Consider the following 144,179-nt stretch of genomic DNA (forward strand, 5'->3'; position numbering starts at 1 on the left):
CATGGCTCACGGCCCCAGCCGCTCCGCGGCATGTGGGATCCTCCCGGACCGGGGCACGAACCCGCGTCCCCTGCATCGGCAGGCGGACTCCCAACCACTGCGCCACCAGGGAAGCCCTGCCTTCCCTGGTTTTAATCGAGTGTTTCTGTCTCTTCTCCTTCTGCCTCTGTCTCTCCTGACTCAGCTGAGACACACTTGGTCAGTGGAACCTGGCTGCCCTGCCTCCAGTCCTTGCTGCTCTCTGAGCAGCACCCACCCAGGGACGAGACGCCCCTGCCAGGGCCTGAACACCAGGACCCACGAGAGAGGACCCTCCTGGAGACCCCAGGAGCATGGGCCCTGTGTCCCATTGCCTCCTGCTTTTCTCTGTGGAGACGACGTTGGCCCTGAAGCAAGTGGAAAGATGGGAGGGGGCTTCAGAAAGAAGAGCCGCGGGCTGGGGTCCAGGCCACCATCTTGGGTGAGATAAGACTTCACAGACTTCCAGGAGCAGGGGAGGAGAGTCCATCCTACATGCTACGTGCCACTCCTGGGGCCACAGGGGCATGACCCCAGCTTGGATTGGAGGTTTGGGGGTGATGAGGTAAGACCCATGACTCATAGTCTGACAGGGGAGGTTGGCACTGAACACAGCACCGTGAGGGCCCTGACACAGACTTAAACATGCTGCCCCAGGAGCCCAGAGAACTGGCCTTTAGAAAACTCCAAAAATCAGCCAGAGACAAGGGTTCAGCCTTGTCACACGCCTAGTTCAGCAGCCGGCAAGGCTCGGGGGGCATCCCAGAGCCAGCGGGCCCGTGGTGAGAGGGAGCCTGGGTACCAGGCTGCCTTGAAGGCTGGAAGGAGCCTGGAGAGAGGCCGGGGCTCAGGTCTTGGTCAGGCTGGATGCCATTCTGGAGGGGGTGGACTTGAACCCCAGACCCGTCTCCCTGACCACCAGGCCCATGGTGATGGCAACAGACCCCTAAGCTCATACCCGTGACTATTTTAGTTTTGTAGCACTGGATATACACGTATGATTGCTTTCTTGTAAGATGGTTCAAAGGCAACTTAGAAAAGGAATTGTGGTGCCTTAAGGGGTGGGGTCCGGGTGTGGGCAGGGGGCGCCGCGGCGGGTTTTGTGGAAGGCAGTGCCCAGAAGGGAGGAGGGCCCTGAAAGGGGAATCGAACTGAGGGCTTGAAACCGCACGCCCCCCTTGCTGTGGGGCCTCGCCTGCCCGTGCCCACAGGAAGCGGGAGGGATGATGCAGCCGCAGGTGTGGGGATGGGGTGAGGTGTCCGGGAAGAGCTGCTGCCAGGAGCATGGGGCCCTGCCACGGGGTCCCTCTGAGAGGGAGCGAGCTTCTGCGTGGGCAGGGGCACTGCTGGGTTGCCCACGGGGGCCGTGGACCAGCCGGGGAGGGGACCCTGGGAGAGTAAAATCGGGGGAGAGGGAGGAGGCCTGACTCACGCAGGGAGAAAGAAGACATCTTTGGACAATTCACACACTCAATGTCGTATCTAGTTGGCCTGACAAAACATGGGAAAGAAGAAGTGAAATTTGTTAACTGTACCGAGATCCAGGCAGTTCACTTCAGGGGACGGCTTTGGTACCAAATTATCCTTATTATGCAAATGTCCTCCCCAAGCGGCTGGGTCCCAGTTGTGCACAGGGGACCACGGTGGCCGCATCTGCTTCCGGTCCTGCAATCCCCCGGGCAGCCACAGCCCATCTGCTCTGCCGGGGAGGCACCCCGCTGCCAGGGAAGGGGGGCACGGGCTGCTTGAGTTGGGGAGGGATGTGAGGCTGGCTCCCCAGGGGTGGCCAGGGCCCCAGAAAAGGGTGGCCACAGGAGACATTGCGCAGGGATGGTGCCTTGTTCCTGTCCTTGGCTCTGCCAAAAAGCAGAAAAAGTGAGGGGACTTCACACTGAGGTTTTCACCTTCCTCCTTAGGAAAGTTCAGCCCAGTACTTGGCATTTTGAAGCATCAGGTCCCAGCTGAGGCCTGAGGCCCGTGCTTCAGCGAGTCCCCATTTCTTCTCTGCCAGCGTCTCGGGTCCCAGCCGTCCTCCGCCCATCCTTGCCTCTTGAACCCACCTGCCCGACCTGCCACATGTCACTGCAAGAGTCCTGGACACTCAGCCTCCTCCTCGTTTCAGCTGCTTTATTGCACCTGCTTTTTGGCCTCTTCTTCATAGAGGAGACCCAGGTCCTGGACTCAGTGTGCTTTCCTTCTGTCTGGAACAATCGCCCTCTTCTGCAGTTCCAAAGCGTCTCCCACCCTCCCACCTGGCTCTCCCCTCGGGCACCTTCCTGTGTCCATCCCGCTTTCCTCGCTGTTGTCCACATGACTCTCAAACTCTGACCTGTCTTCACAGCTGACCTACTCTTGTCATCCAATGGCTTCAATTAAACGAAACCGAGCTTCCTTCCCCAATCCCTCTGCCCAGCCTCCCTACTAACTGCTCATACAGGACCAGAGACTTGGGGTCAACACCTCATGATTCCTTCATGTACAGTCACTTTAATCATCTTCAGTAGATGATTATGCACACATGGTTATTGACCTCCGTCTCACTCTGTGAGCTGCTATAACAAAATGCCAAAGACTGAATGGTTTATAAACAACAGCAATTTATTTCCCCCAGTTCTGGAAGCTGGACGTCTGAGATCAGGGTCGGGTGAGGACCCCCTCCCGGGTGGCAGACTTCTCACTGTGTCCTCGCGTTCGAAAGGGTGAGGGAGCTCCTTGAAGCCTCTTTATAAGGGCGCTACTCCCATCACAAGGGCATCACCCATATGACCTCATCACCCGCCAAAGGTCCACGTTCAAATACCATCACCTTCGGGGGCATAGGATTTCTGCATCTGAATTCTGGGGGGACACAAACATTCAGACAATAGCAAGCACCTGCTATGTGCCAGGTACTCCTCTTGACACTGTGGACGTGACAGCGAATTACAAACAGTTGTCCCTGTTCCTGGAGATTGCATCCCAGTGGCAGAGATTCATGTCCTCCCCTCTCTGCTTCTGCTCCTGCTCCAGCCCTGCTGCTGTACAGGTTACAGCCATGTCCCTCCTGCCAGGACTGCTGCCTGGCCCTCCTATCACTCTCCCTGGTTGCCACGACATCACTCTCTGTCTCCAGTGGCTTGCCTGCACCTGCTGCTCTACCTTTCCACACTTGTCTGGCTGCAGGAACGGAGCTTGCTTTCTGCTGCTTTCCTGGGTTCTGCTGCCTGCAGGCTGTGGGCTCTGGTCCACCTCCCCTTTCTTGCAGGGCAGGGGCTGAGCCTCTTCATGGGGTGCCCGAGTTTAAATCCTGCCTGCGTCCAGCAGAGCATGTCTGCCTGAGGTTTGCAAGCCCGCTGTGGTGCATGCACTGAAGCCGTGTCCTCTAATCTAGGTTTCTATGGGTAGCACGGATAGGATTTTGACTTCCTACTCTCTGACTCTCCTGTCTATATCTGAGTTGTTTCAAACTTAAGAGGGGGAAGAGAGAGACATTATTAATTTTTAATAATTATTCATTTTTTAAGTAATTATTAATTTTCTTCCTCTGTCAAAAAAGAGGGGCATGATTGAGCTGGAGGAGAGGGTGAAGGCTGTACCTGCCTTGATGGCGAGGGGGCTGGGGGGAGTCAGCTTATCCAGACTTGGGGAGCTGGTCCCACACCTGGTGGGGGAGCTCCACGCAGACCTCCAGCTCCAGAACGGTCAGGAGTGGGTCTCTGGAAACTGCATTTTAAAGAACCAGCCAGGTGATTCTGAGCTGCCTTTGAGAACCAGGGTCATGGGGGATTTTTGGAAGCCCTGGGGCCTGGGGAAGGTGGCGTGGTTTAGGGAGTCCAGAGGCAGCCTTGAGCCAGGAACTGGGAATTTGGGTTAATGATGGGAGAGGCCAGTGGGAGGACGGCAGCCTGGCTGTGAGGCAGAATTGTTATTCCAGGAGCCAGCGGGGTTCAGAGCGATGCCCTGGGCTTTGGAGGAATATTGAACTCCTGTGTCAGTGGTCTGAGAACTTCTTCCGAGTCGTCAACAGATTGCCCAGCTCCTAGATGTCTGTTTTGAGCTCTGCTCTGTGTTTGGAGTTGAGAGGTGGCCATACAAAAAAAAAAAAAACAGACTTTTGGCAATGTCCAAGGGATCCTGTTCCCTGAGAATGTACGTGCTTTTAACGAGAATGCACAACCTCACCAAGGACTCACAAGGACTCACCAAGACGTTTTATTTTGACAGCAAATATGACCAATTAATTGGAAGTGGGATCAGAAATCTTTGGCATCTGAACCCCGAATTCTGATGTTTAGCTCCCCAGATTTCACACTGATATTTAAAATATAGCACAGCACTCATCAGGAATAGAACTGGACTGCAGATGCGCAGCTGTTTTCAGGGGGTGGGGGGGATGATAAACCACATGCAGGAAACTTCCAGGGCTGCCCCATGGGGATCATCAGAGAGGGAGCTGTCCAGCATGTGCCAGGTTGTTCCAGGTGCACTGGGAACAGTGTCAGGTGTGAGCTGCGTCCATACTTCGCTTCCTCCACTCAGCTTCTTCCGGGCCCTCTGTGCCGGCCGCCAGCTCTTTGAACCTTGCTGCATCCACCTGGAATCAGGTGTAGTCCTCCTGGGGCCAACCAGGCAGACCGATGCTGACTCCGCTCCCTCCCAGGTGTGGAGGTGGAATGCTCTGGTCCTCACCGTCACCCCAAGAAGGGGACACCCTCCAGGTCAGACTCCCCAGAATGGGGCCAACCGGGTTGGGCGCATGGATTGGATATACCACTGACTCGCTACAAGTTCGCAGGGGCCCAGAGGAAGGTTAATGGGCCCCAGAGGATGGTTTACAGCCTCAGAAAGACATGCTGAGAATAATCATTCTCAGGAGGACTCAACTAGAATAAAAGGTAGTGAAAACCAAGAAATGAAGTCTCGTCTTGCTAGTGGCTCTTGAAGTGGGTGTTTGAAAGCTCACCCTCACTCGTCATCATGTCCCGGGATCCAGGATGGATGCCCCCGCCCCCACCCCCCATGCTCAGTCGACGGGCACCAGGGCAGCTGGAGAGAGGAGGGCAGGCAGCAGCTCTCCTCAGATCCCTTCCACACACACTCATTAAGCTTTGTAAGATGTACACAGACACGCTCATGGTCCTCACTCTCACGGTCTAACCCCACGCTTTTGAGTCACTTTTTCTCCTTAGGTTGAGCCTAGGTCATTTCTGAGTTAATACAAGCCTTCTTTATTTTTTGGACCTGTGATCACTGAGAAATGACAGGACACAGCTGTGAAATGGTGGGATGGATCTGGCAATGGGTGTGTCCTCACGTCTCTCTAAGCCACACACTCTTTCAGAACTCAGGCACACCATCAGTGCTGTAACCTAAGGAGGCATTCACCGTGAGAACTTCCGCTGAAGGATGCTGCCTCAGCCAACACCACTTACGAAAAGCCCCTGATGCCAGAGCCTGATGTGAAACGGTACAGTCTATGGATTTCATTAAAGTTTCGCCCCATTTGGGTCAAATGTTGGACCATGGAAACTTGGCCACTTCACCTTGTTTAGTAGATCTGAACCCATAGGATGTCTGGCTAGTGGTCCAAAAGGACCAGAGGGTTTTCACCACCGAGAGAGTCTGCAGCAGTGCAGGTCTGCGGCAGAGCTGAAGCGCCCCTGCCCTACGTGTGCAGCTCTGCAGGGAGAGTGCCACCAGGCGGTCACTGCGGTCGGTCACTGCCTCTGGGCTCCCCGGGCCACGGGCCTGCTGCTTGCGGCATTAAGCACTGCTCTACGAAGAGCCAGGGATGTATGTCTTGTTGTTCACGACTTCTACCTACCCTCAAACCCACAAGTACCCTAAGCCCAGCACAGCTAGGCCCGGGGTGGGGGGCGGGGTGTCAGTCTGCTGAAGTGAACTGATGCTCTGGCAGCAACGTCGTATGCAGACGATCACATAAGACTCCAACTTGTACTGTACCCGCCCCCAAGCCCACCTCTGTCTCCTCCGACCCGGAGGGGGTCTGTAGCAGGCGGCAGCTCTGCAGGACCTTCTCTCAGACTAGCGTGGGCTTCACAGGATAGGGCAGACAGAGTACTTGTTGCATTTATTTGTTCTATCACTACAGAGGAAGCATTTCAAAATGTGTACAAAAGGATACTCTATTCCTCCAGGGGTACACCCCTTGTTCACAGCAAAACAGAAATAATTTAACATCGTCATAGAGGCAGATTGGAAATACAACTGCATTTTCCCATTTACAATCCTGTACATGTAACTGCCAGGATGGCAGCCGAACACCTAAAGCTGCGTTAGATACAAACAAACTGAACCCTGAACAGTCATCACCCACAACATTGTAAAAAAGTGTATTAGAAAGTATTGGAAACAAGATTGCATATTCATATCTGGTTACATGGGTTCACAGTGAATGCTACGGCACCAACAGCCTATGTGCTTTTTTTTTTTTTTTTCTGATGTCTGTATATCTTAAATAACTCTAATTTTGGTTCATTTTAAAGTAAAACACACACACACACACACACACACACACACACACACACACAATGAACTGAAGGAGCGGGATCTGGGTTTTGAGTAGTGGTGACCCTTCATTATTGCTGGAACTTAAGAAGTGCAAGAGAGAGAAATACATTTGCTTCATGACTTGTCTACAGCAGTTCATTCCATCTCGCTTTTGTTTCGGCAAGAAGATGACACTACTGAGAGTCACAATCAAAACAAAACAAGAAAAAAGCACTAAAATAGAAAAGAAAGAAAAAGAACTCACATCTCCATAACAGGTAGCTGTCTTTCTCAGTGAAGTTTCTGAGATTTCATTCTGCGGTTGACTCTGAATTGGAAGTGAAACGTGTGGGTATCTGAAGCGCTGGGTGCTGGGACATGCCCTTGGGCAATAAAGCAATGGTCACACAATTCTTTTTAGTGACTCTTCTACTAGGACAAGCCCATGCTTTAAGGTACGCGATGCAGGAGGACCTGGGTAAGGAGCGGGCATCCAGGTGTTTCATGTGGAGGGAAGCTGGGTGACACGGAGGGGCAGGAATGCCAAGCAGGGATTTCTCGTTGTGATCAATGAATCCACCTGCTACTGGTGCCCCTCCTTTGGTTGATATTTATTTTCAATGCAACGAGAGTGCATGAAACCTAGTGCATCCATGACAGTCCCCGAGACACACACTCACACCATCAAACAGCAGAACAAACCACAGAACAAAAGGGAGTGAGATCATGCAAAATCCTACTTTTACCAGCTAGGAGGAAAACATTAACAGCTTTCAGTACAGAACATGGCCGCTTTTCAAACATAATTTAATTACTTGTTGACATTATATGAAACCTTACTTTAAATACAATAGTTTGAAAGAAAAATGGTGTTACAATAGAAAACCACAACAAAAGGTGTGTAAATAAACAGTTATTTTGGCTATAAAAGGCAGAGAGAGGGAGGGGAAAGCCCTGGAGAAAAGAACTCCTGTAGCCACTATTTACAGTGGTGGATCCAGCTGTTTGAAGTCACAGGGAAAAATAACTCCGTTCAGCCAATGGACCCTGTGGAGCCGGATGGGAAAGAACAGGGCAGGTGAACTTGGCCTACAGACTGGAAGTCTAAGCAGTCTCTCACCTTGACTATGTATGTTCTCGGGGCTGAGGTGGCTCCTTCTCTGTAGCTGCAAATGGAACGAACACTGTCCACAGCCCAGAGCCTCCCTCCATCTGACCCCTCCCCCAGTGCATCAGTGTGTCACGGCCCCAATTAGGACAACTTTGTCTATTTTCAGGTTCAAAATGTCATACGGTTCTGTAAGCAAAGAACCCCATGCCTCAAGGATGCTGGGACACCATCCTTTCCAGAAAACTCAAATGCACCTGAGAGGGTATGTTTCTGAAGACTGAAGAGGGATAATTCATTGAGAGAATTTATAATGAATCCAAAGGAACAGGAGTCAGTCTCCAGACTGCTGATGGGGAACATTCTTGCAGGGCTTCCAGACCCTTGAAGGCCCTTCCAGACCCTTCCAGACCCTTTGGAAGACCTCCAGACCCTTGACTGGTTTAGAATTCGTTTAGAGCAGTGTTCTCCACTAGGGGCAATGCTTGTTCCCCAGGGAACATTTCTGGTAGTCAACTCGGTGTCTTATTGGCATCTATCGGGTAGGGACCAGGGGTGCTGTTAGCCTATGATGCCCAGGGGAATCCCCTGTGACAGAGTATCCAGCCCCAAATGTCAAGAGAGCTGAGCCCAAGAACTCTGGATTTAGATGAAATGCAGAGGTGCTTGTGCACAATTTTTCCTGTTTCTTCATGGTCACCTTGGATATTTTTGGTGACGACAAATACTGGAAACCTTTGAAACTGTATGCCCTTTCTGCTAGATGGTTGAGATGAATGTCCTTGATGACAGCATTACCTTCCTGGTTGGGATGAGAACCCACGGACACCTTCGTGGAGCCTCAGAGAGCACCTCTGGGGCCACCTGCCTCTGTTGGACCTCGAGTTCTGGTCACGAGATGGTCCCGAGTCAGACGGGTGCGTCCTGCCTACGTGGATGCAGGGTGCAGCTCTGTCGTTACAGGAGAGAGTTTCAGATGGTTGGCAAGTTTAGTTTCAAACAAATAGGTGCTGTGTATAAGAAGCATCTCCCGGACTTCACCTGGCAAACTTCCTTGACCTAAAAATGAAGGGTCATTCTGAATCCTTCTTTTACGGATTTTAAAATGAGAATAATATACACAGCGAGCAGGGTAAGAAATGTACTGACGGTAAGAAATCCAGGCCTGGGGCTGCAAACAAAACATTAAATGAGGTCTAGGACGGGCCTTCTGCAGGGAAAATAGCCTTCTGGTCATAGGTAGAACCCAGCGGGGAAGGAGCACAGAACCAAAGAAATGAATGTGGAATTTAGAATAAAATTTTGGTTTCTGGAGGATTTTATTATCTGAACATTTCAGAAGGAATTAAGGTTCAAATTTCAGGACTGGTTAAAAATGTAGTGATAGGTTTTGGGGGGGCCTTCAAAGTACCGGTATGACAGAGCAGAGAACAGTAGTCCCAGGTGCCCCAGGGGAACAGGAGTTCATCCCACGTGACGACAGGCCTCGGAAGGCTTAGCTGTGGGCTGAGCAACCTCACGGTCTGGAAATCGAGAATGAAACCAAAGGCTCTCCAATCCCTCCCTCCCTCTGCCCAGTGGTCACTTGTCCCCAACAATGTGCAGAATTTGACTTGGAATCCTATCTTTGTTTACAGCCTGTGGCCTGTCTTCCCTGCATGCACGCAGCTTCTGGCCCTGCTGTAGGGGCACTCACCCCCAGGGTCAGCTCACGACCACAGCTCAGGGGCTGCGCACACAGCTCCTGGGACCTCGGAAACCCCATCTGGGGCGTGAATCCCGTGCTTAGCACGGAACCGGCTCATTCCTTCCAGGGCTTGCGCCTGTTTTTATAAAATTCTCTCCGAAAATGACCCATCCTCTGGAGGCCAGCAATTTCTAGGAAGCAACAGGGGAGGGGATTTCAGCCAGCGGTCTACAGAATTGTCTAGTAAGAGAGCATTTCGGGGTCTCCGAACGGAACCCTGCATCTAACAAGAAAAGCTCCTTGTTTTCAAAAGCAAACCAACTCAGAACAAAACGAAACACGACCTAGAGGTCAAAGCACAGCAGTTGGTCCATCCCGGCTGCCCGCGCAGGGGCTGGCGCGGGTCCTGGATGCTCTTCTGGGGGGCGGGGCGCCGTCCCCGGGCGGGGGGCTGGGGCGGCGCTTTAGCTCATGTGGAAGCGGTGCTCCCCCCGTGTGATGTGGGACGAGAACTCGTAGCGGTCCTGGCTGTGGTAGCCGCACATGTTGCACTCGAAGGGGTCTCGGAAGCCGTGGCAGCCCATGTGGATGGTGTACATGACGTGGTCCAGGAAGAGCACGCGACAGTGTTCGCACCTGTACACCTTGAGGGGCTCCCCGCTCGTGCCGATCACGCGCAGCGCGTCCGCGGGGCCCTCGGAGGCCGCGCGCAGCACGTCGTAGGCCGCGTGCTCCTCCTTGATGGACAGGCCGTTGCGCGCGTGAGGGGTGAAGTGGTTGGTCAGGTAGATGAGGCCGCCCCGCTGCTCCTCCGTGTTGCTTTCGGTGTCCGTGGAGTCTTGGCAGCTGTTGCTCGGCGACGCCTCGCGCTCGGAGGACGCGGACTTGGCCTTGGAGAGCAGCAGCAGGTTCTCCACGGCGCCGTCCTGGGCCGAGTGGTTGGAGCGCGCGGGGCCCTCGGCGTGGGGCTTGTGGAGGTGGTACATGGGGCTGAGCACCGGGACCACGTCGGAGCTGCCCGGGGGCGTCTGCACCAGGGGGCGCAGGGACTCGGCCCCCAGGTAGCTGATGGCGTTGTTGATGGCCTGGTCCATCACGTGCGTCTGCATCATCTCGTTCTCCTTCTCGTAGCTGGCGCTGCCGTCGTAGGGCAGGTCTGACAGGCACTTGTCCCCTGTGGGAAGCGGGGGACAGTCAGAGAGGCCCAGGTTACCTCTGCGCCCGGCGGCAAGAGCTGACATCTACACCTGTGGGGGCACCGACCTCGGGAGCACCTCCAACGTGGCGGAGAGCTGACGCGTCTCTGCCTGCCGGGCACCTGGCACGGGGCTCTGCCCGGGGTCGGCGTTTAAACCAATTTGTCTGGACAGATCAATAAATGAATCGGGGAACCGAGGATGGTGTGCCAATTTAAACAGCATATATTCAAACGGATGAGACCAATACTTGTGTCTTTTACTCCGGATGTTAGAAACATTTTTCTATTTAACATTAATATTTAAACGATGTATTTTCAATATACTGTTGTAAGAAATTTACAATGGCTGCTTAATTTATCAGATTTATTTCATTAAAACATAATTATACGATTACAACAATATGCGACGTACTTATTTAAAATAATATTATCTTGTATGTTTTAAATTCCCATCTTTAATACGCTAGAATAAGGCTTAATCAAACATACAAAAACTGTATATTCTTTATAGTGAAATGGTATCAGTCTTGTCAGTAGCACAAAGCTGGCTCTGACTTGCGTGAGCGTGAAAAGCATCATCAGACGCGCCGGCCTCCACATCCTGCCTGGCCTCCAATTCCACTCTCGCCTCCCAGCCTTAGCAGCACCGAGCCTGTGCTGCAGAGTCACGGGGTGGAGAGCCGGGAGCAAAGCAAGGAGGCTCCAGGGGTGACATATACTTGTCCTTTCAAACAATTACTGAGCGTGAACGATGCCCGAGAATTGTTGTCAAGGACTTGTCAGCAAGCTTAGCCTCAAGAAACTTAAGATCTAATCTCACGGTTTGTAGAAGGCGGCAAGCTCGCTTCCCCTGGAAAGGGGACATTTGAGAAAAGATTTGACTTCTTGTAATTAACTTTCGAGTATAAATTTTCACAATGAAATAAAATGAATAGACTTGAAGATACACCTTCTCGATATACTGGTTCTAAGCTCAGTAGGAAACCATGGCTTCATTAGCAAATTTATTAATGAACTGTCTGCCCTCACTGTCAGGGCCATTGATTCACTTGACTTTCAGCGGCGGTTAGTTAATAAGTCACAGGACGAGAGGCCATCCACAGGCAGGTCTGAATTGTTTACGTTTCACCCCTCGCTCTGTTTCTTTCCTTCTCGCACCACATCTCCACCAAGCATCCACCATGGAGCAGACAGGAGGGACGGAATGGCGAACAAGGAACAGTGGTCCCCATCCTCAGCAGCCCACAGGGGAGACAGACATTAACACATGATAACGTGCAGTGCATCCCTGTCCGAGAAGTTGCATGAAAGGAAAGGAAGGTTTGCTACGGGGACCTAATGATGCTTTCTAGTATGATGAGGCATATTCCTGACACTTATCAATGGTCACAGATTTTTTTAAGGATTAATAATAAGTCTAGGAAGTATGGATCAGTTTACCCTTCTGTTGCTAAGAGCTAGCTGCAGACCGTGAAGTGTGTCCCACACGGGGAGCAGCAAGAGGATACCGAGAGGAGAGGGAGGCTGGAGCCTTGAAGGGGTGGATGAAGGTGGCCAGAGCCCCGGGCGGATCAGTAGGCTGGGTAAACCCCGCAGAGACTGTGTCTGAAGGAAGACAGAACGGTCTGAAGGAAGGAAGCACCCTTCTCGGTCACTGGCGGGAGGCAAAGGTGAGGAATGCCTTCCGGCTGCCCAAGGGTCCAGGTTACGGCTGATGGTGGCTGGTGCAGCTGGTGACAGCAAGGACCCCCACACCTCCCACACTGACACCTGACAGCACGGTCTGCAGCCGTTCTTAGCAACGAAAGGATAAACTGCTCCACAATTCGTAGACTTATTAATCATCCTTAAAAATGTCTGTAACCTTCGATAACTGTCCAGGAGTATGCCCCATCATACTAGGAAGCATCATTAGGTCCCACTTCTTGCTTTGTTAGGGATGTGTATCATACAGCGGCCTGGCTCTCATTCATTCAAATCTGCTGGTGGTCAGGAGTGACACATGCCCTGACAACAGTACAACGTGACCCTTGGACGACACAAAGAAACTTGTCAGTGGACTGCCACGCCCTCTGCAGAACTGGAACAGAATGGAATTTCTACATAAGTTGAGTGGCAGGGATCACAGAAGTGGCGTTTCTCCCCATTTAAGGTTAGAAATAATTGAGTAGCATTACAGAAACCACGTGATTTTTTCCCCCTGTTTTTGTGTCGAGGTGCCAAGTGTCTGGTTACATTAACCTCAGAGGAGAAGGAGTCCCTTCTGGCTGGTATCTCAGTCTATCCCTCCACCAAACCCCAGCGGGGGGGTGGGGGGGTGGGGAGTGGACTTCATGGGCAATTCTGATACGTATAAAAGTGCTTACAGCTCCGCCAAATATGGTGCTTTCCCACCTAATCATCCTGTTTCTCCCAAAGTCATGGTTCTCTGGTTTCCTAAGCAACCATTGAAATCTGTTGTTTTTAAAACTGGGAATCAACAACAGAAGAATGTAGGAAATAAAAAAAAAACACATAGATTTCAGACTCACGTGGCATATTGAAACCACCCACAGAATTTCTCTTCCCTAATATTCCACAAAGTGAGAAAATCGCGCAACATTCACTTTGGCGATATACTAAAGAAAGGTACATAGTCTAATGGAATACATGTTTATAAAAAATCAAGGACCAAGGAAAGAAAATTCTGGCATGAGATACATGGCAAAGCTTGGCTGTTGATCTCACTTACAAAAACCTTAAGTATGAATCAACAAAATCTTCAGCATTTTCCCTAATATCCTCATATCCATAGAGAATCAATTCAAATAGGTGTCTTTTTCCACTTCTGATCAAAAAGCAGTTAAAACCTCTGCTAATGAGACCAGGTGACCCTGGCCAAGTGAGCGTTGAGGCTGGTTCTCTGGATGGGAGACAGGAGTTAAGTCCTCAACGCTGTACACTGGGAGGAAACAGCCCAAAGGACCAGAGCAGCCCCCTGTGGGAAATACTCCCCAACCAGGTACAGTACAGTGATAACTGGTTTAGGGCATTTAACCAGGTCTCAGAACGAGGGAGAGAGGGCAGAGAGGAACTCTTTTAACAAAGACTGCACTTTGCCTCACCTGAACTCCCCCAACCCCATCCTTGGCATTCTTTCAGTATTGAGAAAAGTCAATAGCTCTCACAGGAAAAAAAAAATCTCAGATACAATAGGAAGAATGTAGACATGTCAATCAAACTCTATCAGCCCAAGCTGAATAAGCAAGATGAAAAGAAAAGGTCATGGTTGCTGTGAAGATATTTTCTAGCAAGACAAGGGAAGAAAGGAAGTAAAACACAGACCATTAAGCCCATCCTAGGGAAGAGCTTAATTCAAGGAAGAGAAGTAATGTCTCATCATTGCTTTGTGACACGGATTCAATTAAAAAAAGATACTGAAACATGGCAGGCTAAAACAACAGGATAAGATGAAAACAGAGATTTTCGATCTCAGGAAACAAAATGAGGTCCAGACAGTATTATTACAGAATTAATACATGGATTAGAAACATCAAGTAATAGAACATAAACCCCTAAAAATGGAATTACTGACATAGAGGAAAAACACAAGATAATAACAGTGAATAAATGTGAAAAAGCCAAAAAAATAAACTTAGAGAAATGCTAACAGATATGGAAGACAAACTCTCCCACATAAGGACATCTGGTATCTCTGAAGAGAGATCACAGCAGATGAAACAAAATATATATTTATAGAAAAGAGAATTTCCAAGAAATAAAAGAGAAAAGAAGGGAATCCCCAGATTAAAATGTCAGGAAATTTTTATTCAGAATGCAAAAACACCAAGACACATCCCAGTTAGGGTATTTAACTTTTAGGTTAAAGAAAAAACTCTTCAGGTATCAGAGAGAAAATGGAAATCTTGCCTTCAGTCATGATGGCAAGACCTAAAAAGTTCCCAGGGGAAAAAAAAGAGTGACCAACATCACATACTCGTCAGCATGCTCTTCAAGTAGAAAGGCAGCAGGCAGACCTCCTCAAACACAAAACAATTAGGAAAACAGAACCCCTACAGAAGCTTCTTGAAAAGAGTAGCATGTAAAGTCCAATCAAGTAAGAGGTCACTCTAAATAAATAGAAATAGTAGTAGAAGGGCTGGGTCTGAGCCTCTCTTGAGAGCAAACTGGGAGCTCTTTCAACCCCACCAATACCCTGCCAGCTTGTACAGTAACAGCTGCATTCCTACACACTCTTTCTGAATTTATATACAAGATAGACCGCTTCTAGAGGTTAGAGGTCCATCTCCTTTTTAATTTTAGAGATGGAGAAACCACAAGTTAGGAGTGGTTGATGAAAACCCCATCAAGTTGACATGAGGGTAAGGTAGTCATCTGGGGGCAAGAAGAGGCATTATCTTAGAAATAAACTGCCAATCACCAAACTCTTGGGGAAACGCCTAACAGAACACACAGCCAGTTCTGAGCCCTTTTTTCCAATCTCCACTCTGCCATCCTTGTCCTACTGTCTACTGTTGTTCCCCCTGGGACCTTGCCACTTCTCCTGTGCTGTCCACAGCTCCCCAGGGACTCCTTTTTACCTTAGCTTTGCTTGATCAGGCAGAGGGGTTCTGGTGTTGTTTATGTATTTATTTATTTATTTTATTGCGAAAGCATCTAAATCTCAATACAACACCTAAAGTGTGGTCTCACCCGCGGAGGCTACTGCGGAGTTTCACAGAGAGTTATTTGAAGTCTCCGTAAGCTGCAGGGGTTGAAACGCCCATTTATAAAGCTCTTGACATCCCTCACTTTCCTCATCTGAAGGAGGAAGTGGTACCCAGCTCCCCAGGGCCCGTGACTGTCAACAATCCTCGGGCACACGTGCTGCTCCATCTCTCCTGGTCACCGGCCCCCAAGCCCCCTCCACACAGGCCTCCAGGGAGGAGCTGAGGGGCCCCAGGCTCACCTCCACCCGGTGCTACCTGAAATCCCACCCTCAGCACTCGGTCCTCCGCGTCACGTCACTCCGCCTCCGCTCAGGAAACATGAGGCCTCCCCCGTGCAACAGTCTAAAGGCTCAGGTTTGTGTGGGCGACTCCCCCAGGCTGCGTCTCCAGCCGGTGGTTTGCAAAAGTGTTTTTTAACTGAATCCTTCCTCCCCCCACCCCTCCCAACCCGCAGCCTATGACAAGCCTCTACTTAAAACCTGATCAAAATGGAGCCTGTTTTAAGTGTCAGAGAGAGGATGGAGCCCAAGAACTTGGCCTCCTGTTGGTCCTGCCCTCCTCCTGCAGGAAAGCAGCTGGCCCAGGCCTCGCTGACCACTGACCCCGTGCTGGACGCACGCCCTCTCCCAACACACGTTTCCCAGGCTCCCACGGGACGTCACTCAGAAAACCCTTGAAAACAAGCAGATCAGACCCAGACTCTATCTTTCCCCAGAACCCGTCAATGGCACGTGGGTCCCCATGACTCATGACTTCCATCCCCCAGTCCCGGCACGGCCCCCAGACCTCCCTCCTTCCACCACAGCCCCACCGTCCTCGCATTTCCAGTCAATCTTTGGCACTCGAGCTCTCTATTTTCCAAGACGTGGCTCCAATCAAAAACACGCCAATGCTTTCTTCTGCCTACTGCATTGAGGCTACATTTCTCACCTAGGTATTCCAAGGCCATTCACCTGTGGCCAGAGCTGACTCGGGCTTTACTGTTATGGCTTCCCTGAGGGTCCGTGAGTCACCCCAGGACGCGCCCTCCTTGTCGGACGTGTCCACACGTCCCCCTCCAGCCCCCAAACGGCATCACCATTTCTCTGTATTTGTATCCATCTGCCTAGAACCCTCCTCCATTCTTCCACCGTCAAAAATGTGTTGAAATCCTCTTCCTCCCTCCCAGTGACAGGTCACTGTCAGCTTCACAAGCTTTTACTGATCCTCCTCCCTGGACGTGACCCTCCCCCCCGGTCCTCCTCCCTGGACGTGACCCTCCCCCCAGTCCTCCTCCCTGGACATGACCCTCCCCCCTGGTCCTCCTCCCTGGACATGACCCTCCCCCCTGGTCCTCTTCCCTGGACGTGACCCTCCCCCCTGATCCTCCTCCCTGGACGTGACCCTCCCCCCTGGTCCTCTTCCCTGGACGTGACCCTCCCCCCGGTCCTCCTCCCTGGACATGACCCTCCCCCCTGGTCCTCCTCCCTGGACGTGACCCTCCCCCCTGGTCCTCCTCCCTGGACGTGACCCTCCCCCCTGGTCCTCCTCCCTGGACGTGACCCTCCCTCCTGGTCCTCCTCCCTGGACGTGACCCTCCCCCCTGGTCCTCCTCCCTGGACATGACCCTCCCCCCTGGTCCTCCTCCCTGGACGTGACCCTCCCCCCTGGTCCTCCTCCCTGGACGTGACCCTCCCCCTGGTCCTCCTCCCTGGACGTGACCCTCCCCCTCAGTCCTCCTCCCTGGACATGACCCTCCCCCCTGGTCCTCCTCCCTGGACATGACCCTCCCCCCTGATCCTCCTCCCTGGACATGACCCTCCCTCCTGGTCCTCCTCCCTGGACATGACCCTCCCCCCTGATCCTCCTCACTGGACGTGACCCTCCCCCCTGGTCCTCCTCCCTGGACATGACCCTCCCCCCTGGTCCTCCTCCCTGGACATGACCCTCCCTCCTGGTCCTCCTCCCTGGACATGACCCTCCCCCCTGATCCTCCTCACTGGACGTGACCCTCCCCCCTGGTCCTCCTCCCTAGACATGACCCTCCCTCCTGGTCCTCCTCCCTGGACATGACCCTCCCCCCTGGTCCTCCTCCCTGGACGTGACCCTCCCCCCTAGTCCTCCTCCCTGGACATGACCCTCCCCCCTCAGTCCTCCTCCCTGGACATGACCCTCCCCCCTGGTCCTCCTCCCTGGACATGACCCTCCCCCCTGATCCTCCTCCCTGGACATGACCCTCCCTCCTGGTCCTCCTCCCTGGACGTGACCCTCCCCCCTGATCCTCCTCACTGGACGTGACCCTCCCCCCTGGTCCTCCTCCCTAGACATGACCCTCCCTCCTGGTCCTCCTCCCTGGACATGACCCTCCCCCCTGGTCCTCTTCTCTGGACATGACCCTCCCCCCTGGTCCTCCTCCCTGGACGTGACCCTCCCCCCTGGTCCTCCTCCCTAGACATGACCCTCCCTCCTGGTCCTCCTCCCTGGACGTGACCCTCCCCCCTGGTCCTCTTCTCTGGACATGACCCTCCCCCCTGATCCTCCTCCCTGGACGTGACCCTCCCCCCTGGTCCTCCTCCCTGGACATGACCCTCCCTCCTGGTCCTCCTCCCTGGACATGACCCTCCCCCCTGGTCCTCCTCCCTGGACATGACCCTCCCTCCTGGTCCTCCTCCCTGGACGTGACCCTCCCCCCTGGTCCTCTTCTCTGGACGTGACCCTCCCCCCCAATCCTCTTCCCTGGACATGACCCTCCCCCGCCAGTCCTCCTCCCTGGAGGTGACCCTCTCCTCTATGTTCCTCTTTCTACATTATCTTCATGATATTATCTTCACATTGAGGGCTTCTAAATGTTCTCACTTCCTTGGTGTTCATCTATGTTCATAAAACCCTTTATATACATAAAGAGTGGAACCAAGGCTGGAGAGTTTGACTAATTTTGCGAAGGTGACAGTGTGGCTATGAACTCACACCCTCAGGCTGGGTCCCCAGCCCAGAGCCCTTCATCCCTCCCGCCTGCCCAGGTGTCACCCTTCTTGAACTTCCAGTGTCTGGGCTGGATGATGGCTACATTGGACAATAACCTCCTAGAGGAAGGGCTGCCCCACCCTGAAAGCACCTGGCACAGGTAGAGAGTCAGAGGTATCTCCTTGCTGGGCACCAGTTGCCCTGCAATTCTGCCCTTTTAGCCTTCAAAGTAGCCCATGTGGGGAGTATTATGAGCTTCTTCTGAAAAATGAGCACCTGAGGCTCAGAGAGGCTGCTCTCCGGGCCATGCACCCCCTGCCCTGTGCTCACTGACAGACCACCCCCAATGGACACAGAGCGTCCACAGGCAGATCTCACCGAGTGCCCCAGACGCTGCGAACCACCTCTAAGGACAACTCCTGGGAGAAGGTCTGTTATTTTTAAGAAGCCTATTGGTAAACCATTCCGAGATATTTGAGGAATGTTAAGCTTGCCAATGTTTGCCTTTTAAAAAATGAGATATGTTTTCCTTTCTTCTCCCCTCAACTAATCACCATCTAAAGCACCCGCGTGGTTGTTCTTTTAAGAGACAGGAAACGTTTAACTCTTACCAACAAATTTCTGAGGCATAGAGCTCTTACGTTTGGCGACGTTACTTGCTAGCCTGTCCAGCACGAGCGAGCGCTCCGATCCCATCTTGCACAGGTCTTCTGCCATTTCACTGTGATTAGTTTCTTCTTTAATGACTAAAGTCAAAGACAGTTAGAAAGACCAGTTTAGAAGCACTTATGGTGAAAGGATTCAGTCTCATCATCAGTGTTAAATATGACATGTGTTAAGCGCCTACAAGAGGCAGGATCTTCACGGAGATTATTTCTAATCTTCCTAGCAACCCTGCCAGCCAGATGGAGGCTGACCAGAGCCACCTGCTAATGACACCTGCTTTATCCCCCAAGACCAGGGAATAAGCACCACCACTGTCCCTAGAAGCTGGACTGTGATTAAGTAATTGTGTCCCTTTGACAAGTCCTCTTAACTTTTCAAATACACCCCAATCCACTAATTCAGTCAATCCTGACAGCAGCCCTCCTGAGAGTCAAAGAACTCTCAGCTAGAAATGATCTAAGGCTCAGACTCTGGCACAGTGAACAGAGGTGCAGGAGAAACCTGGCCACAAAGATCCTGCAGCCAATCCTGGTAACATGGGAATGAACTCAGAGCTCCTGGACCCTGAACACAGCAAACTGGAAAATCAAAAAAACATGCACCGTAGGAAATCTAGAAATTGTGGAGGTGAATGTTGATCTAGGAAGTGTTTCTAGCCAACCTGTGCTTTTCTATGTCATCCCTTTCTTTCTGTAATTGAAGACACAGCTTTGTATCCTGCATAACCATCCATGTTCTAGTTTTTATGGTTGGATTTTTGGAAATATTGCTCTTTCATCTCCCTGCAATTTCTCCTAAGCTATGAGAAGCTAAAAATGCAAACTGATTATCTTCCAAATGGCTAATCAATTCTTCCCACACGGAGTCTGAAAAGTCCATTGAAATCCCACTGCTCTGTGCCTCTTCCTTTTTCAGATGGGACAGGCTGATGGATCACAGGGTCCCTGGAAGTTTTATCCATTTCTATTACTGATTTGTCTGTCTATTCTTCAAAGAGGTCCAGATGACAGCTATATTTGAATACAGCATTAGACATTACTCTTCTTTTTAAAAAATGCCATTTCCCTCATTTACTTTTCCAGATACACTTTATAACATTCCAATAAGATTGACAAACCAATTTCATGCTAAAACCATTCTGTGATCCCAGAGGAAACACGTGCAGTGTCCAGGCCTCTCTCCCTGTGACTCCTCCATGTTTTCTGGCCCCAGTATTGTTTGCTAGCTTTCTTCATCATGGACTGCACATGACCTGTTAAGATTATTTCTAAGCATTTTATGTCTTCATTGCTTCATGATGAACGCCACTTTGAAAAAATATATTTCAAATTGGTTATTATCGCTGGTAAATGTAATTTTTTAGCCTTGGAAATGTGGGTTTCTTATTAAATGGGCAAACAGCCCACACCCTGATTTATAGGAGGGGTACCCATAAAATCCATAGAATTCAATTGCACTGGTAGTATTTTTGATCTATCAAGCTAATATGCTTCCCAGTGTATCCATCCTTCTCTGCAAAGATGGGCCCGTGGCCTGTCCAGGGTGCCTATAGCACCTGAAGCTGGGTTTCCTCTCTGCCAGGCCATGGGGCCTCCTGAGACCCTCAGAGACAGCACAGTGAGGGGCCACGAGCCCAGAGCTCCCAGACCACTGACTCTTCTGCCATTTGATTCATTTCTCTCTAAGCTTGTAACACAATCTGTGCACCTAAGGCTCAAGGGAACCTCATGTTTTCCACAGAGACATTAGGAAATTATGACAGATGACCAAAAAGCCTTTTCCTAAATAAAATCATATTCAGAAAAATTAAATCTTTGCTACATCCCATAAGCTAGGCTTTGTCTGTACCTAAGCCCAAAGAATGGTTCCAACCTAAGGGGATGGAGAGGGGTGAGCCTGCTTAAGGGCCCATCTGAGTGCTCATGGGGGCTGGTCCTGGGGGGCCCGGGAGGGATGGGTGATGAGAAATGCACAGAGGGCACAGGTCAACCAGCCCAGCACAGTGAGACCCCCACCCACTGCCTGCCCGAGACCCGGTGTAGCCTTGCAGGACTTCCACTGACTTTTATGGATCCTCAACCAGCACTAACTCCACACGAGAAGCCGTCTCATCTGAGTACAGGACAGAAAGCCATCATGAAGAACCCCAAACCATCTGATCACCAAAGGGAATCAATTTGCATCTTAGGACTAAATGGATCCACACTCTCTCTGTTTACATCTTTCACTTTACATTATCTCAGATCAGAGCCAAATGTTATCTCGAGATGCAATACACAGCGAAGCATCAGAGCACATGAGGAAAAAAGCAAGCTTCCCTTGAAACCTGTGACAGCTGCAAAATTACAGACAGTCAGGGTCTTCCAATCATCCCATGTTCCAGGCAGGTGCTGACACTGATGAATGAAAACACGGCCTGAAAGCTCTTATTTGATCCACTTCATGAAAAAATCATTTTTAAAACCAGATTTCACATCTTATTTTGATGACTAAGCACAAAGAAGCAATCGATACTCCAGGTTAAAGAAAAAAAAACAAAACACCAAAAACCAGAAAGACATGAAAAAACCCCAGACTTTCAAGGGTCACTACAATCTTAGAAGCTTCCCCAGATTTCGAGAGGAAGGGATTTCAAGGTCACATGCTCCCTGGTAAGAGGAGGTCTTGGAAAGCTGGGAAGCACAGGGCACTCCTAGTGAGAGTTCAGCGGCCAAAAACGTCCCTCCATCCCAGCCGTGGTGGCTCCCAGGCCTGTGCTCTGGTCCAGCTGCGTCCCAGCGGGCAGGGGGCCCTCCTTCCCCCCCGCTGGGGAGGGATGGGGAGCCAAGGCCAGGCAGCCTGTGCCCTCGGTGCTTACCTGGGTACAGTGTGCCTGGAAGGCCCATGCTTTGCAAGTAGTTGTGGCAGCGCTCTTTGTGTTCCTCTAAAGAGCTTCGCTGTTTATAGCTTCGGCCACAATATCCACATTTGTGAGGCTTACCAACTGCAGGAGACACAATGGAGTTCAAGACCCCGATTAAATAGCGGCCGTACGTGTCATGGGAAGGCATGCAATACACTTTTTACCAAAAAGGCAAAAAAAAAACCAAAACTCTGCTCTTGAGAGCCAAAAGCATTATGGGCTCCGTCGAGTTGACTGAATTTAAAGATGTGAATGCCCAGGGGTTTCCTGATTGTACCAAGAACTCCTGTTACCTTTTTTTTCATTTTAACTTGTTCACTGCCTAACAAATTCTCTTCTACTTAAATCACAAAGTCTGAACTTTAACTGGAGGAAAGAAACCACTGCAGTGTTATAACAGGGATGCCCGACAACAGGGCAGAGATGTGAGGAAGGCCCGAGCTGGCTGGATAACATACAGCTCAGCTCCAAAGTTGGCCTCTTGTCCATGGCCACAACTGTGGGAGAGGTCTGGAGTGACAGTGGCACCAGGTCTAATGCAGAAAAAGTGAATTCAACTCCTAAACTAGTGCTAAACAAATACCTTGAGGTCTCTAAGACACCACAGTGGATAAATAGACTAATGAAATGAGCATTTTGTTTCCAAAATGTATTTTCTTGTTCTAACCTGGAAAAGCTCTGTTTTCTCCCCAGAGACCTTTAGGGATGGCATGGCTTCTAGATCAGCCCTGTCCAACAGAATTTACTATGAAGAAGGAAATGTTATCCACCTGTTCTGTCCAATATGGCAGCCACCAACCACGCGTGTCCACTGAGCATTCGAAGTATGGCTCGCACCACTAAGAACAGAAGTTTGAATTTTGTTTCACTAATTAAAATTAAAATTTATATACCACATATGGCTCGTGGCTACTGTATTGAGCAGTGCACTTCTATACAGAGTTTAGTTCTTCCTGAATTTTATTGAGTGGTATTTTAGGAAAAGAAGACTAGCACAAGTTCATATCATGCCTAAGTTTAAAGATTTTAATAGCATTTTAGTAGATAAAATGGATAAAGGACCTTCTATTATTTATAGAATACAAATTTCCATCCTAAAGCCAGAACCTTTTAGTTCCTCTCATCTTGTTAGATTTCACATATTTGAGAGTATTATGTCAAAATCGATGCCATCCAAATAGGAACGTTTGGTGAAACGGCTTAACCAAATCTTGTATTGGTTAAATCTCTTCCTTAGGTGAACAGAAACTATGGTTTAAGAAGACTAAGATGAAAACCAAAATTTGACGTCTGGAACATTTACTGGAGGGAAAAGGGATCTTTTTTTATCTGGAGAAAGTGTTGTATCCCTAATGTCAGAGAAACAACATTGACATATACAATGTTGCCTAAAACTGCACGTTTTATTGAGTATGGCCTTTAGAAACTCATAGAATATAGATAACCCACTCAATGTCTTTTCCTGGAAAAGCTACAGCTTTAGCAAATTTCCATACATATAGCCTGGTGTCTGAATACCCGTTTCTGTCTGAGTATATGATTGATTTCAACTCTGGAACATAAGAAGTTCATGAAAGAAACTGAACAAAAGTATATCTTGAAGTGTAGTCCACTATTCTGCAGGAAAGCAGGTCTCTAGCCAAGCTTGCAATTTCCAAAGAAAGCAGAGAAGAAGGGAGGGGAACCCCTCCTCACCCTTCCAGACTACCCAAGCCCCTCTTATCAGCATGGGACAAATCCTGTAGCTGGAATCTCAGGCCACCACTGGTTGCCAGGGAAAGCTACCAGGTTGATGGTGGTTTTTAGCGGAATGGGGGTGCCGCCATTTCACAACGGACTAGAACGTGACCATATTTGGATTTGCAGACAAAGGCTGAAGTCCTCATTTCGTTCTAGTGAAATCATCTTGTAGAACCTAAGTCATTGTCTTGTTTTTTGTAGGAGTTGTGTGTCTGTGGTACTTTCCGACGGCAGAATCACCAGCAGCCCTGGATCGATGATGGTTTTCTCACTACAGTTTTGTCTACTCGCTCATCAGTGGATCCCTAATAGAAATAAACTGTCCAAAGTCTACCACTGTTATATATAATCAGCCATACTTGGAGCAGGATACCATCATGCCTCAAATGAAATAAGCAGGCATGGAGCCAGAATAAGCTAAAATACTGCACTAGATATTTCTAACTTCACCATAGAACTGATACGCAGGAGAGATTTCTGTTGCCGGTCAGAGTGACCCAGGGATGATGACAGTATGGTTGCTGTCAAGCTAAGGCTGAGTCTTTGTGTTTTCTACTGAAGGGGATATTGTGCATCCTACAACTCTAATGCAGTGTTACTGCTGTGATGATGTCAACTTGACTCCACATGAAGGCCACCTGTGAAGTTTCTCTGCCCTAGACCCCCTGGTAGACTCTGTACACAGACAGTGTCACTGTCACATCTGAAGCCTACAGAGACCCTGCAAACCTCCACCTCTGGGGGGACAACACATGTGCTCCTTCTGAGCCACACGTGTAAGCATCTGCGAATGCTCACTGTCACGGCGTCATCATCCCACTTTCGGGGAGCCGCCTGTCTTCCTGTCCCCTGCAGCAAAGTCCTCCCCAGCCCTCAGCAGGGCCCAAGCCCCACAGTCACTTCCGCTGACCTCTCCTTGTGGAGAAGCCACTCCTCGGCTTCATGTGGCTCCTTTCTCGGAAGATTTTGAGAAGCTTTCCTACACCATCCCAGTTTTCTAAGAGCATTTGGGAGCCTCCTCCACGCTGACGGTCAGGAAGGAGGTAGGAACCAGGGGAGATGGCCGGGCCGAGCATCTGAGACCCAGAGCTGCCGGGACCCCTGTGGCCTTCCGCTGACTCCCTGCCAGCACCACCCACCAGAGGGGGACCACCTCCCCACAACACTTGTAAATGCCCAGCACCTCCCTTTCCAGGGCCACATGCTCACTGGGAACTTTTCCGAAGGTGAGCCTAGAAACTCGCCCTGTGGCTGGACCCAAGCCCTGCCTCCTCCTGGATGGACACCTCCCGCCCGAGACTCACTGTCCCCTCCCCGCGCTCCCGCTGTCCCCTTGGATGCTCGCACCACGGTACCTGGCACACGCTGGGGCTCTGCCATCTCCTCCCCGGGGTGCCCAGTAAATGTGTGACGAGGAAGCGGCCCCAACCCTGGCATCAACTACACCCATAACCTCTGGGGAGAGTGGCCTGAGCGCAAGCCAACCTTCCCCAGGGACACACATCCTCTCCTCTGGTGGGGGCGCCTCCTGTGCTGCTGTCCTGGGGGCGTGGCGGGGGGAGCTGGTCTACAGCCTCTTCCTCTCCCACCACAGGTCTGGACAGTCTGGACAGTGAGCTCCCTGAGGGCAGGGGTGAGGACCCATCACCTCCCGCTCTCGGGGCTGGGAAGGGCGTGATGTCAAATACCCCTGCGGGGCGGCGTGCTGGCACGGCACACGCTCCCTACCCTGTCTTCCTCTGACCTGGAAGATTCCGGGGCCACCAGATCATGAAACACCAAGGAAGCTTCTCCGGGGGCAGAAGATCCAGTCTACTCAGAGGTGGATCTGTGCTCTCAGGCTGGAGCGCTTTGAATATTGTGGGACATTCTCGTTTACCATGACCTTGCTGAGACCCTGACTACACAGGGTGCATTTACTAAAATCTCCTAACAGCCCCAAACTGGCCTCTCCCACGGAGGGCTCGACTGGCCTCTGGCGTGACCGTCGCACTTGGGCCCAGTCGGGAGCGCACCCTCAGGGAACAGGCAACACCAATCAGGACAGACTCGCCTTAGCTACCACCTTTGCAAAGAAAACTGGCCCCATGATGACTCCCAAAACGCTCGGCATGAAACAGTAGCGAGGGTGGCTTAACAGTTAACATTGAGAGACGTATTTGGAAACTCTGGGGCTTTAGCAGCACACTCAGGACAAGTACGAGCTGGCAAAGTCCTTTAAAAGAGAAACCCACTTACCTGACACAAGGGGACGAGGAGGCCTCTTTTGAAATACTCTACCTAAGATGAGACGTGTGTATGTGTGTGTGTGCGCGCGCACGCGTGTACGTGTTAAGTTTCCCCACCCACTTCCTCAGAGCACATGGGGGAGGGCACTGCTGTCTCCGTCAGGTGCAGCCGATGCCCGAGGGAGCGGTGTCCCGGGAGCAGGGTACCCCTGGGAGGATGCCAGGCAGTCCCCAAGCCAAGCCCCGCTGCGCCCAGAGGACCTACCAGAGTGCGTCCTCAGGTGGCCGGTGAGGGCATCCCGCCGGCGACACGCGTAGTTGCAGAGGTGGCACTTGAAGGGCTTCTCGCCCGAGTGAAGCTTGATGTGCCGCAGCAGGTTGCCTTTCTGCGTGAAGGAGGCCCCGCACTGGTTGCACTGGAAGGGCCGCTCTCCTGCGGGGATGAGAAGGGAGCCGGTGAGAGCGGGACTCGGCGCCGGGACGAGGGGAGGACGGGGCGAGAAAGTTGTTTCCCGCGGGCCCGGTGACTTCCACCGGCTGCAGGTTTGATGGAACACGAGGCTTTCAGACTAAACCTGCCAGTTCCTTAACGCTTCACTGGTTGGGTCAATTTGATCTGAAAATCTAATTTTTTTTCCCTAAATCAGAATGGCACATCATAATGCAAATTCAAACTCATTTAAATAAAGTGACTGCAACATTTTGTGATGAAGAGCCACTCTTCCTCATCAGCAGTTTTGGAATAAACCAATATCCAATTTTGCGTGTTGTGGCATTTGGTGGGGCTTTTAATGTGGCTTTTTTCAAAGGGTCTTTAAAATATGCCACTGAAGCAGCAAAATAAAAAGGAAACTCATTAAAAATGCATTTCAGGATCACAAGTTCATTTCAGCGTTACATTCTTATATTTAAATGAAAGGCACTTCATTATAACAGTTATAATAACTTCTTTTCATTTACATTTTCCCTGTATTTTCCCTTTCAATTTCTTCTCCATTACCTGTCTGTCCCTATGCAGGCAAATCAGGAAAGAGACAGACAGAGTGTGAGGGTGGGAGAGAGAGAGAAAGAGAAAGATTGAATAAAATGAGAAGTTGAGACACTGGAGGGAAGGTTTGCACCGTCCAAAGAAAAGTCCAGAATCCCCGCGTGGTGCTGCCTCAAAATCTGACCTGCACTGAGATTTCTGGCTTTTTGCTTTCCTCACAACCCTACAACCTTGAAGCTAGTATTGTTCTATCCATATTCATAGAAGACAGTTATATTTTCAGTACAAATATTCTAAGAGGTGCAATTTAGTTGTCATTAGGAATTCTTTCAGGGGTGGCACTACACTGGAGTGGTGACAAAAACAAAAACAACAAAAAAACACTGGACCCTCTGCTGTGTGTCAGCTCATGTCCCCAAACTCTGAATCCAACAAAGGAATAAACAGGCATCTGTGCTCAAGAAATATGCTATTGAGTAGTCATAGGTCTCAGAATCTAAAATCGGTGAACATTTTTATTTAACTCTCAATTAAAAGAGGGATACATTTGTCATGTTTAAGTAAGCATTAAAGCTCTTTTAAAAACAAATGCTTTTTTTTTCCCTTTTTTTTTTTTAAGAAGAAGAGCTCTGTATGACCACAATATCTGGTGTTGAGATACCATGAAAATGCACTTCCTACTGACAATTTTTTCTTCAGGAAGAAGAATGTGTTAAAATGTACAGTTAATTTTCCCAATTGGCTTACATGATTTTGGTGAACAAGACAGCACTTAGCAAAAGCGATTAAGTAGAAGCATATCTGGTACCCTTAAACTCTACACCAGATTAAATGTAAAAGTCTCTGTTGGCCTCTGGATTTCATGATTACAATCATTCTTAATTTTAAGTGGGCAGGACAGATGAGCTACTGGAAAAATTGAAACTAATTTACAATGATATTCAATTATAGACCATTTGGAATCTTGACACTAACCAGAATATATTCAGAATTTTCCCAAAGCTAGATCTAGATTGGAGTCGGCTGAGCAGAGGAAGTCCAGCAGGTGGGAAGGTGATTATAAAAGTAACTATAGCTCCCTACATCTCTGAGTCAGGAGGCCACACTGGATGAGATTAAAATAGCTGATAGTCAGGCAGCCCCGAGGAGCGTCCAATAGAGATTGCTAATTACCTACTAGAAACACTTCTGAGCCTTCACACACGCACACACACACACACACACACACACACACACACACACACACGTGTTTGGCTTAACTCTAAGCAGACAAAAGAAGGAAGAAGAGCCCAGGGCGACCTCGTAGGGGAAAAGCTTCCACCCACTCGTCCTGGCAGGGGGACCCTCAGGCTGGCTGTTCTGGAAAGCTGGGTGGTCTCATGCCACAAAAATGCTTGTGACAAGGATGTGGGCCACTCTTGGTGACCAGCATGCCTAAGTGTGACCCCACACGTTGTGAAGCGTCCCCTCTGTGCTGACGAGGTGCTGGCTGGGCTCCTCCTGAGGTCGGACGGGCTTGGGGGAACACCAGCTTGGACCCTGCCGTCCAGCCAGCGTCTGTGCAGGACAGCAAGTCAGCAGAGTGAGAAAGGACAGATCCTTCCAGCCATGCGTCCCTTCTGCAGAACAGGGCAGGCAGGAAAGACAGGGGCCGTGTCTCTGAGAGTGCAATCTGTCTTCTAATTTGAGTCATCGGCTCTCGTGTATCCTGCTGGGCCTGGTGTCTTAATCCTGCTGGCAAGCTTTCCTGGAAATCTATTTGTTTCTGATTGCTGTGCTGGCATGAATATGTATCACAGGGCCTGGGGACTGGAAGACAGCGTTCCCTGAAGTGACAACACGGAGTTCAACTCAAGGTGGTTTCCCTTTGGGGGTGTTAGCAGGAAAGGGATCAGGGCCCCGGAGCTAGACGGCAGAACACAGCCCACGATATCTGTGTACTTCTACTGGTGATCGCTTGCCCCCCGCACGTACACGGCTGGTGGTAGCCAAGGTAGACCAAGTTCCTCCAAGGCTGTATTCCCTTTTATTTAATTGGGTTGAGGGCTTTCATATCATTAATTCAAAATTTAGTTTTTAATCCCAGTAACTCTATAATCTGTCATTTCAGAGACTCCCTGTAAGAAATGTCTGAGCTCCTTTGCATAACTTAATTGGGCAAAAAAGAAAGTCTCCATGGATGCCCACATCATGAAATTTCTGACCCTATATCAGAAGAAAGTGAATTAAAAAATACACTGAACTACAAGGCTTCGCTTGGGCTTATTGCAGCTGTGCCTTGGAGCAGCACCCACTGCGATGCCGTATTTACGAAGCACGGCGACTCTGCCTTTCCGCCTTATAGATGGGAACGGAGTGGGCGCAGGGCCGGACAGAAGAACCATCATTCAGACACTTTTCCTGAGGCTTCCTGTTAAAAACCCCATCATTTAGAATCAGATGACTGCACGCTCCTCTACCACTACCCTCCCTCTGACTCTCCCGTGAGCCCTCAGAGGTTGGCGGGAAAGTGTTACAATGACACTTGGGTTTAAAAAAATGAAACTGAGCAGCACAACTGGGGAAGTGAAATGGTGTCATCAATGGACGACTCACACAAGGGCAGCCCTGGCCTCTCTCGGAGGCGGTGATGTGGGAGATTGCCCCAGAGAGCTGCAGTCCTCCAGAAGGAAACCCCAGTGCGCCCATCCCACTCGGTGACGGCAGGGGCAAGTCCTGGCTTCTGAGGGGACATTAGGTGGAGCCCAGGCTCCCCGACGAAGGGCCCCTGAAACGGCACTGTTTCCGGTCTGCTGTCAACTGCACGTCCCACCACCTACGGATGCTCCCAGTGTCCTCGGGGTCTGGACCAGAGTCTGCATTTTCACAGGACACCCCAGTGATTTATGGGGACTTGACATGTTAGAGAATTCAGGACGGGGTTGGTGATTAGCAAAGCATGTCTTTCTGATACATTCCACTCCGATTCCAGGAAAGTGGAAACCTCCTAGCATGTCTATTTATTCAAGCCTAGTTTGGCCAAACTATTTCTATATCGACCTATGACTATATTTATGCAAAGTGGAAAAGCATTATGAAAGCAAATCAGGAGTTCCTTGTTTCTTTCTTTTTTTTTTTTAAATAAAAGTCAAGGCAGGAACCATAAAACTGATGGTCTCTATGTCTCTCTTTCTGGAATGAACTCGTTCTGTAAGCGAAAAACTCCACGTGTTGGCACCTACTTGGCCCATAGCCACTATCTGTGAGCAGAAGTGGGCAGCAAACAGCCGGTCTACTCTGCAGATCCATACTTGGCGGCTTTATTCATTAAACGCAATTATTCTTTTTATCAGGGCAGGCAGTCATTATATTTTGGCCATTTAGTATGCCAGCATTTCATTCAGTTATCAAATATTTATTGAAGAGAACTTTCACTGTATAGTCAGGTTTTACATGAATTAGCAGGAAAGTAATTCATTTGCAAGGTCTGTTCCTCCATCAGGAATGAATTGATATGGGTCCCGGTGTATCCTGTGAAGGGTCTATCACTACGTAACCTACCTTCACATTAATTTCCACCTCATTACAAAGTGGGGAGCCTGACTACTCTCCTGTGAGCTTCCCTTGGGGCTGGATGTGGCGGGAACATTCCACTGGATAATTGGAGGATTAAGAGGCACATTAGGAAAAGTAAAATCTGCTAAACTGTAGAAGTTACGTTTTTACCGAAAATGAATGTTGACTGAAAATCAACATATTTTACGGTTTTCCAGATGTATGACAAACAGAAATTTTTCTGGGAACTGCCTGATTCAAATACAAAAATGACAACTCCACAAAGGTCCGCATTTCCTGACAACCCAGCTGTTTTGCTCCATGAATTTTCTGAGTTCCTGCTTCAGTTTTGATAATCAGATAAGCGTTTGGCCCCTGGGGAGAATCACAGGAGGCTGTGATGTTCTTCCTCACTTCCCTGAGCTGGCTTACAAAACCCACTCCGCCTCTTCAGTCTGCTTTTATCGGTTTGTTTTTCTCCTCTTGTGGAGAACAGGGGCAGACGCTGGCTTTACGATGACCTAAGATGCCACCCTCTGGGGCAGCAACGGCTCACGGTATGTGTTATGTCCCAACTTTCAGTGACCACTGGAGTTGGCACATTTATTGTGTTGCTTCCACCTTTCGGGCAGAAGAGTAAAGTTTCTGTTCAATTCAAAAGACACATTATGCATGCAGTTTGGGTAAGATGCGACCTGTTAACATTTTATTTTGAAGACTGTCTAGTGCCACTTGTGGTGACAGTCCTGGTGGGGATACCCGTGACTGGTCACCCACCAGGACTGTGCACCCCGGGGGATGTGGACGGGGCAGAACGGAGACCCTACTCCTCCAGCCCCCAGTGTGAGAACATGTCAGGAGCCTGGGTGCAGCCGTCAGACAGAAGAGTGTCTGCGTCCCTTCCTTTCTGGACACAGAATACTGTTCTCTACTGTCAAAGCCTCCACTGCCCCGTCCACTAGGACAGGGGTTTGGGTATTCAATTCTTTACCAATTTGAGATAGAATCTAGTGGCAACCAAACCATCTTGGTGGGAGTGTCACCTGCTGGAGGATAAGCCATCTGAAAACAGAACTCTTTCTGAAAGACTAAATTTTGCTGCTATTCCACCATTCAACGAGTGTTTCTAAAAATCAAGCCTTTGTCAGTTTGGATACCCCCAACATGCACATTTGACTCATGGGTTTCTTAGTGGAAAATTGGAGTAGATTTCAGCGTATCAACCTCCTCTTATCTTGTTTTGTCTCATTTGTTTAAGGGTGAACCACCTGACAGCCCCACCGCCAATATTTAGAGAGTATGCTTTCAGGCCCTTGTCAGAACTTGCATACCTGTTACCTTTTCCTTTCTGTTTACGGCTTTAATATATAGGATCGAATGGGTGCATGTTCAGAAGTCCTTTTCTGAATATTGTTCCCGAATAGGGAGGCTACGCCTCGCTCAGGACACTCAGCCGGGAAGGGCCTTGTCCTCTGTGACACCCCGTGGGCCCCTCCAGGCCGCCAAAGGAGGAACTACGCCAGGCCTTACCAGTGTGGCTTCTTTTGTGGACCATGAGCACATTGGGGCCGATGCAAATTATCCCACAGACATCACACTTTAGTTTGCCGTTAGGAAGTCGAATGCCCCCAGCTCCTGACAAAGCTTTGCTGCCTTGGACACCGTGGGAGCCATTCATTTTCTCTCCGGAGGCATCGAGCATCCGTACGTCCTCCGCACACTCTTCCCCATTCACTGCACAGGCACGCCCATTCTCTTCATCACTCTGAGTCTCTACTTTAACATTACCAGCTGAAAGAGACAATACAACACAGGGGGCCACTCAGTGTCATCGCAAAAACAGAACAGAACAGCACAGCAGCAGAGACAACCCGGCGGGAGCGACACCTTCTACACACAGGTTCCTGGCAGCTGACACCCGGGGACAGTGGCCCGGGCTCTGGACCCACCGGCCCACAGGGGACTGTGACACATGGCAGCAAGCATCACGGGTTTGGGAGTCTTGTCTGCCTTCTCTGTAGGTCTGGAGGGCAGACAGTGAAAATGCATGGAATTTATAAATTCTCGCTTTGGACTGGGTGTGTGTGTGTGGGACCTCTATGCAGGGTAAGGTCACCGGGTCCACTGTGACAGCCTGGGCCCCTCTGGAGTGACCTGAGGCCAAATCCGACACCCTGTGAGCCAGAAGACCCCTCACGCCAGAAGGTGAGTACTGATCACGTAGCCCCCCCAGGTGTGGGACCTCGCTTGGCAAAACCCCCTAAGAAGCGCTTATCTAGCCTGAAAAAGTCCCTTTAAGCATAAGGAAAAGCATAAGCTACCTCTCCTTCGTTCATGTATGAATAAACATGGAGACAAAACTCAGCAAACACGCGCTCAGGTTTCTGACCAAAGATTCCTGAAAGAGTTCTGTTTGTTTGTTTTTTCTTTGGCACGTGGTCACTCTAAACCCTTTTTATTCCATGATGAAAATAAAACCTGTGTCCTAAAGAAGTGCCATGATTTCTCAGGTTTCTTCCAGTTGCTGAAGGGTTGACCAGCATGATGGTGAACGTAACAGATCTGCACTAGCTTTTCAGAAAGCAAGACTCGTGTGTGCATGGGGGTGAATAGTACAATAACCACTGTCTACTCTGCATTTAGAGTCATTATTTCTGTCATTCATGTATTTTTCTTGGTAAAGAAAATAGACATTTGGTTTGCATTCTTCTGAAACACCAACTGATGATGGATGGCTGAATCCAATATTGTGATGACCGGGAGGAACTGCAGTTACACTGAAAGGCCTCACGTTCATCACAGTCTCTAGACGTGAATAACAGGAAGTAGGTAAATTCTGCCAGGTAAAATAATCAATGAGATCGACAGTAACCACGGCTACAAAATCTATGATCGACGTTGCAAGTCAGGGGTTCTCCAAGTGTGGCCCCTGGACCAGCAGCACTGGCATCTCCTGAGAACTTGCTGGAAGAGCAGACTCTTGGGTCCACTCTCACCCACTGAACTAGAAAGTCTGGGAGGTAGGCCCTGCCCTGGGCATTCTGCACATGAGCATCCAAGGGATTTCCATGTACACTCGATTCTGAGAAAAACCGTGCTAGTAACACTCCAAGTTCGTTTGACTCAACACATTTCTCATGATTTGGAAGCCCAGAGCCCAGACTCTGAGATCAAAATTCCCGGTTTGGAATCTCAGCTCCACTCTTTATAAGCTCTGAGATCTTGGGCAATCCTCATCTGTACAAACGGGAACTATCCACACTAGCCCGGCAGGGGCTTTGAGAGGATTTAGTGGGTAAAGAGATATAAAGTGAACTGAGGCCAGCGACTGGCCTGGCAAATGAAAGCACGTTCCCACAAAGCCGTCCCCTTGAGGGGGCTCCCCAGGAACGTTCACGGCATGGAGCGCGTGCCAGGCGCTTTAACTGCCCTGTCATGGGTAACCCTCACAACGGCCCTATAAGTGAGGTGCTGTTATCCTATTTTACAGTTGAAGATGCCCAGGCACAGAGAAGTCGAGCAACTTGCCTGAGGTCACACAGCTGGGAGATACTGCAGGCAGCCTGGCCCCAGCGCCCACGCTCCTAACCACCACACCGCCCAGGTTGCCCATCAGATCTTTGGAGAGAAGACTTGCAGACAAATAAGCAAACGGAACGAATGAGCTGGGACACGGGCCACACCCCCACTGTGGACTTGGAGACCCCAGAAGTGAGGGGATATCTCTTCCCATCACATCCTTGCATCACAGAAGACTATCCCGAGGACTCCAGGAAGTGGGCGTGTCCAGGTGAGCCTCCCTACTAGATCCCCAAGAGCAGGGACCCGGGAGCATCCTGCATCTCAGTGGCCTCCTGCTGGCCTCTCCCAGCCTCTGGAGGCAGGGAACCAAGCCCTACCGACATGGCGAGCTCAGGAGACGAGACAGGTAAGGACGGTAGCTGTGCCATCATGTGAAGGTGCTTCACCCCGGAGCCCTCTGGAATCCCGTTCTCAAAGCGAACTCACGAGGGCCTCCCTGCCCACTGGGTTCTGCTCCGGAACGCTCACAGCCGTCTGCACTCCGTCACCAGGGTTATTTTTAATCATCTGTCTCACGGCTTTTGAAAATGAGATGGGGCCAGTTCAGAGCACAGCGGGGCAAATGACTGTAGGTGTGGCAGGTTCTGCAGCGCCCGGAGCTGGGACCCAGGGCGCAGGCCAAGGACCCTGTGGACGGAGGAAGGGAACCATGCAGATGAACAAGCGTTGGCATAATTCCCTTTGCTGATCTTCCTGCACTCAGCTCCAGGTCATAAGTTTAGAGGCAACCAGCTCAATGGAACTGACTCTTGCTTGCTCCAAAACACACCTCAGTACAGGACTTATTAACACTTGCCCCAAACTCCCACCTGTTCTGCATTAAGAAGACAGGTGTTTGTGTGACCGTCTGGTGGCCCTGTGGCTTGTGTCGATGACGAAGTGCGGGCCCTTCCTGGTGAGCAACAGGGGAGCTTCGGGCGACCTGAGGTCTCTGCCATCAGGACACACGTCCCGGTCCCGCGGGCAGCCTGCTGGCAGAGCAGGTAAAGCGCGTCAGGAGTGAACGGGATGAGGACAGCGGGAGTGAAAATTGAGGGACGGATGTCACCTTAAATATCACAGACGCCCTCAAGCCAGGAGCCTTGACACCAGTCACTCATCCGACAGCAGTTGACGAAGGCGGGCCAGCTGCCATGTGACAGCTTCTCTGAGGACTCTGTTCACAGAGCCGAAAACCAGAGGCTGAAGAGAGCTTATTTTAAACTACCCTCCGATCACTGTGGGTCCCCTCGTACGATCTTAGGTAGATGTGTTTGGTGCCAGAAGAGACCAAACTTGAAGAAGAAAATTCAGTATCCCGTGATGTTCTGGTTTTCGGAAAAAAGGTAGGCAGACCCCCAGACTGGGGGTCCCTGGATCACAGTGGCAAGGTCAAGGCAGCGTAAATAATGGGAACTGGACAGAGCGCTCCAGGTAAGCAAACGGTGATGCACTGAGTCACAAAAGCCGGAGGCCAGATGCCGGGGATGCAGGGCTGGAAGCGTGCTAGAGCTCTGCGGGTGAATTTGAGGCCAGACTGTGACAGGAGAGATCTGTGGCAAGTAAGAGGGGAGGAAGGGGGCCCGAGGGTGCTGGGAGTGGAGGTGACAACCAGAGGGCAACACGTCAGCATGGGCTCAGCAGATTCAAGCACGTGTGCATTTTCTCTCAGTGTTGGGGGAAGGTTCCCATCTCTTTGTGGACAAATGCAGGCTGGGTGCTGGTTGCATGGAAGAGGGGCACCCCCCACCCTTGCGTCTGTGAAAACGGAGCCTCTTGTGTGACGGAGAGGCGAATACAGGCGACATGCGTATTATTTTCGTAGATGATGGAAATCAGGCCACGGAACTGTCTTAAGACATGGCAAACACAGACCAGATCTCAAAGGTCAAAATCTAACAGACATCCATCACTTAAGGTAGAATACACATTTTAGAAACACAAGCTCGGACAGGGGTGTCTTGGCTTCACCACTTCGATAAGTGTGAAAATGGCTTCGGGGGTTTTTAGGTGATGATGAGCTTGATTAGTGACGAGGCCTGAGCAAAGGGCAACAGAGGCTGCAGTCTCAGGGGCCTCTGTTATTGACATCTAGAGTCCCCTGAGCCAGCCAGGCCGAACGCCTCCTTTACATGGGGGAGTGCAGCCCGGAGAGGGTCAGAAGGAAGGAAGTTGGCGGACACTGAAGCCCATTCCTAGCGGACATCGAGGGGCCCGGACATGCTCGGCTCAGAGACACAAGCCTCCGGCTGAGAGCAGAGATGCCGCCACCCACCCCGAGCTCCTGAACGAAGGGAGGCAGGAAGAGCGGCCAAGTGGGGATCGGAGGTCCCTCCACAGGGGGGCACCCGCCCCGGGAGGCCTCTGAGCAGCCCGAGGGCAGAGGGCAACAGCCAGGCTCTGGCTGCCAGGCTCCCAGTCAAGGTGCCAGAGGGGCGGGCGCTGGTGCGGGGAGGTCCTCGGGTCTGAGCACCGGTGGGCCCGTGATTCTGAACTACGCCCGCTGAGAGTCAGCAGCACCAGCCTTTGCTCCCGCTGGTGAAGGAGGAGACGGGGAACAGGTGCTGTCCATCCCCTGCAGGTTCACATGCAAACACCCCAGAGCCCACCCAAAGGGACAAGCAGGCTTCCTGCATCCGCTTCTTGAGAACGCCACAGGACCAGCCCCGTCGTTTCCTTTCTTCAGACCTGCCTGTCATCAACTCCAGGAAATGGTCAGTCCTCCCTAACCTGCATTTAGTGTAACGTCCACCCCACGGAGGCTGTCTCTATGTCCCTCCCCTCGGAATTCCTAAACCACTTCTTTGGCTCTGTTTCCTTGGACCCCAAACTGCTTATCTGCAGTACTGCTTCTGTGGAATGTTACACTCTCCTTGAATACAGGGATTATACTCACAAATATCTTCTGACTCCATCCTCGCACCACTTAGAAAAATGTCAAACTCAGTAAGGTGCTGAATGGAAGTGATTAAATCTAGAACATGAAATGGGGACTTCTGTGTTTCTTGACCCCAGAACACTCTGGCTCAGGCCTAACCTTGCAGCCTTTCCACTGACGCCCGGGAGCTAATGGACGAGACCCCAATGTCATTATTTAATAAACGTGGCTGCATGAAGAGTGGATGCCTTCAAATCCTGAGCCAAAAGCCACTTTCCTTCCCCGATGCAATTGAAAATTCAGGAAAATGAAAGTTTCGCTGTTATATATTTCAGAGGCCTTCTATGTGTTTAGTAACAGGGCAGATCCAGTTGACCCTGGACCTCTGAACCTTAGCACTTAGACAAGTTTAGCAATGAGAGAATCCAGGGAACTCGGGGTCATCGGGGCCTGGGTCTCCTGCCAAGCATCATACGACCTCATGAATGATCAAATCATTTTAATGCACAGGAATAATGCACACTGGCAGTCCCGCCTCACAAAGGGGTTCTGTTTCCCCTTCGTCTTCTTCTTCCTTTCGAATGTGTCTTTACATTTCCTGGTGAGGTAAATGGTACTCTGACAGCATTTTTCCACTGAAAAGATATCCCCAAGCTGTCACTGTGAGTTTAAGCCAGGTAAGCTCAAAATGCTCAATATTTTAAGTGAAGAAACAGGAGACAGAAATATTCCTGCAACTGACGACTAGTAAAAAATCAAATGGAATAAAAATATTTAAGAGATATCTTGAATGAGGGTAATTAAACGAAAATTTTAGATGCAGAGAAGATGTGTAGAAGTTTTTGCACCGCCTCTAAAGGATTTACGAAAACTTTCAAGCATTTTTAAGGTTACTGAGACCATTTATTATAACTTATATTATTTAAAATGCAGGTGTTTTTTTTTTTTCCCTTGCAAAGATGTATGATTAGGAATACGTTTATCCTTATTTGATGTTTTAGGTTTTAAATGGAATGAAATCAGGGAGAGACAAAAGAGGAAGATTATGAAAAAAAGAATGAGTTACAAGTATATTTGCATTTTCCTCAGGTAACAAGGGACACAAACTGAGGTAGAGGGGGTCGAACAGTTTATGTTTTTAATTTTCAGGAAGGAAAAAAAGAGAGAGGAGTGAGGAGGACAATTTCCCACTACGACCACTAGGTGGTGATGTTGGCCCAGAACAGTTGGGTTGCTGTTTGGGTGGAGACTTCATCAAGGTCAACATCCATTTAGTTACAACTTGGGTACGTGGGAGGGGGAAGGAGGAGAGAAAGAGATATGAATACCTTGTGAACCCAACTGTATAAATATATAGACAGGAAGTGTATCGAAACCTGTATCATCTATCTTACAGTATCTCCAAGTATTGTAGAGGTAGCAATGTTTTACAGACTGAAGTCTTCACCAAAGGATCTGTTCCAATATTACAAGATGCTCGAGCCTAAACCTTCCTCAGATTTAATGAAAACACATCTTAGAATGCATTATCTTACTCTTAAGTGCCTTTGACTTTTTAATATTTCAACAATGTGATTGTTCATCTCAAAATTAGTTATCTGTCCTAGTATAACGTTTTATATAATCATACCAGCACACATATACATATATATGCACATATACACGTTTATATATATATGCATATAGATCTCACAGAAATAAATTTCAAGCTGTTAAAGTTAATTCAAAGGAGCATTAGTAAGAGAAAGATCCCTATAACTTTTTTTTAACATCTTTATAGGAGTATAATTGCTTTACAACGTTGTGTTAGTTTCTGCTGTATAACAGAGTGAATCAGCTATATGTATATATACATCCCCATATCTCCTCCCTCTTGCATCTCCCTCCCACCCTCCCTATCCCACCCCTCTAGGTGGTCACAGAGCACCGACCTGATCTCCCTGTGCTATGTGGCTGCTTCCCACTAGCTATCTATTTTACGTTTGGTAGTGTATATAAGTCCATGCCACTCTCTCACTTCGTCCCAGCTTACCCTTCCCCCTCCCTGCGTCCTCAAGTCCATTCTCTATACTGGAAAAGCAGTCAATGTAGGTTATGAGAAAAGGGATATTCTTAGGTTGATACTGCCAAACCCTTTAGGTACCAAAGAGCTTTTGATAGCCAGGATGTCAGAAACCTATCTTTAACAGCTACTGACACCTTTTAATTAATTTATTTATTTTTGCTGTGTTGGGTCTTCATTTCTGTGCGAGGGCTTTCTCTAGTTGTGGCGAGCGGGGGCCACTCTTCATCGCGGTGCGCGGGCCTCTCACTATCGCGGCCTCTCACTATCGCGGCCTCTCTTGTTGCGGAGCACAGGCTCCAGACGCGCAGGCTCAGTAGTTGCGGCTCACGGGCCTAGTTGCTCTGTGGCATGTGGGATCCTCCCAGACCAGGGCTCGAACCCGTGTCCCCTGCATTAGCAGGCAGATTCTCAACCACTGCGCCACCAGGGAAGCCCCCTGACACCTTTTAGATTACAGCCTATATTAATAATTGTTACAGTATTAACAAGCATGGCCTGTCTTCTGATGTTGCTTTAATATTAGATAATTTACTAATACAGGCTCTGAAGACTTAAGTCCTAAAGGTGCCAACTGGCACCACTTTGAATATTCAGCTCTCTGGACATTTTTAAAAAGCACTTTCCACTCCTTAACATACCCCTTCAGGGATGTTGCCCAAATATATTTATCATTCATCATCTCTCAACACATAAAAAATAAAAATGAAATTAACATCTGTGTTTGGTTTGACAGCTCAGATCAGGAGCGTCCCGCACGCAAAAGCACTCAGTGTGTCTGCTCAGGAAGCGAGGACCACGGACTAACGGCCTTGAAGCCCCGCGATTTTTCTCTCTCGGTTCTGAAATTAATACTTCAGAGCAACAGAAGGACAGTATGTATCCTTCTCCATCCTACAAAACTGTAAAACGTATCTTGAAAGTATGTTGGGTTATTTAACAGTGGCAGAAAGTCTGGCCTTGATCGTCATACTCAACAAAGAGGAGATACTCGTAACATTCGTAACAAAGCTGTTTAACAGCATTAGTAAGGTAACAATTCTGTCGATACTACTGTTACTTTTACCCTTACTATTACTGCACTGCCACCACAAAAGGCATGCTCCATAGTATAGCCAACAGTCTAAAACCAGGCGTACACACCTCAGTGTGTAAGAGATGTTCTCGATGATAGATGTTTAATAAACAGCGTGATTGATATTTAATTTATCTCATTTTTTCAAGTATGAAGGAAGGTGATGGAAAAAGATGCATTCACAACATTTACACTATGGAAACTGAGTACGAAATGAATACACGTTACCATTTTCTAGAAGCAAAGTGTATACTTACGAGAGAAAGAATTGGGAATTATTGCATGAAAATCCCTAAAGCCGTCAGCCCCATAAGCAACTGCAATAGAGAAGGCAAAAAGAAAGCTGGGCTGTAACACCATCTAAAAGACAGAGTAAGAGTTTAAAAGAAAGCATTGTTTTTTAAAAGGAAAGTAATATTACTCAAAACCATTATTTAGTTACTAATCTGGTACTGTTAGCCCTCAGACAGAAGGTTGAAACCGTAACACAGTGCTTGCTCCGAAAGAGGACCCCACTTCCCAGAGGTCTGAGCTCACGGCACTATATCACACAGGCACGGCAGAGCAACGTCTGGCGTGTTGAACATCTTAGGGGCTGCAAGCTAGAACATTCTAGAACTTTCTCTGCTGAGAAACCCTTCAGGGGAGTTGGTATAAACAGGCCCAAGATCTCAGCATCACAGCCAAGCGTCTCCTGGGAAAGTGCTTATGTTCACAAAAGCAGTGTGACTCTTAATGGGCTGACTGCATTGCAAATGTTCTTCCTTCAGCTTTTTCTTAGAAAGTGTTCACAGAAAATTAGAAAATGTTCATGCAACACACTGAGTGGAGAAAAATGCGTGTTTTCTACCTCAAAACGAGCTACCAATTTCTGTGGGTTTTCCTTATCAGCTGCCTTCATGAATACTATCACCACCTCAAATCACCAAGTTTGTTCGGTTTTGTAGGTCATAGCTACCGCACATCTCTCTCTCTCTCTCTCTCTCTCTCTCTCTCTCTCATACACACACACACACACACACACACACACAGAGTTTTCACTGCTGGAGTGACCCCCCAGTAACTGTCTGAGTTATGCATACAGAGTAGCTGCTAAGTTAAACGTGTTGCTGAACTACTGAATTAGCAGAGTTTCCTGCAGGAAAGAGACCTACTGAAGTGTGCTTAGACCAGTGTTTTCCAAACTTATCGGACCACAGAGCCTCCCTTTTTTTTCCTCATGAAAAATTTAGTAAAATGCTGGGATAATGGGGAAACAGTCTGGTAGACACTTCCAAAGCTATTCCTTGAAGTCGCTACATTAATGATTTCCTAACAAACCTTTGGTCTCCCTCTATTCCTTTTGTTCCTTGAGCATCCGAATCTAACAGTCACCACCTGTGTCCCACCCAGCAGAGCTGTCATCAGGTGGTCCACTTGGGTGCACCTGTGCTCCATGGTCTGCAGACAGTCAACCATGGGATGCTGATTTCACAGTGACCTTTGCAATTCTATCATCTTCACTGAGTTCTAACCCTTTGTATTGACTTTTGGTACCTCAGTCGTTCTGTGTCACGGGGGTGCTACCATCTCAGATAAGGGAGAAAAGGTTAAGCTGTTTTGAAAGGTAAGCATTACCTTTTTCAATCAGGAACATCACAATACATGACATAATATAAAGTTCTCCGATTAAATGACGTCACTGCCCCAATTCCCTGAGATACGGCTGAGATTGCTGATAGGGGGCTTGAGCGTGACTTGACTTGAAAGTGAACTTCCTGGTACCCCTTCAGCTACAGGCCAGGCGTGATGATGAACAGCATTCATCTAAAAGCTGCCTCGCCGGGCGAAGATGTACACTTGCAGAGATCCTGGGTGATCAGAGCATAAGCCTTCAAGTATGGAATTCTGTCAGAATGCTTTCCATTTCACCCATTACCTTTGAATATAAATAATATTACAGCACATCGTCGGACAGTGAATGTTAATCATTCTTCAAGAGCATCAGTTCTTTGCCTAGTATGATTCAAATGAATTTGAAAGTTGTTGTCCTAAAGATTTGATTCCCTTCAAATTACAAAAAGTTTAAAAGACAAACAGTTGTAGCTATAAAGTTGTTGTGCTTTCCCTGAGGAAAGCTGAACCTATAAGGATTCACCCTTGCTCAGGTACCATACATGTTCCTGCAGTTGCCTGCTTCTGAGTTCAGGAAAAGGCGAGTTCTCACCCCCTGTGGGGAAATGATGCACAGCAGGGAACCGTGAAAACTCACCCTATCCTGCCCCGTCCTGTCTCGTCCCATCTCATCCCATTTTACTCTGGTCGGTCCAGTGCCTCGGGGAAGGCATTTGCCAGGGGCTCTGTAAACACCAGGGACTTAAAAGCACTTTCCACAAGCTGCCTTTAGTCCCCACGAGGTCCTCCAAGGCAGGAACTATCATTAGGTCACAGGGAGGAGGCTGGGGCTTCCAGGAAGCTCTGGAGTGTATCCTCTTGGTTGTTGGCAGGGAAACAGGTGAATCTGAGACCATATGTAATTGACGCATAGAGTCAGTACTCTCTCCCTGCCGGAAGGGCCTCTGGGAGCTGTGCTCCCTCCCTTACAATGCTGGAGAGGCACTGGACCACGAGAACGTTACCGCAGCTTCACACACACTCACCACGCGTGACAGCTACAGCGCATTTACCTACAGAATCCCCTGCACAATTAGCAGACACACACCACTGTGTAAAAAACAGGTAACCAACAAGGACCTACTGTAGAGCACAGGGGGCTCTGCTCATACTCTGTAATGACCCGTGTGGGGAAAGAATCTGAAAAAGAATAGATGGATGTATCTGTAGAGCTGATTCACTTTGCTGCACACCTGAAACTATCACAACAGTGTAAACCACCTCTCCTCCGATATAAAAATAAAAATAAAAATAAAAAAACCCAAAATAGATGAGCAACAAGGATATATTGTGTAGCACAGGGAATTATAGCCATGTATTTTGTCAGCACTTTTAATGGAGTATAATCTGTAAAAAATACCGAACCTCTATGCTGTACACCTGAAACAAATACAATATTGTGAAACAACTGTACTTCACTTAAAAATGATAAAATAGAGAATAAATATCTTTACTAAAAAAAAGGAATTGCCCACACAACAAAATGATGCCCAGTGAGCGGTCTGGAAAGTGTGTCCCCCTCCCCTTGTTGCACTGTGCACGGACACCCAGCCCCCTTGCTCATGGGCAGTGAGAATGCATGGTGGGCATGGTGGCCAGGGTCTCTTGCTCTCTCTGGACTGTTGACATGAGTACCCTGCACTCTGATGGTGTCCACGTGTCTGACGAGTGTGAAAATCAGCCACACCACCTTTCTCCCCAGGCACCTGGGGGGCTGTGTTACAGGTGCAGACCTGATGTGTCTCTGATCACAATCCTGGCTGGTCCTAGAAGCTTCACCATGGGGGCAGAAGTGATGCCTCCTTGACTCTCAGCCTTGTCTTCATTTCCCTAGTAAATTTCACCCCACATTTCAGGCTCTTGTTTCATAAAAAGGTGCAGATACAAACAGATTTAATGAACCTTGTTAAGTTTCCTAAATTTCATGAAATATATTCTTATAACCAAGAGCAAACTGAGCTCATTTGCTAGGAATTTTTATTCCCCAAGTTGTCACGAACACTTTTGTATAAAATGCTGGGAGTGTCTCAGATTCTGAACCCTATTCAGATTGCCAATTGATGAGCATTCTGGGAAAGAGGTGAAAGGCCCCAAAACCACACTCTTCAGTTTGCCTTTAGTTGTGCAAACTATAAAGAATATAATTATATACTTCTCACACTGCTGGAACCTTCAGGAGAGATGAAAACATACTTGGGATTTTCAAACGGGGAGAGAGGAAGTCTGCCCACTTCCAAGTCAAAAAAAAGACTCTGACGATTTCAGTGTGAACACATTCAGATTCGTATTTAGGAGAATTTAGAAATGTGCAGTCATGTGACTTTTTTACATATTCTTTAACTCATATTAGCCTGTCGGTCACAGCCAGATCAGCAGTCTCTTATTAACTTGTGTAAGTATGGTTTGCAGTGACCTTTGCGATACCTGCAGATCTAGCATTTCAGGGAAGGGCACCCTCACCCTGTCACTGCCCTAGCGACAGGGTCCCCGAGTGGGCCAGTGGGCAAAGGAGAGGACCAGGGACCCCCCCGAGGGCCAAAACCCCAAGGCCATTCTCCTGCTAGGGACCTGGTTACATCCTGCACAGGTACCAGATCCAGATTTTCTTGCGATTCGGCCACACCCAGACGTTTCTGGGGTGCCTATTTGTCCCCAGACCATCCTCTATGTTAGGGGGCTCTGTGTCTTTCTGGGGAAGAGAACGCTGACATTTCCTGACCACTCACGCCAGGAAGGGGGTGTCCTTCCAGCCTGACAGAAGAGGAAGCTAGTCTGACCCCGCACACCAAGCCACGAGCATCGGCCGAGGCCTCACACCTAGGCTGAGCCACTCCCAAGCGGCTCCTGTTGCTACACCCCACTTCCCGCTCCAGATCCTTCCTGTAGCCTTCCGGGACCCAGCGTCTATTCAGCCCTGTGTCCTGCATGGACACAGGAAGCAGCAATGTGCCAGAGCCCCCTGGCTGCAGGGTCTCCTGGGCTCCGTCCCTAATCCAGGCTCAAGGTCTTTCTTCAGACCCAGCTCTCTGCCTCCCATCCCATGTACCAGTGGTCCTCTCATCTGGCCGCATGGACTCACTCCCACCCCTGGCCTTCCACGGCCAATTTCTCTCTGAGTTCTGTCTCTCCGACTCTTTTCCAGTCACATCGCAGCCAGCACACGCGTGAAGCCGCTGCCTTGCCCCGCAGGGCGGCACCCTGCCCTGCCCCGCCCCACATCCTGCCAGGGCTTCCTGCCCACTGCCCGGCACAGGGATGGGGATGACCTGCACCCTGGGGACCCTGCTTTCAGGCTCCGCTTCCAAACCACCCTGCCCATCGCCCTGAGATCCTCATCCACAGGCTGCCTTTATCAGGGCACCTACGTCCAGAGTTTCCACCGGTCTGCACTGTTGTGATGAGACAAAACCCCCAAGTCCTGGGCCAAATCCCTCTAGGACGGGTCAGCAATGACCATGACCCTCCCAGCTGGTAATGCTATTCAGACAACCAAATGGATGAACCTGCAGGAAAAATGCAAGAAAAACCAAACCACCGGCTGCACTCATTTGTAAACGCCTTGCAGCCTGTATGGAGACGTCCTCCTCGTCCAAGCAGATCCGTGTCCCGTGCAGATGTCAGGGCCACTGGCCTCAAGTCTCGTCCCCCCGACCTGCTCAGCTAGCAATGCCTCTCCGCCCCACGAGGGGCCCCTCTGCCCTCCCACCCTTTCGACAACCGGTCAGAAGCCACCCTCTCTCTCGGTACGACAGCCTGCGCCATCTCCACTCCAGAGCCCTTGGGATTCACGCCCGGTTCTGGAAGCTGGTGTGTCTGGAGCCCAATTCCGTGATCAGATGAAAGGCTGCGGGCACTTTGACTCCCTTCTCGCATTTCCTCTCCTCCTGCACAAGACCTAGGACATGAGGCGCTCATCACAGGGTCACTGAATCAACAAACTCCGTATTTTTGGAGACAACCGTCCGACCTGGACATTTTCAGAATTTCATTCCAGGAGGAACTGCAGAGTATGAAGCAGAAGGCGCTGTACTTCTTAGGTCTGAGTGTGGCTCCCAAGGAAGTGGGTGCATTTAGGTCGAGTGAGTCTCGGGCAAAGCGCTGGACTTGACTTCAGTTTAGAGAACCGAGCACATGGGCCCAACCTTTCTGTTCAAACGGGTCTTCTGGCTACTCCTGCCTGTGTCACATCACGCCCCAGACGCCCCCGAACCTGGAGCTGTGTCAACTTCTGGGAAGGAGGAGTGCTGTCAGAGAGAGCGGGGTGCAGGGGCTGCAGGGATGGACACTTGGCTTTGTCCCCCCAGGTGACGCGGACCCGGTCAGGCACCAGCTGCCCTGAGCCCCAGCGTCCTCACCCACAGAACGGGAATCATCGTGTCTATTCTGTCGGGTCCACGTGCAGAGGCACTGGAACGCTTACAAGGCCCCGCCCCTCAGCCGTCCCTCTTCTCAGTGGAAAGCCGTGGATAACCAGGACCAACGATAACACCTATCTTCTCGTCAACAAAGACTTCAGGCTGAAGGGATTAGCTACAGCCGACTAGCACTGACCAAGTTTTTAATACACGGGAAAAACAACAGGGCTGGTGCTTTGCAAGACCGTGACGGTGCCTAGGAAAGACAGACACCCTCAGGGACCATGCCCTTGGCACCTGGAAACCCAAGTCTAGGCAGGCTTCCCTCCCACCCCAAATACCCTGGCAGGTCCTCACCTCCACTTGGGAATGGGGCTGGGGTGACCTTATAAGGCCTTCACTCACCCCTACAGGGTTTCCAGCTGACGGCCAGGTCATGGGGCAGTTTTGGTTGTTTCAAGTGGAAAGCGACAAAATGGTCAAAGTCAACTTGGCGTTCCTTCCCACGACAACCGCTGGGTCTGCCGTCCAGAGCAGACAACACACGGAGCTAACCAACAGCCTGATGAGCTGACGCGGACAAACCAACTTCTGATCCTCTCCAAGGAGGAGACCAGCTGGGGACCAGCCCTATTTCCGTTTACATTTCATTAGTACAATGTTAAGTGTTCACAGTGAACTAAAGAGCATGGAAAAGCTCGGATGGATAAACCTGTAATTTAGAAAGGGAAACGTGGATAAGCAAAGACTCTTCTTCTGAAGAGCACAACTGAACAGACAGGTTCAGAAATGATGATTCTGTTTATGGGACTGTCTTTGAAGTCATTGCTTTGGTGTCTTTTGGAATCGCCCCCTAGCCACCCTCTCAGATAGGGTTTACTGCAATTTAGGGTGAAACATTCAACAGGTTAAAGAATAGATTCAGGGATATTTTCAGGATGTTGTGTCCTTCTTGCTTTTTCTCTTTTTTTCAAAGAAAAAATAACTTTTTATTGGTAAAAATAGTATTTGCCTATTCAAAGATAGCAAGTATATAGAAATACCGAGATGAAATTTCTAAAATTCGCCTCCAACGCCTATAATCTAAAGAAAACCATGAAGAGGAGAACGCGGAAACTTAATAAAAACAGAGTAAGAGAGCTTAGCTCAAGCTTTAAAATGAGAGAAGGGACGGGACATTTTCAGGCAGTAAATAAGGGCGGAAGGAACTTCAGATGGCTGGAGAAGCGATGAGAAGCCACAGAAGTCTCACCATGGGCCTGGGTGTAGGTGAAAGCTTGAATTTTATTTTGTGTTTCTTTTCCATTCCAAATCTTGTTCCGGTGAGGGGAATTCATACTGGATCAGACGGGCCGAAACAGCAAGGGAGGGAGAGTTTGCTCAGACCGCTCGCAGGCATGTGGACGGTGCCAGTGGGCGGGGCCGGCACAGGTGCACGGGGCCACCTTTCAGTGTCAAGGCCCCGTGAGGATGGGAGGAGACCAGGCGATGGGTGACTGGATCCCTGGCCACACAGACAGGAGGGATGGGGATGGACAGCTCTCGGCCGTTGGGGCGTGTGCAGGGTGTACCCGCAGGTGCTTTAGCTGATGTGACTGTAAACACTGTGCGTGTTTCAGTTGTGGTTTTCCCGGGGCACATTCTTACTGAAGCAACGGGCTGAAGGTCGCTGCCAGCGCGAGATGAAGCGGTGGAGGCTGAAGGCGGTGTTTCGACGGTTAGACGTGCCTGGCCCCTGAAGCACGGTTGCTGTGTGCACCTCTGCCACACTGAGGAGGTACAGGACGGGCTGATCTGTCGGCAGAGGGGTGAAGGGAGGACCCCCTCCGGCTCTGCAGACACTCCAGGCCGTTCCCTCCCATCCCCGCAGTTGGCACCGTGTCAAGCCCCACAGATCCCAGGAGCCCAGGCCATGCTTCGGGGAGGCCGGAGATAAAGTAATCTCCCCCGGGACACACGCAGGGCGGGTCCCCTGCCGTCCCTCCCTTCCAGAAGCTCAGAGGGGTCCCTGCCAGAATTCCAAGCAAGAGGTGACTCAGCAGGGGGAGGTGGGCCCGGAAGGACAGCTCTGCCCGCTGCCCCACTGTCCCGAGCCCGGGGGAGCGGCGACGCGCTCTGTCTTCAAGGGCGCTGATCTGTAAGGACAGGCTGCTCAGGATGCTCGTGCCCTACGGCCCAGGGTGGAGACAAGCCCTCACCCCGCCTTTCCCATCTCTTCCTGTTCTCCGCCCAAAAGCATGCTGTCGGGCAGCAGCTGGGGGTGAGGTGAGGCCAGGCGAGGGGCCGGGATGGAAGAGGGCAGAAAGTAGGAGGCACCTCGGGTCTGCGAGCACGTGGGCATCTGCAGGGGGACAGGGCCGAGGCTGGGCAAGTGGCCAGGACTGACACGTGGTGGGGTGGCCGCCCCTGGCCTGTGCACCAGGCTCACACGTGTGTGTGCGTGTGTGCACGTGCGTGTCTATGCACGTGCGTGTGTGCGTCAGTGGCAAAGACCGCTCTTCCTGCCCACGCGTTTACAAAGGCAGCTCAGAGAAACAGCCTCGAAGGCAGACAGCCAGGCTGTCATGCTGACCGTCACACTCGAAGGACAGTGTCCCCAGGGCACAGACGGGCCCCGCTCCGTCCCACTTCCGCCCAGCCCCGTGGTCAGAGGCATCTCCACCGTGCCCAGAAGTCACGGTGAGGTCCCTGCTGCCTCCGTTTCTTAGCTGGGAACCCTGCAGCTTGACAGTAAACTCACACAGGGGGAGACGTGGGCCAGAGATGCGGCCGCCGCAAGCTCTTCAGTGTCTAGTGTGGACTTACTGCGAACCTGGATAAAATAAGCCTGAATACTCTGCGTTTTATAGTTCTTCTCTTACGGATCTCTAAAGCTTTCCCACTCTTCCTCTCTCTTCTCTTACCCATCTCACTAGCCACGGGCCTAACAAATGCGATGTCAGTATATCCACCCTCCCTGTAAAGCTCGGGGATCGGATCCCAGAGCTTTAGTCCAGGGAGGGCGCTGGAGATGGATTTGGGGAAAGAAGTCCTGCTGTGTTCCCTCCACCTTCGAGAAGCTCCGGGACCCAGAGCGTCACCCGGCCTCAGGCTGGGTCCCCTCAGATGTGACACCAGCACACAAGGCTGGCTCGGGGGTGCGGACCCTCGGAGGGTGAGGCCCCGCAGTCACAGGGCACAGACACCCCGCACCCTGTGAAGGGACTCACTCGTTACCCAGCAGCCCCGCACCCCGGCACTTCAGCCAACATCTCGCGTCTCTCGGCAAGAACCTGAAACATCACACGGGGCTTCCCAGTAGGTTTCAGCCGTTTCTTAGGACTAGGGTCTCTCAAAAAGTCCTGTCCTTCCCTCGGGCAACATTTCTTTCAAATGAGGAAGGTTCCTCCTCCGTTTCCCCCGTCCCCCGGCACCCCCCACCCCCCATCCCCCGCCAGCTCTGTGATTCAAAACCATTTACTGAGAAACGTGTGGAAAGGACCAGTTTAGATCACGTGTTCGTCCCGCTCAACATCCAAGCTGCACCAAGCTAGGGCGGGGCTGCCCGGCCTGAACCCGCCCCCTCCCGTCTGGGTGTGCTACCACCTACTGTGCAAAATGCTTTCTGGGCACCCGTTTCTTTCCTTTTTGAAGCCGCCCCACGAGGAAACCACGACCCCCCTTTACAAATGGAGAAATAGGCTCAGACAGGCCGCCTGCCCTGCCCAGGGCTGCCGGTGGGGACTGGGACCCGGTTCTCCCCGCCACCCCCCAGGGGTGTCTGCTACCTGCAGCTCACCTGATCAGCCCAGGCCCGTCTGACGGGAAAGCAGACTGAACCCTGGTGCCTGAGATCAGGGGGTTATCACTCGGGAAACAATTCACCGTCTTCCTCTGGGTCCCACCAGGGCTGCTCTGGCCTCTGAAGGCCCCCGGGGCCGGCAACGAAGGAGTTTAAGAAGAAGGCCCTGAGCGCGTCTGGGCACCTAGCATTCGGGCGTGGCTTACACTCAGGCCTTGCAGAGTGTGGTGTGAAGCCCCGAGGGAGGGCAATAGGGCCTCTGACGGCAGGAAGGTGAAGTCTAGGACGGGCAGGAGGAGAGAGGCCCCCCACCTCAGGGGGCCAGCACCAGGGAGTCCCCCAGCTTGGAGCCAGTGACACGGGGCCTGGTGTCCCAGAAGGAGCACATTTAGAATGAGAAGCGGGAAGAAGGCATCCCCGGCGGACACACGGGGCAGCCGCGTGGGTGGCGGAGGTCCTCCAGACGACGGGGCGCAGCGGGGCAGGGCTGGGTTCTGGAGGCTCCTGGAAGCTGAGATGAGGCCCCCAGGCCACAGGGAGCATCGAGGTCCCAGCTCAAGGGGCCGCGCTGGGGGGCCTGGGTTAGGAGTCAGGATGGAGGGGCTGCCGTGGGGGGCTGGGCAGAGGGGACGCGGAGGAGACTAACAGCCCACAGACAGACAGACAGACAGTCAGACAGGGAAGCTGGGAGCCAGCGGTGGCCCGGGGCAAGGAGGCTCTGACTCGGGAAGGGGCTCCCGGGTGCCCCAGGCTCCCTGAGCAGAAATGGCAGCCACAGGCTTCCGCAGCCTCGGTTAGCGGGAAACTCCAGGCTTTAGAGGAGAAGCGCGCTGGCGTTGCCAGTGCTTCTGCATTGTCTTCTCCCCTCTCCGTGCCTCCCTCCTCCCGTCTCATCCCGAAGCCTCCAGGAGGCAGGCCCAGGAGCGCGATTGTGACACGGCAGCCCGTGTGTCATATTGTAACTGCGTTTCCACATCCTCCTGGCTGTGTTGTACAAGCCCTAGAAGAGGAACAAGGGCGAGTAATGAAATACAGGGACGCGGGGAAAGAGGAAGCCCGGGACGGCAGCCCAACCGAAGTGCAGAGAATTATGGAGAAGTGACAGAAAGGGAAGCAGCGCAGGAATTGCATTTGGGGCGGCTGAGCAGAGTGTGTGTGCACACACATTCACACTGTCACACACAGACACCCCTACATACACACACACCCCCATACACACAGAGACACACACTCACACACCTACAGACAGGCACACACATACACACACTGTCACATACACACACAGGCACACACAGACACACACACACCCATATACACACAGTCACACACACTCACATACCCAGAGACACACATATGCACACACTCACACACATACAGATACACCCCCTTACACACATACACACTCACATACACACAGACACATATACACACACAGACACACACACTCACATACACACAGACATACCCCCATACACACCCCCATACACACACACACTTATACTCACACACATTCTCATATACACAGAGACACACATACACACCCACATACCCACTCATATACACACATACACACAGTCACACACACATACACACCCCCAGACAGACACTGACACTCGCACACCCTGTCTTGCATGTCAGTCAAAACTTCTACAAGAGGATGATCTCCTAGTTCTCAGCCCGGGAGGGAGAGGGACTCGTCTGCCCTGTGGTCCAGTGGGCTGGGGGATGTGGTGCAAGGGTCACCTGCATGTCTGCACTAAACCATACTAGATCCAGAAATTCCCAGTAATTCTCGCAGGCCGATCTGTTATTTTTCTCCTGTATTTAAAAAGCCAGAGTTAAAAACATGGTAACGTTGCCTTGTGTCATCAAACACAGAGTTTGAGCGCCGAGCCCAAAACAGTGGACGAAAGGCACAGAAGGCACAGGTGCACGCAGGCAGCTCCTCTTTGGGGCCTGCAAATACCATTTTGAAAGATGAGGACAGGCCACGAGAGGAAAGCATGGAATCCAGGGCAAAAGGAGGAAGAAACTGTGAATTAACTCATCTGCGGCGTTTTCTGTGCATGGAGATAACCAGCAGCAGTTCTCTGTGTTAGGCATCCCCGTCGGAGAAGCCTGGAGGGTGCTCAGAAAAGCGCCTTATCTAGCATTTCCACGGCGTGTGTCTGAGGGGCGGGGGCCCACCGGCCTGCCTTTGAGGTCTCTGAACGCAGATGGAAAGTTCCCTCCCAGGCGCGGGTTTTTAAATGAATGCGCTATCTTCCCCCTTCCGTATTTTCCAAGGACTACTATTGTTCTTATAGAACACTGCTGATTATCTCTGGAGACTACATTTCAGGAGCACCTTCCCAGGAGTGGTCCTTTCCGGTTATTCTTCACAGGCTCACGTGTTGAATCACACGAATATAAGCCGAGAGAGGCCGTGTCCCGAGGAGACGGTGGCCGACCTTCAGCCTGTGGGTATCACCTCACCCCTGGGCACGCCCCCTGGGGTGCACGGGGGGTCGGGAGGGGCTGCGGCCCCGGAGGCGGTTGTCCTGGGTCGAGGCCCTTGTTTCCATCTCCGCCCAAGACGCCAGGACTCCACCTCCGGGCCTCCTGGGTGAACGTTCTAGATGACGGTCCATCTCCCATCCGTCCTACCCCGCACGTGATGCTTTGATCCTGACGTGGCCCAAGCGTCCACGTCAAACCGAGACTGAGCGTTTTCCTTCCTGGGCAAACCTCAGTTTACTCAACCAGCTCGTGCTGAAGACCTGTGGTGCCAACTCTCTGCACCACCGAGGATGCCACACCCACCCCCGGGGCCACAGCCCGTCACCACGGGCGCTGTTTACCTTTTTTACTCTTTGCGTTGTCCCTTCCGATTCTGGGACAAAGGGCGGCAATGCAAGAGGGTCACCAAAGGCCCGTGACCCCTGAGTCCCTTTTCTCCCTTGGGTTTTGGTAAGTTGGTTTCTCATCTCAGAAAGCAGATGCTCACCCTCCGTGGGGCAGCCCGCGGCCGGTGGGGGGCGGGGCCCACGCATGCCCCGCCTGCCCCCAGCCTGGCGCTCAGAACGCCCTGGAGAGACGGTGGTCGCCTGCGCACCGGTTTTCCCTCCTGCTTTCCGCCCACTGCCTTCCTCCGCTCCCCCTTCCACAGGCTCATCTTTTAAATGAAATAAACTGTCTGCTCACAGCACTCACGTCCAGATGCCCTGGAGGGAACCCGGGCTGGGAGAACCACTGAGCTCTTCCAAGTGGGGGGATGTTGATCAAGAGGAAGGCTCATCTGCACAGAAGGCAGCCCTGGGGTTTTAAGTCCTGAGTTACAGATAAACGCGGGTAGAACCTGCCAACCAGCGCCATCCGCTGCCGATGCTCCGGAGGGAATTCCGCCTTCCCTGGACCCTTTGTCATTCAGAGTTTTCATACACTTCCTGGCTCTGGGACAGGCTGGGTCCCTGGCATGAATGGGTCTCCCTCCTTGTAACAGAGGTCCCAGGAGAAACAGGCAAAAGGCTTGTGGACACTTTTCAATAAATGCAGATTTAGAGACTCACTAACAGATCATGTAGAGCAGAGATGCAGCCCCTGGGTCCTTGGCAATGAGGCTTCCAAAGCCTCCGGGGCCAGAGAGACCCCATGTCCCCACCGGAGGACTGGCTTCGACGGTAAGTCACTGCCTCTGGTGACATCAGAGAGTCCCCAGCATTGTGGCTGGAGGGGGATGGGAGAGAGGATGGCAAACTTCTTTTCTCCCTCAGAAGCATCAGTGCAAACCCTGCAGGCTTCACGGGGTTCACAGGCCAAGGGAAAAGGAAACAGTAGCGGACTTATGCACGGTGGGGTGGGTGGCCCACAGCAGGAGCCCCGCCCACCCCGGGGTGGGGCGGTGGTAGTCAAGGGTCTGAAGGCTACGACAGCACGTTCTGGCCAGGGCTGTGGCCGGCACGGCTGAGGGTACAGAAAAGCAGGTTCCTCTCTCTGTCAAGTGCCCTGGAAGTCTGGGAAAAGTGGAGCTGCAACTTCCATGGGACGGCGGGGAAGAGGATGGCCCCAGGCATGTCCCATGGGGAAGCATCGCTGCCAACCCGTCCTGCAGCCCCTCCAGACCCCGGCTCTCCAGCTTGACTTCTGTGATGAGATACCGCCATTGAAGCAAGGGAGATTTGGGAAGCCATAACCCTGCTGAGAAGCAATTTTATTTTATTTTCAGAAAACCAAGTATTTAAAAAGCCTAACAGTATGTAAGATGGAAAGATACACACCACACGTGGAATTCACAGAAAGTTTTCCCCCCTGCAATGACAAAATATTCCTATTTAGGTTGCCAATTATTCCAAGGTATGTCATGGTTGAGAGCCAAGTAAAATAACATTTCTAATAAAGAAATAAGGAGATCTATTTGCCCACTAGGTAAAGCCTTTCATTTGCCCACTATGAGCCTTTCATTTTGATTTGGAGGCTGCCAGTTTAAGGGACAGAAAGAAGCACAACAAAAACTTAAATTGGAAGCATCTGAATAAAGATCAAAGAGATTGAAAAACTTAGAAATATAAACTTGGGGAACTCAAGAGCATCCCTAACTGACCTCATGCCCATGACATTTCCCTTACTCAGAAGCCATGCGGCCATCTACAACGACCCACAGCAACAGGTCAGGAAGGAGAAAAAAAGTAACACTGACCTCTGAGACAACCAATAAAAGAGAAGTAGGAAAGCTTTCAGCCAAAATTCACTTGTTTACTCATGGGTGAGTCAGTCCCTCCCCACTCGGCGGGGGCATCTGTATTCCACGTCGTGGACAGCCGTGGAAACGATTAAGTGGTTCTTTCTTATCTTAACACTCAGCAGATTAAAAGTTGCAAATTAGAAAGTCAAGAAAGAGACTGAAAATACTATCCAAACAGATAAGAGAATTCAAGGCCAGGGTCATTTAGGCAACAGTTAGTGATAAGCTCCATACACACAATGACTATTTCTGAAGCCACATTCAGGACCTAAGGGTTGGACACATGCAACTAAGTTTTCTGGCCACAAGAAGACTGCACAGTTGTCATCTGTACGTTACGCTGCAGGTGTGAGAAATGTCTGCTGAAGGGATGAATAAATGAATGAGTAAGTGAACGCCCTGATAATACAAACCTCCCTGCTGGCAGGGCTCACAGTTTGCCAAGCGTGTGCATGCAATGCTGTCTCTAACATGCTGGGTCTAAGTGTTTACAGCAGTGAGCAGGACTTAAGAAGAAAAGGTTGGAGCATATTCAAGATATTCTTAAAAGGATCTCGGGGGGGTCTAGCAGGTTCTAGCAAAGATTCCTTATCCAGAAGGGTTAAAACACAATGAAAGTAAAATGCAGTAGGCTTGAGTAATTTAGAACATTTAGTTGTGAAGAAATGCTCCCTCCCCAGCAAATGCTACATGACCGAGATGTTGGATGAGGTGGCCTGTGGATGAGAACCGTGACCATGAGGTCAGACCCGGTACCAGACCTGGCACCAGGCCCAGCATTACAGGGGCTCACAGACCAGCTGGCTGAGCGATTTTGCGCACAGTAGGGACAGCGAATTTGCCTCACGCTTCCTTTTCTGTGCAGAGATCTTGTAGATCTGATGGCAACGACGTGCCAAGTGCAAACATCTGAGGTAAAAGAGTTTGCTGTCAATTGCTTCCAGGGTCCTGCTGCCAGGAAAGCAGATATATGGAGGAAATACAGAACATTCTGAGATTAAAAACAGGAAATGGGTGAATTCAGTGCCCCTTCTGGGAAACGATGAAATGAAATGTGTTTCAACCTTAAGGTGTAATCATGCAAAGCTTCGTTTATCAAGGTTATTAAGGCATACGATTTCTCTTCATGAGAAACGACTTTTTAAACTTTAAAAAAATGAGTATAATGGTTAAACCCACCCCTTCCCAGATCATAAAACTACAAGGCGCCCGATGCTTGGGTATTTTCTATTAATAGACAATAAAAAAGGAAAGTATCTAATGGACTATGGTGATATGGTGAGTATTTCAATGATCTCAAATCGGAACTTATAAAGATTATAATTGGTTGGTTTTGCTCAGAGGTATAATCCACAAATTGAATTAAACAACTAGAGTCATTGTGTGAAGACACCAGACCTTTCTGCTAGAAAGCACAGCTAGGATGTTCAAAAGCAGCTCTTCAACAGTAAGTGAGTGAAGCAGAAGCCCACTGTCCTCTGTTTGCTGGTGGCCAGCAGCCCAGGCCGGGCCCACTGTGATCCCACTTCAAACTGACCACTGGCACCCGGCCATGTGGGGACCAAGCGACCCCGGCAGCTCGGCTGGCCCTAAGATTTCTTTTCACAGGCTGACACACAGAGCGGTTGTACAAATCGCACTGAAGATCTACATTTATGAGTAACCAATGCAAATGAGAGGAAATGAAAGAACAGAAAATGATGGGAAATCTAACAGCATAAATATTTTTACACTTCAGCGACACACTTCCAATGGCTCAGACCGAGGCGGTTATCTGTACGTGACGTAGGGCCGCCGGCCGAGTCTACTGGGGACACGCTCTCAGAACTATCCTCCCATCTACCTGTCTCCAAGTCCTGGAGGGGTCTCGCTCCAGCTGCAGAAGCACCTGCACGCTGTCTCAAGGTCACGGGAAGCACCACGGCCTGGGCTACAATGGGTTCAGAGACTTTACCTGTCTCACCTGCTCCATTCACTCTATTCCCAGATGGGCCCTGAGAGTTGAACTGGCCTCTGCACCAGGAGAACCCATGGAGGTGGCAACAGCGGGGAGGAGGAGAGGTCTGTACTGCCTTCTTGAGAAACAGAGCATGGCCGTGACCCCTGGGATCCCTGAAGGGGTGTCCACGTCCCAGGATTTCCCACCACGGCCTCTGGAGCTGAGGGCAGCAGTACTGGGTGCTCGGGAAGGGGTGGGGGGAGGCGCCTCAAAGCCACGTGGTCACGAAGGTGACGTTGAGTGACACCCAGGCCTGCGTGTCCACAGGGCCCACCCAGGGCCACCCCCCTCACTGCCACTGCATCCACGTAAGATCTGCTCCAACACCTCCGTCTGACTTGGGGATCATTTCAATTGTTTCTCACATGGGTTCTCATCCCTGCTTTTGGAATTTTCAAACCGACAGCTTTCTGGATGAATGTGTAAAATAAATAAGACAAGCTGTCTGGTTTCCAAAGCTTGGACTCCAACTTTGCACAGAGGGTTCCCATCCGCCCAAACTCCTTTCTCACAGCTCCTAGAACAAGACTTCACCTCGAAGAATGAATGCCCTGAATGTGATAGGGTTTCAATTAGGGTGATCCAGGTAATGAGACTTCCTGTTGAAAGGCAACGGAATAAAGGGTTCAACTTGCAATCATTTGGGGCAAAGCTAAGCCAGAGACTCCCTGCCCCATCTCCATCACCCATGGCTGTGACTGCCCAGGGAAGACGTTTCCAGAGCACCTCCTCTGAGGTCAGACCAGGGTCCGCCTCGGCCCACGCAGACACCGAAGCTGCAGTGATGCTTCCTCGGCCCACGGATACGTCCCCCACCTGATCCCTTTCCCATCGAGCTCTTAAAATCCTACCCATTCTTGAGGGAACAGAATATATGTCACGTCTTCTCAAAAGCCTACCCTCTTCTCATCAAAGCTGATTGCACTCCTGGCCTGTTCTGTGGGGTCTTCTAGCTCCGGCAGCATTTCGTGTATGCTGTCCCCTAGGGAAGGCTGGCCTTGCCTTCCTCATCCTCTTCATCCTTCCCTCCTTGCTCTGCGAATACTGCACGATGACGCTAGCTGGACTGCGGCGATCAGGACCACATTCTCTCACTACTTTCCCAATCCCATTGAGAATACAAGACAGTACTGTCACTCAGCTAATACTTGTGTTTTGAACGGTGACAAAGATCATAAACACACACACTTAAAATAAAAATGGTAAAACTAACAGTCAAAAGAATGCAAGATTTAAGATCAGAAACGTTGGGTTCACACAGGTTGAGTGATTTGAAGATCAGTTAATTAAGCTCATTAACTGTATACCCACCACCTGCCCAAGGAGGCCGGGCGACTCTAAGCACCAACTGCCCTTCTAGGCCTTTAGCGTCTGGGCAGATGCTGGGAACGCTCTCATCTGTAAAGCAGAGAGGGTGATGCCTACCTGTCCACCTGTCCACACTCTGTCTCCCTCCAACTGACTGTGCGTCATTTAAGGGCAGGGTGTTGGTATCTGTAGGGCACGATTCTGGTGCATTTTATTAAATGAGTGGGTACTACGATGCATAAAATAATAATTGTTCGGTCCTGTCTCATGTTGTGTTTTCTTCACTTTTTCCCTTGTCTACCTTCAGAAGAGCTGCCTGCTTTGATCACACCTGCCATGGGATCCGTCTGGGCTCCATCCGTTCATTCCTAAATCAACATGGCGGCCGGCCTCCTTCCACAAGTGGGTGGAGCTTCCGTAGCTGCTCTGATTGACGCCCATGGTTTCAGAACCACCGCACTCCTGTTCTGACCTTTGTGCCATAGTAATGAGGAAGCAGCACCTCACAGAGGTATCTGACCTCAAAGAATGTGCCAAAAATAACTGTTTCTCAATGTACATACCCTGCTCTTATTTTTTTTTGAGGTGAGAATGTGTGCTAACAGCCAGTTTGTAGGGCATCTCCTGAAATCGCTCATCAGTCGTGCTGCGTCTTCGTTTTCTGTTTCCTGTGGGAATCACATGCTCTTTCCATGGACTCCGAGAAGTCGGGCCCGTCACTCGCAGGGGCAGCAGCTGAAGATTTCAAATAATTAAAATTTTCTGACAAACTTAAAAACTGAATTCCTTTCCCTGTTGGACTATTTGGAAGGTACAGCCGACGGATGGGCATCTACAGGTGTGTCTCTCTGAAAGGGGAATTCTCCTGGAAGCGCCTCTGGCATCTCATAGGGAAATCGTGGCATTTTCTTGATTTTTCCCAAATGAAGAAAAGGACATACCTCATCCTTCGATGACAGTAAAGCCTCCTGCCCTCCAGGCTCCCCCTGTTTCTCTGTGCATCTTGGAATGTGAGTCTTCCTGACCCAAAGAGCTGGGAATCCAGTCACAGCAGCAAAACCGTGATGACTGCACAAAGCATCACAAAGAAGACCATCCACGTACCTAACAGTTTAAAGCACACTTTCTACCTGATTTCCCTTTCACTTGAAACTTTCTAAGAAATCTTTCCGTCTTTACGGTGCACCACCTGCGTGTGAATGGTTCACGAAATTACGCGACACGACACCTGACGTTTCAACTGAGCTGTGGAAACTCTGGATTGAAGGAGTGGACCGATCTGTTTAAAGATAACGTTTCTATTTACAAAAGTAAAACTTAAACTCAATGAAAGATCTCATAGACACAGCTGTTTGCAAGACTAGCTTTACCTAGAATAAAACAGCACGGAGGAAGAATTTCAGTGGGAGCAATGGGATATTTCTCTGCTTTTTGCTTTGATGCACGGCGTGAGCTTTGCTCCTTTGAAGAACCTTTTAAAAACTTAGGTTTAAAAGCAAGACTTTGACCTTAGCCCTGGTTTGCTGACAAACTACCATGAACTGCCTCCTTTTTATATCTGCTTGTCCTGATAGCAGGGCAAAGATCCTGAGGGAATCAGGGATCAGACAGAGTGGAGTCATTAGCAGCACAGGTATGCTCATTTCATCTTTTTTAAAAAACTAGATTATCTGAATGTTTTTTAAAAAGGCTACGTTTTCAGCAGGCAAAGTTGCTGAGGTACCAACATGTCAAGGGAGGCCCCCTCTTATTCACCGCCGTCCCTGCATGAGGAACCCACAGTCCTTCCAGAAGGACCCTAACAGGCTGAAGGGAAACACCCTGTACCCAACAGCACGTGAGACTCCAAACACCAAAGGCACAGGTGCAAGAGGAGGGAGACAGTCTTCAGGACTGTTCTGAGAAATGGACGCTGAGCTCTTATTTGGCGGTGAACCTGAGTCTCGGCTGCACACATCTGACCCGACTGTGCATCTAGGAGAAACCTGCACCCCATCAAGGAAGGCTCTATTCCTACGTGGCCCCTGCTCTACAGAACTAGAACATTAAAGTTCAAAAGGACAGAAGACGTGCTCTATACCCACGTGTTTATAAACTAACAGCAGAGAGTCCTGCAGGGTAACAAAATTGGCTTTGACATGCGGTCTTCCCTCGCACCCTGGGGACAGAGGTAGATGTGGACCAAGGGGAGCTCATCTTCCGGTCAGAGGCTGGGCTTTCTCTCTCACCTGCGTCCCCAGCCAAGGCCAGCGGGGCCCTTTGGTGGCGGGTTTCAGGAGACCTGGGCACACCGTGCGATGCCCAGGTACCGTGAGAACAGTGAGGAGAGGCGGGGCGAATACACGATCCTGTTTCTTTCACACACTTGGAGGGAACCAGAACACATTGGCGGGGAGAAGGAGGTGCTTCGAGGGCCTGGTCTACCGTCTCCGATGCTTGGTGGGGCTCGCACACTTCGGAGAAAGTGTTGCTATAGCAGGGATGGCTCTGGACAGAAGAAGATTCCTTCAAGGCTTTTCTAACATTCGGCGTCTCTCAAAACCTCAAGCAGGCTGTCTCACGAGGTGCCCACACAGGCCGACCATCCCCTATCAAGGATGCCAAGCCCTGGGCTCAGGACCACTCAGGAACTTTGGTCTGGAATGCTTTATGGGACCGGGAATCCATCCTTACCGCAGATACAGAGCAGGGAGCAAGCAAGCTGTGTGCACGGCTGGTTCCGTGAGTGCTGGGGTGGCGGAAGCCGTCAGCCTCAGGAGCTTTCCTAAACTGGCCTGGTTTCAAGCACGTGCAGACAGAGGCTCCCATTCACCTTTTCCCCAGGGGAACGGTCATATCGCAGTCAGTGCAGTCATGAACTTCAAAGCATCAAGCTAAACGTTTTCATTACTATGAAGCGGACGTTTAGAACCAGGCAGAACTGTCTGCCGGACAAGAGGAAATATTTTATTTCTATGTTTTCCCTTTTTACTATTTCTCTCTCTCTGCTCAGCTGCATCCTTTCTCTCTCCCACCAGCAGGTAAACTCTTTGAGCCCCGGAATCTTCCCTTTCTTAGTCGCCCCTGTGCCTAGCAGGGTGCTTGGGATGGAGCAGGTAATTGACAAACACTTCTCTCACTCATCAGTCCTCCAAGGCTGGCTCCATCCCCACCTCCAGCTTGCTCCCCTGGAATCTGGAACGCTGACACTGCTTAGGACCTGGGCTGCCATTTGGCCACAAACCTACCAGGGACCCTTTAGGTCCCTCTGTCTATTTAACCCCTGTGGATGCCGCTTCCCACACAGCTTTGACTCCCCATGACAGCTGGTCTAGCAGCTTGGGATGGATTCAGTGATAGCACTTTGAAGACAATACAGTTTTCAATACCATGTCAATGAGCAATCGGATTTCTTTTCAATTTTCGAGACTGAAGAGGATCAAACAAACCCATAGTCTATGCCTGTAAACACTGAAAAAGATGGCACTTTCGTGTAGGGCGTGCTAATAATTTCTGGGATCCCAGGATGCTGTTAATTCGGATTATTTGTCCCCTTAAGGGTTGAGAGAAGCCCGGCGGGGGGCCCTTCACAGACGCTGGACCGCAAAGCAAATCCTAATTAGACAGCAAAACTGAAAATATTCATTTCCCTTTTACTTCCCATACACATTGATTTAAAGTTTTGGATGACATTTTATTTTCCCCTCAACTGTGTTAAGTATTGCTTCCTTCCCATTTGTGTTCACTATTTTCCTTCAATGGTTAAAATATTGTTTCCAGACTTTCAACTGAAATGATTTTCTATTTCTACAGCCAGTCTCATGAACAGACACGATAAAGAGGATTTTCACAATACACTGGATTTGGTATTTCTGAGTGTCAGGATGTCCATTACGTCCTGCTTTTCCCCTCGTTGTGTTACGGGCTGGAGAAGCAGCAGGAGAAGTGCTGCCTGCAGGGACCCTGACACCTAGCTGGACGCGACGCACGGGCACTTGGGCATCGGTGCCCTCAGGGCGGGTCACATCCAGAGGTGGCGCATGTGCCTCACGGCATCTTTAGGCTGGTTTTGCATTTTCAGCACTGATGGAGCGCAGGAAGGCCAGGTGTGCTCAGGTGAATTTAGGTACACAGCTTGGAAGTTGTGAAATATATTTCCCAGAGTACAACGGATACAGAGGTGAGATGTGGCTGACAGGTCCTTACGGTACCAACCCGTAAAGAGAATGGGGGAGACAGGCGCCAAAGGGCTTCATCAAGGACTCATCGGGAGGGATAAAGAAAGGAATCTGGAGCCGCACAGGATGTGGCCTGTCCATCCCCCACGCACGCGGAGACGCGCGTGGCAAACACACAGCAAGATGGCCGTGCTTTCCAAGCCAGTTTTAAATACTACCTTACACAGAATGCACTTAGGGAAAACGTCTGATTCATTCAATGTACCTGCAGATGCAGGCAGTGCATGCAGGGAGCTCTGCTTCCAACCTACAACGAGCTGGACTCATCATCTTCCGGGGGTGATTTTTTAGGGTGAACTTAGGTCAACCCAGAAAACAATTCTCACTACTTTACAATTAAACTGTGTTTTTGAACCAAACAATAGCATTCCCCAGACTAAGCCAACACTTTCATGCAAAGGTCTAAGGTTCCAAATGGACTTTTAACTATTCCTAAAAGAAAAAGAAAGCCTTGCCCCAAATATTTCAAAGTAGGTGCTTGGGGCTCAGCAGGGAATGACGGTGCGGAAGCTACAATGTGAGTGTGAGCGATGGAGAACCTGGGCCCCTGAGGACAAGTGCTGGGCATATGCGTTCAGGTGCAGCGGCCTGGAGCCCAGCCTGGTGGCACAGCAGTCCTCCACGTGCGCTGAGCTGGGGAAGGTGTGCTTTTCAGCTCCAGAGGCAACCCTTCCCCACGATGGTTTTTCCTGGCACAGCCCTTTTGTACAAAGACGTGGTTCTTCTCAACAAATCATGAACCAGGTCATCCCTGTCTATTCCATTTAACAAGCAGCAAAAGGCAAGAGCCAGTGACCTTGAACTTGGGAGGCTGTGAGGCTTCCCGTCACTGCCGACTGTACTGCTACGTTAGGTTACTTATCGCACAGGCGTGCGGTACCCGAGGGCACTGGAGCAGCCTCTCCTTGAGGCCACCTAAGATACTTTGTTCCTGAGCTAAAGGTTTCCATTATTGGTCCTTGGAACCAGGTTCGAGAACCTTGATGAAACTGTTTCCAAGATCAATATTAAAAAAAAAAAAAAAAAAGGGAAGGAAGAAACACTGGCAGGAAAGGAAAAAAGAAAGAAAGAAGGGGAGAGGGAGAAAAGGAAGGAAGGAAGGAGGGAGAAGGAAGGAAAGAAAGAGAGAGAAGGAAGGAAAGAGAGAGAGAAGGAAAGAAAGACAGGAGGAAAGAAAGAAAAAAGGCCTCAGGGAGTGAAGCACAATCAAAGCCACAGTGCTGCCTCTGTGGCTCTTTGGATCTGCTGTGCTCAGGAAACCTAGCAGCCACACAAGCACACGCTGTCTCCTGAGATGCAAGAAGCGAGCCAGTAAGTAAGCATGAGGCGTCCTTGCACAGGAAGGCTGGGGTCTGGCTTGCACACAGCTCAGCCTGGCTGGATGCCAGGGTGCCCCATGCACGGGCATCAGGACCTGGTGCCGAGATGAAACCCCAGGCTTGTTTTCTCAGGGTGCAGTATAGGCACCGGCTGCTTCCCTTTCCCACATTACAATAAAAGAAGAAAGCCCCCCCTCTACCACCTCTGCCCCATTGCTTCATCAGGTTGCAGCAGCATCTTTTAGGAAGTTATCAAGAAGCTTCATCCTCCACAATTTTTGCAAACAAGTTCACCACGATGATGGTGCCCGGGTTTGGAGCTCAGTTCACGTGGTGCCTGTCCTAATGGCACGCTTATGGAAATGGGCTTCATGTCTATAAAACAGCTGCCTTGCTTCAAAACATTCAAAAGGATTTCCCACCACCCAAAAGGACCATAGAGAGTGCATGAGAATAAAACGAATGGACGAAAACTAAAACAAGAAAAAAAAAAACAGTAGACTTATGTATTTCATGCAGCTACTATGCTTTGGAAAACTACTTTATTTTACATATTTACATTTTGCTCTATTCCTGTTACTGCGTGCTTAGTCAAATGCCTACAAAACCTATGGCTGAAACAGAGCTACGTTAAGTAAATCCAAATGATGTAAAAAAAAAAAAAGGAACCGGACCTAGGTTTTCTCTAAATCATATGTGGCCAAAACCAGAACTAAAATGAAAAATTTCCAATTCCTTTGTGATGCCAATTGAGAAAATGTTTTGAAGATAAAACTGATTTAAAAACTACTTTAGAGGGTGGAAGACTAGTTTGGGGCTTAATTTCAGCAAGAATTAATTGTAAAAGGTTTTCTATGATACAATGACACATACTTCCATAGAATCCCAGATCTGCTGCACCCAGTAGGTAGCCGCTGGACACAGGAGGCTTCTGAGCCTTGAAACATGCGCAATCCAAATTGAGATGTGCTGTAAACCTCAAATACACACTGGGTTTCAAAGACTCAGTAGAAAAAAGGGGTAAAATGGTCATTAATGATTGTCTATACTGAGAGCACGTTTAAATAATAAAATTTGGGGCATGCTGAGTTAAATAAAAAATATATAAAAATTCGTCCCACCTGTGCCATTTTTCTTTTTTAATGTGACTCCTAGAAAACTGAGAATGATCTATGTGAGTCTCATTATAGTCCATGGACAGTGTTACCCTGGAATAGGTGATTCCCAGATTTCACAAATATGTTCCAGAAACGCTGGCTGTCCTTCATCCATGAAACCTTTCCCCAAACAAGGGCTGTTCAAGGTCACCACGTCTCAGAAGGCTTGGAGTCCAGCTGTCTGCGAGGACCTGGCTGGAAGGACCCCACACCTCCCCTGCAGAGAGTGTGCATGTGTGTGCATGCACAGGGCAGGCTGATTTTAAGGATGCCTTGTTAGGAGATACTCCATCAGTTAAAAAAAAAAAAAAAAAAAAAAAAAAAAGCTATTGAAATGGGAAAAACAAACAGATGAACAAATACAAACCCTTAACTGTTAACACCTATAGCTCTGGCTTCAAGTATAAAAATCAGCAGTGAGTCTACATATTTGTAATAATAGCACTTGTTTAAAATTGTAAGTGTCGTGTGGATCATGACAAAATCATTCCTCTTCTCTTCCCTTCCCTTCTCTTCTCTTCTTTCTCACTTAAAACCACAGCACTGTCTACTGAACATGAATTTCACCAAAGGCCGCGTGAACCGTAACGCTAGGATTACCTAAGCGCCCTCTATACCGGATAATAGTTAATTGTCATCATTTAATATTACGGCGGTGGTGGGGGGACGGAGCCCATCAGAAGTGCTGGGGGGAGTCCAGGCGAAGTCATATTTTTATTGTTACTGCGTTTAACTGGACAGAATAGAGATATTGTGACAGGAGCAAAATTCTGCCGGATTCCAATAATAACAATAAAAATAATCACAGAGCTGCCTGCAGGGCTGTCATAAAAGTCCTTTTCTCATTTCAGCAGGATTTCACCTCTAGTGTGGCAGTCCTTCATTCTGAAAAGGAAAGTGGCCGCCTCTGCCACGCGCTCTGTCAACACAGTGAGGCCCCAGGGTTGCAGGCCTTCCGTCCATCACACCCCACCCTGCGGGGAAGACACCGGATGTTCAGGGCTTCACCGGAATCAGGCCCGGGTGATTTCAGTGGAAATCAACAGCCTGCAGCCACATCGCCTGCAGGGGAAGTGTTCTCCTGGCAGGCAGCCTCGCAAGACACGCCCTAGACCTGCTGAAAGATCCTTTCAGCTCAACTCACTCCTCAAAGTAGGGCACGAAGACTCTTCCGTTAATCCAGCTGCTGCCAGGGTCAGGTGCTTCGAGCGTGAATGTTGGCAAGAGCCTCTCTGGTCCTGCCATGGCGATTAGCTTTCCAATCGCTCCCCAGGCCGCTCACACATGCTGGGCCCTTGCTGAGAAAATGTCCCAGTGGAGCCACCACATACTTAGGGACCATCACAGAGGTCACCTCCCAGATCTGTACCCACATCTCAGGGTTGTGTTTCATCCAAGGAACTCAATACAAAAACATTTTTGAGAAGACCAAGTTCAATCCCATGTGTTTTGAAGAACAGCATGAGGCCAGTGCTTTCCTGGAAAAATCACTGTAATTTAGCAACATATTGGTGGAATGCAGACAAGTCTCGCTTTGCATTTAAAGTTCTTCAAACCGAAATAACAGCAAAAATAATAATAATACTCTCATAAATAAGACACAGAATCCTTTCTAATCACACTCCCCCAGCAGCAAAACTAAATTGCTAAAGCAGCATTCTACTTATTAATACAGAGAATCTAGTTGCTGTGACATTTCCAGTTTGTGACATCAACAGCAAAGTGTCACTTGGAATCAACTTGTGTTGGACAAGCTGCATTTACCCCTCACTGCCCCCGGTCTCCCCAACAGACTGAGACTTCCCTAACACCCCCTCCAAAAAACACCCACCCCACGCAGCCATCAGCAAGATAGTTCCTGCTTTCCACTGGAGCTGTCAAGACATTACAACCAGAGTTAAGCCACTGTATGTGGGTAAACTAGCTCTCAAAAAAAAAAGAAAAAATTCCTAATTCGTAGCATTTGCCCATTTCTTTGGTGTAAATCCTTCCAATCACGGTAGTCTGCTGGCTACCAATAGATAAACAGAGCCTGGAAGCTTTGATTCCAGCCCGAGAACCTGAAGACAGGCTCCTAGTTGCCTGTAAGCTCCTGTCCCCCGCCAAGTCCTAACGGGCAAAGCGTTTACAATTTTGAGCGGCTCTGCGGTAACGTGTGAACTGCAGTTCCTGCTAAGACCTTGCAGGGTGCTGGGCTTATCTGGCGGCTACAGTGGGCTCGGCCTCAACCCCGCCCCACGGCTGTGGGACCAGGAAGGCGGCTTCCTGGGGCCTGGCTCAACCGAGCAAGTGTTTTCATCTCATCGAACTGGTACTGTGGAAACTTTACAGGGCAATGGTTAGGGCTCAGCTCTGCTTAGGCTTCTACTTTTGCATAAAAGGAGGGGAAGCTTTTTTTTTTCTGGGTTATATTTACACTTCCCAAATCAGAAATGTCCTAACCAGATAGGACAGGTGGCAACTGGCAACCACAGCTCGAAAGCTTTTTTTTTTTTTTTTTTTTCCATTTCTTTCTGAAACCCCATGTAGAAGGAAAGTTAACAAAATGTCGGTTGGTTGTTTTATCCCCAGAGCTAAGTATGCTTTCAACACAGATGGAACACAGCAGAGAATAAAATGGGGACCAAAACCCTGGAACAGAACATACTGTTTATCTCTCTTTGATAGGTAAGAATCTATCTTTACTGCCCTCAGTAAACCAACTAGGTACAATGTGATCCTGAATTTAGGTTGTCAGAAGAAGATGGACAGAAGCCGGTCACTGGTTTCTCTTTGTAAAGATAACCAGCATTTCCGAGTTCACACACTCCTTTGGAGACACAAAATGAAACTACAGTATATTAATGCATGTATGTGGAATCTAGAAAAATGGTACAGATGAACCAGTTTGCAACGCAGAAGTAAAAGACACAGATGTAGAGAAGAAACGTATGGACACCAAGGAGGGAAAGCAGGGGTGGGGTGTGGGTGGTGGTGAGACGAACTGGGAGATTGGGATTGACATATATACACGATTATGTATAAAATAGAGAACTAATAAGAACTTGCTGCATAAAAAATAAATAAATAAAATTCAGAAAACAAAAAAACAAACCAAAAAAGAAAACTGGAAGTTTGGTTAGAAATGCCAGGCTTGGGGTATTCCAACCTCTCCGGGCCCCGTTTTTCTATAGGTTATTCCCTTTGTAAAAAAGTCATACTTCCGGTTCTGGGACACTACTGACTGTATTAAAAAACCTTAAACAGTCGGCCACAAAACGCCCGTCTGCAGTGTGAAGCTCGTGTGAGTGGACACATGGAACCCCGTGAGGATGGCGGTGCTCAGGTTAGATGGTTCCCAGCTGGGAAACATGGTGACACCGGGGCATCACGATGAGGGGGCCAAGGTGGGACACAGGTGGCTAAACAGCCCCTGGTTGGGGGAGGAAGGACAGTCAGCCCAGGAAGGCCTCTCTGCCCCAAATACCGATGGCGCCCATTGAGAAAAGGGGCCTAAAAAATCCACGTGATGAACCTTAAATTCGGGTGCAGCCTTAAATTCCTCCGCCTCCACTTAAAAGCTCTCTCTGCTGTCCTGCCGGCTCTCTGCCTGAGAAAGCTGGGCCACCATCCCCTGCATTCGGCGCACGCGTCCTGGGCGCCCACCGGATGCTGGGATGCACTGAGCAAAGCCCAGGGGCGCACTTTCCCTGCAGGTGGGGACAGGTGAAGGGCGAGAGGTTGGTGCTGCCACTTGAGGTCAGGGAGGGCCCCTCGGACGTGGCATTTCCGAATGGAGACCGAATGCAGGAGGAGAGAGAGGGTCGCAAGGGCCTGGTGGGGGACAGGAAAGGCAGACACCCCAGCCCAGCCCAGCCCAGCCCAGCCCCCGGGTGGCTGCTCCTGCCTGTGCTGGGGCTCCACTGGGCTGTCATATGTTAGTCCTTGCTCTCCAGTCACTCCTTCCTATCTGCCTTCTAACAGACTTAACTATCCTCCTCTGACACAGGCCACCCCGAGCATCCTCCCCGGCTGCATCCTCGCAGCCTGCTCCCGGCTCGTCCCTGCATCCCTACTGTCTGCCAGCTGCCTGAGGTCCCCGGCCCCTCCTGTTCTGCTACATTTCGAGCTGGGCCTCCACCCCTGCCGAGCCCTCTGGGAAGCTACCACCCAACTCCCGAAGGCCCCTTCCCAGCCCCTCCGTCCACCCTTTCACGCTTCGCATCTTCCCTAAAACCTCTATCCCGGTAACTTCTACACCGTGTTTCTTTCCAGAAAATTGCACCCGGATCAAGCAACTCATTCTCTGCTTCCTCCCTTGCTTTCTCTTCCAGACAATCACACGCATGTACTCCCAAGGCCCTGGTGCTCAGCGTCCCTCCTGGCATAGCCGGACCAGCTCCGTCCACCCCTCCCATGCCCCGCCTTCCAGACAGTTCCTTGGCCTCAAGCTTGTCAACGGACTTCCAGTCAACCCCAACTCTGTGTCCATTTCCCGTTCTGTTAAGAGAATCGCTGCAGTCCCTTCACTCACGTGCCCACGCCGCGTGGACACACGCCGTGGCCACTGCTGGGAATCACCTCCCCACCCGGCCCCTCCCGGCTCAGGCACAGGACATCTCTCCCTGTTTGCTGTCACCAGATGATCTTGCCAGCACTCCGGTCTGGAGGAAACATTTTGCGGGGTCCCCTCCAAAGCCCACAGCTCGCTCCCGGAGCTGGCCACGGGGGCCCTGGTTGTGACGTGGCCCACCCCCTCCCGCCACGCCCACCTGCCACCCGTTTCCTAAGGTCAGACGTGACTCACCTTCGCGCCTCTGTGAGAACTTCAGCTGCCTGCGTCTCCCCAGGGCCCTCCCCGCCCCCAGCCCAGCTGGGAACCAGCCTTTCTGCCCACTTTCTTTAGAGAGAACTTGATGTCCCTGTGGGCGCTCTGCCGGGCCGTACGGGGCTGGGCTATTAGTCTGCAAGCTGTAACTGCTCAGGTCGGCAAGGCAGCGGCTGCATCGGCCAGCCAGGGAGCAAGGCTCAGTCAACATTACTGTTATTGAATGGAAGGTCCTCATGTCCTAAGAGTCACAGAAACACAGGTTCAAGCAAAGCACAAAGCCAGCCTCAACGGTGCGGTCCCACCTCCCAGTGGGGAGGTGACAGGAGTGCGAGGCCCGGAGCAGCCTGGCCTCCAGCAGGGGCCCTGCTTTCGGTCACACACACCTTGACAGCTTCCAACCGTGTGGTCACTGACCTCCGAGTACGAGCAGGACACACTGGCCCTCAGATGACCTGACAGCTCAGCGCCGCGAGTCCCTCGTCCCCAAGCACATCCTTCCGGTGGGCCAGCCCTCACCACGGCGGGGTTGGTGGGGGGACCTTCACGAGCCCTCCACCCTCCAGCCAGGCCTTTCCTCGTGTCCCGCTCTCTCCAGCCGCTGGGAAGGACCCGGAGTTTGCTGAGACCCTCCAGTCTTGCCACACCGATCACGTGCTGCTTCCCGCGTGCCTTCTTTCTTGGGAATGTTCGGCGTCTTGTGAGGTCACCGCCTTGGTGCTTCTCCCCGAAGTCACCTGCCAGGAGGTGACCTGAGTACGTGCTCATCTGGTGTCCAGATCCCGCAGAGATCTCACAGCCAGCATGCCTGATGGGTGATGATGACACACACGGCTGCCGCTGCACCGATGCCCCTACCTCGCGGCCCCGCCGCCCCCCTGGCGCTCGCCCTAGGTTACAGCGATGGGCAAGGTGACACCCTCACCCCACAGCGAGGCGACCTGCCAGGGCCAGCAGGACGGAATCCCTGCAGCTGGGCCCCAGGCACAGAGATGCTCCTCCAAGCGACCCACTGTGGTGTCTTGTTGACTACCACACAGAACACACACACACACACACACACACACACACACACACACACACACACACACACCCCAAGGCACTACACACAGAAGCCTCTGCTGCCTGGTCTCACCTTATATACCAACACCCAGTACAGGATGGTACCCCATGCAGCACACAACCGCTTATTTTAATTTCGTGTACCAACGGGTCCTGATGTTCCACAAAGATCATGATTTCCAAGTGGTTTGCACTGTCCCACAAAACAGAGGTCAGAAAAAACTTAACATTTACTTTTAAATGGGAAGCAATGAACCTGCTACATAATAGTCCCTCTTCAAAACTAGAAAGACTTAGACAGTAGGCAAAATTTTATATATATATTTTTTGGATGCTGTGTCTCACGTTTTGGGAAATTCAGAAAAATGAGAATCTTTCCAACTGGCCTCCTCTTTGTTTGCTGATGTATGGTAGCCTCTGTGGTCTTCACCAGGCACCCCAGGCAGAGACAGCAAATTGGAACATGAAGAGGACAGGATCTTTAAAAGGTGCCCCATCAAAAGCACTGCACAGTGTGTCAACTACGAAAAGGAGTAAGGAACTAAATAAAACAGAGACGTGAACACGAATCTAAATGACATGCTTTGAGCTGTTCCTCAGAAGAAATCTGGAAACCAAGATACCCGAGCCCTGGATGGAGTTCAGCCCTGGACGGGTTTCTCTGTGAGACTGTTTCACAGCGCACATCCCATCCCAACAAGCTCGAGACCAGCTGCAGCTAATGCTCAGATGCTGTGAGATAATAGTTCTCCCGAGCTCAAATGGGGTTTCTCGGTTCAGAGGAGATGCATTGCACAGATAAAAACGACTTCCTCTAACTGCTGATTAGATAAGCGGGCGCAGCATCCGTACTCAAACGCCAGCGCCCCAGCTCCAATTAGAGCAAAGCCCACTGTTTTCCACCGTGAAACACTCTCTCCAGCACCTCCCATCCACCCAGGCTGTGGAGAGGTGTTACAGCCTTCACCCACTGTCCTGCCACCGTCTTGGTGCCCTGCCTAGAACTTCAAAACAAAAGTGAGATCTGGTACCAGAATCACCAGTGAAAAATATATGAATCCTCTTACGATTCACACTTTAGGTCTGGAACTCATGATGGAATAAAGTAATGTTTATTTCAAGTGAATGGACCAAAAAAGAGAATTTATGTGTAGACACAATCATTTTCCTGGATTCCAGGGGGAAGAACGCCAGATTTCTTTTCTACTTTTTTTTTTCTTTCCATTTTTGCCAGGGTGAATCAAACTCTGGTCAACATCTTCCAAGGGAAGGACCCAAGGACCCAAGCTGATGCAAGAATTCAGCTTCAAAAATGCTCCAAACACCACTCTGGGGGATGTGACCTGCAGGACTTAGGTCCTACAATAAACCACCCAGGAAGCCATGGCTGTTGCCGCCCTACTCTGGGTGTAGGTCCTGAGCAAGGGAGGAACATTCTAGAATGTGGCAGGGCACGCACAAACACACGTCATCGCCCCGTATTCAAAGGCACCCAACCCCGCATCTCCCTCTGCATCCGAGTGACTACTACACAAGGTCATCCTGATTGTCTGCCCATGGAGCCGACCGAGCCATTTGGAAAGCCTCCTTCCACCTCAAACCAGCCTCGAGTCTTTGGCTGTCGGCTAAGTCAACCACCCCCTGGGCATGACTGGGCTCCTGCTCCTGGGTCTTCCCTTTGGTTCTACGTTAAACCCTAACCTTGCCAGGCATCTCTCTTAGGGTACCATCTGGTTTTCTGGCCTCAAATCTCTCTTCTCCATCTCTGGCCTCTCCCTGTCCCCTCTGTTCCAGCCCAGCAAGCCTCCTTCCCTGCCAGCCATCTACACGCAAAGGGGAAGGGGCTTCTGACTTTATTCACAGTCTCTCTTGGGGCTGGAACCAGCCAGCCTGCAGTCCTCACCCTTCCTCTCCAGGCCTGTGCACTCACTGATATAGCATGCGGGCGCTGGAGGACCCCTGCCCAATTTTAGGGCAGGGAAACCCACACAAGCCAAGGGAGAGTCAGGCAGTAATGGGTAAAAATCCACGCCTGAAGGAAGAAAGCAATGTACGGGTTATTGAATAAAGGAGGAAAAGAAGTAAGCGTCTCGTTCCTTTACTCACGACGCTTATCTGTCCTGTTACACGCCCGTCCTGACATCGTTTCTACACGAGACACTTTTAACCACCCCTGGTCAACAGCTGTCAGAAGAACTCTCGACCCATTTTCCACTTCTCTAGGGCACCTGCCACGGGTGATTGGGGGTAAATTTGGGGGTTGCCTTAGGAGGTCACTGAGTGCACCCTCCGTTTCAGCAGTTTCATACACAACCACTTCAGAGAGGCGAGATTCCTCTCATTTTCACAGAGACCACTTCAGAAGAACGAGCTAGCAACTCATTACGTAGACTGTCCTGATGACGAAATCCCTCACGGCCAGGAAGTTCTCTCCTGTGTCTATCTTCCATTCTTCACGCTGCACTTCAGAGCCTTGCCTCCTCTTATTCAGGCCCAGAAGAAAATGGAGGCAGATGAGGGCAACAGCCTTGGCCTTGGCCTGATTCCTCTGACCCCCTTTCCACACAGTCCTACAGGACTTCCCTCAAGGCTGGGGGAAGGCTTGAGGTGCAAAACCATTACTTCTCTCATGCCGGGAATGACCTGCCACCAGTGAGCTGCTGCCTCCCCGTCTCAGGGGGCTGGTTTCCACCTTTCCCAACAACGTGTTCATTACTCAGGTCTGTTCTCCTGGTTGGGATTAGATTTGTCTAAAACTGGTAACGAGGGCTCAGAGCTTTTCAGAAGCACCCCTTGGCTCTTTCTAAAACAGACACCCAGTGATCGATTATCACCTAAGACGTTCCCATCTTCTCCCATCTTTTGGCCTCTCGCCGTCTCTCCTTGACATTTCCACCGGAGGAGCCAGCACCCTTGACTGGACCTTGGGTCTGGGGGTAGCCAGCACCTCAGTGTCTCTCGGTCTTGCCCTCTCCTAACTGATCCCTCCCCCGTCTTCTTGGCTGTGTTTTCGGTTTGCTTGTTCTCTGGATCCCATGTTTTTAATTAATAAATTCCTCTTCTACTCCTGGTGCTGCAAATCTTACCCATTCTCGTTCCCTTCTCTCAGGGGAAGCTACAACAGGCCCCTTCACTCTGCCCATAAACCTTTAAACGATCTTTTTCTGCCTTTTACTGTCTGTTTTACTTTTTGACTTTGTTATTCTGTCTTCAGCAAAGCATGCTTGCATGTTTTCAGTTACCCCTGGAGACCATTCTGTGAGTTGAGTTCCGATGCTGCCGCCCGTTTGACATGAGGGCACCGAGGCTCGGAGGTCTGCCTGGGAGGGGCCCAGGCTCCACCCTTGCCCTCCCAGGGGCACCTTCTCCCGGGCCAGCCTCCGGCCTCCTCACCACCCTCCCCGGTGCCTTCTCCCAGGCTCTGCCTTTTTGTGCTGCGCTGCTCCTGCTTCTGTGAAGGGAGGGCCCCCCGAGCAGGGAGGGGCCCCCAACGGCTTCCTGTTGTCCGTGTCCTGACCCTCCTTCCTTCGCTTTCTTCCCAGGGAGCTGAGGAAACACGCCTTTGAGTGCCTTTCCTTCTCCTTCCAGCTTCGAATTCCCCATCTTTTCAAGTGGTCTCCTAATGCTATTGACATACTTCATTTGGTCAGTGCTACCTAAGATGCATTACTTTAATAAACCACCTAGCACCGCCTACTCAAGCCAGCTGACTTCCTTCAAAAACCATAGAGGCTGGTTTCTAACGCCCACTGGCCGAGCGCGAACAGCAGTCGATTTCCTTGACGCTTCCCTCCACCCCTCGGTCTCCTGGGATCCGCTCCCGCTCACCTGTCCCCTTAAACCTGCCCGCTGTCTTGCTCCTGTCTGTGCCTCTGTCCTTTCTAGTTTCCTGGCAGTGACCCATCACGTCTCTGTCCCTGGCCCCCACTTCCAGCCACGTTCCCTGCCTGTCCACACGGCAGCCGCTACTTACAAACCAAGGAAAGAGGATGCTTGGGCGTTTGAAGTCTCACAACTCTGAAATTCAGTCTTTAGAAACCTTACGCTGAAAGGAGAAGTGGGTAAGCATCGGGTCGCATGGCGACCAAGCACTGGAAAGAGCCTGCGGGAGATCACACCCCCCGGCTGTACCAGCCGCGCCCGCACGGGCTCCGTCAGGACCCAGCCCGGATCTCACCACCAGAACGCAGCCTTGGAACCGGGGGCTTGATGACCTCTTCCCAAGGCAGATCACCCACAACCGGAAGTTCTTAAGGGGTGGTATATGTAGACCGTGAAGGCATTTATAACGAAGGCTTGTTTACCTACAGCAAGTGCACGCTTCTTCACTCCCCAGGAACCGGCCCGACTTTCGGTTCTCTACAGGTTGCCCAAGGTGACGATGGCTGTCAGCCTGCACAGCAGCTGCAGGGATTTCGGTGCGGGGGTGGGGGTGGGGGGCTCCGCAGTTTCTCCATGATGACCCCAGAGTCTTAACTCTGATGTCTGGGTTCTCGGTTCATTGAAATGGTTAGTGGGTACGTATCCACATAATTTCTTCTGCCTTCTGGTCCCTGAGCCTTTGCAAGTTTTTATCATGTAGACACACCCTCATTGTCCTAATGTTTTTATTTAAATTAGATCTTTTAATTTATGTAAATGTGCCTTGAAAGGAAACTCTGCAGCAGTACAGGGTGTAGGACAAACCAGTATCTCTTGTAATAAACAGAAGACAATCTTCAACATAAATGCATCAGTTACAATAAAGCATGCTCCTTTGGGTCTCAGCTTTGGGAAACCCTGAAAGGCTGTGTGTGGAACAAAGGGCAAGACCCACAAACCTTCTTCTCTCCCCCTGCTCACCCACATACACATTTTCTAACAGGAAAAAGGAATTCAGAAACGTACTTGTTTTCTTGGTTCACCTATGTCAAAGGGCTTTAGCCACTATCTTTGTCTGTTTGTACAGCTAGTTGTATAGCTAAATTAAAACAGAAGAACCATAATACCCAGAGTCTATTTGGTTTCCAAGACACATGAAAACATACAAAATATGTTTCTTAGTTATCACATTAGGTTATCCTACAGGAAAATCACTGGCGATTTTCAGAACCCCGAGAACTTTACCCACGTGCCCTCCCTGGCTGTGGCTCTTAGGAGCTGATCCACATGAGATCTGTCCTACCTGTCCTACCTCATTTCCACCTGTGTACCCTTCATGATACTCTTTTGTGCAGATAAGTGGCTCTCAACATCACAGTTTTATCTTTATGAAAAGAAAAAAGATAGGTATTCCAAGGAACTGTTGACTCATTAGCTGATGAGAATAGGGTATAATGGAGTGAAAACCAGTCTTTGAGTCAGAAATTGAGTCTCCTTCTGACCCTGCTATGTGACCTTGGCTAATTCACTGAATCTCTCTGGGCCTCTGTTTTCTTAAAGAGGGTGGATTAAGATTTCTCACCATGAACTGTAGCCTGGGTAGGTTAACCAGGGGAGAGATTGCAGATACTTCCATACACATTCTTTTATGGAGAAGGCGTGTTAAATGTCTGCTAGTCAAGATTATCTAGATTTTTTTTTTAACATTAAAATTTTTCTACTTGTCAAATTTTCTACTGTCAGTTAAACTGGACATTCAAGAAACAGAGATGAGAAGGATAACTTAACATGGCCAGATTCGGCTCCTTCCAGACCAAAGCTATGAAAATGAACAGCCCTATTGCCATTACACATAATGGCAATAAATGGATAAATTGGATAATTTATAAATGGATAAAATGGATAATCTTCCCTATCTACAATCCATCAACTTGGATGCTGCTGCAGCGCGCTGAGGACAGGAGGCCAGGGATGTGCCTGCTTTGGGGGATGCTCCGCAGCTTGGCCACGTTGCTTCCCACATGGGGCTCAAGACCACACTGAGCTGGGTCTCCCATCCTGCATACAATAGGGCCCTGTCCTGCATTTCGTGTTTCCTTGACATGGGGGTGGAGGGGAAACCACAGGTGAAATGACTGTAAGGAGACAAAGGTCCAGGAGGACTAGAGCACTTGACAGTCTGTGGACAGGAGGCCACTTACCCAGTCCTCTGTCACCCTTGGAGCTCTGCTGGCCTCCAGACGTGGTGGAAAGGTCTTCAGGGACAGGCATGGGTTCATCGCCATCGTCGGGGGTGTCACTCACCGGGGGGCTTTCCTTCCCTGAGGAGGCAATTAGGAGCTTGAGTTTCTGGGGACATGGTTAACCCTGGGGTGGTGGTCGCTGCAATGGGCCAGCAGGGACAGCCTGGGCCTCACCGTGGCTTGGCTTCATTCGAGTTACTGGATTGAGTTCACATCTCTCTCTGGGGATTAGAACCTGCTTTCCTTTTTATAAAATAATATCATTGCCACACCCAAAACCGAGAGGACACAGATGTGAAAAATACATATCACCTAGAGATCACCACTATTAAAACTGTGGTGTGTGTGCGTGTGCGTGTATGTACCCATACACGGATACTTATATATGATGGATAATGCATGGTGACATATGTTCTTGATCAAAATAAACTGTACTTTTTAGACATTCTCATAACCAGTGGCCCTACCTCCATAACTTTGTGGTGTCTGTGTAATACTTCATTGCATGGGCACACTAGGATTTATTTAAATCCTTTTTCTACTTTTGAACTTAGATTTTCAATCTTTTTTTTTTTTTTTTTAATGAAACAACACTGTGGTAAACCTCCAAACAGACAGCTTCTGCCCACGTTTTTAAGAATCACCATAGTATAAACCCCGGGAGTTTTATGCCTGGGTCAAAAGGCATCCACATTTTTAAGCCTCTTCATGTGTTAGGGCCAAATTTTCCCCTGTTAAGTTTGTTCCACTTTAGCCTCCTACAAGCCTGCTCACCACACCCTCATATTATTTCGATTTTAAGGTCACCAGATGGAGCATCCTGCTCAGAGCTACACATTCTGGGTCTGTTCACTCTCTTTTTCAAGAGCCAGGGGTTAGGTATTTTGCCAGCCGCCCGATTTGATTAACTTGATGGGGCCGGGAAGTCTGGAAGGAGGATGAACAGGGAATCAACACGATTCTGCCCCGCCTGCACAGAGAGTTGGCCACCGGGAAGTTTTATCCTCAAAATATGAAAACAAAAGAGAATCCACACAACTCCAAAAGTTGCTTCACAAAGTAGGATTTACCAAATGAGATAGGGTTTTACAGGATGCCCGACTCTATTTTTGACTACATGAAAAGGTTTCATCGGAAGCTCCAGAAATGGGGAAATCACTCCCACTCCCAAGAACTCAATACTGGGAAGCCTAGATGTGCAGAAAATGCTCCTTCTCCTTTGAAATGGAAACCCCTGTACCTTCTAACATAGATGTTACCTAAAATTGAGTTAGGAGACAATAAACCCAGGCAAGGAAAGGGCTGGTGAGGCCCCCAGTGGATGCAGAATAGCACATGAGCACTGCTGTGGAAGACAAGCAGGGATGAGGAGCCTCAAGGAAGGTTCCTGGAAAAGGGATGGGCTGGGATTGCGGGTTGCTGGCTGGGCCGGCAACCTGGCATCCCAGACAAAGGCTATTCCTGCACAGAAGCCCAGACCTGCAGGAGAGTGCACAGAGGATGATGAGGGCAAACCTGGAAGACAGGGCGAGGTAGAGTGTGAAATCGCCTTGTTTGTTTGAATAAACCACCTGCAAAAGCGACACGACCCTGCAGGGGATAGGCAGGACCCGTGCAAGCGTCCCCAGCACAGGAGATGACCCTTCCAGGAATAATTTAAAATAGAGGCTGCAAGGCACCAAGGTGGCGCTTTGGGGAATAGTATCGCATTCTCTAGCAAACAGACATCCCAGTTTAATGTTCCAGCTTAGCTGTAATTACCTCAATTGGCATACTTTCAGAAATAGCATTATTGGGTATATTTGGATAGCCAGTACAAGATGGATAGTTAAAGGTGGGGGAGGATGATAAGAATTTCCCAAGGAAAAGCCAAAGGCCAGAGAGAAATTGATTGAAGTGCTTGTGTCACACTGAATGTGCATTACATCACTAATATTTTCATCACCCTAAAAGGAAGACTTTAAACGTAGCAACAGCTAAAGACGCAGTGCTACTGTTCACCTGTACAGGTGGGCCAAAGTTCTGAACAGGAGCCTGCAGGAAGCATATGACCAACCGACAACTCGTTTTTCCTTCTGATTTCCTAGAGTTATGGTCTTCAAACCTTGAGGACTTCAGGGAGGTGGTCAGAGGACTCTTTTTCAATTTTTTTTGGTAAGAATAATATATTTTTTAAACTATTGAAGTAAAGTTGATTTACAATATTGTGTTAGTTTCAGGTATACAGCAAAGTGATTCAGTTATACACACACACACACACACACACATATTCTTTTACAGATTCTTTTCCATTATAGGTTATGAGAAGATATTGAATACAGTTGCCTGTCCTATACAGTAGGACCCTGCTGTTCGTCTATTTTATGTATAGTAGCGTGTATCTGTTAATTCCAAACTTCTAATTTCTCTCTCCCCCTTTTCCCCTTTGATAACCATAAGTTTGTTTTCTACGTCTGTGAGTTTGTTTCTGTTTCGTAGGTATGTTGATTTGTATCGTATTTTAGATTCCGCATATAAGCGATATCATATGATATTTGTCTTTCTCTGTCTGACTTACTTCACTTCGGGTGAAAATCTCTAGTTCTTACGCAGAACTTCAATATACGAAACCCGTCTTCTGTGTAAAGTGGGGACACTGCAGGGTAGGGAGGGCTGAAGGACCAGAGGCCCGGGCCACTTGCTTCTGCGAAGGCCCCCAAGGAGCCTCCACAGAACTGACCATGGGAACTCTGGCCCCACAAACTGACCGGATCATTAAAGGTACAGAGTGTGGGGTGTGCACGTTCGCCTTTCTGATTAACCAGCTGTCATGGTTACGGGCTGGGAGTGGGACAGTGAGAAACTAGACTGTATTCATGTTTTGTTTTGTTTTTTATTCTGAGCTTCCTGATGATGACATTGGAGAACTCTGGGATCAATTTAGATACCCAGGCACGAGAAACCAAGGGAGCATCGTAAAGATTTGGGATTCATCCAGTGAAGGGATGTGGTCTCTCTCCTCCATTCATGTGAAAAATGCATCCACATAATCTTTTCTCAAATTTAGCTGATTCGTTTCTTGGGAACAAGACCAACTAGAACTTGGTGAGATCCTAGGCGTGCTTCCGTCTGGCTGGACTCCTGTGCTGAGCTACAGCCCGGCAGTCCTGCAGCATCTCAGCACTTTCATTGTTTCCTACACGGGGGAGAAAAAGGAATAATGGAAACGGTAGGGGCCGTGATTCTAAATACCCTGGGCCCGGTCGATCCACAGGAGCTCCCCATGCAGAAGAAGCGAGAATAAAACATCAGTCTCGGCGTGTGCAGGGGCATCTGGTAACAAGTCAGTACTGGAAGAGAGCGAGGTGAGACAGCCGCATGCCTGTCACGAGCCCTGCTGGAATTCAGCCTCACATGGCCTGCACTCTGTGATGGTTTTTAAGAGCTCATCTGATTTGCCTAAAAGCCCCCAAGTTTGAGCAGCGGCTACTGAGGCATTAATCACTGGCTTGAGCCTCGGTACTCAGCGACCCTGGGATCCTTTCCCTGCCGGAGAGTTCCACGATGAACCTCCACCACTTCATCAAAACCTTCACGGGGAGCAAACATATTTTTATGTGTTGCTTTTAAACCAATTCACCCAGTTAACCACTTAAAATACAACACCAGGTATAAAATACAACACCATGATAAAAGATAAGAAAATGAAGTTGTTAAATCAAGTCAACACATAACAGATATTAACACACTGTGACTAGAAGTTAGTTGACACGGGGTACAGCTCAGATTTGACCAACTATAAGACAGATTCCATCATACGCCACCTCTTTAAGTCTCTTTCCTCAAGAGTACAATGAGGCTAAAAAGCATGATTTTGGCTTAGCTCACAAGGTTGTCGTGAGGATAAAATAATAAAGTGCATGGATGCTAATATGCTAAATAAGCTTATGGTATTATTTTGTAAATGTAACATCCTATAGAAAGAGGTATGCACAGCACCAAGTGCCCATATGTCCCCCAAGTGCATGTACAATGTCACACAGACACGCAGAACTGTAGACAGTGAGAAATCAAGTATTGAAATGGAAGAATTTAGGAGGTGAGAAGTCATTTTATTTATTCAGAAAAATGAAAGAAACTTCTTACCAATTTCTATGTAAGTTACCTACTACCCATGTTTCAAATAAAGCTTTACCTATGAGAAGCATTTTGGGCAAATTAGATGAGAAAATTGTATAATTAGCTTATCAACAGCAAGCAAATATTCCTCAAGTAGATTATAATTCACCCAACAAAGTTCTGTGATTCCCTTTCTCCCCAGTGGATGAGCTTTTACTATGCACAGTTACCCAGGAGAACATAATTCCTGGGTGTAAATAACAACTCAGAAAATAGACTCTACAGAATAGTGGGGAAGCTCCTGCTCAGTGCCATGTCTGGCTCCCATGGGACTTCTGATTGGTTATTGAAACTGTGAGTCTCAGCTCCCTGTGAATTGAAGATGGTCCCTGTGTGTTCTTCACGGGGGTCTTGTAAAGTTGAAAGGAGAAAAATGCTGAGGGTGGTGTTTGGTCAATATCAAGCACTCTATCAATGTGATTTACTCTGATTAACATTTGCACTGACACTTCAACATAGATGAGCCTCATTTCCCAGGCAGGCAATGGATGTCTACAGAGCATAGTTCTTATTTCCTTGTTCCAACGAACATTACAAACAACCACTAAGAAAACATCCCATAGGGCCCCAGGAGCCTGAGCATCCTCTAAGCTCAACTGGCTCCAGTCCCCCATTTTGCAGAGGACACACAGTGGTCCAGGAGGCATGGAGAAGAGTTTCAGGTCTCAGAGCTGGAGGCCCAGATGAGGTGCTGATACGGGCCTCACAATTCCCGTCCTCCCACAGGCTGCCTCTTCCCTTAGGACCCAAAACAATCCATAAACCACACGCATAACCAATAATTTGGAAAGTGTGCCAAATAAAAAAGAGACAGAGAAAGCAATAGAAAACTTACCCAGAGAATGAAGGAGATGTGCCCTAAAGGAAAGGATGGCTTTGCTTTAGACATACTCTCCTCCAAGCCTATTCAACACCATTTCCCGACTCTGGTGGGTGCAAGTGGGTAAATATTTATTGAGTGTCTACTATATGCAAGACTCTGTAAACCAGGGCTCAGTCCACATTTAGGATAAATCCCAGGGTAGAAAGAAACAGGTAGTTTGAAAAAAAAGTTAGGTATGAAGTACTTCTCTATTTTTCAAGGAAGTAGCACACATAGATTAGGTGGACTCTTATGAAACTGCTGATGTTGGAACTTTCTTTACCTATGATAGTGGCAATTTCATAGGGTTCAACTTAGAAAAAAATCTATTTTTCTTTTTTGGGAGCAGCATATAACAAGGAATAATTTTGTGGGAAAAGGGGATGATTCAGAACACATTCCTCATATAAATCAAAAATTCAACTTCTGTTTGGCTAAATGTACATCCTTATTCTACAACTAACTACCACCTTCCTCCATTTTAGAAATCAAAAAGGAAAAGTGATCATTATAAGGACTGTATTGGAGAAGCAGCAAGACGTAGAAAAAGCATGCTTCAAATCTTTAGTAAAAATGGCACAATGTGGGCTTCCCTGGTGGCGCGGTGCTTAAGAATCTGCCTGCCAACGAAGCGGACATGGGTCCGAGTCCTGGTCTGGGAAGATCCCACATGCCACAGAGCAACTAAGCCCGTGAGCCACAACTACTGAGCCTGCAAGCCACAACTACTGAAGCCCGCACGCCTAGAGCCCGTGCTCCGCAACAAGAGAAGCCACCGCAGTGGGAAGCCCGCGCACCGCAATGAAGAGTAGCCCCGTCGCCGCACCTAGAGAAAGCCCGCGTGCAGCAATGAAGACCCAACGCAGCCAAAAAATAAATAAATAAATTAAAAAAATATATTTTAAAAAAGGGCACAACTCTTTAAATGCTCCAATCTCTGTTTAGAATGCTCCAAGCTTGACACAATCCAAAGGACTCTTTGTGTAAAGTACTAAAAGTAGCATTTCCTTTGCTAGGAGTATGCAAAAGTAAATTGCAGACCAAATCTTGAATCTTTTTTAAACCAAAGAAGAGTTGGCTTTTTCAGGCCAACCTCACTCTTGACTCCACCCCCTGCCAACCTTCTCTTCAGCCACTTCCAAACAAATTGAGTGTTTAGCATAACGTTAAGGGCAAGAAAAATAGCAGAAGAAAATGAGAGTTTTGTTATGTTTGTAACCAACTGAGGGGATCCGAATATTGACTGGCCATTCTCCTACAAAACTTTCTAGAGATGCCAGCCCAGGCTCGGGCTTTCGGCTTTGCCTCTGGGACAGCAGAGTCTGCATGGATCCAAGGGGTCTCCTCCTCAATGCATCATGTAAGATGCCAATCTGGAAGCCACCCAAGAAGAAGGTGACAAGGGAACACAGAGGATCAGAAACCACGAAGGGGTCTCTTTGCGCCTTTGGGATGTTGAACATCCCGTGTTTCTGACCCTCTCATCACCTCTAGCCACGGTCTGCAATTCCAGGGAATGGGACTCACCTCTCCTTCAGCTCAGACTGCATCTACCAGCAGTGATCAGATCCTGGCCAAGCCGAAGGACAGGCTCCAAGGAGCAAACATGTTTGTTTTTTTACAGAGTTTTATTGTTGTTGCTGTTCTACTTACATTTAAGAAACAAAGGCTGTGTTTAAGGGAAATAAATCCAAACAATGCTGACAGGTAGAAGACGGAAAACCAAAGTCTCCGTCCCCTTCTCCTCTAACCCATCCCTTCCTTCCATCCTCAGTCTTCTAAGAGGAAGCGCACGTGTAATAAGTATCACTCCAGAATTTTCCTAAACGTATATACAGGCACGTGGAAAGTCTGTGTGTGTGTGTGTGTGTGTGTGTGTGTGTGTGTGATATGTTTTCATTTCAAAGGATGGTATCATACTCTGCATATCATCCTGAAACACGCTTTCCTCACCTTCACCTACATCTTGGATGTCTTTCCACATGACTATGTCCACAGGGCCCTCACTGTTCAGAGCTGAATGAACAAGGGCACGGAGGGACCAACGTGTTCCAGCATCAGCACCAACACTGCAGGGAGCATCGGCAGCGACGCCCAGTGCCTGTGTGCGAGCACGTCTCCTGGGCTGATTAATCCAACACAACTTTCGTTTCTACAGATGAGGCCAAACGTGTTGACCAATGTTCACGTCCACCAACTGTCCATCAGCTGCCTACATGCCACAGCTGAAAAGCCAGGAGTCTGCTGGTACTTCCACAGCCTGGGGAGTTCAATCCAGACTTTCTAAATGACAGGAGTGGCAGGGACACAGCAGGGGGCACCGTGGGCTGCAGAAGGCCGTCTCCAGGTGGAGGGAACTTGACTCTCCCCTCCTGCCCATCTCCCGGGAGCAGCGAGCAGGCAGTGGCAGCCACACGCTCAGCCCTGATATCCATCACCAGGATGGACCGAGGCCCAGATGCAGAATTCAGTCACAAACTGAAAACCCATGGGGGCAGGCTGGCCATGCCCAGAGGACCACATGGGCCATTCTAGCAGAGACGCTTACCTGGGATTGACCGTAGGCCTGAGACTGGAGAATATAAAATACCGAAAACCCGACTGCTGCTGACACATCTAGGTTCAGGGCTAGCCAGACAGTGGGCTTCCTGGGTCTGTGAATATGGAGCTGGGCAGGCTTGGCTAGACGGGCTGGGGGTCCACCGCACGGGCATCGCAAAGCAGGACAGCGTGGTCCAACCATGGGCCTCATCTCCCAGGACTGCCCCAGGCCCTGGATCTCCCGGGATGGGAGGAGCTACGTCCAATGGGGCTTGAAATAAACCTACGGTGACTGGGGCAGAGTTGTTGCCACGTTTAACAAATATCCTGAATTGTGCCCCGAACCCTGCTTTCCAATCGACTTTCTCCTTGTCCCCTTCCCCCTCTTCCCTCCATCTTTCTCTCTCTCTTTCAAGCACCTTCACTGGCCTGTGTTTGGACTCTAGGGCAGATCACCCGTCCCTTCTGCCCCCCAAGAGTATCAACATAGATTGAATCCTTTCCAAGTTGCTCGCAGATGTAACAGGAAAACCAGTTTTATCTGGGAGGGAGATTTTTCTGTCCAGGTGGCCGCATTGGGATAATCTCTAAGAGCTGAAGCGAAACACGGATACCAATTCCATCTTGGCCTTTCCTCTGGCAGGACAGCCCTCTTCCTCCCCCGCCCCCCAGCAAGCACCTTGGCTTTGGGCGCCCACTGGAGCGGGCTTCCTGGACTCCCCGTATGGGCATCTCACCAGCTCTCACCTGAAACCTGGGACATGTCTTGACCCTCATCAGCATCCATGGTCCTCGGGTTATCTGAGAAAGAGAGGAAGGGATTTTAGTTGAAAGCAAATTACTCACAAGATACGAGAGAGAGAAAGAGAGATAAGGGCTGAGCTCTTTAACAGCGAGGCTATCTACCAAGAATAATGCATTTTCCTCCTCACACACTCGCTGGAGTATCAGACTGGCACAGACCTTGATCCTTTGAAAAACAGCATTACAAAGATTTATAAAAATATCATTACGAGGACAGGAGGACCAAATTTGTTATTTATTGTTAATTTCCTACTGCATAATAACCCAAAATGCAAACTGACTGCAACAAAATTAAGCAGAAAATTAAATGGCCCTGGGTCATTGTAGGCACAGAATTCATTCTCTTGGCTGATCCACAGTTATGTTCTTTCTAATTTACTGAGCATGCATCGATGAACCTTGAGTCAGCTTGGTGACACGCGTACAATCAGCAATCAAAAAACGAAGCAATTTGCTGAAGAATGTCTCATTTACCCAGGCAGGGCTGCATATGTGAGCAGCCACCGTGCTCCGTCCATCAATAATAGATACACCTCCAGCCTGGCAGATGGGCCTCGCGCCGCTGGCTTTGTCCCCCGCTCTTTCAGGGCCCCTGCCTGAGACTCTGCCAGGCTCTGACGCGGGGAGAAGGAAACCTCACGACGGCACCCAAACCAGACCCGGAGAGCGCCCAGACCTTCCTGTTCTGCTGACACGTGGCTGGCTCCTCAGGCGGGTGGAGAGAGAGAAAGCGAGCCTGGAGGAGCTGCCCTTGGGTGGCGATGGGGACCATTCTGCTCGCGGCCACCACAAACACCGGGCAGAGGCCACGTCAGCCGAGTAGGAGGGAGGGATGGCTGCGTTCTGTGCTCAGGGTCCTGGCCTGCACCCCACAGGTCTCAGGTACCCCTTGTAGGTGACATCTGGAGGCTCCGTGGATAGGAAAGCTGGGGCCCAGTAGCAGATGACCTCCACCAAGTCTGCCTGTTTGTGCTCTGCTGGACAACCTTCAGAAGAGCGCCTTCTCCACCCAGCCAGCAGAGCCTGTTTTGACTCGAAATCGGGTCACTTCCTTCTGGGGGACCACCTCTGTCTCTCCTGTTGAGATGTGTGTGTCTGCGCTTTCAGGCCTGTTCTCAGCAGATGCCTACACAGCGAAGGAAGGTTCAGGGGGCCTGACACTCTCAGGGGAGGCTACAGCTCTGAGCAGACAGAGGCCACGTGTGTGTGTATGTAACAGCCATCATGGTGCACTCGGAATACAGATTTTCAGTTTCAGTCCTGGCGGTACTGGTCAGGAAGAGGACACGGATGACCAGCACTGGCTCTGGATGGGGAACGGTTTGCATCTCCTCCTAAAAAAGCCACTGCACTAGTCTCAGCTGTGACTCGAATTTCCAAGGCAAGTGTGGGCCTTAGGGGTACAGTCCGTGACCCCAGAAGGGAAAATGGCCCCAGTGGCCCACTTGTGTTTCAGCCCCAAGACTGAGGGTCCACCAAAAGCAAAGCCAGACAAACTAGCCCCAGAAGCAAACACGAAACCCGTCTAGGGTCACCAAAAAGCAATGTCTCCAAAGTCTCACATCCTTTTAACAGTTAAAAAAGGTAAAAAAAACCTATGATTCTTCTGAAACGTGCTGAAACAATTCTAAAGAAACAAGACAGACTCAAATGAGAAAAACATTTGTGTTCACTGTGCAGCATTAATACAAGATTCAGCTTTGTGAAGACAAACACGGTATTTTACAGTGAAATATCACAAACCACTACTAAAGTGTCCCCATATTGGCGGGGCGACGTATAGTAGACAGAACTCAAATGTTGCAGCAACAAATGGTACTCTAACTCCCAATTTTTATTTTGTTGACTTTGAACTTTTTTTCTGCTATGCGAGCGATACGTATTTTACAACTGTTTTAAAACAGAGGCAAGTAAATGCCCATAATTTCCACTACTTAGGACTACTACATTTTTTCTGTGTGTGTGTATGTGTGTGTGTGTGTGTACACACAGAACTTTTTAGAAGAACAGGACACTAAACATATTCCAAATAAACTGTTGTAAAACAATATTTTCATTTAACACTACCCGTATCTTTTTACTTGATAAATAGGCATCGACGTTCTTGTTTTAATGACTACGCACTGCTCAGTGGCAGGGACTGGTTTCCTCAATACCCTACTGTATATTCAAGTAATTTCCGAGGAAACAGAGAAAGTGTTTCGCGAGGCCCAGCTGATGGCCTCCCACCCCGGTCCTGCCGGAGAAGGTGCCTTCCAGCCCGCCGGCCCCTCTGGACCCTCTGGGTTCACTGTCAGGGCCAAATCGACCCACTCCCAGTTCCCCTTTGTGCGTCGGTCTCTTCAGGTGGGGAGACGGGAGAACATGTCACAAAGCAGCAAAAGGATGCTCTGGGCCCGTGGCTAAGGCCCAGGCCCGGCTCTGCTGGGCGGGCATGTGCGCCTGTGTGTTCCCAGGGGGCAGGGTGAGGGCACCTTCCTGGATCCAGCCCTGCCTCAGTGTCCACTGGTGCTCTGGACAGTGGGCGTGGTAGGGAGCCGACCCCAGCCATCAGGGGATGCAGGATCCCTGTCACAGGCCTGTTTCCATTTTCACTGAATGTGTGCAACCCCCACGTGGAACTGTTAGGTCCTCAGCCTCACCTAGACTTTCCAATGCACTCTCTACCAACCCTACACGGACCCACTGTGTGTGGGCCTGCAGCCACTGCAGTCCTGGGGCTGTGCTTACGGGCCGCCCCCCTTGACTGGACCAATGTTTTGTGGGCACCATCGTTTTGAGATTCGTAAGAATTAGGGCGCAGTCCACGCTGGCCCTGTGATTCCGTGGCCTGTCTTGTCTGACAGCACACGGTGGTTCGGGGGGTAGCTTGACAAGCTCCCTCAAACTTCCCCAAAGTCGAAATTTGCATCTCTTGGGGCCAAAAAGTAGTGAGTTTTTTGTAAAAGTGACTTTGCTTTTAGGCAAAGACCAAGGAATAATCCGACAATCCGACAATGGAAAACTGTCTGAGGGAGAGGAAACGCCACCCCCTCCAAGACCAAGAAGCTGCCAAGGGGCAGCCTGGAAGGGTCTCGAAGGGGACAGTGAAATAACCCCATCCCCGGGAACACAGGCACGGCCCAGGCTCTGTGTTTCTTTTTAGACTCGTGGAAGCGGTGCCCAGTGTCAAATGGAAAATGGGACTCAGGCTTGATCTGATCTCAGTACAAAAGAGCTTGCAGTCAGGAAGAGGAGTTTATCGCAAAAGTGACTTAACACCTTATTTTCACAAACCTTCCCCTAAACCCAAATGAAGACCAGCAGGCCTGTAAAGGGAGATGCCAGAGGGAACACTTACTTCACGGGAACATTGCCATATTCTGCTCTGCACAGGGACCCCCAATGATTTGAGGCCAGAGCCAACATACTGATGGGAGAAAACACAACCATCTCAGGAAATTGCCGACACCGGGCAGCTCTTACAGACGTGAACGCTTTTATTGTCTCTTGGGAGTGAGCAGCTCTGAATCCCGCACTCGGGGGAAACAGATGCAGAGATAAGGGGCAGCCAGCGGGGACTGTCCTTTCAGGAGGCCCAGCCTGCGGTCAGGACTGTCACTCCCCTGCCGCCGCTTGGGACTTGCCCATCTCTCCCTTCCCACCGGCTCTCTGGAGTCTAGAGAACAGGGGGACAGTGAGGACCAAGCACAAGATGGAAGCAGGCCCACAGCATCCTGCTTCCACGGTGGCCAGGCCAAGGGGACAGCCAGACCTTCTGGAAGCCCCTCCCTGACCTCGCCTTCTTTTCCTCCTCCCATACCCACGGGGGCTGGGACCTGGATGCCTCCCCGGGGACAAGCATCCAACAGCCCCGGGCAGCCGTCGCTTCCGAGTGTGGAGCCCGGGCACATCTCCAGGACGAGTGGCCCCATTTCCACCCACCGGAGAGCCAGCAGCTGGAAGAACGGCTCGGCAAGAGCCTGCAAGGACCACCCAGGTGGGAAGAGCTGGGGACAGCAGGGGTCCCCGGACCCTCCTCAGCCGCCTCCCCTCACAGCACGTTCCCTGAGGTGCCAGGGCTTTTCCATAGTCCAAAAAGGTGAGTCTGGATTAATGAAGTCAAAATTAAAAGCCAGATGCTTGTCACGAACCACAGTTCGATGACTCTCCAAGCCACCCTGATGAATGGCGATTAAAGAATTAAGTACACAGCACAACAAATGTGCTATGAGGAACCACATGGGTGGGTTTCTGTCCAGAAATATGTCATAGCCTTTCTTGAGTGCCTTATATATGCCAGAAAAAGAGGGAAAGGAAACGATAGTGGGGTTAGTTCGCTTTCTTGAAGCAACTACCATGCGCCTGGCCTTTCACTGCTAATCCCCACAGGCCTGGACACCACCCACATTGTCCTCTGTCTTATCTGAGCTCCCGGCAGAGTGTCCACTGTAGATCTAGTATTCAATCCCCATTTGCTAAGTGTGCATCTTTAATCCTTACAATTAAACTGTATTCTTATTATGATACATAATCCATATTATTCTTTCCATTTTGTAGATGAGAAAACCGAGGCTAAGAAAGAAGTATTCTGCCCAAGGCCACACATCTAAACAGACAACAGAGCTGAGATCTGAACCCAGGACCACCTGGGCAGCGGTCCCAAATTTTAAATGGATAGGGAATGGGTGTTAACTGTATCTTCACAGAAAATAAGCATGTTCTTTGTAATACTCTGCAATTAAGGCAAACTTCATCACAAAACTTCTACAATATAGTTAAATTCTGGTTATTTGGTCAAATGGATGCTATTGGTTATTTTCCTCCCTGATGAGTGAGGTTGCACTAGAGTTACGTTTGGGGTTATTTCCTTATAATCTCAATGACGCTTATTTTGAAGGGGGAACACGGGCCAAGCCTATAATCTATTTAAAATGTTTTAGGTCACAGACCTCTTTAATAAAACCCATTATTCCTGCTGAGAGAAAGTCTTTTGATCTTCAGACTGGTAGATTTTATTTTTGCAAATGTACCCTATCACTGTGAATTACACTGTCTCTTAAAAAAGGAAACTTTCCAAGAGAAAGCAAAGGCAATATGCAGGGTCTTTGTGTCTGGTTCTGAGGACCACAGAGGTCTTCCTAACAACTTGACAAAACAGGTCGGGAGAACGTAACAACTTCGGAGCCCAGTTATTCCATTTCTGAGTCTTTTCATTTTTCAAAAATTAGCTGCCAATCTACACATTTTCATGATTATTCCACAGAGATTAGGGCTGGTGCAAATAACAATGAAAAACAAGATTTAAACAGGATGGCAGGGAATCCAATTTGGCTTTCACACGCCCCCTCCCCCATATTTAACTGAGCCATTCACACATACACACACACACACCCTTTTTTAAAACTGAGCTACAGAGAGCTCTTCCTCCAGCGGTTTGTTCTGCTGTGAGCCTGCTTTTTGAGGGCAAATTAGCTCCCATGTGCAATCTGTCCTCACATTTTGTTTCTAGGGGCAGGAACTGATATGCAAAAGAGGAAGGGTCAGGGGGAACTCGGGAAGCCTCTTCAAAAAACAGCTGAAAACGCTGCTGTCTGAAAACATGCTTAGTGAGGAGGGATTTAATACAGAATGAAAAGAACCGTGAGACTATTTGTAAAAGCCATCAAGGAGCTACCTGTCTCGAAGTGAGGCAGAAAAAAAGATGCAAAATATTAGAAATCAGAAAATAATACAGAAAACGGAGCTGGAGACAGTTTGTGCTTTCAAAACAGGTCCAGAGCTGGGTTTCAAGTGCCCCAGGAAGGTCCAGCACTGCACAACTGTTGTGTGTCTGGACCCGCTCATGTGTGCACCCCTGTACGCTGCCTCTTAAACTACTAACAGTAACTGCTGTTTATTCAGCAACCCTGGGAGAGACACACTCAGAATTTACATACTCTTTTAGAGGACTTTTCCTGATTCTGGCCGTCATCAGAGGCCATTTCCTAAGTCACTTCCTTAAATATAAATGGCCTTTTACACTTCATCACTTAAGTAAAAAGTCTAAGTTTAGATCATTTTCTTCTACCTTCTTCCCGATTTTAGAAGACTTCATGCTTGGCCAGCAACTGTGCAACAAAAGTGACATCTCCATCCTTAAAGAAAAATTGTAGGAACTGGACTAAAATAATGATTTACACGGATATTCTCATAAGTGTTGATCTCTTGTCATTATAAAGTGAAAAGACAGAGGAACCCAGGAATAGTTTTTGTGTTCCTATTATTTTTCAAAGATTTTTTTCATTTTTAATAAAATAGATAAATACAAAGTTACAATATGCAGTTTTTTACTCAGCAAGGCAAGATGCTGTCATGAATACAGTATCTCTTCTTGCCTTCTTAGCAGTGAAGTTTTATGTGGACGTGAAAAATTCAAAATTAAAACTGTATATGGTAGGAAAATCCACCTGTCTACCCATAACACTCCGAAAAACATACCCGTCGTACTGAGGTTTCTACAAAGGCCATTGGACTTCTTTTTAAAGCTAGATTTATGTTATTTAGACCCAAGGAAGTAAAATTATGCTAATCCCCACAGGAATACCCAGTGTTTGCAATCCATACATATCTATTTATTAACAACAACTGAAAAGCTATTGTTGATTTTCCCACTGAGGACACCATCCAGTTTACCATATAACTTTTTTTTTTTTTTTTAATTTAGAAAAGTCTCACCTTCCTAGCTGGTGGGAAACAAGAGCTACAAATCTAGATGCAAACAGAGAGGGAAAATGTGTTCCAGAGCATCATAGGATGCTGGCTCCAGAGAGAAATGGGTGCAGACATCCTGATGGCTGACTCTCCATGGTAAGGCCATGTGGTTTCCAGGTTAATGGGAAATTCTCCCTAAAGGACTTGCATTCTGAGATCACTTCTGTTTACAACACCCCAAAATTATCAGCTGTAATGAATTAAATTATCAGCTGTAATGAATTAAAATGAAGTAACTTCTTATAAAAATTCTTAAAAAATCATCTCTATCCACTTTTCAAAACCAAGTTCATAGTACACAGAATGTAAATTCAAAGATCAGGCTCCTTAAATCGTAGCTTAATCTCTTAGCAGCTTCAGGACTTTGAGAATTTACTTTGGTCACCCCAGCTTCAAATGGGTCAGCCGAAGTCAAGTTCAGCCGTGTCTGAGAAGGGTAAAGGAAGTACAAATGTATCAATGATTTGGTAACAGTGGATGCTACTGACAGTAACTAAAATGATCACAGAGAAGAATACCACTTGATATTCTGAATGGGTTCTTTAGTTGGACCAAATTAGCAAGAAAAGTTCTAGATTTCCATTGTATTCGGTGACGGACAGTGAGCTGAGCTATCCTGTAACCCAAACCTTGTAGGATCCCAAGGACAAAATGCCCAACATAACAGAACATGTAACAAGGTCCATATGGATGTGCTCTCCTAGTGGGTATCAGGCCCAACCAGGACTGCTTGGTGTCCTTTCTGTCATCCACAACCTTCAGCCCACAATGCAAACCCGGGGGGTGGGTGTCGTCAGTAGAACCTCACAGAGGCTTACAACTTCCTCGTTTTCTGGCCTACAAAATCAGCACATCTTTATGTATAATCAGGCAGAAAATGCTCACATCCATCAGGGAGCAAAATATAGGAAAACTCATTTTAAACACTACAGTCAGATTTTTCTGCAGCCCTTAAATAAGTTTAAGTTATTTATTTTCAATGTTTTACTTTTTTTCCCCAGCAAGTTACATTTCTTTTACAAAAGGTTATCTGCTCTAAATTAAACTGAAAATTCTTGAAATTCAGGTTAAAGAAACACAACTCCAGAGAGAAGCGAGAAAACGCAGGTAGAAATGCACTAGAAATTTCGAAACCATTTTTAAATGGTAATTAATTGCCTTATCTCTAACAACCTGAGATAATTAGCAGTATGATTTTTAATTTAATGAAGTAGGATACACAATTTATCAATATGTTTTCACTGTGGATCTCTTTGAATATCACTGCCCTACACAAAACCCAGCACAAAGGAGGAAGAAAAGGTCACTTTTTCAGGCTCAGAGTGGGGCTCACACCAGGGGGTCGCCGGCACTTTCTAGTTTCCATTAAAAGCACTGGAGTTCATTTCAGAGTGCCTCCAAAGTCAGCTTATAAGAGATCAATCCCTCATTTTCATTTCTCCTAAAGATTCTAAATTAAACATTTCCCCCATTTGGTCTAAGGAGGTGTCCTATGTGCTATTTCATATGCTCCAAGTGTGCTAGTGAAAGTCTGTAACAACAAAAATTTACCAAAAACTGATGAATCAATATTCACTGTGGAACCCCTCGCTTTAGAAAAGGACTCTAATCCAAACCATCTTGTTCAATTTTAGACAGTTTCAAACTGCCCGAAAAAGCTTTAGAGTGTCCGTTTTAGCATGTGAACTCAACAATGGAGCCCAGAAGTCTATTTCAGTATGTGTAAGGTCGTCTACAAATTCTTTATGCGGTTCTGAGGTGTCTCTGCAAACACCCCACACACGAGAGACAGAAGGAAGATGGAGAGACAGCGGCAGAGACAGAGAGAAGGGAGGGAGGGAAGGGACTCAGTAACAGAGCTGGGACCCTCGCACACGGCACCTGCCCTCAACACGCCCCAGAAGCCCTGCACCGACTGCACGTCCACGAGACCTCACTTTTGGCGCGAACATGGCAGGAAGAGAGTCAGATTTCTTTTAGCAGCGAGCTGACTGCTGAAGAAAAACGAATCATTGCACACTTGAATGAGAAAAGCTGAAGGAGGAGCTTTCCCTCTCAGTGGGGCCCATCTTCAGCAATTCGTTAAGCCGTGGCCCTGCGCCGTAAGCCATCAGGAGGTGAAGCGGGGACCCCCGAAAGCACAGAGAACACATGGAAGGTAATGAGGCTCTCCATCACCCAGGACAGACAACGGGAGGGGTGCCGGGCAGGGGCTGGGTCGTAGGCTGCCCTGGGAAGGAGGAGAGTGCACGCTGGGAACATCCCATCTGTGGAAAAGCCGCAAAGAAATGGGCGATCTCACCCAGGAGCCTGTGGCCCCTGGAGACCCAGGGGGGCTGCCCCCCAGTCCTACCTTGGAGGCCTGGGGCCTTCGGACCCTGAGCTGCGCAGAAGCCCCTGGACTCAGCCACCTGCAAGGGACCCTGCTGTCTCCTTCGCCTCGTCACTGCCCTCTCGCCTTCCACTGGGGCGGAGAGGAAGGTGGGCCCATTTGCCAAATATGCAAAAAAGGAGGGAAGGTAGTTTTCTCTCAGGAAAACAGGGGCAGGAAGGGAGCCCGTGTTTCCTGTCCTGACCAAAATGGGTTCACAGATTAGGACGTCTGACTTGGCGGGCTTGCGGTGGGTGGGAGAGGGATCTCTTTTAGTCAACAGGCATTCTGAGCGCCCCAAAGGCAGAAACAAATGGCCCCGGGAGAAGGGAGACACAGCCAGGCCTGTGGCGGGGAACGCAGGTGGCCCCCAGGCCTGGAACTCGGGGTTTTCACCATTTTTCACAGTTCATCCCCAGGTGGATCATGGGAGGCACCCAAGGCATCCACCCACCTGTTCATTGCAGCAAAACAGGAGAAGGGAAAAAAGATGGACTCAAGGGATGAGGCCGTTTCCTGCAGAGGCGGCCTGGGCTGCCTCCCCACCAGGCCCTTCTCAGGAGTGACTCCCGGCCCCCAACCGAACACACACCAAAGCAGGGTGGGCCCTGCCCACCCCTCCACCCTGGGGCTCTCTGCAAAGCTCCTTTTGTTTACTCTGTTTCACTTGTAATAATGCAGCATTTCACTCTTAATGTTTCAGAACATCTTACAAATATTTGTTAGAATATCATCCAACATTTCAAAGTGATGTCAAACACAAGCTATTAAAGCAACGACACTGAAAATGGAAGGACGTGAACATATATAACAGGAGATGCCGAAAGATAACCTGCAGTGCAGAGACATTTATTACACTGCAGCGAACAACATGCCAGGTCTCCGTGGAGAAACCAGGGTGGGCATCTGGTCGACCCCGTGATAAAACCAGTTTTGTTGGTGTGGCTCGAGTCTGCTTTGGGAGGCCCACGTCCCTGATGAACCCCATTCCTGTCTCCCTCCTCATCTGGATTTTAAATGTGTGTGTGTGTGTGTGTGTGTGTGTGTGTGTAATGCCTACGCTCTGAAATGCAACCTGCCCAAGGTCTGGACCACACGTGTACATGTGCCTGTTCTGAGCAAAACCAGAATGATCCGCCTCAAGGTGTCAACTGGATCAACGGTTCTCCCCTTGTCAGCCTCAAAGGATGGGTCACTTGCCGCTTTTACATCTTGTGTTTTCTCCAGTGACATGGAACGATGCTACACACACGCCCGAGGGCTCTGCAGGTACAAACGGACCGACACCAGACAGGGACTAACGGTAACCATCAGGGCCGGAGCGGCAGCGTCTTATGGCCACAAGTGGGAGTCACAGCAGCCAAAAACGTGTGTAGAAACAGCAGAAATGAACACAACATGGTAAATCAACTATGCTTCAGTGAAATTTTAAAAATAATAATTAAAAAAAAAAGAGAAATAGCAAGGGCTGCCAGTCAACCCCAAAGGGTTGCACTCTGTCAGCTGGATCCACTGATATACATCTCCATTCAAATAAGGCAACAAAACCAAGAGTTATTTCGTAGTGAAATTATTTCATAATGACAAATATTAGAGGAGGGAAAAAGAAACAAAAATGCCTCTGAACGCTGCTACCCTTGATGAATTCTGGGTTAACTGAAAATACGCGAGGCAGACACCCAGAGTACTAGCATCACTTATGCTTAAATGCACCATTCCAAGCAGGAAAATCTGTCTTGTTTTAGTAAAAGGTAAAAATCAAACCAACCAACCAACAAACCCCAAAAGGAGGGGCTTTAGTACTCAGGTCAGGTGTGTTTGATGTTATAACCCTTTCCCACTCCGCCTCCTGCGTCTCTCCCCACGCTGTGTGTACTCCCCGTGTGTGTCTGAGTGCATATGGTCACATAATGTCTTGATTTCCTGTATCTATTAATACACATGTAACCGTGAAGGATACACACGACACGTGGACAGGGTGGAGGTGTTTCACAGCATGGCATGTAGTAGACTGTATATATACACCGGGTCCTCTCAAACTTCAGGAGTTTGACGTTTATACTGACAATATGCTCCTACACATGACCCAACGTGAGACACACACATCCAAGCCAAGGGGAAAAGATCCCCAAACCAAAGAACCACGATCCGCAGAATCTAGGCCTCCAGTGAGGAAGACACAGTGGTCCCAGCACTACTGGCTGCAGCCTCTTGGCCAGGAAATTGGCTGTGATCTTAATTTTCAACAAGGGAAATGGCTGCAAGGAAACCACTGGTTACCTTCTCTCAGGAGACTTCAGACATACTTCTCAAAAGACCCAAATGCAACATACTTTGATTCACGGACCTGTGGGCTCATCCCATGAGGCCGTGATGATGGGCTTTTACTGTTACGATGCTTCTGAATTTCCGAGGATACGTAGTTTCCCAAGATGTAGCACTTTTATTAAAATATTGATGAATTAAAGAAGCAAGGAGGAGTTTCTGAAACTGCTGCCTTCAACTAGCACCAAGAAACGGGACGGGAAGAAAACCTGACCATTTAACTCAGTGACATGTTTTGGTCTTCAGCTCTGGTGGACTTTGAGGCCAGGAAACACATTTTTTTTTCCCATGTAAAAAAGGTATAAACATGTATGACCATGGGAAGTTTTGAAATCGGATACACTATATCAAACCCAAGTTGTATAGGATTTTTAAATGCAACATCATTATTTATATCTGTGCGCACAAATTATTTTTTTAACACGTTCTGTATAATCTGGAACGTAAGCAAGTAATCTTCCGGTTAGAGATATCTGTGACTGCTTAAATTTTAAGTCACATACCAAATAATCTAATTTGTCACTGAAACAATTGCAACACATGTAATATACATAATACTTGAATTATTACTTTAAAAATCCCATATAAAAGATGAATCCAAATAACCTCATCAAATAAACATCTTCAAACAAAGCAGTGAATTCAAGAGGCTCAGACCATTTCCTGCAGGTTCCACTCTCCCCTCAACTTATAACCAAAGTGAACCAATCCTCAAAATCACTGAAATTTCCATGAAAGTTTAAATATTATGCATATTAAATATTTTCAGCTTCCTTTTTTTTTTTAACTTTTAACAGAAGGTTAAGGAGATCTTTCTTCAATACCAGTTTGTCTTTCCAAGTTTAAAATAAGGTACCTCAAAGCTGAAATACCCCGTGGGGAGCAGCGTGGGGAATTTTGAGTGTTGAAACTGAGGGAAGCACAGGGCCTTGACATTCACTCCGGGGGCTGCAGTCCAGACAGAATAGAAACTGCATTTGAAAGCTGCGTTTGGAAGTGCTGGATCAGACCCTGCAAATCGAATCGTAACCCTCTTTGCTTCTCGAGATGCTACACTCCGTGCCTCCAACTTAGAAGAAAAAACAATCACACCTTCAGGAGATTCCTTAGGAATCATCAAGGATCCCTGACGAATTTTTCAAACACGTTTCAAATACAGTCGCAAGTAACCCGACGCCTTTTGACCGAGCGGTTTCGTAACCTGACAGCCAAAACGGCACTCGGCAAAAGTACTACCAAGTTTTCAAACCGGGATAATTCCGATTTTGCGGAAAGCAAGTTCAGACTCGGTCTATTTATTTTACAGTATAAACAAAACGCTCTCACGTCAAAAATAAGAAAAGAAAGCGCGTTATGAATGACTTTATAAAGGCTGACTTCCGTGATCTCACTATATAAGCGTAGATCGATTTAAACATGACCGGGACCACGGTGTCCTCCCCACGGGGACAGCGGAACGGCTCACAGGTGTCCCACGGCCGGCCTGCCCTGCACCTGCAGTCACAGCACCAAGTGGCCCAGGCTCTGACAAAAGTCAGCGCTCCCACTGTCCCCACAGAGGAGAGGCGGACCCGAGCGAAACCAGTACTTACACATCTAACCGCCTCGTCTTTTCTTTCTTTCTCTCTCTCTTTTTTAATCCAAGTTTTCCTACGGAAATTCTACCTGGAAACACTCACGTGGATGTGTGCGTCGCACTCTGGGGGTCCAAGACCGATCCTCGGGCGCCAAGAGCAACCTCGGAGCCGGGCTCGCCGGCTCGGCCCCCTCGCCGCGGCCAAGCGTCCCGCCCGGGCTCGGCTGCGCTCCGCGGGGACCCAGGACCGTCGCCGTAGACGCCGCCCCGGGCGCGGGCCGCGCAGGCACTTGTCAGAGCGCCCGGCTCGCTCGGCCGCCCAGCTCTTCCCAGCTTTCTTTCACAATGACTTCCTGAAGTTGCTCACTCGCATTGTTCCCCATTTCTCCTCTGCGCTCCCCACCCCCCGCCGGCCGCCACCAGGCTTTCGCGCTCCCGGCCGGTCGGCCCGTCCCGCGCGCACAGCGCCGCCCACGGGCCGCGCACCTGGGCTCCGCGCCGCGCCCCCGCGGACCAGCGCTCCGCCACCTGCGGCCGCCCGGCCCGAGCGCGCCCCCGCAGCCCGCGCTCCACAAACTTTGGGGCTGGGCGCTAAGCCGGTCCCGGCACCGAGCGGGACAGGAGCGGGGAGCGGGGCGGGACGCAGAGCGGGGCTCGGAGAGGGGCTCGGAGAGGGACGGGGACAGGCCGCGGGGCGGGACTCGGAACCGGGCGCGGCGCGGAACTCGGAGCGGGGATCGCAGCGGGGCGCGCCGCCCCTGCCGCCGGTCGCCCGCTCGCGCTGCGTCGTCCCGACCGCAACTCCGGGGCCGCGCGCGCAAACTTTGCCGCCGCGCTGGGCTGGACGCCGGTCCCCCGAGCCCAGGCTCTCGGGGCGGCGGCGGGCACGGGCCGTACCTGCTGGCGCCGCCGCCGGCTGCAGCCCGCTCGCCCGCGCCGGGCCCGCTGGGCGCGCCGCCGCCACCCCCGCGCCCGCGCGCCCCAGCCCTCCCCGCGCCGCCGCGCTTCCTCATTCCAGCGCCGCATCCCGCCGCGGCCCCGCGCGGCCGGCGGTGACCGCCTTTCCGCGTCCCGGGCTGGCTGGCGTGTCTGCCACCGCGCCGCGGGGCCCGCGCTTAACCCTTGGGGGTCCGGCGCGGACGACGCGTGCAGGGCCGCTGGAGCCGGGGCGCCCTCCCGGGGACCCTCAACCCTGCGCCCCGGGCCGCTCGTCGGGGCACCCGCGTGCTCGCCCGCCCGGGGCACTCGGGGTCCCGTGCAGCACTTTTCCCGACGTCTAGGGCAGCCCACTGCCCGCCCGGTTTCGCTTCCCTCCAGCTAGGGCCACTTGGCTCCCCGGTTCTGGCTGCGACCCCAGGTTATGAGTGCCCACCCGAGGGGGTGGGAAAAGTTGATCCTCCGCAAGTGAGGGGAAGGTGCAATTCATTTTCCCAGACAACCAATGGAATACCTCTCGTCTCTCTTCCCTCCCACCCGCTCGAGGCACAAGTTAGGATCGCGCCTTCCGGCTTGGCCTGTGTGCACACGCGAGTGTGAAAGGGCGGCGGCGGCGGCGGCGGCGCGGGCGGCTCGGAAGGCAAACCTGTGACCCCTCCTCGGCTCTCTGCGCCTCAGCCTCTCCCTCCGCGAGCCCCGAAGCGCGAGTGTTAGGCGCTGAGTATCGATTCAAACGGGGATGCCGGCTCTGATGGCGCACCTCTTCGCCCTCCGCGAGGAATCCGTCATTCTGATCAGGCAGGCCCCACCGGCAGGAGCCCGGCGAGGGTGCTCAACTCGAGCAGAAGGGCGGGAGTCATGAATTCAACAGATTTGTGCTGGGCATCGCCCCCACGCCCCACCCCGCCCAGGCGCCAGGGGAGGGTCTGTTACACGAGCCCAGACCGCGGCCTTTCAAGACTTGCAGGGGCGCCTCGGTAAGGCTCAGACCAACGCCGGCGCATCCCTGCGAGCAGGACAAACGGGACCGCGTCTTTCCATGGCAAGAGCGAGAAAGGGCCCCGGGGCCTCGAAGCGGGAGGCTGGGCAGGTCTTGCAAGTGGAGAGAAGTGCCTCCGGGCACAGGGAACGGGCAGCTGAGCGAGGCCAGGGGAGGCTGTGGCCCGTCTACGGAGGCTGCTTGTGGCGGGGCCAGGGGCCCTGTGGACCACCTTCACCTCTGCCATGCCTGGGAGAAGTCTCTCCTACCATCCTTGAGCTACAAACAGCATGTGCCAAGTTCTTGCTGGACCACTTCAGCGACACTAGTACTGGGTTCGTCCTGAAATTCTGCTGTGCTGAGCCCGAGACAGTTAACTCCATGCTTAAAAGCCCAGAGGAGGGTGGCCTTGTAAAAGGTTCATTGACTTAATTCCTAGTCCTTCCTTTACCTGTGTGACCTTGGGAAAGTTATTGAACCTCTCTGAGCCTCGTCTTCTTTATCTGAAAAAGAAATAAACGCTACTTCGTCCTAAAGAGTCCTTGTCAAGATTCAATGAGGCAATAAACATAGGGTGCAGGGCCCCAAGGGAGGCAGATGACACGCGGTGGAGGGGTCATGACCTTGGATGAGTGCGGCACTCTTAGCTCCGCCCCCCAGGCTCCTCTCTTTAAATGTGTGCCATGGTCCCCAGGAGTGCGTGTCAAGGACTCAGATGTGTTCATCCCACCGAGGCAAAGCCTCCTGAGGCAGAAGAGCATGAGGCTAGGAGCCCAGACTGTTTGGCTGTGTGACCTTGACCGAGGTCATTAACCTCTCTGAGCTTCAGTTTCCCCATCTATACATTGATGGTAATAATACAAGCTACCTCCCGGAATTGTTGGTGAATAAAGTAGATCACATACAAAACTCCTTGCCGTATGCTTCTTGCCATAGCAGAGAGGAGGACTCTGTGAGCAGTAATTATTATTTATGATGAACTCTACTATTATTAGCCAGTCTCATGTACCACTGCAAAGACGTGGAGCAGAAGGAACTCAGCCTGTAACCTGGGTCTGTGGATAAGGCTCCGTGGGGCCAGAGATGACCCTTCCATCAGAAGTTAAAGCTGCTAAAGACAACAGTTAAAGCATACTGGAGGATCTATATAGGGGTAGGGGGTTAAAAAAAGGGTTATCATGGGATTATGTGAAACCATGTGTGTGAAACTTTTTAAATTGTAAAGCACTGTATAATTTAAAGAATCCTTCGATAAAAAATAAATTAAAAACGATAAACATTAAAAAACATATTGGAGGAGAAAACGTATCAGTGGAAATTCAAACAGGTGTGATCCTCTAAAAATGTATAGGTGTCATTTTGTTTATTTAGAAATATATATGTGTGTGTGTGTATAGATAGATAGATAGATAGAGATAGATAGCTGTTTCCATGTTAGAGTGTTAAAAATAGCTTAGTTCATTCAGACAATAATTGCTAAATTACCATTTTTTTTCTCTCGAGATAATCTTCTCAAAAGAATAAAAACGCCTATAGAAAGAATCAAAGTCGATGTATTCAGAACTTTCTATAATAATGGAGTCAGTTACTGGCGCTTTGTTCTGGCAGAACCTGGATTGCATTTTAAAGGAGAGTGAGTTTTGTAGAGGAAAAGGATAGTTGAGGTGATAAGTGTGCTTATTAGTTTTGTTTCTTACTAGCTGTGTGAGTCTTGGTAAGTTACTTAACCTCTCTTGAGTTTCAGTTTGTCATCTGCAGAGCATACCTACTTTCCAATGGTGTTGCTAGAATTCAGTGAAATTAAATGAGATAATGTATGTAAGTAATTACAATGATGATGGTGTTTTTTTCTTTAAGAAAATCTATTAAACAGCAATAAAATTAGCATCCCGTTGCCTCCAGCAGTTGAGAAATAATAAGTATCTTGTTAAATAGTAAGTATCTTGTTAAATAATAGGTAAAGTTTTCTGTAAAAAATGAAATTCTATTATCTTTCTGTAGTGGGAAACTCATACAGAACGCTTGTGGTTCTGTATAGCGTAAAGGATCATGAACTTGAGGAAAAAGACCGAGGACTGGGATGAAACTTCTGCAACAAGGGCTGTGCTTCTCTGGTTTCTTTTTCCCAGTTTTTATGATCTCCAGCTTCTGCTTCTTCTGTTTTTGAAAACCAAAGCTTTCCCGCCTGGGGCAAGGCCTCGACCCTTTTTCTTGGGGCTCACTCCTTCGGTTTGGAAGGGAAGAGCCAGGACTCAGGGGTGGGGAAGTGTGGCAGGTGGCTCATGCAGAGCCAAGACTGTCCAGCTGGGTGGGAAATGCCTGGGGACCCAGAAGGAGACCCCTCAGGGTGCGCCATGTCCTCTCCAGAGGCTCCGTGGCTCCTGGTTTTGAAACTCAGAGAAATGCAGCAGTGCAGCTGGGTTTTGAATCAAGGATGTGATGCAGCTGACAACCAAATCCTTCCCACTTTATGATAATTCTTTCACTTTATTCCCTTTGGTATTTGTAAGAAGAATACACTTAGACTCTCAAAAACAGTGACTTTTTATCAATATCGTTTGGTTAGAAGCAACTGAAAAACAAACTGAAGCAGATATAGTGATTTGGAGAAGATAGATTCACCCAAAAGCTTTCCAATGAAAAGGTTTAAAGATGTTTTGTGTGAGTAAAAGAAAAGCAGATATTGAAGTGATCTGAACAGATTAGGATAAAGAAAACCGAGGGCTGAGTGTCACCCTCCCCCCACTGACTGTACGGGGTAAGATCGGGATTAGAACACTATTTCTGGTGGTGTCACACCTTCCAGTGGGATGCATTTATTCGTTTATGCAAAGAGCATGTATCCATTGAGCGCCTACCTTTGCGGGTGGTATTTGAGAGACAGGTAGGCCCGATAAAGCATCAGATGTGGTCTTATCCCTGAAGGGCCTCCAACTGCTAATCCAGAAAAGTGGAAACAACCGCATTTTGACGTGCAACGCGCTGTGGTAAATTCAGACACAAAGGCTGCGGACACACAGAGGGTGAAGCTGCTCAGTGGTACTCGAGCTGGTGTAGGAGGTGCTGGTCTTCTCTACCTGCGGGGGCTTTAGAAGAGTTTCCTCCAAAGAGACAATTAACCAAAGTGGAACAGTCATATTCAGGAAACAGCCCTATTGAGCCCAGCTCTGTGGAGGACATTGCCAGCCTATTATTGCCAGATTATTTTCCGTCTAACAACGCAACGAGGATACTCAAGTTCAGAGAGCGTGGCTTGCCCGAGGTTGAAGGTTAAGGGCCAGACTCTGGAACCAAACTGCGTTTGGGAGCTTGGCAAGCTCCTAGGCTTCCCGAAGCCTCAGTTTCCTCTTCTGTAAAATGGGAATATAACACCACCACCACCAACAGTCAAATCTTCATCAGTAACGTCCACAGTCTGATTGAGTCAATGTGCCCTAAGCAACCTTGAATGGATACTTAGCACTGAATCAGTGTTCGATACTTTTGAAGTATTCAGTTTCTAAGTGGTTGGGCTGGAACACAAATCTGGTCACTTCTCTCATCTCTGCCCCCTGCCTATGCCCTGTTTCCCAGCAGAGAGCTGAGATCCCTCCAAGGACTCATTGACCTTTAAGACATCCTCCTCCCACTGGTGGAAAGTCTTTCTTTCCAGGTCACTTTCAGTGTTTTATTCCCCTGAGGCCAAGTTACCAATCTTGGCAGCACCAGTCTTGGTAAAGGGATCAGATCGACACGTCCAGGAAAGATGAAGGTTTGTGACTGGGCTTTCCAATCTGTAAAGTACATGGACATTGAGTCTAGCTATTTTTGTAGCGTCATAGCAACTTTCTCTTTTCAGTGTTAATACATCATAAATCTTTCCCGTCCCATCGGTAGAGGAATTGGGATGGTTCTGGAGAAGGGGTTGCGCTTTGGGGCTCTATAGCGGACACTGTCCTGAAGATCTTGGTGTCTCTCCCAGCTCCAGGTAAGGCCACGGTAGGAACTTAGCTGAATTACATCACCTCTCTGAGCATCACGTTCTTATCTGTATCTGCGACAGGAGAGGTCAATCGTGCTTCATGGAGTTGGCTTAAAGATTGATTGAGAGCCTGGATGTAAATCTTCAATCCTGTTGCCTGGTAATCCGTGTTAGTTAGTCCCCTCTCTTTCCTTTCCCCTGATTAGGGAGGTCCTTGAGGATTCTTGGAAGGTGACATCCAGCAGAAAGCAGGTGAGGAAGAAGGCCAAGTGCCTGAAAGGGGTTTGCAGGCTCGCAGTTGGGACTCACCTTGACCAAGTTGCAAATTGATTGTTTCTTTATCTGAGAAGAGCTGGGAAGAATTAACTCAAAGTGGTTGGTGCAAAGTCCAGCTGGTTCCAGGAGTATTAAGTGAGCGTTGATCTAGGGCTTTAAAGTTTACCTAAAACACCCATAAACACTTCTTCTGGGCCTCATGACATCAGGGAGGTAGATGTTCATGAGGCCACATTTGCCAGGTTTTTCCCTGTGTCCTGGGCTCCTCAGTCTCCTTCCTGAAATGCTGGAGCTCTCCAGACAAGGCCCCAGACATAGTTTACAATGTCACGTGTATCCTGACATCTGCAGTTCAGACCTCCCTCTGAAATCAGGATTCATACACCTTACCTGGAGATCTAATTGGCATCTCATATTTACCATGGCCTCAAACCAAATCCCTGGTATTTCCCCTCAAAACTGCTTCATCTTATCTAATAGCAACTGGAAATGGCTGAGGCCAAAAAACCTTGAAGTCATCCTGGATGCCTCCTTCTCTTCCCATCCCATCTGCCAAGACCTCGTGCCAGCTCTTCTTCCAACAGGTATCCAGGATCCAACCTCCTCTCATCTCCATGGCAACCATATTGGTCCAAACTACTGTCGCCTTCCATCTGCAAACTGTGGGCCCTCCTAGTCACTTTCTGCTTCTGTCTTCGCCCCTCACAGCAGCCAGGGAGAGCCTGAGAAAAATGAAGTCAGATTGTATGCTTCTTTGCTGGACAGTGTGCCAGCGCTCTCTGACTAAAGCCGAAGTCCTGAGGATGTGTGATTTTTCTCTCCTTCCTCATGTCTCTCCCATGTCTCATGTCCAGCTCTTGTGCCCTTGCTCACTTGTCTGCAGCCACTTTGCTCTGCTTTGCTACTTTTCAAGCATCTGGACCAGCTCACTGTCCTCCGGGTACCTGCCTGCCTGCCCTCCTGCTGGCTTCAAATCTTTGCTCCGATGTCATCTTGGCTCAGAGACTGTCACTTCTACCCTCTGTAAAGCACAACAACCCTCCCCCCACCCCCACCCAAGCATTTCCTGTTTTCCTTCTTTCTTTACTTTTTTTCCCTACAACCCTTATCATCTGTACCATGTTGTAGAGTTAACACGTATTTTGTTTACTCTCTAGGAAGATAGAATATTTTTCCTTTGTTCCTTCAGTGGCTGGAACAGTGACCAGAATAGTTAACTGATATTTCCATTTATGGGTACTGATTTTGAAGGGTTAATGTGACTTTTCTAACTCAGGAAAAACAATTTTGTTTAAGTCAAACAACAAAGAGTTGTCATCTTTGTTTTCAAATTTGCATAGGAACTGCTTTTTCCTGGCTTCAGAGCTGGAAGGACCTACCTTCTCTTTGTTCCTCTATCCATCTGGGGCACCAAGTTCATGCACATCGTAGGGTTTCGCCTTCACCTATTTAGTGCTTCCTTAGCAACAACAACTTCAGCACAGCAAGTTCCACATTTCTTCCCTCCTTAGGTCTATAGAGAATTTGACAATTTAGTTCATACTATCCTTATACATACATTATTCTGTTCATTTTCAAGCTATTTTTCAAAAGGGAGGCAAAGAATAATTTAAAAATACAACACTTCAGATTCATAATAAACTTTTCCTGTTCTGGCTGTGGGGGGTGATGATCCTTTTCATTTCTATAGGATAAGAACACAGATTATGATTTACCAAGGCCAGGACTCAGTATTTCTCTACGTCAGTGATTTAGAAATCATTCAAAGATATAATGTACTCTGTAGCTACTCACAGCCCAATGGCTATGTATTCTTTTAGTATTTATTCATAATATTCTTATTACTTGCAGATATGTTTTTTCTAATGAAGAAAAAGAACTCATTTTCTATGATATGCATTTCAGAAACTGGCAACTTTATTTCCACTTCAGAGCTCAAATACACTATTTCCTTTAGCTCAAACAGTCTTTTGCAATTAAACTGAAGGGTTGACTTCTCATTATAATATCCCTTTATTTTCTATGCTTATATCTCATAAACATTGTCTGCCAAGCAGCATGTTTCCAATAGGTTGTAGTGAATGACCCTGCATTGGGGGAGGAGGGATAATGTATTGATTGATAGATGATACCAAAGGCTATTGCTAGTACTTGGTGCAAGTTGAGATGGGGGATTTGTATACGTCTGTAAGATGATTAACTGTAGTTGGGGACACATTCCACGATCACCAAAAGGTGACAAGCCAAGTAACTAACCTGAGGGTACAACTGAGAGATTTGGCTCCATTTGCTAAGTTGTAGAGTGCAGATGTGCATTTATTGATCATTCAATCACTATTATAGATCAATAGAAGCTGCATGTTGGTTTCACTCCTTTATTATTCGATTATTTGTGAAGCAAAAGTCAGGTCCGTCTTGTGCTCACTCCTCCAGCCTGTGAGCAGCCCTTTGTTCACTTCCAAGGGCAGCTTCTGGCCCTTCAGATTCCAATACCATTAAGCCCATGAGACACAGTGTTGCACCAAATGACTGATGCCCTTTGAGCTGGATGGCCTGATGGAGCAGGCTTCTCAGAGCGAGTCCAAGTCCAGCGGTCGATAACCATATACTTAGCAGCTTCCCCTCCGCTACAACAGCGTTTCAGTCATCACCACCAAAAGACACTGGACCTGGCTCTCCCAGCGCATATTTCTTGTAGGTTCCTGTAGCCCTCGCAGGCTTCAGTGACAGCTCCAGGCGCCTACCGCAGCAGCAAGGCAGCGTGTGCAGTACTCAGTGACTTATATTTGCGTGGCTTTTGAGCTAGTCAGCAAAAAGCACTCATCTATCTTCTCCTCCCCAGGAAGTTGGACCGCGCTATTATTCATATTTTGTGGATGAGGAAACTGAGGTGATGGACCCTCCCAAAGTGAGGAGATTGCAAAAAAAAAAGAGACAAAGCTCTTTCTTGACGATCCAAAAGTAATATTTGACATCTGATCTTCTAACAGGTGGTATTGAGCATTTTGATGACTTAGCAGAGATGGTATTTGATGGAGACATTCACACCAGTGGAAAACACTGCTGCTCCACTGTGACGATTCCATTTAACTTTCTGAATACATTGTTTAGCTAGGGCTTGTCAAGCTGGTAGATGAAGAAAGGCCAGTGGGACCTCTTTCTTGCTATGCCTCCCCTTGATCAAGTTTAGACTGAGAAGCGCCCAAGGTCCCTGCCCATGGAGTTGCCAAGACTCAGCCCACAGCCTTGTAGTAATAACAGACAATACATTCGGAAGAGCGGGCTGCATGCCTTGCTTCTTTGCTTCCTCCAGGGTAGGCTTGCACCAGAATCATTTCCTAGATGTAATAAATTTAGGAGCCTCCCACAGTGGAAGTGACAGCAAAGGCAAAAACTGTCAACCCACCTCCCCCCGTGATGGAAAACTTCACAAGGTTTTCCCAGCAGTGCATTAGGGCAGCTCCGTAAGAACCCACGGTTGTGCACGCTTTGAGACTTCATGTCTTCCATTAACCAATTCTAAGACAGAAGACCAGTGTCTTTATTTCCCATGTTGTTGAAGTACTTTACATAGGCTTTAACTCAGTTGCTAAATTGCTTGAATTTGTTAAATGTACAAAAAGGCCTCCTCCCCGTTGATGGAGTAAAAGTAGATGTTTGATTAAGTAGATAGCTAGATGTGCTTTTTTTCTCCCCATCTGGATGAGCTAAGGGGGTATGTTTGAAACTTAGCACTCAGTTCATGCCTTTCATAAGGGGAGGGAAGAGGGTATTTAACAAGGTTCATAATGACAGATAGAGGAATTGACACCACAAAAGAAAAAGAATCATTCTAGCATTTCGTGACAGTTCACAGACAGATGTCGTTGGCTAAGTGAGAATCTCGTAGACGTGGGGGTAATATACACCTTATATGCATATGGATTAGCAAAAGCAGACTGTCAAGTCGGTGAGTGTGAGATTGTCAAATATGAGACATAGCTGCAGAAAACCTGGAGAACTACTTACTATTTATTTCTTCTCTTAAAGACCCAATCCTGTTGTCTTTTCACAGACAAAAGACTGAGTACTTTAAGGATGGAGGCAGGCCAAGGGTAGGAGGGAATTGAAGCATTGGATTGGGTCTCCCAGAGGACAGCAGGGTTAGCAGTCTATTCCCTTTGAAGTGTATTTTTCATTTTATCCTAGGCCAACCATTCTCTTTTGTTTCAGTAGACCTTACCTCATTCAACAAGCCAATATCTAGTCCCATCTTCCTGATGTCCATGATGAGGGATTCCAGAATTGCAATTGATGGGACCCCAGATGGAGCAAGTTATCTTTGAAGTCCCTTGGAATTGGTTTGACCATGGTGGTCAACCCCATTGAGGTGGTTTTAGGCTCTGGACAAGATGAGATGCTTTAGAGAAGCATCACTGGCCTTCTGAGCTTTGGTAGAGGTTGGGTAGTTGGAAAATGTCACCAGCCAGAGACAGTTTGGTTTGGTTGGGTAGATGGACAGTGTCCCTCGTTAGAGTCAGGTGACCTGGTTTTGGTCATGCTTCTCTCTCCAGCCTTGGGCAAGTCCTTCGGTTCACCTTCCTAAGCATCAGTTCCTTTGGTCATAAGATTGGAATGGTTGACAAGATGGTCTCTGTGGTCTCCCCAGAATGATCCTCCATGACTTGATTTTGGCTTTGGCAATGTTTTTCTGTGGGCTTGCATAGACCTTAGAACAGCCTTGGCAAAAAGCTCTGCAGGCTCTTGGCCCATTATCTGTAAGTCCACCCTCCCTCTGTCCTTTAGTGCCGTGCTTCCCAGAAATCCCCAAACACTGAGGGCTAACTCTTCCAAAAGCAGTCAGAACTTATCACACCCTGAAACATGCACCAACACAACCAGTAACTCCACCACCTACTAACCTATACTGACTAAGCCTCTTTGGCCAAACCTGGATGGTTTGACTTCAGGACTGTGTGAGAGGAGTGAAGAAGTAGACAATTCTCCTACCTGAAACGTAAGTAAAACAGATATGTGCTAGAGAGAAAGATCCACCTGCCTTTGATCTGTGCGGTGCCCTCACAGAGAAGCTTGAAGTTTCTTGCTTGCGGCAGGATTTTCCTGGGAAAGTCCTCCTGAGTAAAAGGAGAGAGACACCTGGTGAAGATCAGAACTCTTGGAAAAGGCTGCCTCCTGCATCAGCAAGGGGAGATTTAAGGAAGATGAGTTAATATCAGACTAAAGTAAGTGTATCGATATGAGGGAAATTCTGAACTCTGCTGTGAGCTAGGCCGTTGGTAAGTAGGAAATGCTTTGGGGAAAACCCATGACTTCCCCAAATGCCTATGTAAATGCCTACAACATGGAAAATTGTCAGGGAGACCCTGAGATCTCAGCAAACCCTGTCACTTCAACTGGAAATGTTGAGCTGAAACTGAAGAGAGGCCGTGAAGATCAGAATTACAACAGTGTGTAGGTTCAAAGGCCTACAATCATCTGATGCTCAGAAAAGAGAATGTGATGAAAGTGTAGAGAACATATGAGTGGAGCAAAAATTCTTTGTAGGGAAAGAGAATATGATAAGAATTATAGAAATGTGCATAAGAAATTATGCAAAGTAAATAGATGAAATTGCCTCTGGTTAAAAAGGCAAAACAGCCTAAGCAAAATGACCTGGGGGGTGGTATTTTGAAATGGATATATATCATCCAAAAAAGTTTCACATGGTAGGTGAAATTTTCTTAGTATTAAAGATGGATAGGTTGTGAAAATGTCTTGTAGTTATATGTCAAAATGTCCTTATCAATTAGAGATGCCTACTGATCTATTTATGGGTAAAATGAGCTGTGCTTTAAAATACTCCAGCAAAACAACAACAACAACAACAATTATAAATAAAAAAAGCAGTTGAGGGATGGAACCAGGTTCGTAACATCTTTGATAATTGTTGATGGGGGTGATGGCTATATGGGGATTCATTATATGATTATCTGTTTTTGTATATATTTGAAAATTTCTGTGACAGCATTTTTTAAGAAAGAAAAAGAAGGCAAGAAGACCACTATTTAAAAACAAATGATAGCTTGAGATAATATTTGCAATGCATATGAAAGAAAGTCCGTATATACATATATTTGCTCATACACAAAGAGCTCTTACAAATTAATAAAAAAAAAGAAAAAGAAGTAACTCAATAAGCAACGGGCAAATCACTTCATTATACAACTTACAAAAGAAACAAAAAGGCCACTGAATACAAGAAAAAGATTCAGCTTTAGTAGCGGTTAAAAAATGAAAATTAAAATATATTGCAAGATATGACTTTTTATTTATCACACCTCAAAGATTGCTGTTAAGGGGGTGGAGAAAGTGGGGCTCCTTGGTGGCATTCATAGGGTGGATTAGTGCACCACTGAGCACTGCATGTCAATATGAATCAAAACGTAAAATGTATAAGTGTACTTTGTAACTTCAAGGAATGCGTGCTCAAGAACTAGGTGTGTGTGTGTGTGTGTGTGTGTGTGTATGATTTGTTGGTTCTTTTTTTCTTCTTTCCATTGTACTCTGAGTCTTCTTTTTTTTTAATTAATTTTTTATTGGAGTATAGTTGCTTTACAAAGTTGTATTAGTTTCTGCTGTACAGCAAAGTGAATCAGCTATACGTATACATATATCCGCTCTTTTATGGATTTCCTTCCCATTTAGGTCACCACAGAGCATTGAGTAGAGTTCCCTGTGCTATACAGTAGGTTCTCATTAGTTATATATTTTATACGTAGTAGTTGGTTTTTTAGAATGAGGTTTTTATAAACAGAAATTGAAAACAAACTGAATGTTCATCACAAGGTAAGATAAAATTTGATATGTTCCTATAAATATATGTTCCTATAAATGAGTAGTTTTTATAGTAGTTCCTGTAAAAGTAGATGATGTAGATGATTTTTTGAGATGAAAAGATACGCACTATGAGTAGTTGAGTGAAAATTCAAATTGCAAAATGATTTTAAGCATTTCACAGGTTTTTCATATATATATCTACAAGGCTCTCACTAAAATGTTAACATTACCTGTGGGTGAGAGGTTCTTGAGTGACTTATACTTTCTTCTTAATAATTTTCTATATTCTTTGACTGTATTACAGTATTATTAGTAATATCTAATATTATCGATAAAGCTATGTAATGTAAAAAATTGTAGTTGAGATACCTCATTTGATTTGCTTCATAGAATTAAAAAAGTGTTAACAAGAACCTAAGTTGGGTCAAAATTATGTTGGAAACCATCATGATAACTGATTAATTCATAAGGAAAAAGAAAAGTATATAATAAGCAAAGACTGTTTTGAAAATTAATTTAATTCTAAGATATCCATGAGTTCAAGAGTGTTAGATGCAAATATTTTGATAGCTTAATTATCAACTTTACTTGAAAAGTGAAAGACAGTTTATTGCACACTGGTAAATAAAACCCAGGTATACAAAATTTAGAAAGACCCATAAATATGTCTCCAACAGCATTTATTTTTTCTTTTCTTTTTTTAAAAATTGAAGTATAGTTGATTTACAATGTTTTGTTAATTTCTGCTGTACGGCAAAGTGATTCAGTTATACATATATATATATTTTTAAATATTCTTTTCCATTATGGTTTACCATAGGATATGAATATAGTTCCCTGTGCTATATAGGAGGACATTGTTGTTTATCCATCCTATATATAATAGCTCACGTCTGCTAACCCCAACCTCCCATTCCATCTTCCCCCAACCCCCTCCCCCATTGGCAACCACAAGGCTGTTCTCTAAGTCTGTGAGTCTGTTTCTGTTTCATTGATAAGTTCATTTGTGCCATATTTTAGATTCCACATATAAGTGATATCATATGATATTTGTCTTTATCTTTCTGACTTACTTCACTTGGTATGACAATCTCTAGATCCATCCATGTTGCTGCAAATGGCATTATTTCATTCTTTTTTTATGGCTGGGTAGTATTCCATTGTCTAAATGTACCACATCTTCTTCATCCATTCAGCTGTCGATGGACATTTAGGTTGCTTCCATGTCTTGGCTGTTGTGAATAGTGCTGCTATGAACATAGGGGTGCATGCATCTTTTTGAATTATGGTTTTGTCTGGATGTATGCCCAGGAGTGGGATTGCAGGATCATATGATAGTTCTATTTTTAGTTTTTTAAGGAACCTCCATATTGTTTTCCATAGTGGCTGCACCAACTTACATTCCCACCAACAGTGTAGGAGGGTTCCCTTTTCTCCACACTCTCTCTAGCATTTATTGTTTGTATTCAACAGCATTTATGATGAATCTATCACACATCTTGAACCCCAAGATTTAACACACACCTGTGGAAGCCATATTAACTAAAAAAACTAGACATACTTTTCAAACCAGTATAACAAACAAAATGCTCTTTAGAACATGAGAGGAAGGTGGGAAACGTTACAACTGTCCCATAGAAAATAAGCTTTAAACACAGAGAATTTCTGTTTTTACATAGTGGAAGCACTAGTTTCTGAAATAAAATTGGCTAATGAAGCAAATTTAGATGATGCTTTTGAAGCATTTGACTGTTTTTACTGTGGTAAAATACACATCAAATAACATTTACATCATAACCTACTTAAAGTGTACAGTTCAGGGGTGTTAAGTACATCCACAGTGTTGTAAACCATCACCACCATCATCTCTAGAACTTTCTCATCACCCCAAGGAAACCCCATACCCATTAAACAGTTGCTTTCATTCACCCCTCCCCAGCCCCTGGCAACTATTAATCTGCTTTTATCTCCATTAATTTGTCTATTATGGATATTTTCTATAAATGGAGTCATACAACATGTGGCCTTTTGTGTCTGGTTTCTTTCACTTAGAAAGTTGTTGAGAATAATGTTCATCCATGTTGTAGCATGTATTTGTTTTTCACTCCTTTTTAAGGCTGAACAACATCCCACCGTGTGATATTTTGTTTATCCATTCATCTGTTGATGAACATGTGGGTTGTTTGTACCTTTTGGTTAATGTGAACAGAGCTGCTATGAACATTTGTGTACAAGATTTTGTTTGGATACTGTACCTGTTTTGAATTCTTGTGGGTATAGACTTAGGAGTGGAATTGCTGGGTTATGTAGTAGTTCTATGTGTAACTTATTGAGGAATTACTAAATTTTTTCCACAGCAGCTGCACCATTTTACATTCCTACCAGCCATGTGTAAGTGTTCCAGTTTCACCACATCCTCATTGATACCCATGAATTTCCATTTTTTAGATTATATCTGTTTTAATGGTTGTGAAGTGGTATCTCATTGTGGTTTTAATTTGCATTTACCTGATGACTAATGACGTTGAGCACCTTTTCATATATTTGGTGGCCATGTGTACATCTTCTTTGGAGGAATGTCTATCCAAGTCCTTTACTCATTTTTTAATTGGATTGTGTGTGTTTTTGTTTTTGAATTGTAAGTGTTCTTTATATATTCTGAACACTTTAGATATTCTGGCTATATACTAGACTTTATATATTCTAATATCTAGAATCATATTGGATGCATGATTTGCAAATATTTTGGTCCATTCTATGGGTTGTCTTTTCACTCTCTGGATAGTGTTCTTGATTTACTGATACACAAAATTTTAAAATTTTGATGAAGTCCAATTTATCTGTTTTTTCTTTCATTGACTGCATTAATGTCAATCTTAATGTCATATCTTAATGTCAATTTTCATTGCATTTTGGGATATTCGAATTTATCTGTAAGGGGAACTCTGGTGTGTTTTTATCACCCATGATTATTTACTTAAATGTATGTTCTTTCCCTGAAATAATTTTGTATTAAAATGTCTGTTTCCTTTGTTGTTGTTGTTGTTCTTAAAAAGTGCATGGTCTTCATCTAGTTGGTGAAAATAAAACTTTAGTGTAAAATTAAGAAGTTGGAAGCTTTTCATGGGTTTTACTTGTTTTCGTAAAAAAAAAAACAAAACAGCTGTGACCTAAAAGCTAAAGCTTTCTATGTTAGAGAGATGAGATGTATGCTATAATTGGAAAGAATGCAACTAAATAGTACTTTTGAAAGTAAAAAGTGATTTTAGTCAGTACAATTGGATCCAATTGTTTGTGTTTTCTGATACTTAAGAAATTATAAGTCATTATGTACTGAACCATTACTTATTCATTGAGGAAAAAATATAGTCGCCAACTTTAAAAAAGGATTCAGGATGATTGTAAAAATGATAATGGGGTTAACAATATCAATTCATGGGCTATAAGACTAGTGACCAGCTACATTACTAGTGACAAATCAAATACTTGAGCTCATTTTGTTGTTAGTTTTATAAAATGGGGATGCAACTTTAGTTTTGGAGAAAACTGATCCAAAATAAAAAGTTGCAAGGCAACATTACAGTAATTCCATGCAGAAACATCCTTATAGAGTTTGCTGTCAGAAATCTCATTAGAATAAAAAGCATGGAAATACAGACACGTTACCAAAAAAAGAGATACAGATGGCAAATAAACATATGAAAAGATACCTAACATCATGTCATTAGGGATTTGCAAATTAAAACAACAATAAGATACACCTACACACCTATTTAAATGACCAAAATCTCTAGCACTGATAACACCTAGTGCTGATGAGAATGTGGAGTAACAGGAACTCTCATCCATTGATGGTGGGAATGCAAAATGGTGCAGCCACTTTGTAGAACAGTTTGGAAGTTTCTTACAAAACTAAACATTCTCTTACCATATGATCCAGCAGTGTGTTCCTTGGTATTTACCCGAGTGAGTTGAAGACTTAGGTCCATGTGTGCATGTATAGCACACATGCATGTGTGTATGTATAGCAGTTTTATTCATATTTGGCAAAACTTGTAAGTAACCAAAATGTCCTTCAATAGGTGAGTGTTTAAATAAACTGTGGCCCATCCAGACATGGATGTTACTTAGCACTAGAAATAAACAAGTTATCAAGCCATATAAAGACACTGAGGAATATTAAGTATATGTTACAAAATAAAAGAAGCCAATCTGAAAAGGTTACATACTGTATGCTTCCAACTATATGACATTCTGGAAAAGGCAAAAATATGGAGAGAGTAAAAAAAACAGTGGTTACCAAGGGTTAGGGGGCAGGGAGAGATGAATAGACAGAGGACAGGGGATTGTAGGGCAGTGAAACGACTCTGTATGACACTATAATAGTGGATACATGTCGTGATACGTTTGTCAAAATCCATAGAATACACAACACCAAGTGAACCCTACTATAACTATGGACGTTGGGTGATATTGATGTGTCAGTGTAGGTTCATGGCTTATAAAAACTGTACCATCTTTTGGGGGTGTTGATAGTGGGGAGGGTATGAGTGTGTGGAGACCAGAGGTATAAAGGGCATCTCTGTACTTTCTGTTCAATGTTTATTTAAAAAATAAGGTCCAGGCTGGGGTGGGGAGAGGGATAAATTAGCAGTTTGGGACTAACAGATACACACTTCTATATATAACGTAGATAAGAAAGAAGGACCTACTGTATAGCACAGGAACTATATTCAACATCCTATAATAACCTATAATGGAAAAGAATCTGAGAAAGAATATATATATATATATATATATATATATAAATATATAATTGAATCATTTTTCTGTATACTTGAAATTAACAAAACATTGTAAATTAACTATACTTCAATTTAAAAAAGGGGCTATTTAAAAGAAGGCTGTAAGTGATTGGTCTATTTAGAATGCCACGGGTAGATTGCTCTAGAAAATTAGGTCTCAAGACTTATAGTGTTAAAATTCTCAGGGTAGGTGACAAAATGGTGTATCAACAGTTTTGGCTCCCTACCCTCAAATTAAACCTGATAAAACCACAGGAATTAAGGGGGAATTAACAAAAAGATTTTAAAAGTAAGCATGAGAATCCCTTCAGGAACTGAAGGCCACCCCAGACTTGTGTGGAAGCGGGAGATGGTGGTTGGGGAAGAGGAGGGTCAGAAGTTGCACAGAGATGACAGATTGGCAGAAAGATTTTTGGCTTCTCCTCTTGCCTTTTGCTCACAAGTCTTGGGACATTTTCTGCTTCTTTTCTTGACTTCATAAATCTTCAACAAGGGTCCAGACCACTGATGCCAGCACCTGTTGGGTGAGATCAGGGTTGAGGAAAACCTGTCTGGTGTGAGATGTTGAAAAAAAAAAAACTGGTGGTAGGCAGTCAACTCCCCACTCCTCTGGTTCTAAACCCCCAAAGCTAGAAAATTATACCTACAAGGACAACCCCTCTAGGACTGCCACCCCCTCGGGGGGGTGACTCTCCAGTTTGAGCCCGTGTCCTCACCCTGAGAGCTCTTTGGAATAGATTGCAGGTGCCCACTCAAAATTCATGCTGCAGTGGGTCTATGGTGAGGCCCTTCATTTGCATGTCTCACAAGTTCCCAGGTAACACTGTTGCTGATGGTTTTTGAGAGCCACTCCCTAAGGGCTTAAAGGTGACATCCTGACTGGAAGAGTCTCCTAGGGTGTCTGCAAAGAGGCATTTGGCGGTGTTGTTCTGGGCTCCCTCCCCCCCCTTAAATTCCTGGGCTCCTTCAGTCTAGGACCCACCTCCCCTAAATACACATGGCTAGAGTGGCCGCTGCCCCCTGGAAAATGAGCTCCACAGATCAGACATCTGATGATGTAGTACAGCTACTTCAAACAACAGCAACAAGCTGGGTAGCAAATGCCATCTGAGAAACATGGTTAAGTGCTAACTGAAACAATGCATAGTTTTCAACTAAAACAGTTATACACTTTGATATGGACTGAGTATCCATATCCTCCACAAATCCCTTTGTTGAAGCCCTAACTTCCCACTGTGATGGTATTTAGTGGTGGAGCCTTTGGGAAGTAGTGAGGTTTAAAGGAGGTCACACGGGTGGGACCCTCAGGATGAGATTAGTGCCCTTAGGAGAAAAAGAGGAGTGACCCCCTGTCTGTTTCCCCTCTGTGTGAGCACACAGTGAGGAGGGCTATCGACAAGCCAGGAAGAGGGTTCTCACCAAGGACAGAATCTATGAGCACCTTGATCTCGGATGTTCAGCCTGCAGAACTGTGAGAAGTAGGGTCTGCCGTGTAAGCCCCCACCCTGGGGCATTCCGTCAGGGTGGCCTGAGTGACAGACCCACCTCGTTTCCTGTCATGGCCACACCCTCAGGTGCCTGGAGGTGAGCTCTCCACACCCTCTGTTCCTCTACATCCCAGGCACAGCCACACCCTCACCTGCTTCCTGCTCCTCTCTTCTAGGAGGCCAGATACTGAACCTGATGGTGAAATCTGTTGACCATCTTATAAAGCTCTCTCAGAATCGTATCTGATAGTTCAAAGTTCTGGCCACCACCTGTGTCAGGTTGTGTTCATTCAGACTCTGAAACAAGAGTTGACATACAGGTAGTTTCTTGGAAGATGGTCCCAGGAGGCCCTGGTGGCAGAGCTGGAAGGTGAGTTGGGGAGGGAAGGAGGCCAACATGGGTGCATGAGTGCACAGGTGACACTGTGGGCAGATGCACCTTCACCCCATGGGACTTCTGGGAGACAAGGGAGCATGCCCAGGTGTTCCACCTGAAGGAAGCTGAGCAGCTGATCCATTGACTCATATCAATCATCCCTGGGGGATGCTCCCCAGAGGTGATAGTCTTCTGGCACTTTTGTCCAATGGCCAGTGTTTGTGTGTGTGTGTGCAGGACAGGTGGGGGCCAAGGGGTTGGGAGAAAGCCATCTCCATCCTTGGTACCTTATCTTCTCCCAATTACCAGGAAGATCAACAAGGCTTTCCTTCCTGCACCTTGAGGTATGATTCAGATCAGCGAAGCATCTTTCTCCCCATCTGGTTATTTGTGCCTGACAGTCCTCTAAGTTGGGTACTTTACCAATGAGAGAGCAGAAGTTTAACATTAAAAAATATCCTGAGCCAAATAACACAGAGTCCAGTAGCCCTGGACCACAGATCTCAAGGCTGTGAGCCCCAGAAGCTTCCTGGAATGGTGTCGGAGTTTGTGCATTTGAGGGTCAGTAGGGGTGCGTTTTCCTAGAAGAGGAGTGGTAGCTTTTATCAGGACATCGATAGGCCTATGATGCATCCACCCAGGAAGGTTAAGTACCACTGGACTAAAACTGCTGGAGCACGTTTACACTGAAACGTAGTCCCTCGCAAAAGCAAATGACCATAGCAGTGTCCTCCCTGTCTGATGTGGAGAAGACACTGTTGGAGTAGAGGAAATGGGTAGAGGAGAGGGGCACACAGGAGGGGAAGAGAAATCCTCAAAGCAACGTGACATTTGGAACTTTTAGCCTGGGGGTCAAGCTTGTTGGTTTCTTGGGTGAAGCCAAGTAGCAGCACTGTGTTGATGTTTTGTTTGGTCCAGGAGGTTGCTCACACCTGCTTGCCAAGCTGAACCACAGGATGGATGACACCAAGGCTTACTCTGGTGTCATGTTTGCTATGGAGCTCCCTCCCTCCCTCCCTCCTTCTCTCCTTCCTTCCTTCCTTTCTTTTCAGTCCATTCCTTCCTTTCTTTCAGCCTTCAACTCCTAAATCTTTTCCTCCATACATCATTTATCCATCCATCTACTGTCAAATGTTTATTGCTACATACCAGGTCTTGGTCCAGGCTCTAAGCCTATGACATGGTAAGTTATGGTGCCTTCACTCAAGAGCCCCAGTGTTTAGTGAGGAAGGCAAACATGAAATCTAATGCCATTCTGCATGATCAATGCTATGAAGAGGAGATAAATAGACTGAAAGCCCCAAGGACATCAGGGGCTTCTTTATAAGTGTTTGTGTCCCCCCAAAATTCACATGTGAATTCCTAATGCCCAATGTGATAGTATTAGGAGGTGGGGCTTTTGGGAGGTGCTTAAGCCATGAGGGTGGGTCCCACACATATGGGATTAGTGCCCTCATAAAAGAAGCTCCAGAGAGATTCTCAGCCCCTTTCATCATGTGAGGACACAGTGAGAAGCCTGCAACCAGGAGGAAAGCCCTTACCTAACCGTGCTGGCATCCTGATCTCGAACTTCCAGCCCCCAGAACCATGAGAAGTAAATTTCTATTGTTTATTAGCTTCCCGGTCACTGGCATTTTGTTGTAGCAGTTCCAAAAGACCGAGACAATGTACTGGGTGGTTTAGATGTTATTGAAACTTGGACATAATTACGGTTTGATATTCTGTTGGTCATCCATCTTCTAAGTCTTAATGCACGTTTTAATTTCACCTTTACAAACAAAGGTGATCCAGAGTACTGGGGCTTTGTGATTTTCTTCCAAGCAATGGGCGGGGGGCTGTCCTACTGTCCTGCATACACATTTTTGGGGTCAGCAGCACACACTAGGTATGGGCTTGATATTGGCACTAAACTTGCACCCAGGGACTGTGCGACTAATAACTGATCCATCGGTGACCTAACCCATGGTATGTTACCACTGCATCTGCCCAGCTGATGGATGTGGGCTCCCGTTGGTCATACCCAGAGAGGGCTCAGGCCCACTCAATATTTTCTCTCCCCTGAGGTGTAGTCTTAACAAAGTTAAGAATGTATGGGAAGAATGCAAGTGCATCTCTCCTCCAAAGTTCCAGAGCGGCCATTTTCTTAGACACAGTGGCCTGGATGAAGCTTATTAATTACTTTAAGGCTATGAAAGTCATTTGCTAGTCTCATAGCAGATGGGTAGTGGGAGCCCACATGGGTCTCACCCATACAAGGTGGGAATATGTCTTTATTTCCACCATAAGTCCCTTCTCTTTCTGGGCACAATTTATTGGACTAGGGTTTGTCTCCTAACCTAGAATGGGCCAGTTAGATTTTCTTCCCCAGGAATTTGGAATTGTTACTTGACATGCTGATTGATATCCAAGGAAGGTCGTGAGCCTGAGGTTGAGGTAGTTCTATTTGGTTGTGCACGTAGATGCCTCAACAAGGAAATGCATTTTGCAGACTCATAGAAATAAGAGGCACTCAGGGAGGAAGAGGGAAGACATGGTGAGACCTGTTGTTGAGGAGGGAACAGCCGAGGTTCCTGGCTGGGCTCAGTAGGGGCTTCCCTGCTCCTGGTTCTAACTTCTGATAAGCCCCGGAGGACCTCTCTGACTTTGGTTATCACAGACACCCCTTATTCCTTATGAGGAAAGAAACAAAGAAAAAAAAGAACATGAGAACACACTTTTTACTTAAGGCAGGTTGAGTGGGTCTCTGTTACTTGCAACCTATGGAACTTGACTTCTTGTCCTAAAAGAGATTCTCAGAGTGTGGGTTATTCTCATGCTTGCTGACCTTGGGCAGTTGAATTTCTTTAGATAGTCCTTTAAAAGCAGATTATTATGACCAGAATGACAGGTACATGGAATTTTTAAGTCATAACCCTAGAATATAATGAGAGCATCAGGAGAGAAGGAGGAACTGGGTGAGAACAGGCTGGATCGCCCTGAGGGAAATGAACGTAAGTGTCGGACAGAGAGGAGGTAGCCATCGGGGAGAGCAGGGATGTCTCCATCCTGGAGGTTTCCAGAAATAAGAGAGCAGCTGCTCACTGGGGACAGCTGAGAGTGTCTGGTGATGAAGTGACCCTCGGTTGTTCCTTCTCTTTGGCCTCTTAAGTCCCCCTCAAGGCTTGTTTGTGGCCATATTTTGTGCTGAGGAGTGAGGTTCTGCATCATAGGAATTGGTCTGGCCAACTCTGTGGCACAGGGTCTACATCCAGGATCCATCTTTACCACAGATTTGATGAGCAGACCTGTGAAAATTCCCCACTCTGCAATCCCCTGGATTCTGGTATCCTAGTTGGCTCATCAGAAATGCCATGAAAGCGGTGGGAGAAATGACTGATTCAGAGAAAAGCAGTGAAACCAAACAGGAAGTTGGAAAAAAGTGAAATTTTACTATGCATTTTCTTGCCCTTCACTTGTCTCTATTTTTCTGGCCAGGATTCATCCTGAGAGACTATTTTAACTCTGTTCCTGACCCAGCGAAACCTCGAGGTTCTGCAAATCTTGCCAGATTTAGATTCCATTTGTGTTTTCTCTGTAACCTCTTATTTCTGGGAAAGAGAGACAATCTGAAGGCACAGTTTCACCTTGCTGCGTGGCCTTGGTCTCTTTTAGGAGCTGGGTGTGTAGGACCTCAACCTGCCCCACCGGGGAGGAAACCAAGGGAAGACGAATCTCTTCTCCAGAGTTTCTCTGCTCTTTGAAGCCCTGCCTTTGGGATTTCAGAGCTGGGTGAGGGGCCAGTCAGAAGTGTGCCTTCTCCCTGTGCTTTCCTAGAGTTGTCTTGACGCCGTTTCAGAGCCGTCCCTCATGCCAGTGTACTCAGGAGTGAAAGGCCGGCAGTGGCACACGCCCCAAGGGTTCAAGACAAAGTCTCCCACACAGAAGTTTCTCACACTCAGCACGCAGGGCAAGGAGAAACCAAGAGGCACAGGCTGAGCACTGCGGAAATCACAAGACGAAGACGTGGCTGCAGCTGTGGGGGACGGCAGCTGCCGTGCTTACCATTCAGGACTTCTTGTAGCTGGAATATTCCTAATAGTGACACCAGTCAGCAGAGGAGTTTCAGATGGGCTTGAGCAGAAGGGGAGAAGAAAGAACTGTTCTTAAGTGGATAATTCTCTTGTATCGACTTCACAAATATGGTGTCTGTTGACCTCTCTCTCGCTCTCTCCCTCTGGTAGCATCAAAGTGAACATTCTGTCTTGTCTGAACTGAGTGAGACCTGAAGTCTATTTCTGGTCCTGCCAACTGACTCCTGGGTGACCTCAGTCACTTCCTCTAAGAGCCTCAGAGTTCCCCTCTCTTCAAAAGACTTTAGAATATTCTTACAACTACATAGAGCCCCCAAACCTAGAAGATGCTAACAGACACAGCCTTTGACTGCTGCACTCTGAGCCCAGGTGGATTGGATTTAGCCAGGAGCAGGTAAGGTATGAGGAGAACATTCCCTGGTCATTTTCATCCTGGTAAAGATGCATCCAAGTGCAGTGTGTTCCTCCTGTCACTTTCTCTGGTTTCACAAAAGCCTGTGGATGAGCTCTCTGATTCCATCCAAAGCTGGTGATGGAAGATCCTGGGAGAACAGAAAATTTTGGAAATGAACGTCAGCTTCAGGAAAAAATCGTCCAGACAAACTCTAAGGCATTGGCTCCAGGCTCTGTTGGGCTCCCGCTACAACAATAGCATGTAAACCAGAAGGAAGAGGACTGGAGTTGAGGAACCTCAGGTCCTAACATTTTCTGAATCGAGGTAAAAGTGTTTATTAACTTTATGTGTTAAGTGCTCGTATGAAAACTTCTATGGTGACCACTAAAAACAAAAAAACAGGAACAAGTTATGTAACTGTCAAACTAGTAGTAAAGAAAAACACAATTCAAAAGGAAACAAGAAAATAGTAAGAAAAAATGGCAGAATACACAGAAAATGCAAAATGATAGAAATAAATCAGAATAGGTCATTACTTAAAATAAAACTGAATAGGCTAAATTCTCTAGTTGAGATTAAACTAGATTTTGAGGGTGGATTTTAAAAATAAACAAAGCTATAGGCTTTTAATAATGGATATAAGATAGAGATTTCAGAAGGATTGAAAGTGAAACTATCAGAAAAGATACTGTAGCCAAATAGAGATCAAAACAAACAAACAAAGAAGTGTAGCTATATTCCCATCATACAAAAGAGACTCTAAGGTGAAGGGAATTATGAGAGAATAAGAGTTATTACATCATTGTCAGAAAAATTTAATAATTCTTGTAATAAACTTGTAAACTGAGAAATAGCCTCATAATATAGAAATACAATTGCACACATAGGACTAAAATAGATAAATAGATAAATTTACCATCATACTTTTAAATAAATAGAGAGATGTACCATGTTCATGGATTGAATAACTCAATATTTTAAAAATGTCAATTTTCCAGATTGATTGAGGAGTTCAATTCAATCTCAGTCAAATCTCTACCTTTTTAAGGAATTCAAAAAGATAATTCTAGGATTTATGTGGAAGGGATCCACAAGTTGAGAGTAGCTAAGAAAATCCTGATTCAAAATGTGGGACTATTTTCCTGATCAGCTAACAAGAATTACTATGAATAACATAGTGACTATTATGGTCTTGTCTTAGTACAGAAATAGACAAGTGGATCAATGGAACAGAACAGGGAGCCTAGAAATAGACTCATACATACATGGAAACAATTTATAATGGAGCTAAAATTGCAAATGATGGAGAAGGAAAGTTTTTTCAGTAAGTCATAATTAGAGGATAATTCGTTACCTACAGAAGGAAAAACATGAAAGTTAACCCTTTCCTCAATCCATTCCTTTAAAATGAAGACATTCAAGACCAAATTGTGAAATAAAAAACTTTTATTTCAGAAGAAAATATAGAAAAAAACTCTTCATGATCTTGAGGTAAAGAAAGTTTTGACACAAAAAGCACATTTTAAAAAAGAAAATATTAAAAACTTCTATAAAGAAAATGAAAAGACAAGCTCCAAACTGAGGGATTCTCTCACAAATACATACATATCATAGTCATTTCCAGAATCTATAAAGAACGTGTACTACTCATTTCAGAATATATAAATAACTCCTACAAATCAGATTTTAAAAGTCGATTATAAAGCAATAGAAAAATGACAAAAGGCTTGAACAGGCACTCACAAAAGAGAACATAAATGACTGAACACATGAAAAGATGTTCAACCTCACTAGTAATTGGGTAAATGCAAGTTAAAATCATATTATCATATCACCAGATTGGAAAAACTAAAATATTCAAGAATACAAAGTAGCACTCTTTGTAAAAACAAAACTGTAAGAAACCAGAAGGTCCACTGGCAAGTGAATATTTTTAAAAACTGGGGGTACTACATAGCAGTTAAAATGAACCTAACTGTTCATCACACATCAATATGAATGAATGTCATGAACTTTTTCTTGAATGGGAAAAGCAAGTCACAAAGAATATAAAAGGTAAATTTCTATTCCTGTAAAGTCCAAAGACATAAAAACTAAATATATTATTTATAGATGGTGAGAAATAAGAATAATTTTCTAAAGAACATAGGACAGAAGGAGATGAGATTAGGAAGGGAGACCTCAAAGTAATGATATAGTTGGTTTTCCTAATGCACCAAGTGGGTTCATGGCTGTTAGTTGGCTATTCATTGTACTTTATGTATATTAATAATTTTGTGTCTACTCAATACTTAAGAAAAATTGAACATGTCGTGAATAATTTTCCAACTTCTAATATTCAGTTGTACTTCATTCTTTTTTAAAATGCGTATTAGTCTGTAATGCAGACACGTCATTTTTGATCTATTCGTTTCCCTGCTGATGTACATTTAAGGATTTTGTTTCCCAAGTTTTGACGTTTCTCATATAACAGAATCTAAAAAGGGCTTTTTAAAATTGGTATTTTTTTTTTTCAGAAAAGGATGTGTCTTTGTTTAACGAAACAAACACACCCATGCTTTCTAGCTCCCCCGCGTAGAAGACTTGATGCCTTGGACCTTGGAGAATAAGGAAGAGAGATTCCAGAGGGGTGGGAGGGGTGAAGGGAGTGAGTCACTCCTGAGGCTGGGGTGACCCTAGCTGTGAGCCTGAATCACGCTCTGTAATCCTGGTCTATTATCAAGACACCAGAGAATTTCTGTCTCCTTTTGTTCCGCAGGAGTGAGCTGGACCCTTCATTTTACTGAAACGTCTTCAACCCCTTTGCTGCCTCAATGCAAGTTTTTCTTACGTGGAATTCTCTTATCTGTAAATTTAGTAGGTTTTCTTTTTCTCCGAAAGCTTCAGGAATGGCATTTTCAGTATGAGTGTCGGGGATAATTAGAAAATGCAGGAACCAGCAGTTGGATCTATAAAGAAATGAACAGGAGAAGGCACGGGAGGTGTACATTCTCTTTCTGTCAGTGTTTGCAAGGAAGCCCAGGGCCAGCCAGTGTGAGGCACACAGTGGTCCTCCTGCCTCTACAGTGATACAGGAACATTTGCTGATTATTTAATTTGTTGGCCATCTAAAAGGGAAAGAAGAATTTATTCAGTTTAGAACTGTTAGTAATAAATGAGCTCCTTTGTTATAGATAACTCAGTTATTTTTTTAATAGATTGTTGAAAATATGACCTGAGATGCCATTTAAATAAAGATGTTATAGTATGTAATGGGTCACAGAAACCAAAAACACAATATCCAAGTAATTAAATAACAGTTAGGAATCAGATTTCCATTAGCCATACCTGGAATTGGAGCATACTACTTTACTGCTTTCTATCAAGAAGACCTCCAAATTCCCAATTTAAAACGGATACATTTCAAGCTTGTGAATTAGCGTCTGTATCTGTGTAAGAGAATAAATTGGGCCAGAGACTTGGTCATTGTGCTCCTGTGCAAACCCAATTGCTCCTGCGAGGTTATTAGAAATTCTGGGCTAATGTTCTGGAAAGAATGAATTTGCTATTATAGCAATCTTCCCGCATCATGGTACCTCTGCTATTAAAGCACAATCTCTAGATTTAGCGTGTCCTCTAGGAAAGAGATTAATTGAATTAAGAAGTATTTATTAGAAAAGAAATAAATAGATCTTGCCAATTAATGAGATCGATCAGCCCAGCCATTAAAGAGGATGAAGGAGGTCTGCCCCATGGTGCTGGGGTTTAAGGTATGGAGGTTGATAGGCGATATTCCAGGGGGTGTGGATCACATTCATGAGTTGTATACATTTAGAGGCACAGAGGAAATGGAGTGTAAAAGAGAGTAATTGAGCCATTGTAAAATCAGATTAGAAAAATGTTTAGAAAAATGTATCACCATTGCCTCCCCTTTCTTTTATCGCCTCTCCCAAACATCTCACTTATATAATCCTCTGTATTGACTGCTACAGCATCTATAGACAATATTAGGAGCTGCTTGCTATTGTCATTTAATGCTATTTTTTGCTATTTGGACATCAGCAACATATGGATAGTTATTTTCTAATTTTCTGTCTAAAAAAGAAAAACGATTCCATTTGGAAAATCTGAAAATGTGTCAAATCTTCTACTTAATTTTATGAAAATTTCAATTAAACAAAGAGAATTCCCCTTTCCTCTAATGTCACTATAACTGTTTTCCAAAAGTGTTATTTCCAAACTTATTAGAATTGAGGAATAGGGGCTTCCCTGGTGGCACAGTGGTTAAGACCCACCTGCCAATGCAGGGGACGTGGGTTTGAGCCCTGGTCCGGGAAGATCCCACATGCCGTGGAGGAACTAAGCCAGTGTGCCACAACTACTTAGCCTGCGCCCTAGAGCCCGTGAGCCACAACTACTGAACCCACGTGCCACAACTACTGAAGCCCGGGCGACTAGAGCCCGTGCGCTGCAACAAGACAAGCCCCCGCAATGAGAAGCCTGTGCACCGTAAAGAAGAGTAGCCCCCGGTTCGCCACAACTAAAAGAAGCCTGCATGCAGCAACGAAGACCCCATGCAGCCAAAAATAAATAAATAAATAATAATAATAATAAAAAAGAATTGAAGAATAATTGATTTCTACTTGTATTTAAATATATGTGTATTACATGCAATATATTCATTTCCTGCTAATGGAGTGTATGTAAGGCAAAGAAAGTTTGCCCAAGGATAGTCTTCATTTAATTTCTCAACGTAAATGTGATTTTTCTTCCACAAGTATTGATCCGTGTGTTGGCAATGACCATGCAACGGCCATAATTATGGTAATCTCGACTCCCAGCACCTCAAGTGTTTGAAGCAGAAGGGTCTTTGAGGGTTACCTGGTTACATCTCTGTATGAATGGCCTGTATGTTTGTGTCTTGTTAGAACCCATTAGCAGCATCTCTGCAGGCACTGAAGATGCTCTGGGAGCAGTTTAAAGTCCTGTCTGGCTCCACAGTAAATCTTCATTCATGAGGGAGGGGCCTGGGTTATGAGAAGTGACTAAAATTTTTTTTGCTCACTACCTTTGTGTGAACAGGTTTTATGCATCACTGAATTCCCATCACACCTCTGGGAGGCAGGCATTATTATCCCCATTTTGCAGATGAGTAAAACTGAGGCTCAGAGCAGCTGGTCAGTTGGTGAAGTTAGACTTGAACTCACATATGTTTTGTATGAACTTATTTTTCCTTTTCTCACTCTCTTCTCTCTCCTCGTCCACACAGCCCAGCTGAAGGTGCTACCATGGTCTCCCTGCTTATATACCGGGTAGTGGGGACAGGAGGATTCCAGTCCTGGCCCTTCCTCTTCTTTTCCGTGTGTCCCTGAGCACATTACTTCGCCTCTCTGGATCTCAGTGTCCTCCTCTGTAAAATGGGGATAATAATAGTACCTCTCCATAGGGTGGCTTTGAGGGGTAAACGAATTAGTGTTTCTAAAGCACGTAAAAGCATTCCTGGCACACGATCTGGCCTCAATCAGTGTGGTCGAGTTGATTAAATAGGCACATAAAGGGATTAGAAGGGTACCTGGCACATGGCATGCACTTAATTAAGCATGTTATTCTTTAAGAACATAATGTGTTGACTTCTGCACAGCTGTTCTTATGTTTTCTCCATCTTCAGAGACAAGTGTTTAAACTCTGCTCTTCATGATGGGAAGAGTACATTTCAGAAAGCCCCCTTTGTGACACCCTGGGTTCTTCCAGGATGGAGCCATTTGGATAGGCACCCTCCCACCCCCGACCTTGGTTTAATCAAGTCAGTTTTGAGCACTGCTATGTTACCCGTGTTCAAGGACAGGATCCTGAAGCTTTTCTCTTTTATATGCATGCAGGTGCTCAATAAATGTTTATTGGATGAATAAATCAAGGTTGGGTCCTTCATTCAAGATGGAGGCTAATTCCAGTTCTTGGGCTCCTCTGTGTGTATGTGGGCAGGAGGACCCAGCCTTCTGGAAGGCTGCCATCCCGAAAGTCCACAGGGTTTGTGCTGGAAGAGAAACTCATGCTTTGCTCCAGAGAAAATGGCTGGAGAGTGATGGACTAACCCTTCCCACTTCCCCCTGAGCACATAACACAGCCCACCCTTGAAAATGACCCGTCTCCGCCCTAACCAACAGGGTTAGCCTCTTGGGAGAGAGGCAGGCCTAATGCCCCCTTGGTTCCTACCTAAGGGAGAAGGGCTGGGTTGGATACAATGAAATGACCTAAGTCTACTGAAATAGCAGAAAACAACCCAGCACTAATTCTTTGGCTTTACCTTGTTTAAAATTTGGAAATCCTGGACACTATAGGAAATAGCACAGACAGTGCTAGTCAAGTAAAGTTCTGTAAAGAATGCTGTGTTCCTGGTCTTCCTACTATAGTTAAAGTAAGTTTTCTCTATGATTTCTGTGGCTTGAAAGTTATCATTAAGTATTGCAGTGTGGCGTTTGCAGACGGAGTGAATGCTGGGTGGGGGTCTACCCAGTGGGGCTTGCTATAGATGCCAATCAGGTGTATAAAATATTGTAGCTAGTTTGCAGAGTGTCTGACACTACCCACTGCTCCCACTTTGTTAGGGGATGGGGGGAGGCTGTCAGCTGGGAGCAATGGGATATTTGGGCCCTGTTTTTGGCCGGTGTCTTGAATCATCAGGCCCACTTCCTTCGTGGATGCTGCTCAGGCTGCCCCCTGCTCCCAGCTCATTCTTTTTTTTTTTTTTTTTCACATCTTTATTGGAGTATAATTGCTTTACAATAGTGTGTTAGTTTCTGCTTTATAACAAAGTGAATCAGTTATACATATACATATGTCCCCATATCTCTTCCCTCTTGCATCTCCCTCCCTCCCACCTTCCCTATCCCCCTCACGAGGTCATCTTTCTGGTGTAGCGTCTTGTACCCTGACTGAAAAAGATGCTCAGTTTCTCTCTCTGCAAGTGATGGATACTCACATTTTAAGTGCAGTTACCCACTCCAAATGGCTTTGGTTGTTGCTGAATCTTTGGGAGAGGCTTTCCTCCCATTCTGGAATGTTCTGGCAGCTTTTCTGTTACTTGGGCATGAGTAGAGTGACCTGTGAACAGCTATGACTCCTCTGGATTGAGTGTGAGGAGGGCAAATCCTTCCCCACTGTGAATGTGGTCCAGTGGGCAGACACTCACCCCCACCGCCCATAGCTGCAGACCTGTGAGCTTTTACTGTTTAACCATTTCACATCCACAAGCAGCCCTGGATTGGCTTAGTCCCGGCCCAGTGAAATGCATGAGATCGGAAAATGTGGAGGAGAACAGAGCCCTGTCACATGGCGCACGATCCGGAACGCGGCTAAGGATCTCTTCTGATGAAAACAACCAATGGAGAAGCAGAGTTTCTGAAACAACACAGGGTTTGCAGGCGCTGGGGCTGGCCGTGGACACACACCCCTCGCTCCTTCTGAGAAGTGGGGTCTGAGCAGCTCCACAGCCAGGGAGGTTCCCAGACAGCAGAGGCAGGACAATGGAAACGCCTCTCTTACTTAAGTCAGGGTTCATTTTTAGCGCACGCAAGGCGGCTCGGCTTGTTATACATTTATTACCCTGCAATGCACTTGGCAACTCACACCAGATGCCCTTAGCTGTCCATACAGGGCACTCACACCATCTGGACCTCCTCCATCCCCTCGACAGCACCATTAAGTCCAAGAGTAAATTATTAATGGTGCTGACTGAAACCAAAGCCCCAAATGATGCAAATAAAGCTAACTAAAGTGCAGTGGGAAAACAGAAGTTTTCACCAAGTTGAGAAAAGCTTGCTCCTCCAAAAAATGTGGCTTAAAATGTATCATTACATATCTAATGTGGCACCCTATGATGCTGGGGCCAACTTGTTCAGGAAGAATGGAGCCTAGGGAATTTGTGTGGTAAATAGTATAAACAGACAGCGATATTCAGGTAAAGTTGTGTAAAGAATGCTGTTTTCCTGGTCTCCCTTCTCTTGATCATAATAATAGAGAAAAGCTTGATCCAAAACGTTTGGATTTGGTCAAATGAAACCTGTACTCTAGCCCACTTACCAAGGAGTCCGGATTTAAGGATCCAGATCTCTTTCTGAGAATAAATGGCGGATGTGGGAATTCTCTAGAAGCAGTGGTAAGGGGAATTCCCTCTCTCCACCTGTGGCAGGTGACCGTGGTCATTTGTGGAGAACGTGGGATATGGCCGGGGGTTGTCATGAAGCCCCCAGCGCTGCTCAGGGATGGAACCTCTGCTTTCAGCTTTGAGGTCAGTCTGAGGCCCGGTTCATGTTCAGGAGGCTTGGATCATGGAGGGCTCAGCTTTAAAATGGTGAATTTAAAGTCTTCTCAATATCGACAGTCAAGAAATTTCTTCATGCAGAAAGGCTCACCGACTGGAATTTGATTCTGTAAGGCTGTGCCAGTAGGGCCTTCCCTGGACTTTCCTGCATGCTACTGTGCACAGAGACTTTCCACGCCCTGGGTGATGGGCTGGAAGGTGTCTGCTCATGGTCCTGTGTCCTCGTCAGCACAGAGGAATGTCAGCCACTGGGAAAAAAACAGGTACCAAGATCCGGGAGTTAAGAGAAAAAGAGACAGAGGTTGGCGGAGAGCATTCCCTGCCCAAGCCTTCTTCAGCCGCAGTCATCCTGCTCCACGGTCCAGCTTCTCCTTCAAAGCTGTAGACCACTCAGGCACCTATATTTTTTCCCTTCGGCTGCACCGAGCAGCTTGCAGGATCTTAGTTCCCTGACCAGGGATCGAACCTAGACCCTCAGCAGTGAGAGCACAGAGTCCTAACCTCTGGACTGCCAGTGTCCCTCACTCAAGCATCTTTTAATTTCTTTACTTATTTATTTATTCTTCAAGCATCTTTTTCATGAGAATCTAGGGTGGTTCATGCCAGTTCAAATTGGGTTTCTGTCACAGGCAACTGAGAAACTCCTGAGAAATAGGATAAAAGGAGAAAAAATGCACAAAAGCAAAATTAATAAATAAATCTAAGTTACTTTTGAAAAACTGATAACATAGAAAAGTCCCAGAAATGCATACAGAGGTAAATCACGTATCAGAAAGTTGGCATAATTCCAAAAATTTGATATCCAATATAAGAAATTATAAAGAGAGCAAATAACAGATATAGAACACAAACATAGGAGATTTCTATCAAGCAAGTACACAATAGGAATAAAATGAAAACAAATTGGGCAATATTTTCAGTAAGTATGATAAGAGATTTAATATGGATTCTCATAAAAATTGGTAAGAAAAAAATTAGGGCTCCAACAGAAAGTTGGGCAAACTTAATGAACAGACAATTCACAGAAGTTGATTATACATTATCCAATTTGAAAGTTGAAAAAAAACCCCAGAGACACAAATTAATATCCTATGGTCACCATATAACATCATATGACATAAAAGTGTCAATAATGATAAATATTATGCTGACATTGGCATATTTATGGCTTTTTGATGACAGGATATATTGACACACTCTTTTAGGAAACAATTAAAAATTCTCATCAAGCTTTCTAAAACTGTCAATACTCCTTGTCCAGGTCATCTTATTCCTTGAAATGTATCATAAGATAAGAAATTAAATGAACTTAAGGGCTATAGTAGGGCTTTGGTCACCAATAATGAAAATCCAGCTTCAATAAACTTAAATATATAAAAGACTCTATTTTCCCTGGTAACTGTAAAGCTCAGGCACAAACAGCTTTGTAGGCCCCTGGATGGAAGCTTAGAAAGAAGGGCCTTGGGTCTGGCTACCTGTATCACTTTTCTATTGCTGTATTTCAAAGTGCCGTACAATTTGAGTCTTAGAAATATTCCCTTTTTTTTTTTTTTTTGGCACACAGTTTAATGGGTCAGAAGCCCGGTCACAGTGTGCCTGGGTTTCTCTGCTCAGCATCTTCTGAGGCTGAAATCAAGGTGTCGGCTGGACTGAGTTCTTTTCTGGGGGTTCTGGGGAAGGACGTGCTTCAGCTCGTCCAGGTTATTGGCAGGTTCACTGCTTATGGTTGGAAGACTGAGGTCCCCCTTTCTTCCCCGCTGTCAGCAGGTGACTGCTGCCAGCATCTTTCAGCTGCCCGTGGTCCTTGCAACCTGGTCCCCACCCTTCTCAAAGCCAACAGTGGAGAATGTCCCTAATGTCAAACCTCTCTCACACTCTGAGTCGCTCACTTCCTGTCTCTGGCCTCTAGAGCCAAATCGAAAGAGACCATGTCCAACCAGACAATGTCTCTTGATTAACTGAAAGCCAACTGATGGTTAATCTTAATAACATCTGCAAAAACGATCTTGCCATATAACATGACATAATTATGCTAATGGGTATCTCATCATATTCACAAATTCCACCCACACTCAAGGGAAGGAAGTTATATAAGGGAAAGGGCCTTTGGCGATCATCCTAGAATTCCCCTTACTACATACATCCTCCATCTCCCACTTGGCCTCATAGTTTAGACTGACTGTCTATCCAGGGGATGGGTATGATGCAGGCGCCAGGTTCATATCATCCCAGGTGTGCAACCACACTCAGGACAGGGTATTCTCTTCCCAGAGAGGCTGGGTCCATCCCATGGTCCATAGACTTATCCATCTAAGGACTTTGAGATGCTCTCCTTCATCATGGGGTCAAGAAGAGACGAAACTAATAGTTAACTCATGACTTGATCGAAATATAAGTTGAACAACCCTGAGATACATCTGAATACCTATCAAGTCAATAACATTTTTTTAAAAATTTTATTTATTTATTTATTTGGTTTACCAGGTCTTAGTTGTGGCAGGTGGCCTCCTTAGTTGTGGCATGCGAACTCTTAGTTGCGGCATGCATGTGGGATCTAGTTCCCTGACCAGCGATTGAACCTGGGGCCCCTGCATTGGGAGCGTGCAGTCTTAACCACTGTGCCACCCGGGAAGTCCCTCAATAACATTTTTTAAATTAAAAAAAAACAAACAAACCTGAAACTTATATCTAAACAATATAGGAAATGTATCAGCTCAAATAGGAAGTCAACAGGTAACACAGAAAGAAGAAGACCCAGCAGATCTGCAAGAACATCAAAGATCCTCCCTGCCCACGGTCAGCCTTCTATGGTGTCATCCTTGGAATCCACAGGGTGGTTCCTGCTCAGGTGAGCTCTGCCCTCACATCCAGACCCAGGGGCTCCGTCATACCATTCAGAGGAAGGGAGGATGTTGACCCTTGAAGCTCTTGTAGATGACAAAGTTCTTCTGTCCAGAGGCCCCAGGAAGCATCCTTGGCTCTGAATGGATCACATCCCTGTCCTGTAACTGATGACTGTGGTCGGTGGTGTCAGTCATTCAGGGCCCCTTCCTGCAGTGACCATGGAATCCAGGTCATTCACAGGTCAGCTCAGAGGAGGCTGCTCCCTGCGAGGAACTGAAGCAGCCCACGAGGCAGGCCCTGTACAGGAAACCAGCATGGACGTGAAGGACAGAGAGGCATTCCCCAAAGTGACTTTGAGCCTAACAGAGCCCAGGACACCACAAGAAGGTCCCGTATGGGCAGGATTGCCAGTGACCAGTTACCTTGGAGGGCACGAGCCACAGGTGACAGTCCCTGCGTGGGCACAGGCCTCCTGCAGACCTGCATCGTCTCCTCCAACCATCACCACTTCCCCGAGAAGTCCATGCCCCTTCCACATCTCAGATGCGGAAACGCAGACTGGTCCCTATCTTGCTGGACACCAGCATGATGGCAGCTGCCTGTCCATGGCCCTCGAGCCTCCCCACACATGTGAGGCACTGTTTGCGTGGCCCGAAGCCACACTTGCCCCAGGGAGGGGCCCTTGTCACTGTCTTTCCAGTAGGTGGGAATTTCACTTCCTTATTTCCAGGCATAAATAATTGCAGATGCAAATTCGCAGCCTTATTTTAGCCACAAGCGTTGAGAATGCAGCTCTTAAATCCTTGGCAGTACCTTGCATCTTTGAGTAGGAGGTGGCCTGACCCCAACTTACTGGCCGCCGGGGCCCTGGCTCGTATAGAAACCAAACTGCAAGAGAGGAAGCAGGTGGGTCTGTCTCCTCAGAACCCAACCTATCCCTTAAGGAGAACATCAGCCAAAGTCCCGGACAGTGTGGGCCCCAGGAGCCAGCACTCCGTCCATAACCTTGTGTCCCGGGTGAGCAGGTGTCCTGGCACCCGCCGGGTGGGCAAAGCAGGCTACGTAATGGGTGGGTCCTGTGCGAACTGAAGACATGGGCTCCTTTGCAAAAAAGAGGAAAGACGTGTTTTCTTTCTTTTGTGGTCTCTCTCTCAACTTGTCACGAGGGTTTTATTTGTTATTTGAGCTCATCTCCCTTGGCCTCGGGGATACTCAAGGGAGTAACTGCAGACCTCCCAGCATCCAGGGCGCCACCCACAGCTGTGTGTGCCTAACCATGTCCCCAGGTCCCCAGGTCCCTGTGTCCCACACCCAGGCCGGGTCCCAGCGCAGGGTGGAGGGCGGCCATGAGGGCGGGGCGGGGTGGGTGGGTGGGGAGACAGCTGGGAGCACGGCTCCCCTGGCCCCTCCACCCCACATACCAAATACAAAGTCAAGGTGAAACAACCAACAGTTCAAGGCCACAACCGTGGAGCAGTACTGGCGGGGCCTCCTGCACCCGGGCCCCGAGCGGCCGCACTGTGGGCAGGCCCTGGGAGGTGGCCCAGTTGCCAGGCTTCGTGGGCGGCCAGGGAAACAGAAAACCACCCAGTGCGTTGGATTTCTCAACGTTGATGGCTTCGTCTGTCGGATCTTTACGGGTCACGTGATCTTGAGAGAGTAGCCTGAACTTTCTGGGCCTCAGTTGCCTCTTCTGCACGCGGCAGCCGATCCCAGGGCACCGGGAGGATGGAGGGGTCGTCAAGGGCAGAGGTCCCGTACCTCGGGGGGCGGCTGCCTTTGGGATTGACTGGCTCTGGGAGTTGCAGCTGCCCCGGGGTTGGGGGCTGGCCTCGTGGTCGGGAAGGCTGGCTGTGATTGTGGAGGGACGCCCCCACCCCCAGGCCTCAGGCAGCCCTCAGGAGGCAGCTGTGGAGTCCACCTCTGGCCCCTGCCTGGTATGGAATAATCCAGCTGTGGCTGCTTGGCGACCCGATGGCTGAGGCCGACAGGGCCCCCGTACCTCCCACGGATGGCCAGACCCTTCGCTGGGCCTCAGAGACAGAGGACCAAGGAGCTCAGAGCCACGGTCCCGGGCCCGGGCAGCCCAGTGGGGCCCTCGGGAAGAGCAGGAGGTGCTCTGGGAGCATCTGGTCGAGAAGGCGTGCAATGCAGGCCCTGGGCTGAGTCCTAAGTGACAAGCAGATGAAGCAGGCAGGTGGAAGTGGGAAGGGGGTGCCCTGGGCGGAAGCGGGGGGCGACAGCTCTCAGCCATGGCCCCAACCCCGAGACCCCTGCTTCCTCATACCACTGAGACACATCCCTGCTTCCAGAGCGACAGTGGCAGCTAAACACAGGTCCTTGTTTGCTTAGCGCCCTTGCCGTGCGGTTAGGGGTGCGATCCCATCACAGGAAACAGCGCCCTCAGTGCTGCAGTCTAGGAGACGGAATAGCCCAGCACGAGGCGGGTCGGGGGGGGCGGTGCCCTTGGTGCCCAGGGGGATGGGGAGGCTGGAGTGCCAACGCCCCGGGGCTCAGGTCACGCTGTCCTTTCCCAGTCCCAGCTCCTCCAAACACTGTGAAAGGAGGCCACTCCCAAGAGAGCAGATGGTGTGCGTGTTTTGCAGAGCACAGAAAACGGGGGATCTCGGCGCCCGCAGGAGGCTGTGGTTTCTGAATTGGGGGGGCCGGCTTCCTGCAGCTGCAAGGCATGCCGGGGAGGAGGTGCGCAATCTGGGCCTCACCTCACGCGTGTTCTCAGGCGGTTTGGCTCCCGCGGGCCTGGCCTCTTGCTCCCTCCCCGCCCAGAGCACAGGGGAATCCAGCCACTGCCAGGGAAAGCCAAGGAGGCACAGGTCCCATACATCAGCGGGGCTCCGGAAGCGGAAGCCCGGCAGAACTCTGTCGCAGGCAAGGCCCCCTGGGAGAGATGGGAAGAGATTCATTTTATTTTGTGCGTGGAGACAGGGCTTTTAATGTTATGTAAATGTAGCGGGCGATTCCTAATCTCTCCTGAAATGTACGTGTCAGGGCTCTGGTGTAACTCAGGTTGCTGATGATAGAAAACAACCGGTGTTTTTACAGGGGAGGCTTGTGATGACCCGCTTCTGATTTTTTTTTCTTTCTTTTTCCATTACAAATTTAAATAGAACAAGCTGAGCCTCTTCGGAGCTGCAGGTGGAACACCTGTCTGCTGAGCATTGACCCACACCTTCAGAGGCGGCATTGCCCGGGAGACCAGAGACCGCAGTGCCCGATGCTTCAAGGTTAACCGATAATTATTCCAGTGCTAAGCCAGATCGCCAGAAGTGGCCCCGTTCTCTGCCTCTGAAACACCCCAAAAAGCAACTGATTTGGCAGGACGATTTCTTCTCTCCCCAGGGATTGGTGAAGGAAACAGCTACTTGGAGCGATTGTTTTTTGGCTTTTTTTTTTTTTTTTGGCTGTACCACATGGCTTGCAGCATCTCAGTTCCCCAGCTAGGGATCCAACCCCTGCACCCCCGGCAGTGAAAGCGCTGAGTCCTAACCACTAGACTGCCAGGGAATTCCCTACTGGCAAATTTTTAATCAGGGATGTTAGTCATAAGTTTTCTCTTTATGCAAGTACCCCCCTTTGAAGTTCCGGCCCAAGGAAGTTTATTTTCCCGGAGAAGCAGCAAGAATCATTGTGACCAGACAGTGGGACCCCACGTTTGTCTTCTCTGTCCTGACTCTGACCAGACGAGGATGCTTGGAGCAAAACGTTTTACTTCATCCATTTCTATGTTCCTGAGCGTTTTATGTCTCATCCAAGAATTCTCAGCAGAGGTTTTGTCCCCATGCCTTCCACCACCCTCATTCCTTTCTATTTCATGCTCATTGATTTCGTTCTTCATGTATCTGCTAGCTTTGTCTCTTTGTTTAACTCTGAGTCAACCTTAAAGCAATTTTGAAACGAGGTGAGCTGTCTCTATGTAACTAAACTTGAAAATCTGTCAAGTGTGTTCTGATGGGAAAATGCTAGAATCCTGTCCATTTGGCATCTTTTTGTCAATTTCACACTGACACGTGCTGGGTCCAGGTAGGTGCGACCATCTTTCCCGAGGCCCCCGGCTCAGCAAATCGGTTCTGTGGCATCAGCAATTCCAACCTCGGAAATTCCACAAGGTATGAAAGAAAAGAGTTTTGCCCTTAGAAGAAAGAGGCCTCGAGCCACAGATGAGTCACAGGCTACCTCCGCCGCCTCCTAGGCTTCTTCATAAAACCTGAGACTTCCTCTTTCCTTCAGCTGGAAGCACCGACCTCTTCCTCCGCCACCTTCCTGTCCTGACTCGGAAATCAGCCTGGAACCCCCTTCCCGGGCGCCACTTGCACGGAGAGCACAGGACCCGCACAGCTGCCTCCACCGTGTCCCGCCTTCCTGTTTCTCTCCCCACATCCGACCCCGTCCTGCTGGCTCAGACCTCAGTCCTGCTTCCAGACTCCCTCCCTCTGCCCTGCTCACCCTGGCCCTGCTGACCCGTCCCCACCGCCCTCTCCCTGCTTGTCAGCCACTCAGAGGTCACGTCTCTTAGAGAGGCCCTCCCTGTCCCCCAGGCTCACACTTGCCACCAGCCCCTCCACGTGCCCCATCGTCCTGTTTATTCTTCACGATGGTTCCCACCGGCTGGATTTCTCTCTTTCCCCCTCCCTCCCTCCCTCCTTTCTTTCTTCCCTCCTTTCTTCCTTCCTTCCTTTCTTTCCTTCTTCCTTTCTTTCTTTTTTCTTGTTCATTATCTTATCTCTCCCACTAGAATGCAGGTGCCATTAGAAAAAGAATCACGTCTGTCTTGTTCCTTTGCTGTATTTGTAGCACCTAGGAGACCATCTTGAGAGATACTTAAGAGAATGGATGAATGAATGTATAACTCACTCAGTAAAGTTCTTGGCACCATTTATCTGGGCGCTTACAACCATCTCCATTCTGTGACTTGGGATTCTCCTCTTTTATTTATCTTATGTAAGAGCCTTCCTAATATTCCTAGAATACTGATTCCCCTTTTAACCTCCCTTAAAAGTTCCCTAGTCTAAGACACAACAATGTCCAATCTGCAGACCTTGCTGTTGAAGGCGCCTTTCATCTGGCATTTATCTGATTCCAGCGTTTGTCTCCCTGGAAGCAAACTCCACTCCATCTTACCATTTCAGCTTCTGTTTCCCCAGCCATGCCATCTAGGTCAAGGCCCTTCTCCCACCATTCTCCCTTCCCTTAATTCCTTCTTCCTTCTGCGGAAGGCATCCCCATGTGGAAAAAGGCATAGTCTTTGGAGAGTCAGATAGATTTGGATAAAAACCATGCCCTCGCTATTTATTCTATTTGGCCTTATGTTTTTCTTTGTCATAGAAAGAACGTGGCGACATGTTAGCCTTCTCACTACACTGTGCATTTCCTACAGCCCTTCCTGTGAGGGCTGTTCCCGTCTTAGCCTCCCCCAAAGGCGTCCCCAGCCCTCTGTCACCATTCCTTTGGTGAGTTTTCTCCAGGATTTGCTATCTGTGCCCTTTGCATGGAGTGCAAGCTCACCCGACACTGTTATCTAACCCTCTGTATCTGCCTCAGCCCGTCTCCGCTATCCTCATGAGGGCGGGAAACTTGTCTTCTAGTTATTTTCTCTCCAGAAGGTACTGGGTGAATGTTAACTGCTCCTGTCCCTTCAGTCCCTTACTGGGAGGGAACACTTGCTATGTGGAAGGCCAGATGCCAAGCCCTAGAGTGGTGGATACACAGGCGGAAAAAGGTGGAGATGTGTTCTTAGGGCACGTCCGTCCATGGGGCTTTAATCCACAGTAAAAACAGCATTACCAAATTATTCTGTGCTTCCTCTGTGCTGAGATATTGCCAGTGTTAACGATGCTATGATGAACAAAACATACATGGTTTAGGTCTTACATACTCACACACTGATTGTAAGAGAGAAATGGCACCAAATGGACATCAATTCTAATTTCAGGGGCATTTAAGAATAAGGAGAAATGAGGAGGGTGAAGATGATAATACATGATGATAGAGTAAGATACCATTGCCTACTACATTTTCAGATGAAAAAAACCAGATTTATCATTCTGAAAAATTCCAAATTGGCAATTATGTGGTGATTTTTGCACTTTAACATACACCATCTGTAGTTCTCCCTGAATTTCCTTCCTGTTTGCCCAACTTTGGTCAGGTTTGCAGCTATTAAATGAGAATCAGATCCACTGATGTCTCTTTGGCTCACTCACCTAATCTAGGAAAGGTGGGAGACAGAAGAAGAAACCTCTTCTCCTCCCTCCTCTCGTTCTGCTTTTCAATCATTGCATTGCAGCCAGACATAATCACAATTATTCTTAGAAATGTCCAGATGAAAATGTTGATTGAGAAGCAAAGTTGATCAGGCAGGTTCTAGAGGTGTCTCTGAAGCCCGGAGATTTATCCCACGGAGGAGTGGCCTGAGGTACCCTCTCCTCTCCTCCGCATGCACCCCTCCACTCCCACCCCACTCTGGGATGCAGACTCCCAGCAGAATACCCTGATGCACAGGAGTTGCTAATGCACGTGGCGGATTACATAACCCATCTTATTTTGGGCAATTGCCTTATCCGAACAAGTCCCCCAGTGGGAAAGTGGTGGAGAAAGAAGAAAGACATGGGCATTTCAGTACAGGAGAGGTTGCAAGCACTGGGTCTTGGTTTATTAATAATCACCATGGTAATCTCGTGAAGTGGGCATCGCTGTTCATATTTTTCAGATGAGGAATTTGAGACTCAGAGAGTGGATGTTCTGGGCTGCCTGCTGTACCACCCCCCTTCCAAAGGAAGATATCACCACCAAGTATAATAAAAATTGGAAAACCATATTACCAACAACAGGTTATCCAACTACTGTTGTTCAGAATCTGGCCAGTGCCAAGGCAGCTATGAGGGAGGTTTGGTCAGGGTGGTCACTGAACACTTCCCTCTGGTTCTCTCCACTCTATTCCTGGGCAGAAGCAGCCGGGCACCACGGTGGCTTTTCTTTTTCCTTTTTTCAAAGAATTTCTGGCCTGTTCAAAACCAGGAAGTTCCGGAAATCGGGCAACAAAACTTAATCTCATGAGATTTCCTACCCAATAGGTACTGAAAGTTCAAAGTTTCCAGATAAGCGTGCAGCTTCTTGATGCTTATCTAGCCTAAAAGTTTAAGTAGTCTGAGTTTCATCAGATTCCAAACCAGAGAGAGTCACAATGTCTTCTTCTTGTGGGAATTTTTAACCTCCTATGATGCTATGCTTTAGGAGGAGGTGGTGAGTACCCTTATTTTATACTCAGTTTTCCAGGAAAAAAAAATATTGTCCAGAAGAAGCTACTGGGGGGGGGGAAGTTAAAATCCAATCAGTAAAATTTTGACTTAGCAACAGAACACGGCGTCCTAGATATCTGAACACCCACACATAGAGATCTCTCACACACTGTGAGGCCTGCTCAGAAACAAGGGCCCCATACAGTCACGCAACAGATGGAGAAAGAGCTTGCACACGCCTGCAGAGCACAGTGATTGATTCACAAAGGTGTGTCCATATCTGGAAAAAATATAATAAAGCCAAAGCCAATTGAAGATGATTAAAAGTTCTGCCATCATTTGGATAATGTTTTATCCTTTTCAGAGCATTTTTGCTTGCATTATCTTCCTTGATCTTCTTCCTAGTCACCCACTAAGATAGGCAGAAGCATTATGACCATTACACAGCTGGGAATATTGGAGGCTCAGTCATGCTGAGTGACAGCTAAGAAGACCTGCTGGAAGTGAGCCATTGCTAGAATCCGGGCTTATGGTTCCCTAAGAGGAGGTTGGGATCTCCCTGTATTAATACTGAAAGAGAAGTCCTAAGAACAGCAGTGGTGGAAACAGCAAACTATGGCATCATGGCCAACAAGGCAAGTAAGGCTGGTTTTGATACCAACCAGGGTTCTTGGCCTTCCCCAATCAATAGAAATTGGTACGTGGCCAGACAAGAAATTCAGGCAAAGCGTTACTGGGGCCCCTGCTTCAGTAGTGGGGAGCGAGAACAAGTAGATTCCCTTGTTCCATCCCCAAGGAGGGGCAAGCTTGTTCCTTACATGGGGTGAGGGTAGGGGTGTGTCCAGGGGACTGGCCAGAGGGGTGGCTTAGGTGTTTTGCCCACCGCTTTGGTGGTGTTGAGTGCTGGGGGCATGCACAGTGCCCTGCTTTGGCTCCCAACACCCTGCTTTTGCTCCCGGTTCTTCAGAAGTAGCAGCTGGGTTTTGGTCTTTTGTACCTTGTTCTCCATAATTTGCCCCAACTGCACATGCACAATTATTTTTAGTCCCTTATAGTTTCTTTGTATTTTCTTGCTTGAGGAGACACTGTCCAGGTGCAAGCACTGCAGCAAAGGGTCCCAGGTCCGAGGTCCCAGCCTGTCTCAGTTTCATGAAAAAAAAGTGGAACTTTGGAGCTACAAAGCTCTTCCATTCCTGTTTTGGACTCTTTCTATTTATGGCATCTTGGGCAAGTAACGGAAATTCTGTGGACCTCAGCTTTAGTAAATATTTATGAAATGAAGGGTCTTGTGAAGATGAAATGAAATAATGTATGTACAATAGGCAGTTACTGCCTGTTTGATTTGCATCTTTTCTTCTTTCCCTCTAGGATTTACCAAAGCTAAATAATCACATTTCTAGAAACTGTTACTACTGATAAGCCAGCTGCTTCTCCTTTTTCATCCTAGGGACTGTACAAGATGCCCCACTTCTCCTAAACTCTGCTATCTCATGTTTTCACTGACTGGGGGTACAGAACTGAGAAGATATAATCCATTCCTCAATGGGGCTCAGTGCTTACAGTGACTTCATTTCTTTCCTTTCTTCCTTTCTTCCTTTCTTTCTTCCCTCCTTCCCTCCTTTCTTTCTTCTTTCTTTCTCTCTGTCTCCTTCCATCCTTCTTTCTTTTTCTTTCTTTCTTTTTTCTTTCTTTCTTCTTCCTCCCTCCCTCCCTCATCTTTCTCTCTCTCTCTTTCTCTCTCTCTCTCTCCTTTCTTTTTGATCTTCTTTTTTTTTTTTTTTTTTTTTTTTTTTGTGGTACGTGGGCCTCTCACTGTTGTGGCCTCTCCCGTTGCGGAGCACAGGCCCGGGACGCGCAGGCTCAGCGGCCATGGCTCACGGACCCAGCCGCTCCGCGGCATGTGGGATCTTCCCGGACCGGGGCACGAACCCGCGTTCTCTGCATCGGCAGGCGGACTCTCAACCACTGCACCACCAGGGAAGCCCTAAAAAATAATTTATATCTCTTTACATACATTTCTATCACTATCTTTAAAGCTGGGTTTAAGCCTTACTGAATTTTATACCCAATTAAATTTGCACATTTACAAATTGGTTATATGTGTAAAGAGCAGATCTCACACAGTTGAAAATTAAATCAATACATGAAGTGAAAACTGAGAGAAATTCTACTAGCTTTCTGAGGACAGAGGGAGAAAGATGAAGAAGATGGAAGAGAAGATGGGGATTATGAAGGACAGAGACAGAAAGCTGACTAAGTGTTGCTGGTGTTTTAGAAGGAGGAAATGAAGCAGTTAGAGTAGAAGGAACAAATAAAGTCAGAGCAGATTAAAATTCTACTGAACTAGTAAAGGAGTGAACTGATATACAAGCAAAATTAATACAATTAAATCTATCAGACTTACCCTGGCAATATTTTTGAACTACAAAGATAACAGCAAAAACACACATTCTTATAAATATCCAGAAAAAAAAGGAAGAGATGGAGCACCCACAAATGTTTAATAAATATACTTAATCTCTTTGCTTTCCTCTGTAACAGTATTATGAGGAAAAAAAGGCAGAAGCAGTGCCTACAGAATTTTTAGTGCACATGATATGATTCAAGAATGTGATGTGCCACGAAATTTTTATTAAGCTGTGAAGGCTATAAAAAGACCTTTACAAATAGTCAAAGAAAATATACCATTTGTAAACCTTCTTTAAATAATAACATAAAGATTTGTTTCAGCCAACCAAAAAATAAACTGAAAGAAATCAAGAATGAGAATGTAAAGATATCAAAGGACTAAAGGTGAAAATTAAATTTAATTATTATAAAATTAGTTAAAAATTAAATCCAATGTTAATGCTATTTATGAAACATAAAATAAAATAATTCAATATGTCATCTAAGTGACAAACATTATTGCTGGGACAGCACACATTTTATCCTGTATATCAGTTCTGACCTGTTTCTATAACTGCCTAGAAAACAATATTGTAAAAGATTCTAAAGCCACATCTTGACTCAAAGGGAAATAATTCTGTGATAAATTAGAGGTATTTCTATAATCAATCTGTGGTATCTGCCTTGGATGCACAAGTGGGTGTAAAGGCTCATGTGCTATATTCATGGCACCTTGCATTTCCATAGCCTGGAAACAAAGTCAACATAATTCATAATCTTGACTAAACCTAATATCAAAAGTTTATAAAGAGTTAAAATGTAAGGCAATAGAATAAACGTGTCATATGTGTGTGTGTATATATATATATAACATATTATAAATTTGCAAGGTGGGGATTTCTTTTGCTAATGGTTTAAACCAGGAATATAAATATCACTTTAAGGATCTGTTGAAACATTTTCTGAATAGTGTCTATAGACTACAAGTTCAATGAGATATTAATCTTAATGGGTATGTTAAAAATAAATCTTTTCCAGAACAAATAACCTTGGGAAAGCTACACATTAAATCAACATCATAGATATTGATTAAGATTAGAATATTAATGTCTTTAATAAATTCTACATTGAAAACAATTCATAACAAGTAACTATAACCCTTAATCCAACTTACCAAATATAAAGCAGGCTTGGTTGCCAGCAATAACTAGTTAATATAATTAGGAATAAAGTTCTATTCATAAGAGCACAATACAAATAAATAATCTGTTAATAATACTAATAAATATGTGCAGAACATATAAAAGAAACATTATTGAGAGGTCTAACAGAAAAATTTAATAGTAAGTTATGCCATATTTCTGAGTGGAAAAACTGAAAATAGTAAACATATCAGTTTTTGAAAAATCTCAGCCCAAAGTGCTATAAAATTATTCTAGGAAGCTGAAATAATTATACTAAAGTTTATGTAACAGCACTAATAGGTAAAGCTGGTTATAAAATTAAAAAAAAAAGAGCCAAGATTGTGTAAAGTAATACTTTTAATTCTGGAAAAAACAGAATGAACTTTTTGGCTAACCCAATACAATCAAGTATTAAAATGTATGGTAAAGGGATAAATTTCTTCAGATAATGGTCAATAGTTTATTATGAAC

At 47.8% G+C, this 144,179-nt stretch overlaps 1 protein-coding gene across 24 annotated transcripts; it reads right to left on the reverse strand.

Moving 5' to 3' along the window:
* Positions 1-9,766: 9,766 nt before the first annotated feature.
* Positions 9,767-99,136, reverse strand: IKZF1 (IKAROS family zinc finger 1; the record flags this gene model as incomplete). 24 transcript variants are annotated; one of them, XM_079711909.1, is made up of 9 exons in its annotated part: positions 9,767-10,476; positions 18,764-18,898; positions 21,676-21,801; positions 25,954-26,121; positions 31,741-32,001; positions 40,044-40,103; positions 76,227-76,346; positions 84,577-84,630; positions 99,088-99,136. In XM_079711909.1, 8 exons carry the CDS (start codon positions 84,614-84,616, stop codon positions 9,767-9,769), a joined length of 1,620 nt encoding a protein of 539 aa, XP_079568035.1. The 24 variants fall into 24 exon arrangements, with proteins under 24 accessions (XP_079568035.1, XP_079568038.1, XP_079568025.1 ...); XM_079711912.1 differs by lacking the exon at positions 40,044-40,103; XM_079711899.1 differs by lacking the exon at positions 99,088-99,136 and having other exon boundaries at positions 18,794-18,898; positions 84,577-84,616.
* Positions 99,137-144,179: the final 45,043 nt, after the last annotated feature.

The sequence above is a fragment of the Hyperoodon ampullatus genome (assembly GCF_949752795.1).
Source record: "Hyperoodon ampullatus genome assembly, chromosome: 9".
Taxonomy (NCBI): domain Eukaryota; kingdom Metazoa; phylum Chordata; class Mammalia; order Artiodactyla; family Ziphiidae; genus Hyperoodon; species Hyperoodon ampullatus.